The sequence below is a fragment of the Elephas maximus genome, chromosome 16, assembly GCF_024166365.1.
Source record: "Elephas maximus indicus isolate mEleMax1 chromosome 16, mEleMax1 primary haplotype, whole genome shotgun sequence".
Lineage (NCBI taxonomy): Eukaryota > Metazoa > Chordata > Mammalia > Proboscidea > Elephantidae > Elephas > Elephas maximus.
Window position 1 is genome coordinate 28,485,129 of NC_064834.1, and position 144,179 is coordinate 28,629,307.

General features: G+C 40.2%; 2 protein-coding genes and 1 pseudogene across 6 annotated transcripts; 2 read left to right on the top strand and 1 right to left on the bottom strand.

The window, feature by feature from the left end:
• The first annotated feature begins 7,587 nt into the window (after positions 1-7,587).
• On the top strand, positions 7,588-7,728 carry MRLN (myoregulin). Its single transcript, XM_049855567.1, has one exon. It carries the CDS (start codon positions 7,588-7,590, stop codon positions 7,726-7,728), a length of 141 nt encoding a protein of 46 aa, XP_049711524.1.
• Positions 7,729-24,276: 16,548 nt separating this feature from the next.
• SLC16A9 (solute carrier family 16 member 9) lies at positions 24,277-78,219 on the top strand. 5 transcript variants are annotated; one of them, XM_049855332.1, is made up of 7 exons: positions 24,277-24,789; positions 28,167-34,248; positions 53,976-54,208; positions 64,221-64,364; positions 73,190-73,285; positions 74,758-75,675; positions 76,083-78,219. In XM_049855332.1, the coding sequence occupies exons 3-7, from the start codon at positions 54,013-54,015 to the stop codon at positions 76,259-76,261; spliced, it is 1,533 nt and encodes a 510-aa protein (XP_049711289.1). In that variant the 5' UTR covers positions 24,277-24,789; positions 28,167-34,248; positions 53,976-54,012; the 3' UTR covers positions 76,262-78,219. The 5 variants fall into 5 exon arrangements, with proteins under 5 accessions (XP_049711289.1, XP_049711286.1, XP_049711288.1 ...); XM_049855329.1 differs by lacking the exon at positions 28,167-34,248; XM_049855331.1 differs by lacking the exons at positions 24,277-24,789; positions 28,167-34,248 and adding an exon at positions 25,633-25,689.
• Positions 57,584-58,037, bottom strand: LOC126059569 (protein MIX23-like; annotated as a pseudogene).
• Positions 78,220-144,179: the final 65,960 nt, after the last annotated feature.

The window sequence follows — 144,179 nt, forward strand, 5'->3', positions numbered from 1 at the left end:
TGAACAAAGTAGACTTTTGGTCTCCCAAAATAGCTTCTACATTACGTACAATTATGAAATCAATATTTGGTGAGAGATAACTAGGGCTGACCAGACACTGTTAGGCACCAGGACCCAGGATGAAAAAGGCCATCTCCACTTTCTAGAGAGACGACAACTGCCTATGGATGGTATATGTCAACAAATAACCTTAATGTAGTGCGGTGAGTGGCAATGTGCTACAGACGAGTGAGGAATTATTAATTCTTCCTGAGGAAGCCCTGAGGATCACAGAAAAGGCGACATTTGGATCTTGTAGTTTGAGTAGGAGTTTAAAAAAAAAAAAAAATTTTTTTTTTTTTTTCTCTTCAGGTGCTTAGAGAACTTGAGAGGAATGACTCACTCAAGGGGTAGTCTAGCAGATAGCATACCAACCAAAAACCAAACCCAGTGCTGTCGAGTCAATTCCGACTCATAGCGACCCTATAGGACAGAGTAGAACTGCCTCATAGAGTTTCCAAGGAGCGCCTGGTAGATTTGAACTGCCGACCCTTTGGCTCGCAGGCATAGCACTTAACCACTATGCCACCAGGGTTTCCAGCAGATAGCATACTAGGTTATAATTAATAATAATAGCTGCCATCACTTATTAAATGTTCACTTGCTAGGCACAAGTATTACCTCGTTGAATTCTTATACCACCCTAAGTAGTAGGTATTGTTGTCAACCTTATTTTATAGACGTGTTAATGGAGGCACAGAGAATTAATGTAACTTGCCTGAGGTCTCATGGTAAGTGGCAGACCTGAGCTTCAACCCCCCTCAGTCTGATTCCAAAGCCCATCTCTCAATGACAATGTCGCAGAAGAATTCTCATTATTTCTCTGCCTAGCTGATGCTAAGACGGCAAGGGGAGAGACTTGTCAGCCGTAGGTTGATCAGTGATTAGATAACAATATAACAATAAATAACAGTAAAATACCAGAAAGAAAAAAAAAAATTAAAAGTAATAAAAATATATCATTTAAAAAATCTACTTTTACCTAACCTGGTTACTAGACAGTGAGCATGTAGTGGTGGTCTACAAATTTCCCGTTTACAAAGGGCAGATTGTTTTGATGTGAATAAATTAATAAGCCACTGTTGTAAAGCTCTTCTGGCAAATTGAGGATTATCAGGCCTAGAGGGGTAACGATGAGACCATCCATCTCACTGTTCAACAAACAGTTTACATACACAGAAAGGAAATATGACTAAAGAAGGAGAGTGGCTATTAATAATTATATTATTAATTATTTTGATTTCAGCATAGTCATTTCCACCGTAATATAGATTTTTCGAGAGTAACTTTTCATTTGAGAACATTATTGAATCAGTGTAGTCGAAAGAACATGGCACCTGGGGCACAGGTTGTGGGGTAGTACCCAGGCTCCAGCACAGAACACTGAGTAAGCTTCAGCATTTGCTCTATCTCCCAATAGTATATTACCAGGGCCTGGCATGTAGTAGGCCCTCAATAAATGGTAGTTAGTTTTTTTTTATTACCATTTACTTAATTAAGGGACCTATTAAGGGTTGCTATAAGTTGGAATCAACTCGAAGGTGAGTTTGATTTGGTTTATTAAGCAAGAGGTGATATCAGTGATTTAATGGTAAGATTCACACTTTCCATGCCAGAAACCCAGATTCAGTTCTGAGCCAATGGACCTCGTAGGCAGCCACCAGCCATCTGTCAGTGCAGGCTTGTGGGTTGCTATGACGCTGAACAGGTCTCAGTGAGCTTCCAGAATGAGACGGACTAGGAAGAAAGACCTGATGATCTACTTTCAAAAATTAACCAATGAAACTCCTATGGACCAATGGTCTAATCAGCAATCAATCATGGGAATGGTGCAGGAACGAGCAGTGTTTGTTTTGTTGTGCACGGGGTCACCATGAGGCTGGCAGGCTTGACTGCAGCCAACAGCAATGAAGCTAGAATGGATAGATACCATTATGTCTCATTTTTCAACATGTGTTTCTTGGGAACCTCTGTCAATATTATTTTGACTGTTAAGATACTGACAGAAACAAGAAGTACAGATTAGCAAATTCTTGTCAAAAAAGAAAATATTTTTGAAATGAGACTCTTGCGCTTAAGACTATAAACTTGAATCCAATGAAAAGTGTTTTTCTTTTGATTGAAAAAGAGAAGTTACGAAGTATGTCCTGTTCTTTGTCTTGACCAAGAATCCACACCTAATTAGGCAAAATAGTATGGGTTGAGAGACCTTGAGAAAAGGGTGAAGTCTTAGTACCAGTAATCCCTTTATATAATAGAATTTTTTTGCCCGAGGACCAAGTCATTTAATAAATCTACCCTTCTAATGGTCCCAGCAGTTAGAGTTGATTGGGGAACCGTATTTTATATAAAAACAAGATGGTCAAAGTTAAGGCAAGGGGCAGAAGCTCATTGCAGAGGGAAGACTAGAGAACACAATGAGGCCCAGGTCTCAGAGTGAGTGTTAGTTCCCACTGATCTAATTTTCTGGGATAGCATTGTTAACTATCCTACAATTTGTATCAGATTATTTTGACCTAAATTAAAAAAAAAAAGAATTTTCTTATTATTGAACTTTAGATGAAGGTTGACAGAACTAGCATCTCATTAAACAATTAGTATACATATTATTTTGTGACATTGATTACCAATCCCACAACATGTCAACACTCTCCCCTTCTTGACCTTGGGTTCCGTATCACCAGCTTTCCTGTGCCCTCTTGCCTTCTCGTCCTTGCTCCTGGGCTGGTGTGTCCTTTCAGTCTTGTATTGTTAAATGGGCCTGGCTGAAGGGTGAACCTCAGGAGTGACTTCATTACTGAGCTAAAAGGGTGCCCAGGGGCTGTACTTTTGGGGTTTCTCCAGTCTCAGGCCAGTAAGTCTGGTCTTCTTTGTGAGTTAGAATATTTTTCTACATTTTTCTTCAGCTCTTTCTGGGACCCTCTATTGTGATCCCTGTCAGAGCAGTCAGTGGTGTAGCTGGGTACCATCTAGTTGTGCTGGACTCAGTCTGGTGGAGGCCGTGATAGATGTGGTCTGTTGGTCTTTTGGACTAATCTTTTCCTTGTGTCTTTAGTTTTCTTCATTCTAGCCTTGGCCCCGAAGAGGTGGGACCAGCATTGTATCTTAGATGGCCGCTCACAGGCTTTTAAGACCCCAGACGCTGTTCGCCAAAGTAGAATGTAGAACATTTTCTTTATAAACTATGTTATGTCAGTTGAGCTAGATGTTCCCCCAAGACCATGATCCCCAGAGCCCTCAGCACAATAGTTCGGTCCCTCAGGGAGTTTGGAAGTGCCTATAGAGCTTCCATGAGCCTGCCTTGGACAAGCTGTGCTGGCTTCGCCAGTATTGTGTACTGGATTTTGACCTAAATTTTGATGCAGAGAAGGGAAAAAATAAAGACACGTTTTAAAAAAATAAGAGAATATCCTTTCTATTTTCAATACTACATTCTATAAAATAATAAAATTGACTCCAGTGTTTTCTTGATGGAGAGGAGAAACAGAAAGACAGAGGCACGCAAATGGCAGAGAAGATTATCTGTAGTCATCTGAAGTTTCAACAGGAAATATATTTGGCCTAAATAACCTAGCATGTCTTCTATCAGAAATTAGAAGTCATATCATTTTGGCTATGCTAAATCTGATGAAATATTTAAAATAATGCATTCAAGGTAAGACCAAGGTCTTGAGATAGCCACACTTTATATTCTCTAGCATACTTTTAGAACAGTGTCCTGACCTGATTGAAATTTATTTTTATTTTTAATTAGATAAAGAAACACTAGGAAAAAATATTTCCCCTGAAAATTGCTGTTATTAAATATTTTTTCCCCAAAGATTGTCCCTTGAATCTCAACAAACAAACACTTGATTACCTTGATCCCTAGCTGAGTAAGAACTAATTAGCAAAATATAAATCAAAGTACTGTGGCACTCATGATTTTAATCCACAGTAAAATCTGGGTGTATTAGTAAGCTTGTGAGGATACAAATTGTGTCCTTCTAATGGTTTGTGTCTAGAAATGGATCTAACGTCAAGGGGAAGAACCAGACGGGAACCACCCAGCTTCCTGTTTCTCCTGAGTATTTTCAATGATCCAAGAACATGCTCTCGAGCAAAAGAGACCTACTTCTTGTTTAACATATCAATTACAAACTTACATGAAGATGTGTCACTGGTAAGGTTAATTTTTTCTTGAATGTATATTTGTTAAAATGATAGGGTTGACATAAATAAAATCAGTATCAATTGCTTTCAAATATATGGAGAGGGAAGGGTACTAGCAGGGAGTATTTTCTTTAGTTTTCTGAAGTTAAATAAGCAGCATACCTCTAAACGAAAATGGGAAAAGCCAGGGAAAAATCACCTGTTGTCTCTCCACCCAAACTCGATCTCTAGAGACACTAAGGTATTTGTGTGTATTTCTCTCTGGTCTTTTACTCTGTATGTTTTATTTTGTGTTGTCTAGCATACATACAGAAAAGCACATAAAACTTCTATGTACAGTTTAATAAATAGTTAAAAAGTGATTGCCAATGTAAACACCACCCAGGACAAGAACTGAAACACTGCTGGAAGTTTCCCCCATCCCTTCCCCTCCCTTCCTCCCTGAAGTCACTACTATCCTGACTTTGGGGACAGACAAAACCTTGCTTTTCTTGACACGTTTACTTTGTGTGTACCCCTAAACTATCCACTTCAAATCTGTTTTTGTACTTTATATAATTGTATTTATACTGTATATTTTCTTTTGTGCCAGGCTTTTAAAAAATTCAGTATTATGTTCGTAAAATCCACCCCGTTGTCGTATATAGCTGGAGTTTAATTTTTATTATTATATAATATTCCGTTACATAAATATGCTACAATTTATTTATCTGTCTACAGGTAGGAATTGAATTGTTTCCAGGTTGAGAATATTATGAATAATGATTCTGGGATGTGTGTCCTGGTGCAGATATCCATTTGATTCTTTAGGGCATAGACCTAGGAGTGTAATGGGTGGTCATAGGATATGAGTTGTAATCATATTCTGATACATTAAAAATCAGTTTCTAAGTGATGTTTCTATTATTTCACAGTAGTAATAACCATTAATATCCCATTTGTTGCTGAATCGTGGTCTATTTAACCAGTCTTCTGTCATTGCTTCTATTTTTTTTTTCCAGTAAGAAAGATGACACTGCAGATCTGATTGCTGGATATATGCATGTGCTTACTTTATAAAAAACTTGTCAAGCTTATGATTTATTTTTTACCTATTCAATTGTGACGACTCTACTTTTCTATTTGTATGATACACTCCAGTAAAAAAGCTTACCAGAGAAAACGGATGTGTTGCAGGGGTGGAGAGGGAGAGGAGTACAGATAGACTGAAATGAACATCTTTGAGCATAATTTTTTTTTAATATTTAAAGTAATGTCATTTGCACAGATTACCAGAAAGAGATTTATATCCTTAAAGGTATAGAAGCCATATTTGATAGCCTTGTCTTTTCTAATAGATTTATTCCTCCATTTTCTAATTTATTAATGAAAGTGATACAAAATCTTAAAGTATATAGCGCTTAAAAAAAAAAAACCCAGCCATACCATGCCTTTTACGTAGACAGAGAAATTTTTTGTTGTTGTTATTGTTTTTTTCAAGGAAGATATTGAAGCAAATTTATTTAAAAAGAATTTTAGGGAATCATTTTTTTAAAAAGCATTGAAATTTTGCCCTGCCAGGAAAATCTTAGAATTCAGGTTGACCTTTCTGTTACGGTTCAGGTTTTAGGCATGAAATTCTGTAGTAAATTGAAATTAAAGTGTCACATTTTCCAAATTCCACTGTTTGACATCTCCTTCCTTATTCCTTTGAGGATAATTTTAGAGTTTCTCCATGAGGGCTCCTGCCGCCCACTTCCTACACCACCTCACCGCCCACTAAAACCTTTTAATGTGCTTTGAAAGCACAGAACCACGGTTGCTAAGAGACACCTGTGCTGAGTGCACTTTGTTTTAGCAAGATCAGAGGGAAACAAAAGCAAGGAGCAGTGTTATCTACCACTACCTGGGATTAAGTCAGGTGAGAAATGGGTCTCTATTCGCTTCTCAGTCCCTACCAGTTGCCTCCTCTCCCCTTCACTTCTTATTCCAGTCTTTCTTACCGTTTCTGGAGAGAGTTGAAAGCACCCCTTTGAGCACAGTTAAAGAAACACAAGCTGGACAATGAGCCTACATGGACTTTACAGTCTTTTTTTCCTGGGGATCAGAAATGCTTGAGGCCAATATTTGCAATTTGAAAGGAGAGATAAGTCACTCGCAAACCCATATATTATTCTTGTCCTTTTTTTTCTGAAACACAGGCAAAAGGAATAGTTGAATCTAGGGAAAATTCTGGATGTTTACTTTCACAACGATTGCTGTGTTAATCAGGGCAAATCGTTCCCTCCTCTAGGAAAGGGGCAACTTATTACAGAAATTAGTCAAGATTGCTAAAAGTGGGAGAAGTCACTGGAATAATCCTTATCTACCTTCCTCTCTTTCTCTTTTAAATTTCAACCTGCCTTTTTGGTTTTTGGAAACCCTGGTGGCTACAGCTGCTAACCAAAAGGTTGGCAGTTCGAATCCACCAGGTGCTCCTTGGAAACTCTATGAAGGCCGTTCTACTCTGTCCTATAGAGTCGTTATGAGTCGGAGTTGACTCGACAGCAACGGGTTTGATTTTGGTTTTTACGTGAAAATAACAGACAAAATATTTTCCTACTGAAATCTTTCCACCTTCTTAAAGGTGTTGGGGTTCATTTCAAGTTGAGTGTGTATAATATATAAGGAACTTTGGTGTAAGGTTTTGAAAATTACTTGACTTTTGTGTTCTTACATTCCTGTAAAAGGGGTTAAAAATGGCTTCAAACTCCCTACCTCACAGGCATTCAATGAAATGTCCCCGCAGTGTGGAAAACAGATCGTGAATTAATACCTTTTAAAATTCCAGCCCTTTTAAAAAATAAACTGTTTTATTAAGACAGAAATGTAGAGGAAATTAAATGCTTGATGTCTTAGTAAGTGACCAAAACGTGAGAGGATCATGAGGAAAAATCAAGGAAATGACGAAGGACCTTGCATTGTCTTTAAAAATTTTATTGTTACCCACCTTTCCTCATGTCTTTATATTTTTGTTTCCTAGTAACATCAGCTGGGCAGGTTGAAGGAAAAGCAATTTCACTGATGCAAAAAAAAAAAAAAAAAATATTGCAGATGACTTTGCAGACAAGACTTCATAAATTAATTACTGATAACATGAAAAAAGATTGGGAATTATAGCTCCTTGAGCTGTTTCTCTTAGAAAGTCAAGTTCAGCGTATAGAACAGCCTGTGATTATAAAACAATCAAAATAAGTGAGAAAAATATTATAGTTCATTGGCTGACTACAAATTGGTACTGAGTTCTCCCTGGAAGACTTTTCTTTGTCACTACTTCTTCACAAATGTTACACTAAGTTGATATAATCAGATTACAAACGTGCTCACTTGAGGACACTTTTCTCTTTTTTCATCCTAGGGAGAAGAAGCATTCTGGATATGATGTGTAAAAACTGGATATTAATTTCTACCACTACTCCCAAAAGTCTGGAAGATGAAATTGTGGGAAGACTTCTAAAAATTTTGTTCGTTATCTTTGTTGACTTCATGTCCATTATATATGTATTTATAACTTCTTAGAAAGCTGTCTTCCCTTACTTTACGTGTACGTTTCATACTGAATACCAGTGAATAAAAATTTGCATTTCAATAGGAGTGATTTTAATTTGATAACATCTCTAATTTATTCCATGAGCCCACAGGACAGTATAACAACAAAGATATGATTTATCAGACATTCACATAAATTGGAGGGGAAAATTTTTCTTCTAGAAAGTCTACATCCCTGAATCATAAAACTTTCTGATTTTTAACACGGTTGTTGCTTGGTGGATTAACTAAAACTTGTAGGTGAAATTACAAGTGAATTCATTTTTTAAAGATTTATACCAATGTGAAATTTTATGTGGTTCTCTTTTCAACACACCAGACTTACAATATCAGGTGCATCATCTTTACATACAATATACCAATAGCTTATATCCATTCTCATATAATATTTCATCTGTTCATAGGTAGGTTGTTTTTCTTAACCCTGAGCAATTAAATAAATGAGAAATGTTTCTACTAATAAAAACTTAGAGTTTGGAATACCCATTGCCGTCCAGTGGATTCCAACTCACAGGGACCCTATAGGACAGAATAGAACTGCCCCATAAGATTTTCAAAGAGCAGTTGGTGGATTCCAACTGCTGACCTTTTGGTTAGCAGCCACTGCGCCACTTAAGCCCCAGAGTTTGGACTAGAAATACTTAAAAGATGCATTGAAGGATATTTAGCATATTGCCTTCTGTGGCTTAACTCCTAGTAACCTCTCCCCTGGTGGTGCAGTGATTAAGAGCTCAGCTGCTAACCAAAAGACTGGCAGTTTGAATCCACCAGCAGCTCCTTGGAAACCTTATGGAGCAGTTCTACTCTGTCCTATAGGGTCGCTATGAGTCGGAATCAACTCCATGGCAACGGATTTGTTTTGGTTTGGTTTAACTTTCCCCCAAGCTCTCCATATATGTTCAAACACCCCCTAGGGGGACAGTGTCAACCATGGAGAGCCACTACAAAGCCACCGGTAGCATCTCAGTTTTATAGATGAGAAACAGGAGGCACTTGAAGCTTATGTCACTTGTCTAAGCCTGTTCTTCCATGTCCTACAAGGTGCTATGGCCTTCACCTTGGTGCTGGTGGTACCATCTCTCCTACCCACCCGCTGCCTTCCCTGAGAGTATTTACCTGCTACTGGCATTTCCCATCCATGGTAGCAACAGGATAGGTAGCACAGTGCTTATCCAAAGGAGGGGCTCAAAAAATAGTAATGAATGAATGAACAAACAAATGAGAGCAGAGAAAACTGCCTTCTTTCCTGCTTGGATCAAAACCTGAAGGAGAAAAGGAGAGAAAGAAAGAGAGAAAAATACTTAAAGAGGTTCTTTCAGGAAAACAGGGCGTTACCTGTATTGACTTTCTATTTAGGACTAAATGCTCAAGTTATATTATTTTATGCAAAACAGTAATCCTAAAGGCAGGTTGTTTGTTGTCCCCATTTTACAAACAGTAAAACTGAAACTTGGAGAAATTATGCTAGCTCGAAGCCATAACTAGGAAGTGGCAGAATCAGGTCTTGAGCCTTCACAATACGTTCATAAGACAAATAGGAGTCCCTGGCTGGTGCAAGTGGTTAACAAACTCTGCTGCTAGCCGGGAGGTTGGAGATTTGAGTCCAAACAGAGGAACTTTGGAAGAAAGGCCTGGGAATCTACTTCTGAGAATTCAGCCAATGAAAATCCGATGGAGCAGAGCTCTACTCTGACACACATGGGGTCACCATCAGTTGGAAGCGACTTGACAACAAAATCCGATGGAGCAGAGCTCTACTCTGACACACATGGGGTCACCATCAGTTGGAAGCGACTTGACAACAATTGGTTCTAATAAGTCAGGTTAAAAGCCAATCTGTAGAGCTCAACTTTTTTTTTTTCACAATAATGCTTAAACTACACTTTATTCAAAATCCTAGTACAGTTTTAGTGTTGCCCCTGTTTATTTTCTTACTCCAGATTCAAAAATATTTATCAAGAAGAAAGACAAAATTTGCCCTTTTCTCATGTTCAGTTGGACACTGCATTCGCCTCCCTCGTTTCCTTAATTCCTTCGTTTTCTCACAGTGAGTGTTAAAATATAACTGTTGAACTTCTGCTTTCTAAACTATTGAAAAAAAAAAGGTCTCTCTGTCCTTCAGACTTTTTGGGTTTTTACACCAGACACACAAGCTAAAAAACAAAATTCCGATTTCTTCCATGTGATGACCGTCTTCTCAGATTTGGCCCAATCATTAAGGCAAGATTTCAAAAGAGAGCTAATGAGGTGTGAAGGGAATCTGGGACCTTTGAGACACATTTAACTGACTCTTACTTAACCTTTCAGAAATGTTGTATATTTAACCATAATCCAAATAGAGGCAAATTGAACATTCACTGTAACAGAAAATCCCATTAATTTTTTTCTCCAATAAATTGTCAGACCCTTCCTTTTGGGTATAAGGGTCACCTCCTGTTGATATGACATGTTTCTCCCCTATTTCTTCTATGTGGGGTTTGTCTGAGCCCAGGTAAGTAAAGTCACTCCCATCTTCAGGCTGTTTGTTTTCTTAGGAGCTTTCTGGCAATAGGCGACATGACAAGAAGAACAGACTCAAAAACCACACTGCCTGGGTTCTAGTCCTGGCTTCATCTCTTAGAGTTTGATAACCCTGTGACTGAGCTTCCTTTCCTAGAAAATAAGTGCCTATGCCAAAGGTTTGTAGAGATGATGAAATGAGGCCAGTGCTGTAAAGCTCTCAGTGCAGTGCTTGAAATAAGGAAAAACCTCAATCCATGTGGGTTGCTGTTATTATCCTCAGGTAGGGGCAGATGGGACATGGCTTCCTCCAAGCTGATGTCAGTGAGCCTCAGTTCCCCTGCCTGTTTTACTCTTCTACCTGTACTTAGAATGACCTCACATTAACCCAACCCATTGGGCCCAAGAGCGTAATGTGTTCCACTGGAGCCTAGGCGTAGTTCAACTCCACAGCATGGGGTCTTTTGGTGCTCAGTGTGTAGCAAACATTATGTAATTTTATCTGTACTAGCAAGTCTGAGGTAGTCCCATTTTATAGATGAGGAATGCAGACTCAGAGGAATTAAGTAAAATGCCCAAGTTCACACAACACTCCAGCTAGTGGTGGCCCAGCTAGGGAGTGAGAAAACCAAGACCCCCACCCCCAAAACTGGAACCATTGGCCTCTAGAACCCTCTTCTGAACTATTCAGTTATTCTGCTTGTATCAGGCCAGAAAGCCTAATTATTTCACTGGTTCCTCACTTGGAAGGCAAGTGGTTGTATTACAATGAAGCATCCGAATCCTACACTTAAGGATTCAGTGTTCCATCTACCCCATATATGTCATGAAGTCTTGCAATGCATTGTCTACCCACTTTACAGGCAGCTCTGTCTTCTCTAAGGCATCAGTGTATAATAAAACGCGTAAGCATTCCCCAGTCTTGGAGCGCCATTGTTTTACGTTATCAAATGTGAAGTCAGGCCTTGTAAACGTGAGCCTCAGCTCACTGTTCTGTATTTGGTAGACAAGGAAATTAAAGCTGTATCCATAAAATCATTTTAATGTTAATTTTTAAATAAGCGAAATAAGCTCAAATGCCATTTTGAGCAATTTGTTTCCAAAGAATTCACAAGTGACATACAGGTAAATGTGCTGATTACTTGGGCTTAATGAAATCTTTCGTGTGACCACACTGTACAGTTAATGAAGCATTTAATGTCTCATTAAGGGTTGTAGATGGTCTAATGCTAGAGTGTCCACTTGCATGAAATGATTTACCAGAAAAATAACCAGATACTCGTTCTGAGTAAGAATGGACAACTCTTAGCCCTGGAATAAAGTAGTAGACATGACTGGGATGAACTGTTTCTGTGGAGACTGGGGATAAGGTTTGAAAGGGGATCTTAAGTGTGTGGTGTTTGTGTGACCACTTAGGCCCAGGTTGTTTTTCTGGGTGGTCCTTTGCAAGGCTGTTGTTTGCTGACCTACTAACTGAGCGAGCTGAGGGCAGGAAGACATGCAGGCCAGCCTGAGATCAGCAATGAGCCCAGGCTTATTTATAAACCCTAAGAAAAAGTTCCTGAGCATGCATCACCATCTGACCTGGGACTAGGCAAGGGGAGATTAGTGCAAGAGAGCGGGAAGTCCTTGGTTGCCAACTGGGTTTCCAGTCTGAACTGTTTACTCTTTCAGTCAGGAGGTGGCTACAGTTTGTTCTTGGAGCGTCAGTGTTCCTGGATGCTTGTAGAAGGTGTAATGTCAAGGTACAGAGGCTGACCTTTTAGGTGTTGTTTATAGAAATTAATTGCGACTTGAACCATGGAGATCATTTACTCACTAAATATCAAGCATCCACTGCCTATCTGGTAACATTGTAGGTACAGGGATATACTACTGACCAAGGAAGGCAGGGTTCCTGTCCTCGTGGAGCTTGCTTTCCAGTGGGGGAGGCAGACAACAAATTGATAAACACATGAGACTTTCAGGTAGTGTAATTGCTGTAGAGAAAATAAAACAGAACAACAGGAGAGAGAGTTTGTGTGGGGAAGATTACATTAGCCAGGAAGATCTAAAAAAGCCACTCCTGAGAGGGGGATACTGGGGTGGAAACTTAGTGGATGAGGAGCCACCAGGCAGAGACCTGGGAGAAGAATGAGCACTTCAGATGCAGAGAATAGCAGGTACAAAGGCCCTGGGGCAGATAGAACACAGCACAACATTAGAAAGGCCAGGTTGACTGCAGCTGAATGAACAAGTGGCAGAGCTAATTCCTCAGGATGATAAAAGCCAGCTTTGATGTAACTTGTCTATTTGTCCACAAGCTGGATGGTGAGGGCAACTTTCTCACAGCAGAAGGTAGAGAAACCATGAGAACCTCTGGTGTTCTGTGTCCTTTGTGCCAAGGCACATCACAACTTACACTGAACTGCACTATCTCTGAGGGTCACAAGTTTTCCTTGGTTGTTCCAGGCTGATCATGTCCGGCCTCCGGCTCATGGCAATTTTAGGAAGCTCCACCTCTGCTAGAAGATGAAATAAATATCGTGCTTTTATGACAGTTGTTAAAATATCATAAGCAGATAAAATTTCATCTGCTGTAGTTTTATTGGACATAGTGGTGTGCTGGTTAAGTGCTATGGCTACTAACCAAAAGGTTGGCCGTTCGAATCCACCAGGCACTGCCTGGAAATTCTGTGGGGCAGTTCTATCCTGTTCTATGGGGTTGCTATGAGTCAGAATCAACTCAATGGCAACTGGTTTTTTTGGGGGGGGTTTTTTTGTAGTTTTATTGAGGTGTAATTCACATCCCATGCAATTCATTCATTTAAAATGTACGATTCAGTGGTTTCCAGTGACTTCACAGAGTTGTGTAACCATAACCACAATCAGTTTTAGAACACTACCATTATTCCAAAATGAAACCCCATACCCCTAAGCCATTTGTCCATTTCCCCAGCCTCTGGCATTGACTAATCTACTTTCTGTCTATGGATTTGCCTATTCTGGACATTACATATAAGTGGAATCATATACTATGTGCTTTTTTGTAGCTGGCTTCTCTCATCTTGACATCATGTTTTCAAAGTCTATCCCAGTTACAGCATGTATCAGTACTACTCCTTTTTATTGCCAGATAATATTCCCACTGTATGAATATATCACATCTTGTTTATCCACCCATCAGGTAAGGGATATTTGGGTTGCTTCCATTTTTGGGCCACTGTGTTATGAACACTGTGTCCACTGGGTATATACTTAGGAGTAGAATTTCTGGGTCACATGATAACTTTATGTTTAAACTTTTGAGGAACTGGCAGACTACTTTACAAAGCTACTGCAGCACATCTGGAGTTTTTCAAGCGATTTTCACCTGGTCTCTAGTGGAAAAAGAACTGCTTTGTTACCCAGATAATCCTTAGCATTTTGAATATTAAATGGATAGATTATGAAATAAAGTCTAAAGATTAAGACTTTTGTCCTTTTCTTTGTTTTGAGTTTTAAAAATTTCATCTGTTTTCTTTAGATCTCTATTTTATGTCATCTGGCAATAACACCTTATTGTTTGGGGTCCCTATTGCCCACTTCATGTTATTGCAAATAATCCTGCAGTGAACATAGGTGTGCAAATGTCTGTCCATATCCCTTTTATTAGATCTCTAGGGTATATACCTAGGAGAGGGGATTGCTGGATGATAAAATATTTCTATTTCTAGCTTTTTGAGGAAGTGCCATACTGTTTTCCATAGTGCTTGTACCATTTTACAGTCTCACCAGTAGATAAGTGATCCAACCTCCCCACATCCTCACCAGCATTTGTCGTTTTCTGTTTTTTTTTTTTCTCATCAGTGTCATTTTTGTAGGGGGTGAGATGGTATCTCATTGTACTTTTGATTTGCAATTCTCTAACGGCTAATGTCACAATGGTCTGTCATTTTCTCGTACTGCCAGTATTTCCCATATGCGTGTGAAAGCTGGACAATGAATAAGGAAGATTGAAGAAGAGTCGATGCCTTCGAATTACAATTTTGGTAAAGAATATTGAATATACCATGGACTTCCAGAAGAATGAACAAGTGTGTCTTGGAAGAAGCAAGGCCAGAGTTCTCCTCGGAAGAGAGGATGGCAGGACCTTTTGTCTCATATATGTTGGACATGTTATCAGGAGGGACCAGTCCCTGGATATGGACATCATATTTGGTAAAGTAGAGGTTCAGCAAAAAAGAGGAAGACCCTCCATAAGATGGATTGACACAGTGGCTGCAACAATGGGCTCAAACATAACAATGATTGTGAGGATGGTGCAGGATGGAGCAGTGTTTTGTTCTGTTGTACGTAGGGTTGCTATGAGTCAAAACTGACTAGACAGCACCTAATAACAACAATGACAATGGCTAAAGATTTCGAGCATCTTTTCACATATTTGTTAGCTGCTTGAATGTCTTCTTTGGTGAAGTGTCTGTTCATGTCCTTTGTCCATTTTTTAATTGGATTTTGTCTTTTTGTTGTTGAGTTGTTGAAGTTTTCTATATATTTTAGAGATTAGGTGCTTATTGGATATATCATTCCTGAAGATTTTTTCTCAGTCTATAGATTGCCTTTTTACTCTTTTGATAAAGTCTTTAATGAGCATAAGTATTTAATTTTTAGAAGGTCCCACCTATCTAATTTGTCCTCTGTTCATGTATTTGGAGTTGCAGTAAAACAAAACCAGTCTCATAATTTTTTCCCTATGTTATCTTCCAGGAATTTTATAATTTTAGCTTTAACATTTAGGTCTTTGATCCATTTTGAATTAGTTTTTGTGGCTGGCCATTTCATCTTAAAAGTTAATTACACTAAGTTTCTGTTGGGGTGATGAAAAGCTTTTGGAAATAGGGTTATTGGTAACACAATGTGGGGAATGTAATTAACGTCATTGAATTGTACACCTAAAAATGGTTAATATGGCAAACTTCTTGTTATATATATTTTACCACAAAAAAAATCTTTAAAAATGTAATTACATAAGAAATTTCTTTCATTTCCTTCAAGTACCTTAGGTTAGGTAATGAAGATCTAAGTTAATAAGAGATACTTTCTCTTTGGGGGTAATTAGATTTTTTCAATTAATAGTGTTTGGATACTACATTATGCTAGGTATATGTGAAAAGATATTTTCCTTGCTGTTTTCTACGTTAAGAGGTTCACTTAACTAGTTGTGTGGTTGGAGGTATATGGTGCACCATGACAGATTCCTGTAGCTCAGTTCCGTAAGTAGATCCTTTACAGATTGAGTTTTGGCTTTTTGTACTCATTATCTGCATACTTCTCCCTATAAAATATACCATTAGGACCACACTTATTAAGGCACACTTATTGCAGATCATAGTTATCAGCATAACAAGTGTTCCATTTGGTCTTTCTTTTTCCACCCCACTGCAACCTTCCTATTGTGATTTTTTTAGTGGTATCTTGTAACACTTTGGCTAAAGAACCTATTGAAAAATAACCTTGACCAGCCAAAGAAAAGTTGAACTAAGAGCCTTTGCAAGAATTACACCTAAGTCAGACTCCAACTCTTCAGTTCATTAAGACATAATTGATGGATGTACCCAAGTTGTAGAAATATTGCTGTGATTTGGAGTCAGGGTGATGCTTGGAGAATGTTTCAAGGCTACTTAGCTAAAAGATTAATTTTCAAACTCTGTTGATCCTTGGACTTTGTTGATTACCTGGAATGCTTACCACACCTGCCTGCTACCACACCCTCTTTGAGTGCATTTCAAGAACTCAGGTGCCAGTTTTGATAAGACCATTGTCATGGATTGAATTATGTCCCTCCAAAAATGTGTGTACCAATTTGTCTGGGCCGGGAAACCCTGGTGGCGTAGTGGCTAAGTGCTATGGCTGCTAACCAAAGGGTCGGCAGTTTGAATCCGCCAGGCGCTCCTTGGAAACTATGGGGCAGTTCTACTCTGTCCTGTAGGGTCGCTATGAGTTGGAACCGACTTGACGGCGCTGGTTTTTTTTGTGTGATTCCCAATATTGTGTGATTTTCCTATATGTTGCAAATCCTGCTTCTATGATGTTAATGAGGGAGGATGAGCGGCAGTTGTGTTAGTGAGGCAGGACTCAATCTACAAGATTGGATTGTATCTTGAGGCAACCCTTGAGATATAAAAGAGAGAACCAAGCAGAGAGATGGGGGACCTCATACCACCAAGAAAGTATCACCAGGAGCAAAATGTGTCCTTTGTAACACCAGCTTTACTCAGGTCACCTCCCTGATCCAAGGTAAAGGGAGTTTCGCTGGGGTGTGCCCTGCACCATCTTTTATCTCTCAAGAGATAAGAGGAAAAGAAAGCAAGCAGCAAGGGACCTTGTACCACCAAGAAAGCAGCACCAGGAGCAGAGTGCATCCTTTGGACTCGGAGTCCCTGTACCTGAGAAGCTCCTTGACCAGAGGAAGATTGATGAGAAGGCTAAAGGAAAGAGGAAGCTTTCCCCTGGAGCTGACACCCTGAATTTGGACTTTTAGCCTACTTTACTGTGATGAAATAAACTCTTTTTTAAAGCCACCCACCTGTGGTTTTTCTGTTACAGAAGCACTAGATAACTAAGATAACCGTTAAAGGATATTTCATATGACACCCACCCATAGTCATTGTCAATCTGTCGATGGATATAATTTCCTTCATCTAACTATGTATATGAGAAGTAGGATTGGAACCCTGGTTGTAGCAAGGTTCTTTGGTATGCTCATAAAAGCAAGCATTTACTGTGTTTTAGGTTATTCTAAGCATTTTATCCTGTTTAATTCATTGAATCTTCACAACTACCACATCAGGTAGCTACTACTATCCCCATTTTACAGACGAGGAAATAGGTATAGGGAGGATAAGGAGCCTCACAAGGCAACACAGCTAATAGGTAGCCTTGGCTTTGGGGTCTGAGCTCTTCTCCTTTATGCTTTCTGCCTCTTGTCATTCAATCCCTTGGGGCATCTGTTTCTTCATCTGAAAATTTAGCAGATTAAATTCTACATTGAGTGTGAGCTTGCACTTGATAATCTCCAAGGTCCCTTTCAGTTCTAAGGCTCCAATTCAAATTTAGCAATTTCACAAAAAGCATTTGTAACCCATGTGTGGCTAAGAGAAATTAGCATGGCACAAAATATCCTGGGAGTGTTAAAAATACCCAGCCCTGTGCTATGGAGCAGTCCTTCCCAACCATAGCTCCAAATTGACCAAAATCTTCCTATGTTCTCCAATTTGCTTGTTGATTTTATTCTATCCTGCCAAGAGATGGGAGCAGGAGAAGATTATCCAATAGGCTTACCCAGATCACTTGTAGTCATGTGGTGAAACCCATGTGAAACTCTGTTGACTACAAATTAAGAGGTAAGCACAGGTAAGCCTATGCTTATCTTGTTTACTGGCTCATCTGCACTTGTCAGGGATTGTAAATTTGAAGAGAGGCTTCGATTCTGTAGAAAGGTGCTGTGGGGTTTGGAGAGAGACAGATGCCAGCCACATCTAGAAGCAGAATCTTGTAAATGGTTAAAAAAAAAAAAAAAATGTGAAATTGTCCACTACAGATGATCTGGTAAGTGAAGTAAGTACCGTGCTTATCTTGCCTATTGGATAATCTGCCCCTGGATGGAAGCTGTTGTTTGAAATCAAAAATCCCATCCCCTGTTTACCTTTCCACTTTCTACAAGTATCCTGACTTTGAATCATGTATAATTACCCATTGTAATTCCCTAGTGTATCATTCAGCAAATGCTCTTCTCTTTGTTTTGGAACACTCCCCTTTCAACCCAAACGGTGCTTCCATTTTTGTGATCCTCTAACACAGCGCAAACGCTTTGGCTGAAGTACTTAGCACATTCTAGTAATTATTTACCTCTCAGTCTTTTCTCCTAGATTGCAAACCCATTTGCTTTTCTCTATTGCCTGTCACAAAATAAATAATAAGAATTATTTGGTAAATGGATAAAAAGAATTGTCAGTATATTTTGTAGTCTATGCATGAAGCCTTATGTTATAGACAACAAGTGGGGCACAGGTCCTTAATTCAAGAAAAAGACCTAAAGTTGAAGCTAAGTGAATCAATATAAAATGCATGAGACTGACATAAAGTGAACTGTTGATGAGATTAGAAAAGACGAACAAAATATTTTGAACTGAAAAATTATTTGGAGCTGCTGGAAACTTTGTTAAGGAATTCACTTAAGTCAGACACCTAGGGTATGGCACACTTTTTTTTAAAACTGGCACTGTTTCATAAAAAGATTCCATTTACTGGTCTTAGGTTTACTTTAAAAGAGTATTAATCTACCCCACCTGTATTTTCATAAGGAATTGGATCTATTTGTACATTTGAACTTAACAGTCTACACTTGGGAGTATAAACCCTTTTTCTTGTAATCCGTTATCTAACGTGGTTACATCATAGATGATGTAAACTGAATTTGTAACACACACAATTCCATGAGTGAATTAAAAATGTGGAAAACGGTCCTAAACTGTCCTGGACATTTGAGGGAGTTTTATCTGTCCCTCCTTCAACATGTTTATGGAGAAACTACTATGTGGCAAGCGTTGTGCTGGGTCCTGGGATAAAACGGTGAAAAAGCACCAGGAGAAGCTGGTTAGCCTAATGTTCTGGACTCACACTGCCTGTGTTTGCTTCCTATCTCTGCTGCTTTGCTGCCCTCTGATTTTGGGCCGCTCGCTTAACCTCATGAGGCCTTAGTTCTCCACCTATAAAATGGGTACAAAGTGGAAGAACTACTTATGCCTTATGGGATTAAATGGGACAATGCTTATAATTACTTAGAATAGAATAGAACTTTGCACAGAGTAAGGCAACTGAGGAATTTGAATGATCTGTTGCAGCAAATTAATTACTGGCAGTTTGAGCATGTATCCTTATTAGCTCTTTTGGTCTTTCATTCATTCAGCCATGTATTCATTCAACTAATGCTCATTGAGCAAAGTTCTACTCTGTTCCAGCCACTGTGCTGTAGGGAACAGTGATAAGCAGGACAAGCCAGGTACCTGACCTATGGTGCTTAGAGTTTAGTTGTGTAAACAGACAATAAGAGTATTCCAGAGGTCGTGAGTCTTATATACGGAGATGTACAGATAGCTGTGGAATCTGGTGCTAGTGACAGAGAGAGTTGTTTTTGGTCATGGCCTTGAAACCATGCAATGTAAGCCAATGAATGTGAAGTAGAAGGTGGTGTAATAACGTGCACACGCAAAGACATACACGAGGACGTGCTCATTCCGTGTGATTTTGCATTTCTGATTTCCGTTTTCATGAGAATATACAGTTGTGATTCAGAGCATGGTTCTTTGTAGCCAGGCTGCCTGGATCCAAATCCCAGCCCCACCACTCACTAACCATGTGATTTTCATCCTGGGTGAAATGGCAAGGAAAATAATAGTCCTCACTTCTTAGAGTTAGGAGTCCCTGGGTGATACAGAAGGTTAAGTGCTTGGCTGCTAAAGGAAAGGTTGGTTGGAAGTTCAACTCCACCCAGACGTGGCTCAGCTGAAAGCCCTGGCCACTTACTTCTGAAAAAGCAGCCACTGAAAACCCTGTGGAACACAGTTCTACTCTGACATACATGTGGTCGCCATGCGTTGGAGTCAACGCCACAGAAACCAGTGGTGGTTCTGAGGGTTACTGTGAACATTGTTGTTGTTGTTAGGTGCTGTCGAGCCGGTTCCAACTCACAGCAACCCTATGTACAACGGAATGAAACACTGCCTGGTCTTGCGCCATCCTCACAATTGTGGCTACGCACGAGCTCATTGTTGCAGCCACTGCGTCAGTCCATCTCATGGAGGGTCGTCCTCCTTTCCCTCACCCTTTACTTTTTTTACTTTATCCAGCGTGATGTCTTTCTCCAGGGACTGATTCCTCCTGATAATATGTCCAAACTATGTGAGATGAAGTCTCACCATCCTTACTTCCAAAGAGCATTCTGGTTATACTTCTTCCAAGACAGATTGGGAGCATTAGATGAGTTAATTCATATGAAATGTCAGCTCTTAGTGTCCTTGGAGCATTTTTCTAAGGTACAGTGTAAAGAGCATAGGCTTAGCAATCAGCCAGGCCAGGGGCTGTGCCCCACTCTACCACTCATCGATTGAATGTCTCAGGCAAGTAACAATCTTTCTGAACCCCAGTTGCCCCATATGTAAAGTGGAAATAACAAGACGTAATCACACAAGATTGTCTTGAGGACTAAACAACATAGTTCATGGCAAATGCTAGGTACTCAAGGAATAGCACTGATCTCTCTTCTGCCTTTCCCTAAGGTTAAAAATAATTTGAACCAGATAGTCCGATGAAAACCAACAGAAAGGTGAAATGACATTCTAGAGAACTATAAGTAAAAATATGATATAGTATGTCTTTAAGATCATTTTTAACATTTGAAAACTTGTCCTTTTAAACAAAGCTCAGTAAGCATAAAAGGGAACACTTTATCCACATCCGTTATTTTCTGGTCTTTTAATGTGAGAGAGTGAAATAGAATGATTAGATTTTTTTGTAAATGTCTGAGCTAGCACTGTGAAAACTCTAAATTCTGTTGTTTTTAGTGATTTTTATTTCAAAGTGTGGTGTCTTTGTAGCTGTGATGTCACTCATCAACAAGGAAGAACGATGTGTTCAAAAGAAATGAAACCTGCTGTGGCGTTGTAAGTCAGGAAGTGAAGTCTGGTCACCAGGCGAGGGCCGGACCAGGGGCTTAGATGCTGCAGAAACGCATCCACCCTCACCACCAACATGTCTCTGTACCTTCTGTGATTCTGCTTCTCCGCCAGGATGAGGCCTGCAAACACTTTTAGGTTAATTAATTCCTCCATCTCATTCTCTGAAGGACTGTGGCAACAAATGGCCTAAGAAGGGAGGGAACTCAGAATATTTCACAAGTTAGAAAATTCTTAATGACTGCCCCGTAACAATAATATAGGACATGTAGAATGGAGTTTCTCATCAGAGTACCACCTCTGTATCAACTTTTCTTTCAATACTTCTCCCAGGTTTCTTTTCTTCTCAAGGGAGTTTCTTAGATCCAGCTTACCTGATGACCTGTCTTTTTCTCTCACTCCAACTTTGTAGAAAGTTATCAACTTCTGGGCTTGGAGACACCCAGAGGCCCAGTCCTGTGCAGAGCTGTGGAGCCAGCAAATATTTAACTCCTCTGACCCTCACCTGGCTAGCAGATTTTACATCTTCACTTCACGGGGGGTGAAAACGCTGGTGCCTCTAGTCTTGCCGCTACCAACACCCCTCTCGGTGATCATTCATCGGCTAAACGTCAGGATTAAACCAGATCTCCGTTCTCTTGTATGCCTACTTGCTCTGTTGAGGTGTGACTGCACAATGAAACTTCACAAGGAGGTGGGGGCAATTTTCACATTCCAGCCTGCCAACAACTCCCTGAACCAAGCAGTCATTGTCCCTGGAGCCGGATTCTACACTCTCCAAGTTCTCAGGCAGCCTCTGGCCACTTCACTTAGTACTACAAGCTTGGCTCTACAGTCATTTGAGTCTGCAATCCTTGGGATCAAGTCTTCCTCTAAAGCTGGGACCACGCCTATGGGTGAGAAATTGCTGGCTTTCAGTCCTTAGTTGCTGGGAGTGCTGGCCACTTACTCTCAGAAAGAGATCTGTGAAAACTTGGTGGAGGTGAGCATGGGGGTGCAACAATTTCAGAAACCAGTCAGTGGTTGTATAAATATTTTTCGAGCAGGGCTTGCTTTTCCCTAAAATAAAATTTCATATATTTGACATGAACAATGATTAAGATGACAAGTGCTCTGGTGGGTAGGAGGTATCTGAGTTGAAGAGATGGTTTTCTAAAAATACCTTTTACTGAAATATATACAGAAAAGTACACAAGTTATCAGTGTAGAGGCCAATGCATTATCACAAAGTGAACACAGTTGAACTGCAAACAAGGTAAAAAACAGAAGATAACACAGAGCCCTATGGTGTCCCTCCTCCTCCTCAGAAATGAGTTTTTGATGGAATCAACAGCCTTACTTCTCCGTCTTTCCTTCCAGAAGACATTATTGGGGCCACCTCCCTCTCCTTACCGTTACTCCCCCCCGCCCCCCACTCTTTCCCCCTTTCAAGACAAAGCAAACTAATATCAACTAGCATTGGTGTCCTCTTCCCCATAGCCTGAAAGTCAGTAAATTGGAGGGAGAGGAATGGTGCGGGGCAAAGGGGATGAACCATCTGCCAACTTATCTGTACTATAAGAAAACAGGACACGTGTTGCCAGATTACACAGGTTTTTTTTTGGACTCTCATCTCATGTGGACTCCATGATACAGGCAAGGCTCTTGGAACCTCATTCCCATTTTATAGATGAGGGAACTGAGCCTTAGGGAGGTTAGGTAGCTTATTTGGACTATGAAATGGATTCTTCGTAAGGTGTGGAGTCTTTGGTTAGAACCAGGGGTATTCAATGTTTAAGGGGAATTCTTTTTTTTTGTAATTTAGATGGAGGATTACAGAATAAACTATTTTCTCATTTAACAGTACACATATTGTTTTACGACATTGGTTAACAACCCTACTACATGTCAAGACCCTCCCTTCTCGTCCTTGGGTTCCCTATTACTGGCTTTCCTGTCCCTTCCTTTCTTCTAGTCTTTGCGCCTGGGCTCTGTGCCCCTTTAGCCTCATTTTGTTTTATGGGCCTGGCTAATCTTTGGCTGAAGGGTGAACCTGGGGAGTGTCTTCATTACTGAGCTAAAAGGGTGTCCAGGGGCCATACTCTTGGGGTTTCCCTAGTCTCTGTCAGGCCAGTAAGTCTGGGGATATTTTTTTGTGAGTTAGAATTTTGTTCTACATTTTTCTCCAGCTCCCTCCAGAACCCTCTACTGTTATCCCTGTCAGGGCAGTCAGTGGTGGTAGCTGGGCACCATCTAGGTGTACTGGACTCAGTCTGGTGGAGGCTGTGGTAGATGTGGTTAAGGGGAATTCTTACTCAGCAGGTGGATGGTCTCTTTGAGTCCTGCAAACTGTTCACACTGAACTACTAACTGAGAGGTTGGTGGTCCAAATCCAGTTGGCAGCACCTCTGAAAAAAGGCCTGGGGATCTGCTTCTGTAAAGATTGTTGCCATCGTTAGGTGCCATGGAGTCGGTTTTGACTCATAGTGACCCATGTGACAGAGTAGAACTGCCACATAGAGCTTTCTTGGCTGCTGCCGTTACAGAAGCAGATTACCAGATTTTTCTCCCATGAAGCCACTGTGTGGGTTCCAACCACCAACCTTTCGGTTAGCACCTGAGCTCTTAAGCATTGCACCAGCAGGGCTTCTACAGTTTTCAAATTATTAATTTCCCACTGAAGTGCATAACAGACCGGCATAAGGTAGTGTTGCCCCTGGAGCAGAAGATGTGCCTATCTTCTGAGTGGTGAGCTACAGATGCGTGTAGACTGCCCCAATCCGGCGGCAGTGATCCTCTACGCGGATACAGCACGCATCCATCTCGGAGACCCACCCCACACCCTTCAGCCAAAGATATGACTGCCTTGTCGGTGCAGTTCACCTGCCGGCCAGACTAAACGTCCCCAGATGCAGCCTCTCCTCCAGAACACGCTGTGTGCACTACGGGGGCGTCCTCCTTTCCCGCAGAGCTGTCACAAAGGGCAGCACTTGGCATCCTTACTCCCCACTGCGCAGGAGCACCGACTCCACAGAAGTTCTGGTGCCCGCTTCCCGGGATCACTGCCAGCTGGGTATACAGCTCCGGGCAGGAGGACGCCTGGGTCCACGGCGGACTCAGGAGCCAGGGAGACCAGGGATGACTAGCACACATTTCTAGAGTCGGGTTCTCCTCAACCGCGCACGGTCTTTGGCGGGCTTGACAAGGGCACGCAGTGGGCGGCGGGGGCGCAGAGGCGCCGGGGGACGCGCGTGTGTGAGCACCGCCAGGGCGCCTGGCTGCCTGTGCCCAGCTCTCCCGCGGCCTTGGTGGCTCCGGGCCGGGCCGGGCCGGGGCTGTGGCTGGGGCAGTGCCCTCCCTCCGCCTAGTCCCGCCTGGCCTGGCCCGGCCCAGGGCCGCGCGAGCAGGCGCAGCGCCCCTACAGCCCGCTTTTCCGCTTCCATCTCCTCCGCCTCCTCCTTCCCCCAGCCGCCCGCGCAGTCACAACCGGTTCAGACTGGTCGAGGTGTCCCGCAAAGAAGAGAGAGAGCGGAAAAAAGAAAGAGAATAACTTCCCAGGGAGGCGGAGGAGAAAGAGAAGGTGGAGCCCGGAGGAAGGGGCTGGCTTCCTCTCTCCATGTGCCCGCCGCCGCCGCCACTGGGCTCGGCGGGAGCAGAGGGCGGCGGCTCCCGGGGTAGCGAGTAGCTGGACCGATTGCCCAATACTCCGGCGGGGGCCCGGGCTCCGGATAAATAGCCGCCAGGCCGGCCCGGTGCTGCAGGGAGAGCGGCGGCCGCGGTCCCCACCGCACCACCCGCCCGGCCCGCGCGGGGCACTGCGCCCCGTGCTGCGCCCCGGAGCCCCGCCGAGGCCAGCACCCAGGTAAAGGGCTGGAGCCTTCGGGGAGGGTTCCACAGGTCAGCCTCCTGGAGACAAGAAGTAACCCTTCGATTCTGAGCAAGAGAAGAAGGAGGAGGAGGCGGCGGCGACGGCGCTGTCACCGGCGGCCCAGTAGCCTGGAACGGTTTCTTGTTTGGAGTGTGTGCCCAGGGGTGAGAAGGTTCCTCTTGTTCCAGCGCGCAGCCTTCAACATCTGCCTCTTTATGGGGCGCTTCTCCACAATAGGCCAGTTTTCCCAGGAATCCGAGGCCAGCATTTTGCACGGAGTTGGAAGAGAGAGAAAGGGGCTTCTAGGGGAAGACGATGGTCCGGGATGGGAATCTGGGCGGAGATCTGTCCTGAGACTCCCCAAGATAGCTGCTGGGGCTGCTGGTGGCAGAGGGGGAGGAGGATGTGCTACTCGTGTCCCGGAGGACCCCGAGGTCTCCCATCTCCCTGACTCGGAGGGGTGCACGCAGGTGTCTCCGAGAGGGCCTGGGTGGGGGCAGCTAGAGTGCCCAGAGCAGAGTTGGGGCGCCCCGGGTGCTGCTGGATTGCAAGAAAAGCAGGTGCGCAGGGTGGCGGTGCCAGGTTCAGCACCACCGGGTCAGCCCCTTGGAGAGCGCAGCAGCCTAGCCTTTGCGAGGGCCGCGGGCTGCATGGCACCTCGGGTCACCAGAACACCAAGCGCGAACGTGGCAGAACTTGACGCTTGACGCTCCATCTTTGGCTCGTCTTGGTAACCTACCCTTGCTTCAGCAACCCCAGAGACTTTGGAGAAAGCTGATAACCATTTAAAATTGCTCATCAATAGCAAATCAATGCTTTACCTTGTTATTGGGTCGTCAAGTCTATCCAGCACAAACTGTCTCGGAAATGTAGGCAGGATTTACATTAAATATTGTAAGTTATTTGATGTAACAATTTTTTTTAACCAATTTCCTGGGCCCCAGTTAAATTGGGTGTATTTTTTATCTTGAATTACTGACCAGGTGATTTTTTCCCCCTAGAGTAGATTTTCCAGTCATTCAATTCTGTCAGTTTGGTTTTCTTAAGAGTTTCTTAGATTTGGGATAGCTTTACCTTTGAGAACTTCTGGCTGGTAAACCAGGCAGAGGAAGAAGCTAGAAAAGATCCTGAAGTGATTACAGCGTCTTGAGTGATATGTAAATACAGATAACAGGGTTAGTATCCACATCATTGCCAGAAACAAGTTTTCTTTCTTTCTTTCTTCCTTTTTTTTTTAATGCCCTGGGAAGTATAAATTAGATAAGAAAATATCTTGGCCTGAAATTTTGCAGCAACTCATATTTTTAGCACCACTATCCTCTTAAATGTTAGCAGTTCAAATCCACCAGCTACTCCTTGTAAACCCTGTGGGGCAGTTCTCTGTCCTTTAGGGTTGCTGCGAGTGGGAATCGACTTGACAGCAATGGGTTTGGTTTTTGGTAATCTCTTAAAAACCTCCTTCTGGGTTTCTCCTCTTGTGTGTGCAGGTGAGAGTGGGGTAGCAAGGACCCTCCGTATTTATAGGATGAATATGAGAAAGGGCAAAAGATATGGGCGGGTAAATCAGGAGAGGAGGAAATTTTGTCTAGCTTCTGACTTTGAAAAGGTGGTGGTGATGTGGCTTGGTTGGTGTCTGAATCTTTATCAGGGTGGGTCATGGTGTTTTGAGGGTGGATCTAGTCGTAAAACTTGAGCTACACGATAATAATAAGACAGATGTGGTCATATTTTCAAACTCCACCCTCTCAATCCAATCTTTTGAATCCCATTTTTGTTATCTTTTTCTACAGTGAGCTATCTATGGATTGAACTTAATTCATAGAATGTAATTGAGTGTAGAAGGCTTGTGGGAAGTAGCAAAAGAAACGTCTTGTGTAACTTGAGCTTTCCAAGAAAGTATCAGCTAGCAACTTTATTTCTAATTAAAGATTGCAGAAGTTCATATTTCGAGCTAGTTGAGCTTTTCTTTGAGAGGTCTTTTGTAGACACCAAAGCATAATGGGATTGAACTATAACTTAAAGCTAAATTCAATGAAGGGACACATAGTCCCTGCTTTCAAAGAGTTTAGCCTACTGGGAAAGATAGTCATGTTTAAAAGTATCTACAGTGCAAGTTAGTACAAATGGAGTCATATGACAGTAACATCAATAGTGTGCAAGTGAAGAACAGAGAAAAGGAGGCTCATTCAGGATTAAGAACTGAGAAAAGTTTTTATGATGGGTGATGCATTTTAGCTGAGTCTTGAGGAAGGATTTCCTGGGTAGAATGGAGGCGTTCTGGAACAAGGGAGTATAGGCACTGAGGTATGGAAAATCTTCTTATATTTCCGCATCCCATTCATGTTTCCGTGTGTCTTGACTTTTAATTCTGAAGATGATACAGCCAACGTACACAAACTACAAAAGTGTGTTTTAACAGATTGGACCCTACATAATCAGGTACAGATTGTGCTAAGCAAAAGACAGGCTCAGTGTAGAGAGTATCATGGTAAGTTTCTTCACCAGAATGCTCCTCACTGTGCCACACTCCGCAAGATAGAGATTGCGATAAACTGAAGCAAGAATCTGGCAGCATGTGAGCACAGGAAAAGTGGGGCCAAGGGGAGATGATTATAATAACTTGTGTCCTAGTGTCTGACCCTCATACTTTATTTTACTTATACTTCCTTCTTTTTCAGACTCTGAATGGTTTACAAATCCTGCTATGTTCTTCTCTAAGTCTGAGAGCAGGAGTTGGAAATAGGTGACTATTTGCAGGATTGATCAGTAAGGGATCTCGATAGTAGCCTCTTCCCCAGTATTGCCTGAGTTTTCTCATCTCTAAAATGAGAGGTTGAACTAGGTCTGTGGTGGCAAATTCACACTGTTGCCCCAAGTGAGACTGCCGTGGATCATGAATAAGCAAAGCAAATTGATTATCGAAAAAAAAAAAAAAAAGCACAGGTGAAACTCTAAATGCAAGTCAACCTTGGCCTTGTTTCAGGGAGATATTAGGGAGTAGAAGGAACTGGAGAGAATATGCCCCATCCAAAGAGAGCCAAAATTAGTTTCAGCCAACTGTTACGTAAGAATGAGGGCCCGGTATTGCCAGTTCTTCCAATATTTCAAGAGAATCCGTAAATTCATATTTTTATGTGAAATCTTAGAGTTTTAAAACATCGGTAACTCACTCAAAATAGTTAAAAAAAAAAAAAAAAAAAAGCCAGAAACACTGAACAGGGCAAACAAACGAAGTCTAGTAGGGGCCAGATTTGGCCTGTGTCTGCCAGTTTGTGACTAGATGATTTCCAAGGTTCCTTCTGGCTTCAGACGTCTCTGAATCCATTTTATCTCTAACCCATTTCTTCTCGTTTTGCTAAAACATATTGCAGAGATCCCCATGCCCAAATTGTGACAGCTTTGGAAGAGCACTTTGGCCACTGCTGAACAATGATAGATCTACAAGACTTTTAAGGTCAGAGAATGTCCTTTTGCGATAGTCATGCTGTTGATATAATTCAGAGGGCCCAGCAGTTGGGTCCAGGGACAATTGTTGTTGTTAGGTGTCCTTGAGTCGGTTCCGACTCAGAGCGACACTATGTACAACAGAACAAAACACTACCCGCTCCTGCGCCAGCTTCACAATTGTTGGTTTAATTTCAGAACCCAGAGCTGTTTCTCTAAACATTTGCCTTCCTGTTCTTCCTTTCCACCCCAGTGTGAGATAATAAGTAGCTGGAAAATCAATTCTGGTTTCCACTTGGATAAGGTGTATTTATAGGCTTGGTGCTCAGACAAAGAAACATTCATTGTCTTTACCTTGGCAAGGTTTCACTATGTAGCCTATCCCTCTTCTTAAACATCTGGGAATGTCCTTGAATTTCAATTAGGTTAATAAGCTAATGGTTTGGCTTTTATGAATTGAGCTAGTAGAGCAGTTGAGATTTAAAACAAAAAGCATTATGGATCCAAAATATAAAAATGAAAATGAAAGAGATAGAATTGCATATGATTCTAATTCCCAATCCTCTTCAATGCCTCTGGATCCTAGGAGAACTATGCAGTGAAATCCTGTAATACAATTGTATTATTAAAGCTGGATTTCTCGGATTTGACTGGCTAGGGTGTATTCTTTGCACGTTTATGTCAGTATGCTGTCTTACAAACAAGTGGACCTAACTTAAAAGTTCAGAACAGACATTGACAATAGGAAGGAAACACGAATGACATGTCCAGAGAAATGGTATACCTTATTGTGACAGAGCTGACTGTGAAAGGACAGAGGGCTCTGAATGATGATTCGGAGTCATAGTTCGTCCTTGTACTGATCCCAGAAATGAATCAACCCTCTCTTGCACTTTAGGCGGTGTTTTCACTGTCAGTGGGTGCTTAGCATTTAAAACTAAATATGAGTCAGAGAATTATCCGATCATTAAAGACGTACTATCTGATGTTACATAGGTAAAAGGCTTGGATTTAAAAAAAAACAAAACTGATTTCTTTACTTTTACCCATGTATTTGGCTAACCTTTCATATTAAATTATGGAAGTAGACTGCAAGGTCCATGAAGGCAGGGGGCACATTTCCTTTGCTTCACATTGCTTTCTAAGTGCACTCAATTCAGTTGTGTTGAATGAAAGCTATTTGGTCAAATATTTTAATATATTAAAATATAGGGATTTAAGTAAGTAGATTTCTATTAATTCATTCATTCATTTCGTAAAGATTTGTTGAGCCTTGAGTATATGCCAGGCTTAATTCTTAGTGCTATGGATATGACATATGCTTGTGCATTAGATATGTCAAAAACAAATTACAGTACATTTTGATAAATGTTATAATAACAGGGTTGTCCAAAGTAGTGTGAGACCTTGGAGGAAGAATGTATAATCCTTGGAGAGTTTCAAGAAAGAGGATACATTTGGGCCAAATCTTGAAGGAAAAGCAAGAGGCTGTCAGGTAGGCAAGTTGGGGAAAGGTTTTACAGCTATCTCTAGATCAGGTGGGGACTGAAACGACAAAGGGACAAAGGCGTGGAGAAGGGAAAGAGCGTGGTTTATGTGCTGAATTGTGAGCAACGGCTTGGGGAGCCCAGGTCTGAGGAAAGTGCTAGAGAGATGTGGTTGGAGGCTAGATCATTATAAACCTTTAGTTGAAAACCAAAAGAATCAGGTAACTCGCTGGTATTTAAAGATCAAGATATCTGATGCCATATGAACAAAACATATGGATTTATAAAACAAAATTTTTCAGTTTCATTGATAGTAGATTGTAAGCTCCATGAGGGCAGGAAGGAGCATCCTTAAAAAGCCAGTGCTTATAGTAATAAATTAAATAAAAAACATGCACTCTGCCAAGGGATCAACTGTGAGTGGTGATTTGAAAGATTGGAAGAAGGATGTGAGATGATCAAGTCTATGGTTTAGAAAGATGGCTTTGGCAACAGCTTGGACGATGAACTATAGGAGGGAGAGACTAAAAGCAGAGGGGTGCATCAGGAGGTGGCTGTGACAGTCCAGGCATTTGCAGAGAGTATGGAGAGGAAGAGTCCAATTGTAGAGCTGTAAAGCCTGTTCCTGATTGGCATGGGAAACTGGGCAAGGAGGAGTGGGAATGGGATGAGGAGGAGGCCTCCTGCTTGGGAGTATGATAATGTCATTTTCCAGATGAAATTCAGAAGGAGGAATTATGGATGTATTGAGTTTGTGGGGCCTGAGTACATCCAGGTAAGTTTTTTTTTTTTTATTAAAATATTTTATTGTGTTTTTGATGAAAGTTTACACAGCAAATTAGCTTCCCATTTCACAACTTGTACACAGTTTATTCATTGACTTTGGTTACATTTTTCACAGTGTGTCAACTTTCTCATTATTTCCACTCTGGTTGTTTTGTTTCCAGTAATCTAGTTTCCCTGCCCCCTTGACTTCTCGTCTTTGCTTTTGATGAATGTTGACTGTTTGATCTCATAGGGATAATTTTTTAAAGGAGGACAGTACTTATGAATGATACTGTTTATTTTATGAGCCAATCTGTTATGTAGCTAAAAGATGACCTAATGGAATAGTTTTGGTTCAAGATTTAAATAAAGAGTATCACGGTGAAAGTCTCAGGAGTCCTCCAGTCTCAACCGGTCCAATAAGTCTGGGCTTTTTAGAAAATTGAGTTCTGTTCCACATTCTGTTCCCATTCTATGAGTATCCATCTGTTGTATTCCTGACCAGAATAGTCCATAATGGTAGCCGGCACCATCTAGTTCTTCAGGTCTCAGGGTAGATGAAGTCATGGTTTGGGTAGACTATTAGTTCCAAGTGAGATTTTGATGTTCAAAATTCTTAGAAATTGTTTAGAAATATGTGTCTGATATTCAGAAAAGACATCAGAGCAGGAGATGGAGTTGTAACTACTTTGCATTTCTGATGATAATTTAGTGAGGCTAGAAAGAGCTTGGGGGAGAAAGTAGATGCCGGGAGAGTGGTCTTAAATTATTTTTTCAAGAAAACATTGAAACATCAGTAACAATACCCAACATCTCTTGACATTTAGTCAATGCCAAGCACTGTGCCTAGTACTTCATAGAGATTATTTCCTATATTCCTCATAAAAGTTCTATGAGGAAGGAGTCCTTACTGCTCCTGAGAAGGTTAGCTTGCCTAAGGTTGCATGGCTAATGGTAGAGCCTCAACTTTAAATCCAGATGAAAAGACACCCAAGACCATGTTGTAGACCAGGAAATTTCAACTTTTTTGACTGTAACTGTCAGTAAAATATATTTTACAGCATGACCTTTACACAGGCACACATATAAACCCCAAAGCAAAGCTTCACAAAATAATACTTAACCCTTACTGCCATGCAGGATGTACTCTTATATATTCTATTCTAGTCTCTTTTATTCTGTTGTAAATTTCAATTAAAACGAAAGCTGTTCACAACCCTCTACTGATTTTACAACCTGTAGTGCATTGTGGATTTTGAATAACACTGTCTAGACCACTTTTAGACCACTACTTTCTATTGCCTCCCAAACTACAGTTTAACATGTGTTTCTATTAAATTCAACAAACGTTATTTGTTGAGTGCCCACTATATGCATAGATGTGAAAGAACATAAAGAATATCAGACTTGCACCTTGACCCTGGGATTTTTCAGTGTAGTGAAGAGAAAGGGAGAAAGACAAGTAGGTGGATAATTATAACGCGTGCTAGAATGGACTAAGAGGAAAAGTGAGGTATAAGCAACATATGGTTGCAGTACAGAGAAAGGAGTGGTTAATATTGCTCTAAATATGTATTGATTTAATTAGTGCTGGTCTTTGTGTGGTATGAGAATATTAAAAAAACTTATGAAATGACTAGAAATGTCTTTTGGTGAAGACTTTAAGATTACGAGCCAAAGGAGATCTGAAGATTTTATTCTAAAAGGTCTTTGAAGATTTCGAAGTATTATTATTATTACTTAGACATAAGTTTATCCAACATTTTCTCTTTTCTGGTATAAGCCCCTGAATGATGTGAGCAAATTCAGGCATATCAAGGAGAATCCATGAAAATAAATAAATAAATAAAAGGTTTAAGATCAACTTCCCAAAGTAAAAGAATGCAACCATATTGACAATTCATGAACTTGCATTAGCTGATGAGTCGAGGGTTAAAAGGAGGGAGCCTCAAACAGAATCTAGCAAAAAGCCCATGGATACTGGGGATCGAGTGAGGGATATGGATAACTATCTAGTACAGCTGTATGTAGATTAAAAAAGAGAGTGTTTGAAAGTGCTTGGCACTGTGTCTGACACATAGAAACTGTTCATAGGAAATAGTTATTAAAAGTTATTTGATGGTGTGGCTAATACTAGTACATTTAATTTTTAGAAAAGCTTCTTAACTCTACCCCTTAGGGAATTCCTAAAAGAGAATGGTATCATCATTGGAATATCAGGATATTTAAATATTTTTCTAGAGCCATGATTGAAAGGGGTAAAAAAAAAAAAAAAAAATCCATATAAATAAATAATAGCAGTCAATCTTTTCATTTTATGCTTCTGCAGCTAGGATGTACAATTAAGGTGGTCTGTCTTGCTGTAGCCCCGGTTTAGCTCAACAGCTACTCAACTGGAGTTCTTTAAAGACCTGGCCATACCACCAGAGATCCTGTTTTAATTACTCTGCTGTGGGCCCAGGTGTTGGTCATTTTTAAAGCTCCCTGCATAATTCTGTTGTTCAGCCAGGTTTGAAATCCACTGCATGCTTTTAGAATATGCCTTACCATGTGGAGATATGACTTTAAAATGGGGCACTTCGTAAGTTACCACCTTTTCTTGAGAACTGGTTTAAAGGAAGATTCTGGGACTCTTTGAAATAAGAAAGGTGTCTCCTTGAACTGGGAAAAGAGCAGAAAAGTGGAATATGAAGAAAGCAGAGACAAACTTTACTCATGCAGTGCTTAAGAGACAAAGTAGCTGATTTTTAAAAAGCCACTTGTAGCCTTTGTCAACTTTGATAATTGATTCCTACCTCCATTCTACCAGTAAGTACCCTAATAACTGTACTGCGGCAACTGGATAAAAGGGTAACTAGTAAAGTACATAGCTTTCTGATTTGAGGAGAAAGAAAGAAGGAGAGAGAGAGGGAGGGAAGGAAGAGAAGAATGGAAGGAAGGAAGGGAGAAAGAGACAGAAAGAAACTGAGTGAGAAAATGGAAGAAAGGGAATGAAAGCAAGCCTTGTTTGGACTTCAGTGCCTCTGTTTTGTCTTCTGTCTGTTGGTGACCAAAGGCCTTTGGTGACCTAGAAGCAGCCTGTCATTGTCATTGTGGTCTTTCCTCAATGCAATTTCCCTCTTCCCATATGCTGCCTTTTTTTTACTATCAGAAAATTATCCTAAGAGATGTTGAAAAATGTTCCATACCCTATTTTTTTTCTTTTTTGTGGGAAAGGAGGAGGGATGTGGTAATGAGATGGTTATGGTTGTGTGTCAGCTTGGCTGGACCATGCTTCTCAGTGATTTGGCAGTTGTGTAATGATGTATTTTGGCAGTTAGTTAGGTAATGATGTAGTTATCCTCCACGATGTAATCTGATGTGATCAGCAAATTAGTTGTAAGGGGAGTTTTCTCGGGGGTGTGGCCTGCAGTCAATATATATATGGATGTTCTGGCAAAGATTGCTTGCTTTCTTGCTTTGGATTCTGCATCTGGTTTATCATCATCGGACCCTTGTTTCTTGCGACTTGAGCCAACTACCTGCTGTACTGCCTACCGATCTTGGGATTCGTTAGCCTCCTCAGCCTATGAGCCAGCAGCCTGCCATCTTACCTGCCGATCTTGAATTCATCAGCCTCCACAGCCCATGAGCCAGCAGCCTACCATGTGACTTTCTGATCTTGGGTTCGTCAGCCCCTGCAGCTACATGAGTCAGGAGAAGCCTCCAGCCTGACACCTGACCCATGGTCTTGGGACTTGCCGGCTTCTACAACTGTGTGAGCCATTTTCTTGAAATCTCTCTCTCTCTATACACATATATATGCTTCAATGGTTTTGCTTCTCTAGAGAACCTAGCCTAAGACAGAAAAAAAAAAAAGGCAATAATATTTTGTGTGGAGGCGGGATATGTATGTGTGTTTTCAATGCAGGCGAATTTGAGGTAGCTGAAACCTAAAACCAAGTGTCTGATAAAAGAAGGAGATGTGCCAGAAGACCCTGGCATCTCCCGGACCAGCCTCCCCAAACCGAGAGATTATTTTGCTAATGTGAACAACTGACTCTGTCACCATGTTGACAGCCATGTATAATTGTCATCATTATCTCCATCGTCGTTATAGTCTTCTCAGTGTTTTCCTGCTGAGCCCTTGCCTGCTCTGTTGGGAACTGCAGAGGCTGGCTGGGGAGTATGGCTTATGCTGAGCGGGGGCCAGGGGGGACTGACTTGACATCGTCTATCAGGAAGTTCTTGGAGCTGCTCCTCCCTGTTTGCCATAGAGGAGAAGGATGGCCTTATGGGTGACTGCGTGATTCTCTAGAGGCAGCTAACCCATGCTTGGCTGTTTGGGACAACGGGAACAAGATGGGAAAACACTTTTCTCCCTCCTGGCTGGTGATGGCATGTGCTTGACCCTCCTTGGAGTTGAAAGGATAGATCTGTGTTCATTTTCCAGCCAGAGACCAGCCAGCAGGCTTTGGGGATTTGCCACATCAAAGTGTGGGATTAATAGCACTGCCACCGCCAGTGGGGACAGAGCCAAAAGTCACATGTGAAGACGGAGCAGGCAACTGTACATTTCCTTTGTTCTCCCTCTGAGCTCCAATTTGCTTGCCCCCCCAAAAAACAAACCCTTTGCCATCTAGTCAATTCAGACTCATAGTGACCATGTAGAACAGAGTAGAACTGCCCCAGAGGGTTTCCAAGGCTATAATCTTTTCGGAAGCAGGCTGCCACATCTTTCTCCCATGAAGTGGCTGGTGTGTTCGAACGACCAATCTTTTGATTAGCAACCGAGTGCTTAACCTCTGTGCCGCCAGGGCTCGGTCCAATTTGCTTAGTGATAAAAAAGAAAAAGAAAAAATCATGGTCTCCTGAGAGGTCCAACTATTTTGCTTTCTTGTTTTGTAAAGTTTTGATTCTTTAGAGAGAGGTGCTTATTTTTCTATAACCCTCTATTCATTTAGGTATTAGCATGTTAGATGTTAATTTTTTTTTAAAGAGTCGTTTGGTATACTTTCTTACATCACTCTCTCCTATGTTCATTAAAATACTTTTGCAAATCTGCAGTTAAATGAATGTATTCATTTATTCAAATTTGTATTATCAACAATGGTCCCTTCCTGCATTTTCCCAAATATTTTATAGAAAAACAAGAAAATAACTTTTGCATAGTCATCTCTCCTACAAGGATTTTTGCTTTGCTTTCTATTTGAAGCCCCAGATGCGGTGATCAGTAGAGATTTGGGGAAGTGAATAAACTTGGTCCTTTATAGACTAGACGGCAGGTTAGAGATAAAAGAACAGCCAAGTGCTAGCTGCTGTGTTTGGGTAGGTGGGCTCCCAGCATTAGTGTTTTCACTCACTCTGGTTCCCCCTCGGTCTGGCTGCCTCTTAGCCTCTTTACTCTCCTGTTTGTATCCTTCATTCACTGGAACAGAAGTTGGGACAGCTGGTCAGCAGTTGTCCTTCCATCCTGTAGAGATTTTGGATGCTGGCTACATGTTAGAATCACCAGGAAAGTTTTAAAGGCACACTAAGGGTCAGCTGTCACCCCAGAGCAGTTATATCAGAATCTCTGGCATTGGGACCTGGAGTAGGGAGTGTTTAAAGCACTCAGGTAATCCAGCGTGGTCAGAATCAAGAACCACTGTGATTGGGCAACATTTCTCAAGGTGTGTCTGTGGACAGTCTTGCTCAGAATCGCAGTGTCTCTTTAAAAATGCAGATTCTGAGATCCCTACCACTGAAAAGACTTAGACCTTAAACCTGAAATTTGAAAGGAATCCAAATTCTAATGGTCGACACCACTTTCCACTTTTGAGTTATTCCAAATTGTTTTTCTGTCAATAGCTAGTCTTGATTTAAATGTTTTAAGTAGTGGGTGGGTTAAGTATCAAGAAACCATTCAAGGAATAAAAGACCGTAGAAGCCTTGAATTCTAAATGATTCAGTAACTAGTTGCTCTAGAACTCTGGCAGAAGTAACACTAGACCTTAGAGAGTGGCTGTGAGATTTTCAGAAATCCCTTATAGTTATGAAAATAATAATAGCCAACATTTATTAAGCTTTTCTGTTATCCACCAGGCACTGAGCTTTGCACTTTAAATCCACTATTATCCCATTTTACAGATGAGAAAACAGGCTCAGAGGCATTAAGTCACTGGCTCAGAATCACATGGTAAATAGTGTAGACTGGATTGACACCTAGATACACATGTAATAACAAAGCTCAGGGTTTTAACCATTACTCAGTTCCCACCATTCAGGAACCAGAGACTACAAAAATGTTCCTTCTTCCTTGCTATCCCAACTTTATGGCAAAACTAAGAGGAGTAAACAGAGACTATCATGCAATTGAAAATACTGTGAACTTGCTTCATATCATTTTCTTGTACATCCTTCTTCCATATGTGCACAAAGCATGCACAGCTTGCCGATGTTTACTTCAGAAACCTTGAATTTACTTTCTGTTTTCATTGCTTAATTTTTTCTTTTATGATGTTTAGTCATTCCTGCACCTTAATAAAAGCTTTGCTCTCTATTATTCCTTTGTTTGGGGAGCTACAAGTGAAATAAGCCACCCAGGATCTCATGGTTTTATTGCTGTGGTGCAGACCTGTTTCCCGGTGAAGGCCTGGGTGTGTATGTGGGGTTGTGGGCGTGGGCGTAGATGGGGAAGAGAGCAAGGCCTGGGATGGAACTCACATTTATGAAGGACTGTATACAGATATTGTTGATGTTATCTCTAAATCAGGCTATATGTACAATCTTTGGAACCACGTGGTGTTTGTAGCATTATTATTTTTTTTCTTTTTAAAATCAGCTTTATTGAGGTATAATTTACATACAGTAAAATCCACCAATTTTAAATGTACAATATAGTGAGTTTTGAGAAATTGGTACAGTGGGGATTTGTATTAATTTTTTAGCAGCTTTATTAAAATACATTTTATGTACCACACAGTTTACCCATTTAAAGTATACAGTTGGATAATTTTTAGTCTATTCACAGAGTTGTGTAACCATCACCACAATCAATTTTAGAACATTTTCATCACCTCAAAAAGAAATCCTCTACCCATTAGCAGTCACTCCCCACTTTCTCCCAACCCCATTAGTCCTAACCAAAAACAAAGTCCTGCCCCGCCAAAAAAAAGCAAAAAACAAAACCCACTGCCATTGAATCCATTCTGACTCATAGCAACCATATAGGACAGAGTAGAACTGCCTCATAGGGTTCCCAAGGCTGTGAATCTTGACGGAAGCAGACTGCCATATCTTTTTCCTGCGGAGCGGCTGGTGGGTTCAAACCCCCTAACTGTTTTGGTTGGCAGCTGAATACTTTAACCACTCCACCACCAGGGCTCCTACTTGTCAGCCCTAGGCAACCACTAATCAACTTTCTGTCTATATAAAGTTGCCTATTATGGACATTTCATATAAATGAAAGCATATGATATATATATGTATTTTTTGTGACCAACTTCTTTCACTTAGCATAAGGTTTTTAAGGTTCATCCATGTTGTAGCATGTATCAGAAAGGACTAATTCCTTTCTGTATAATATTTCTTGTATGGATGTACCACATTATTTACTCATTCATCAGTTAATAGGCATTGGTTTTTTTCCACATTTTATTTTATCACATTAATTTTTAAAGTGTAAGCTTTTAATTGATACCTTAATTGTTATATCCCCACTATTATAAATTGAATTGTGTTCCCCCAAAATATGTACTGTAAATCCTAACTTCAATGCATGTGGTTGTAATCCGATTTGGGGATGAGTTTTCTACTATGTTAATGAGGCAGGATTAGTATAGGGCATGTTTTGAGTCAATCTGTTACAAGAGATAAAAGGAGCAGATGAGGCAAGCAGAGATGGGAGGAGATGTCAAGCCACACGAAGGCTGCCCAGGAGCAGAAGCTCAGAAGAGACAAGGACTTTCCTCCAGAGCTGACAGAGAAAGGATTCCCCTAGAGGCGGCACCCTGAATTCGGACTTCTACAGTCCTACTCTGTGAGAAAATAAATTTCTGATTGTTAAAGCCACTCAGTCATGAATTTCTGTTATAGCAGCACTAGATAGCTAGGACAGAATATGATAGTACTGGAAGAATGGGGTGCTGGTCTAACAGACACCTAAAATGTAGAAATGGTTTTGGAATTGGGTAATGAGTGGAGACTGGGAGATTTTTTTTTTTTTTTGGAAGAGTTTTAAGGCATCTAATAGTAAAAGCCTAGATTGCCGTGAAGAGACTGTTGGTCAGAATTATAGACGCCAGAGGCAATTCTCATGAGGGCTCAGAAGAAAGTGAGGAGAACTATAGAGAAAGTCTCTGTCTTCTTGGAGGATACATACAACACCAGCAACAGAATGGTGCTAGAAATGTGGATGTTAAACGTGCTTCCGGTGAGGCTTCAAAGAAAATGATGAATACGGGATTGGACAATGGAGGAAGGGCGATGCTTTTTATGCAGTGGCAAAGAACTTGTCAGAATGTTAAAATGTTTGTGGAAGGTAGAACTTGTAAGTGATGAATTCAGACACCTGGCTGAGGAGATTTCTAAGCAAGGTCTTAAAGGAGCCATGTGGTTTCATCTTGCTGCTTATAGTAAAATGTGAGAGCAATGGAATGGACTTAAAAATGAACTGTGCAAAATGAAAACAGAACTTAAAGATTTGGAAAATTCTGTTCTACAAACTAAGGACATGTGTCCTAGAACGTTCATCAAGGATGTGGCTACACAATATTTTGCTAAAGAGCTTAAGCCTGTGACTGATAGGTCTAACCAACCACCACAGCAGAAAATCCATCAGCTTAGACTAAAGGGAACAGAGAAAAAATGAAAGGAAAGAACGCTGTCTGCCTCTTGGAATTCTACAGGCAGGAAATAGGTCAAAAGAGCTGCGTGTGTTGTCTTCCGAGAAAAGAAAAGAACCATCCCTGGAGCAACTCTGAGATCAGCAGAACTGTTGGAAGGAGCATGGGGAGCAGGGCCTTCTCGATTTCAAAGGGTGGGGCCACGGTCTCCTGAATCGCAAAGGGTGAGGCCAAAGAGTTGGTTCTTCACGAACTCAATTTCTGAGTGTGGGGTTGCTGTTTAGGTGTGCCAGGGGGATGGGGCCACTACCCAAAGCTGAGAGAGTGGGGCTGCCGTGCTCAAGGGGCAAAAGAATAAGGCCTGCCAGGGCTAAGGGGGTGGGGTCACCACTCAGTTGGATTAGGAGAATGGGGCTGCCCAAAGCCAGGGGAGCAGAGTTGCTCTCCCAGTGGGCTTGACAGAAGGAGGTGAAGCCCAGGGCCAAGAGTCCTCCATCCAGAATTCAGAGGGCATGGGCCAACACCCAGAGTCTGGAGGGTGGGACCATTGCCCAGATGGTCTCAGAGAGCAGAGAATTATTTTCAGGGCTTGAGAGCCAATGTAATTTATTTGCTGAGTTTTGGACTTATACTTGTGCCCTGTTATCTCTTCTTTCCTTCCAGTTTCTCCCATTTGTAATGGAAATATCTACCTTGTGTCTGATCTACCATTGTATTTTGAAGGCAGATAACTTGTAATCTAGATTTCATAGGTTCACAGATGAAGAGGAATTTTGCCCCATATTTGATTAAGATGATTCAGAAGATGGGATTTAAGACTTCATGGATGATGTGATGGGGTGAATTTGTTTTGCATGTGTCAAGGACATGAATTTTGGGGGGCCAGAGGGTGGGATGTTATGGATTGAATTGTGTCCCCTCAAAATAAGTGTTGTAAATCCTAACCTCTATGCCTATGGTTATAATCCCATTTGGGAATCAGTTCTCTGTTATATGAAAGAGGTAGAATTAATATAAGGTGTATCTTTAGTCAGTATTTTACAAGAGATAAAAGGAGCAGATTAGGTAAGCAGAGATGGAGGAAGAGAGGTGCTAAGCCACATGAAGATTGCTCAGGAGGAGAAGCTCAGAAGAGACAAGGACCTTCCTCCAGAGCCAAAAAGAGAGAGAAAGCCTCCCCCTAGAGCCGGCACCCTAAATTTGAACTTCTGCCCTCCTAAACTGTGAGAAAATGAATTTCTGCTTGTTAAAGCTACCCACTTGTGGTATTTCTGTTATAGCAGTACTAGATAGTTAAGACACCCACTTTGGTTTTTTTTCTTCTTCTGCTTAATATACTGGGACCCTAAAATATGGAAGTGTCTTTGTCGTCTCTTAACTTCTGAGACAATCTGATTAAGGCCACCACAATTGGATTCACAGTTGTACTAAAACTGTTAGAGTTCACTTTTCATAGCTATTTATATTGTAGAAAATGCTTATAAAATTATAGATATGTAGAGGGTAATTTTTTTTAATATAAGAATGGCTCGATATGATTTTACAAAGAGGTTTAATAGTTTATTTAGAAGCAAGACAAACAAAAAAACCCATCACTATCGAGTCGGTTTAGACTCATAGAGACCCTATAGGACAGAGCAGAACTGCACCATAGGGTTTCCAAGGCACACCTGGTGGATTCAAACTGCCAACCTTTTGGTTAGCAGCCGTAGCTCTTAACCACTATGCAAAGGGTTTCCAGAAGCAAGACAAAAGGCAGGGGCTTCTCCTTTAAAAAGTGATTTTGATGTATGATTAAATTTATTTTTCTTTAGAAGAGAAATCATGAGCTGTGCTGATTATGAACTGTTAGCCAGAAGGAACAGAATTGAGGCAGTGAAGATAACTTTTAAAGGATCAATATTAGCGCTAACACAACCATGTTCACTAACAGATGAATCTACGAGTAGATTCTCTGTAAAGTTTATGTATTTGACCCAGAGGGAGCTTCTATTATTTTAAAGCTTTATGTTTATCCAAAATTGTTATAAAAAAATAAATTATAATTGGGCTGGCACTTTTGCAACTGATGACCACAGATGTGGCACTTTTTACCCTTCAAACACTGTAGGATGAAATTACTTAACAAATAGGAAAGTCAAAGTGGAAAAAGCGTTGGTAGAAGGCAGACTCAAGAACTAGAAAGAGAGGGTTGATTGCTTGTACATCTTAACCGCCTTTTAAATACTTTTTTTCCCATTAAATAAAATTTAATAAATTTATACTCTAAGTATGAACTTAAGTATGCTTTAAAGTGTATTTGCTTGGCTACATTTTCGTTAGAATTCACAAAGAATTATGTTTTTTTACATTGTTAGGAGAACACCCAAAGAATAACTTGTTTTACGTACATTTTGGTTATAATTTCCAAAGAATTGTTTCCCAATACCCAGAATTCCTTTACCCCAGCTGCTGTGGTACAGAATCAGTGATATATGGCTGGAAGGGCAAGGGTCGTAGTTTGGGGGAAAGTACAATATCAGTAATAGAACTGCTTTGGCAGAGCAGTCTTGTCTAGTTTATGAAATATATTTATGAAACTTATTATTATTATATGCTGTCTAGTTTATGAAACTTATTATACTGAAGTCAGAACTGAAATATAATTTACAGTAGTATTCAAAGTGTTCTTTTTTTTAACAGCTTTATTGAAAAGTAATTCATATGCCTTAAAATTCACTCATTTAAAGGGAACAGTTCAGCTGTTGTTAGTATATTCCCAGAGTTGTGCACCATGCCACAATCTAATTTTAAACTATTTTCATTACCCCCAAAATGAAACCATGTACTCTTTAGCAGTCATTCCCCATTCACACCCTTCAAACTGTTTTCCAAAGTGCTACACCATTTTCATGCCCACCAACACCATTTTCATGCCCACCAGCAGTGCATGAGGGTCCCAATTTCTCCACATCCTCATCAACACTCCTTATTAACTGTCTTTTTGGTTATAGTCACCCTAGTGGTTGTGACTGGTATCTCATTTGATTTGCATTTTCCTAGTAAGTAAGGGTGTTGAGCAATGTTTCATAGGCAGTTGGCCATTTGAATACCCTCTTCAGAGAAAAGCCTGTTCAAGCACTTTGCCCATTTATAGATAGGGTTATTTGGGTTTTATTATTGTTATTGTTGTTGAATTGTAAGAGTTCTTTATATATTCTGGATATAAGTTCCTTGTCAGATGTATGATTGGCAAACACATTCCCCCATTTTGAGTTGTCGTTTCATTTTCTTGATGGCATCCTTTGAAGCACAAAAACTTTTAATTTTGAAGAAGTCCACTTCATCTTTTTTTTTTTGCTTCTGAAAAAAAAAATTTTTTTCTTTTCTGATTTTGGCATCATATCTAAGAAGCTATTGCCTAACCTAAAGTCATGAAGATTTACCCCTATGTTTTCTTCTAGGAGTTTATAGTTTTTATCTCTTAAATTTTGAGTTAACTTTTGTGTATGGTGTAAGGTAAGGGTTTAACTTCATTATTTTGTGTGTGGATATCTAATTGTCCCAACACAATTTTTTGGAAAAACTCTTCTTACTCCATTAAATTTTCTTGAAACCCTTGTTAACAATCATTTGACTATAAATGTGAGGATTTATTTTTGGAGTCTCAATTATATTCCATTGATCTATATGTCTAGTCTTTGCCAATTCCACACAGTATTGATCACTGTAGCTTTAAGTTTTGAAATCAAGCAGTATGAATCCTCCTTTTTTTTTTTTTTTTGGCAAACCTCAGTCCCTTTCATTTCCATATAGAATTTGGATAGGGATTGTATTGAACCTGTAGATCAATTTGAAGAGTATTGTTATCTCAACAAGAGTAAGTCTTCTGATCCATGAACATAGGCTATCTCTCTATTTAGATCGTCTTTAATTTCTATGGAAACCCTGGTGGCGTACTGGTTAAGTGCCATGGCTGCTAACCAAAGGGTAGGCAGTTCGAATCCACCAGGTGCTCCTTCAAAAGTCTATGGGGCAGCTCTACTCTGTCTAATAGGGTAGCTATGAGTCAGAATCTACTTGACGGCACTGGGTTTGGGTTTGTTTTTTTTTAAAACAATGTTTTGTAATTTCCAGTGTACAAGCATTGTACTTCTTTTGTTTATTTCTAAGTATTTTGTTCATTTCTAAGTATTTTGTTGTTTTTGATGCTATCAAAAATGGAATTTTTTAAATTTTGTTTTTGGATTACTCATTGCTGGTAAATAGAAATACAGTTGATTTTAGTATATTGACTTGTATTGCTGGACTTATTTATAGCTGTAGTAGTTTTTAGTGGATTCTTATGATTTTCTATATGCAAGATCATGTTATCTGGAAATAGTTATAGTTTTACTTCCCATTTACAATCGGAAGGTCTTTTGTTCCTTTTTCTTGTGGAATAGAAGTGGTAAGAGTGTACATCCTTGTCTTATTCCTGATCTTGGACGTAAGCATTCAGTTTTTCTCTGTTAAGTATGATGATAGCTGTGGGCTTTTCATAGATGGCCTTTATCAAGTTGAGGGCATTCCCTTCATTTCTTAGGTTTTTAAATGTTCTTATTATGAAGAGGTATTGGATTTTGTCAAATACCTTTTCTGCATCTATTGAGATTATCATATAGTTTATGTCTTTTAAACTACTAATATGGGGTACTATATTGATTGCTTTTCATATTTTAAGCCAACCGTGCATTCCTGGGATAAGTCCCACTTGGTCATGATGGGATGATTATTTTCATATGTGGCTGGATTCAGTTTGTTAATATTTTGTTGACACTTTTTGTGTCTATATTCTTAAGGGATATAGGTCTTTAGTTTACTTGTGATGTCTTTGTCAGGTTTTGTTGTCAGGATAATACTGGACTCATAGAATGAGTTGGGAAGGGTTCCATCCTCTTCCATTTTTTGAAAGAATTTGTGATGAATTTGTGATATCCTTCTTAATGTTTGGTAAAATTCACCAATGAAGCCATCTGGGTCTGGCCTTTTCTCTGTGGGAAGTTTTTTTGATTACTAATTCAATCTCTTGTTATAGTTCTATTCAGGTTATCAATTTCTTTTTGAGTCTGTTTTTGTAGTTTTTTTCTAAGAATTTGTTCATTTCATCTAATTTATCTAATTTGTTGGTATGCAGTTGTTCACAGTGTTGCCTTACATTCAAAACCAAAACCAAACCCATTGCCACTGAGTCAATTCCGACTCATAGCAGCCCTATAGGACAGAGTAGAACTGCCCTGTAGGGTTTCCAAGGCTGTAATATTTAAGGAAGTAGGCTGCCACATCTTTCTCCCATGGAGCAGGTGATGGGTTGAACTGACGTCCTTTTGGTTAGCAGCTGAGCGCTTTAGCCACTGCTTCATCAGGGCTCCTCTTTTATTTCTATAAGGTCAGTAGCGATGTTTCTGTTTGAGATGTTTTTTGTTTGCTTTGTTTTTTAACCCCAGGACCCTGCCCTCTGACTACGTCTGTGTCTGAAGAACCATTGGTGCAATTAAGGGCAACTTTAATGAGCATAGAAATGAAGACATAAAGTATATGGATTTAAATGGCTTTCCTACAAAACTATTGTTCCATAGTTATTGAACCTCTTGTGTGTAGTAATCACAGTAACTGGTCCTCTCCTTTATACAGGTGCCGATGGTGTATAGACTTCCATGTAATAAGAGTACCATAAGTGTAACTGAAGGAAGGTGGTGGAACCCAGTATGATTTAGACTATTGACATGCCTCACAGATGTCTAGTTAAAGACAACCTTGACCCTGAGTCAGCTATTTTTTCCCAAGGATGCAATTACATAATCTCAGGCTCTTAAAGGAAACCCTGGTGGCATAGTGGTTAAAAGCTACAGCTGCTAACCAAAAGGTAGCAGTCTGAATCCACCAGGTGCTCCTTGGAAACCCTGTGGGGTAGTTCTACTCTGTTCTTTAGGATCGATATGAGTCAGAATTGACTCGATGGCAATGCGCTTTTTGGGGGGGGCGCGGGTTAGTCTCTTAAAATGAAATGTTTCAGCATCATGTAATTAGGTGGTGATTGAGATTCAAATCAAAATTTTCTATTTTTACCTCCTTCCATATTTCATGTAAAAAATGCATCTTTGAATTTCTTGTGAGATATTTATAGATCAAGTTCAAGGAGGGGCTATCAGAGATTATTGTGGTGAAGGGGAAAAAGACTAGAGGGAAGTGTCAACTGAAAATAAGATTAAAAAATTGTCAGTCACTTTATATTTAGCAAAAAAAAAAAATATGTGGCATACATTTCAGGGACAGAAAAATTTCTTTGTCAAACATGCTATTGAGTTTATTAAACATCCATAAAATGTCAAATAGGAAATTCTGACATCCTGTATCCGGGAGAACTGAAATTTTCAACAAGTATAAAGAGTTGAGGATATTACAGAGGACTGGCATTGTTTAAGCCCAAACTAAATGCAGGCTAAGGCATTGGAGCTTAACACTTTACTGTGAGTGAAATGAGGCTTACATCAATAGTCCTTTTGATTTTTCAAAGGAATTGTCTTTGAACTTGCCCTACCCTCCTTTCCCTTTAACAAAACAAATTTTAGCTTTAGGAGATATGCTGTCATTTATACTAATGATAATCTAATTTTGTTTAATAATGATATCTTACTATGGTTTTATTTCATGTTCTCCTCTCCCCTCCAAGGGAGGGTAGCAATATGTGGAATATATTTAATTTTCAAGTTAATGTTAGTTAAGATATACACTTACATTGTAAGTAAAAGTTAATTTTATGATATCGCATCAGACCCTGTAAAGTGACAAAACTGTCTCTAAACCACCACAAGTTGCCGTTAAGTGCCGTTCCTGGCAACTCTGTGTGTCAGAGTAGAAATGTGTTCCATAGGGTATTCAGTGGCAGATTTTTCAGAAGTAGATCACTAGGCCTTTCTTCTGAGGTTCATCTGGGTGGACTTGAACCTCCAACATTTTGGTTAGTAGCCAAGTACATTAGCCATTTGCACCGCCCAGGGCCTCCCCTCGAAATTATGGTATTCTTCAAATGGTCTCTCAAAATGGTTTCTAATTTTGAGTTTTGTAAGGTGTCTGGACATGCAGGCTCCTGATTTGTTAACACTCTAGTTGATACAGATCTAAACTTCTCAAAGAATTTACTAGACTATGCTAAAGTATGTGAGTATCCTAGAAGCATATTTTCATAAGTTTTATGACTAAAAATCCAAACTTTTGAATATGCTCATAGAACACTAGTCCAAATTAAACAACGCCTTCTTGTATGTATAGATGTTGCTATTTTTTAGGAAAAAAATCCACTTTTTAGATAATATGAATGGATTATCAATACCAGGGTTTATTACATAAAGTGTGAGAAAAATCCTATTTTGGGGTTATAAACACAGACTTCTTCAAACACATTCTTTTTCTTAAATTTGAACTGAGAGAACTATCTTTCTAATCTTGTTTTCCTCTATGAGCCCTGAAGACCTCCCCTCTTCACTTCCCACCAAACTTTTCAGACCGACCCTGATTCTACACCTTTGTTCATGTTGCTCCTCTTGCCTTGTGTGATGGCTAAATTTGTGCGTTAACTTGGCTAGCTCATGATTCTCAGTGGTTTAGCAGTTATGTGATGGGATTGTTTGGCAACTACGTAACGATATAATTTGGCAGCCATGTATTGGTGTAGTTATCCTCCATTTTGTGATGCAATGTAATCACCTCCATGGTGATCTGATCTGATCAGCCAGTCAGTTATAGGGAGAGTTTCCTCAGGGGTGTGGCTTGCATCCAATATATATTGCCGTTCTGGAAATGCTCACTGGCTTTTGCTTGTTCTGGATCCTGCATCCAACGCCTCATCATCTAACCTTTGGATGTTGGGACTCTAGCCAATGGTCTGTAGTATTGCCTGCTGATTTTGGGATTCAGTGGCCTCTGCAGCCTGTGAGCCGGTAGCCTGCCATCTGACCTGCCCATCTTGGGCTTGTCAGACACTACAGCTACGTTAATCTGGAGAAGCCTCCAGCATGATGCCTGACTTACGGACTTGGAACTTGCCAACCTCTACAACCATGTGAGCCATTTCCTTCAGATAAATCTCTCTCTCTCTCTCCTTGCTTCTAGTTTTGTTTCTCTAGAGAACCCAGCCTAAAACACCTGGGCTGCCTTTGTGTGAATTTCTCCGTTGTCCTTTAGAACCAACCAACTTAATGAGGTCTTTTGTTCCTGCTCCCATTTCAATTGTTTTCATTTTCTCCCAACTCTTAAACATGTAATATTCATCCACCTCTTTGACACAGAATTATATACTCTCTTGTGCATATATCTTCTCTATGTCCATGTATCTTAACCTTCCTGATGGGGGTTATGAAGTCCTAAGGGACTTATATTTCCTGTAATTTTCTTAGTATCTAGTGCAATGTAATTTAAATTGTAAGTGATACAAACAAACAAACAAAAAACCCAACTGTTTGAATGAAGACCACCTTTATTATGCTGGATTCTTATAAATATTAAGACGAATGGGTATAGTGGAAATTTTAGAGTTTTCAATTGAAAAAATGCTGAATATGCCAGATAAGACAGTTTATTACATTGGATCATAAGAAATAGGAGAGGGGATAATAAGAAGAAATTTGAAGAAAAAGTATGATATATCTATATTTCTTATATTCTGTGGTCATAGACTATACTTGAGCTTTACCTTTAGTTAAATGGGACCAGGAGGAGAATACAAACCAGAAAAACCAAACCTGTTGCCGTGGAGTCAATTCCAACTCATAGCAACCCTATAGGGCAGAGTAGAGCTGCCCCATAGAGTTTCCAAGGAGCAGATGGTAGATTAGAACAGCCAACATTTTAGTAAGCAGCCAATTTCTTAAACACTGTATCACCAGGGCTCCAAGAGGAGAATGGATGGATAAATTAACTTAGTTACTGCATACTCACAATAGATCTTAGGGTTGTTCTGTTGAAAGTAAAAAAAGCTGATACTAGTTAACAATTTACTGGTAAAGGTATTGGGTTCACTCACAGAATAAAATGGAGGGCTAGAGAAACCACACTTGAATATCTCTAAAGGTCAAGGTACTAGGAACTCAGCGAGGGTTTCTTCAGGGTACTACTGTTGTGATGAATCAACTCCACAGATTTTTCATCTTTTATAGCATTTCTCTCAAGATTTAGGGTCTTGGGAGATAGATCTTACTGGTGCTTGGGTTAGGTACCACTGCATGGTTCAAGGTCAAGGAACCTTGATTAACAGTCCCACCAGTGGTGGGGGGGGGGGTTTCTAAGTCCCCAGACTCCCTGGGTGGTGCAAGTATGCTTAGTGGCTAATCAAAAGGTTGGAGGTTTGAGTCCATCCAGAGGTACCTAGAAAGAAAGGCCTTGCAGTCTACTTCTGAAAATTCAGCCACCGAAAACCCTGTGGAGTAAAGTTCTACTCTGAGTAGAATCAGACTCAGAATCATGAGTCAGTATCAGCTTGATGGTAAATGGTTTAAGTTCTCAAAAGGAAACAGGTTGCTATTACAAAAAGAGGGGATGAGAGACTGCTAAGAAATAGAGGTAGCTGCAGGAAAAATGTGTTACCCTGATAGAAAACAAGAAATCACTAAGCGGTATTTTTTACCCTGTTCTAGTGAACACTACATATATCTTAAACTATGAGACATGACAGTATGAAGCTGTTAACCAACTGTTTATAAAAACTTATCTTTCTAGTCAGAAATGATATACATGGGAGCTTTGAATTTCAAAGATTTTCTCTGCCCAAATGTTTACTCTGAGAGGAATTTCTCTGGCTCCTGTCTTATATGTCAAAATGTCACCCAAGGCAAAGAAAGGAAAGGAAATGCAAAGATTTTGGGATAGAAAGGCATTATGTCTACTTACAGTTTGAAAACTGGCAAGCAAGATACCCCTCCACCAAAAAATACTGGTTTTATTTCTGATTCTGGTGCTCTGCCTATGTAAATGTGTACTTTTCCTGAAGTGCTGTAATTTTAGGATTTAAATGAAGGACAATCTCATAAATATTTGTCTTTACACAACCCTTTAGCCTCGTTAGATATTTGACTCTTTCTACCATATACTGGAGTCCTGGTGACACAGTAGTTAAGAGCTTGGCTGCTAATCAAAATGTCGGCAGTTCAAATCCACCAGCCACTCCTTGGAAACCCTATGGGGCAATTCTCTGTTTTATAGGGTTGCTATGAGTTTTTTTTTTTTTTAATGAGTTGGAATTGACTCGACAGCAGTGGCTTACCGTTACCATATATTTTCTGATTTAGGGAATTAAGACTGTATTTTCTTTAAAGGGAATTCTGAACAGAATTATAAAGTCCTAAAATTGTCAATAGAAGGACCAGAATTACATTGTTTAACAATAGAGTAGGTACTCGAGGGAATAAATTTTTGACGGAGAGACAAGTCTGATTACTTCAAAGGATATAGATAATTGGAAGTTTGGAATAGTCTGCCTGTTAGCACAATCATGTGGTTCGAGAACCTGAATTTTAGAGCCTACAGTTTTGTGCACAAATTGTCACATGTCTTGGTTAATAAGTGTTAAAAGTTAATTTGTACAAAGGCCTGTGGCAAGTGGTGGCATGATTTTCTGCCCAGCACTCTGAATGCCTAAGTGAAGAAATTCACAGAAGCCCAGGTAAATGATGGGTGTAACTATGACTTTCTTCAGGTAGTCAAATGCTTTGTCATCTAACCACGCGCATGAATGCATGGATGATTTTCACACTTGGCAAGATCTGTGGGCAGAGAAGACATTGTTGAACCTGACTGTAAGCTTGGTATAGTGGAGAGACACAGGAGATGTAGACCAAGTGGGAGGCCTGGTTGGGGGCAAGGAGGTCAGACCTCTGGCCTCCAAATCCATTGCCATGTAAACTGTTTCAGAACTTAGAAAAAAAAGGGAAAGATTACAGACTCTTCTTATAAAGTAAATAATTTTTTACCAAAACCTGGAAAATATTGAAAATGTGAAAAATATACAAATCTCACTTATGAATTTAAAAATCCTAAAATATACATATATATACATATAATCGAAATAATACATTAACCAAGGAGGATTTAAGGCAATAATTCATGAATGGTTCTATAATAAAAATATAGATTTTATCATATTAAGCCTTATAAAGAAAAAGTTATACAATTATCTCCTTAAAACCTGTTGGTATCGAATCAATTCCAACTCATAGAGACCCTATAGGACAGAGTAAAGCTGCCCTATAGGGTTACCAAAGAGTGCCTGGTGGGTTTGAACTGCCAACCTTTTGGTTAGCAGCTGAGCTTTTAACCATTGCTCCACCAGCACACTCAAATATAGAAAATGATGGATGCTTTCTTAACTTATAAAATAAATTTATCAGAGGCCCAGAGCCGGCGTCATGGCACCTGAAGATATTCCCATTAAAGTTAGGAACTTCACAAAGATGTATGCTCTTATTATTTAACATTATCCTGGGTGTACTCTTTAATGGAATTAGAAGTGTAAAAATTCAAAATGAGGTAAAACTATCACTGTTTGCAGATGATTACATAACTGTACCATCTCAAATATTTTATATACCCAAGGGAATTATCTGAATATCTACTGCAAACAAAAGAATTTAATTAATAAGGTAAGGGGATACAAAATTAACAGACACACGCCAGTAGCTTTCAAATATACAGAAAATAAGACAAAGAAATGACCTCAATTACAATATTAGCAAAACGATAAAATAATAAAAGATAAATAAGAATAGTTGAGGAAATTTTAGACACTAAGAACATGAAAGTAGACTTGAATAAATGGAAAGGCACACCATGGTCTTAGATAGAAAGACTCAACACCATAAAGGGGTCAATTCTCTTGAAATTAATTTATACATGTAACTGAGTCCCAAAGAAAACAACATCAGATTTCTTTTAGAACCAGTCAAGCTGATTCTGAAGTTTATATAAAGAATTAAACAAACAAGAATAGCCAGGGAAATACTGAAAAAGAATGAAATGATGGGGAGAGGGGAAGGAATTTTTCCCCACTAAAGATTAAAAATTAAAAATATTAAAATGATTTAAAAAAAAAGACCAATAATTAAACTAATGTGGTAATGGTGTGTAAATAGATCAATGGACCAAAATAGAAAATTTAGAAATATACTGAAATACACGCAAAAGTTAGGTAGTGTCTTAGTCATCTAGTGCTGCTGTAATAGAAGTACCACAAGTGGATGGCTTTAACAAACAGAAATTTATTTTCTCACAGTTTAGGAGAGTACCAACTCTAGGGGGAAGAGTTTTCTCTCTGTCAGCTCTGGAGGAAGGTCCTTGACTCTTCATCTTCTGCTCTTGGACAATCTTCATGTGACTTGACATCCCTCTTCCCCCATCTCTGCTTCTCTTGCTTGCTTCTTTAATCTCTTTTATATCTCAGAATAGATTGACTCTACATTATTCTGCCTTAAACCACAGGCATAGAGGCTAGGATTTACAACACTGATTTTGGGGGGACACAATTCAATCCATAATGGATAGGAATTTTAAATGGCTTTTAACCTATAAAATGATGTCCAGCAACATTCATACTGCGAGAATCACAAGTTCAAACTACAATGAGGTATTGCTTTAAAGCCAACAAACTGGCAAACATTCCAAAGTTTCACAACCCACTCCAAATTGCTGGGGATAATATAGATTGTTTCAGTTCCTTTGAAGCCAGCTTGGTAATGCCCGTCCCATTTACCAACGTACATACCCTCTGACTCACCAATTCCACTTTTGGCTTTCACCTAACAGATGTGTGTATACACAGAAAGATATAAGTGTATATAAGGTTATTCACTGCAGCACCGTTTTTCAGTCTAAGCCACAGGAGGCTGGTTAAACAAATTAAGAGCAAATCTCTATGCTGGAATCCAAGGTAGAATTAGAAAAGAAGGAAAAGATATAGTGTCAAGATGGGGGAAAAAAAAGCAAGGCAATACCAGTATGTATATTTATATAATATACTACTTTTTGTGTTAAAAATGGGAGGAAATCCATATTTGCATTTCCTTGTATATATATAAAGAAACTCTTCAAAAAAAAATTGCTGTCGAGTTGATTGTGATTCATGGTGACCCCATATGTTGCAAAGTAGAATTGCACTCCTAAAGGTTTTCAAGGCTGTGACCATTTGGGAGCAGATCACCAGGCCTTTCTTTCTTCTCAAGTGTCTCTAGGTGGGTTTAAACCTCCAACTTTTTGGTTAGTACTCAAACATTTAACTGTTTGTGCCACCCAGAACTCTTAAGGAAACTCTGCCATTGTTGTCAATGCTTGTGGAGTGGTTTTTGACTCATGGTGACCCCATGTGTGTCAGAGTAGAACTGTGTTCAGAAAGATATAAAAGAAAGAAGTAGCACAGAATTACCTGTGGAGATTAGGTAGATAGTGGACTGCATATAGTTTTGTCATTTTTTTCATTTTTGAATCATGTGAATGTTTTGCTTATTCCATAAACTAACAAGTACACAATCATATTATGTCTTGTAAAAAAAAAAAAAAAGACTAAGGATGCTGTCTACGTGTTGATATGAAAAAAATCTCCGAACATGTTGTTTTGTGACTAAAGCAAGGTACAGAATAGAATGTACAGTATGCTATCTTTTGTTGAAAAAGACAGAAATCCTAGAATATTTGTTTTGCTTGTATAAGTATGAAGACACTCTGGAAGGATACTCAAGTGGGTGAATGTTGTGATGTGTCACCACTTTCCCTCCAAGCCCCCTTCAGGAATGAAAGATTCCTTTTTCCATCTGCTGGCAATGCTGCTAGCAGTTGAGCTCAGCTGACAGCTCTTGTGGGGTAGATTGCCTCATTTGAAGAGACCTGCCTCACCTAAGGCCTTGTCAGCTCCTGGTGAAAGATCAGCCCGGGAGTTTGAAGGCCCCGTCCTCCAAGCCCAACCAAGTGCAATTCTGAAGAGTCATCCAGCTTTAGAAATCTCCTTTTTTAAGAGTACATTACAGTTTAACTTCTCCCTCCAGGTTCTTTCCTTTCCCTTTCACAGCTGTTGACACCTCCCCCTGGCTTTTGAGTCAGCTCTGACTCTTGGTAACCCATGCGTGTCAGAGTAGAACTGTGCTCCACAGGGTTTTCAGCGGCTGACTTTTCAGAAGTATATCGCCTAGCCTTTCTTTCAAGGTAACTCTGGGTGGCTTGAACCACCAACCTTTCGGTTAACTGCAGAGTACATTAACCACTGGCACCACCCAGGGACTCCACTGATTCCCAAGAGTGTTCCTAATAACCCCCTTCATGCTAAGCATCTGCTTCCTCAAGAACCCCTGTGGCAATAAACTAAAAACAGTGGTTTCCTATGGTTGAATGAGGGTGGGAGTTTGATGGATGGGGACAAGATTGGGAAGGAGGCTTTCACTATATGACTTTTTATAATTAAAAAAAAAAAAAAAATTGGAACCATGTGAATGTATTAGTTATTCAGAAAATAAATAAATAATTAAAATGTAATTTGATGTGTCCGTGTTAATTTATGATTTTCCATGTATGTTTTTAGAAAAGCATTTTCTTTTTTTTTTTATTTAGGAGGAAACATTTTTAACCCAAAATACTGTGCTCCACAATATCTTAACTATGCTTTTCTTCTCTGTTTGTTTTTGTCCAGGACCTAAGAAGAGACACTTTCTTGATTTCATCTTACAATGGAATTAAAAAAGTCACCTGATGGAGGATGGGGCTGGGTGATTGTGTTTGTCTCCTTCTTCACTCAGTTTTTGTGTTACGGATCCCCATTAGCTGTTGGAGTCTTGTACATAGAATGGTTGGATGCTTTTGGTGAAGGGAAAGGAAAAACAGCTTGGGTCGGATCCCTTGCAAGTGGAGTTGGCTTGCTTGCAAGTAAGTGGATTAATCTATGCCTTTCGTTATTAAGTAACCATTTAATAACGTTTGCAGCATTTTTAACACTGTGCGAAGTACATGGGACTTTTTTATTTTTTTAAGTGTGAGACATATTTTCCTGTCTTCACTCAAACTAGAGCACCACTTTTTCACTCTAATCTGTGTGGAAATATAGGGATCATAAGATATCCAATCATTAATTCATTTCTTTATTGATTTTATTTGCTACTGTGTGTGCCAGGCAGTGTGCTAGATGCTGAAAATGAAAAAAATGAACAGCAAACACATGCTTCCTGCCCTTAAGAAGCTTATAATCTAGTGGGAGACACACATACTTCCATGAGTAAGAATAGTATAGGGAGATGAAGACAACAATCTAGGCATGTCTCAGGTACTCTGGTGGCCAAAGGACCATATGATGCTCAACACTCCTGTAAGAAGTTCCACCATGCTTCATGATTACCTTCTCTGGTTTGGATACACCGCGGCCTATTTGCGTTCCCTACATTCATGATAACTGCATAAGGAAAATCTGACATAGCAAGGAGCAGTTCTGTCTCACACCAATGAAGCCGTTAAGTGTTTTAATGTAGTATTTTGTGTAAGCTATATGTGACACATTTTCTTTTGTATAATGTCTCTAAAAGTAATTCTTGATCATTGGTTAATATGATGAAATAGTGATGCCTAATGTCTTTAGAGAGAACATTGTTGTTGCTGTCGTGTGCCATCAAGTTGATTCCTACTCATAGCGATCTTGTAGGATAGAGTAGAACTGCCCCCATAGGATTTCCAAGGCTGTAACTCTTTATAGAAATAGACTGCCACATCTCTCTCTGGCAGAGGGGCTGGTGGCTTCGACCTGCCGACCTTTTGGTTAACAGCTGAGCACTTAACCACTGTGCCACCATGGATTCAAGAAGAACATTAGAGGGTTTTTATTTTCCTCTATTATGATAAAAATCATATGACATTTCAGTTTCTGAAGTCACAGACTGAACTGTACGGTAATATTTAGTGATCATTAGCTTAACTTGCTAGCTGTAAAAATGGCGTGTGGGCAGCATCTGACCTCCTCTAACTTCACAAGGGGGAAGGAGGAACGAGATCAACAGCCCAAGGCTGATCCCTATGAGGCAGAGATCAGACAAGCCTCCTGTCCCCACCAAGGCACTCTCACTTCTCTGCTGGGTTCATAATTCATTGTAATGGTCACACAGAACTCATAGACAATATTCATGATTATGGGGTTTATCAGGGAAGTAACAGGTTATAATTCAGGTTCAGGAATACTTAGGATACAGTTCCATCAGGATAACCTCTTCCCAGCCATGCCACAGGCACGACTCTCTCTGGCCCCTCAGCCCCTACCCTGCTCAGGCAAATGTTACAAAGTTCTTTTAGCTCTGCCAGTAAGTGCCCAGAGGCACCCCACTCAGCCAGTAAGCCTTGGCCTGAAGGCACTCAGCTCTCTTCCTCCAAGAGTCAGGAAGCCCACTGTGCCATCTCCTGCTGGTTGCTCCTGCCACAGTTTTCTCTGCCACCAATTCTCACCATCTTCAGTGTTACAGCTCTCTATTTCTCTCTCTCAGTCTTCTGGTTCCAGGAGCTTCTCAGCACAGAGATCCCAGAACCAAAGGATGCGTTCAGTTACTGGCTGTTCTTCCTTAGTGGTAGTGAAATCCTTTCTTTCCCGTCTCTGAGATAGCTCATTTCGAGCAGCCCAGCAGGATGGCAAAACTGACCAATCCCCTTGATGGACCACAATTACCCTATTTGCACAGTCCCACCTGGCTTACAAGACCATGGTGAGAAAGGCCACACAAAAGTGATCCATTGCACTGTACTTGGAGTTGTTGTTAGGTGCCCTTGAGTTGGTTTCAACTCATCGTGACCCTATGTACAACAGAATGAAACACTGCTGGGTCCTGTGGCATCCTTGTAATATTTTTTATGCTCGAGCTGATTGTTGCAGCCTCTGTGTCAGTCCATCTCGCTGAGGGTCTTTATCTTTTTCACTGATCTTCTACTTTACCAAGCATGATGTCCTGCTCCAGGGACTGGTCCCTCCTGATAACATGTCCAAAGTACGTCAGACGAAGTCTTGCCATTCTTGCTTCTAAGGAGCATTCTGGCTGTACTTCTTCCAAGACAGATTTGTTTGTTCTTCTGGCAGTTCATGGTATCTTCAATATTCTTTGCCAATACCATAATTCAAGGGAATCGATTCTTCTTTGGTCTTCCTTATTTATTGTCTAGATTTCCCATGCATATGAGGCAGTTAAAAACACCACAGCTTGGGTCAGGTACCTTAGTCCTTGAAGTAACATGCACTTGGAATTATTTGAGAACGAAAGTGCAGAGATCTGTGATCTTCAACCTAACTCATTTGGAACTGTTTAAGCACAAATGTGCTAAGACAGCGACCTAGATAGTGTCAGAGACCCTGGGATCTCTTCCTGTATTCTATAAACTTACCATGATTTGTTGAGCAAATCATAGTCTCTTAGTGGGAGACCCTGGGTGGTGGGTTAATGCGCTTGGCTTCTAACCAAAAGGTTGGAGGTTCAAGACCACCCACAGGTGCCTTAGGAGAAAGGCCTGGAGATCTACTTCTGAAAAGTCAGCCACTGAAAACCCTATAGAGCAGCACAGTTCTACTCTGACACATGTGGGGTCACCAGGAGTTGGAGTCGACTCAATGGCAGCTAGTTATTCTTACTAGGAAAACAAGGACATTGAATGTCGTGATTTGTAAGGTATTTTGCAGCTTTAAAATGATTTCGTGAAAATATGCTTAAAATGAAAACATTGTTTGCACCACCCAGGTACTTCCCTCCATCTCTGTATAACACCAAGCCAACCAACAAGCAGTGCAGTCGATGTACATGAGATCAAGGATTCAAGTGGGTGTGGCACCTTAGTGCCTTTCTGTTCCATGGGGAGATGCACTTGTAGTTCATGGTGACAGCAGAAAGCAAGGAATGAGAAATCTGCTTTATGGGCTCCCTGCATTTTAGGATGGAAGGGGTCTCATGGGCCAATCTGTCTACTCTGTTAGGAAATCCTTGCTGGGCTGCAGGTGTACAATCGTGTTGCTCCTATGTATATGTATAGTTTACTTTTAATCAGAATATTATTTTATAGTTACAAAACTTTTTAAGAAACAGAATCAGTATAAAATAGCGGTTGACATCTCCATAATTATCAGAATTATTTTTATTTGAGGTCTTGGCTAAGTGGGGCTGAAATCAAGAAACAGTCTTGGACCATTGGCTCAGAAATCATTCTAGGAAGCCCACCCCATTGCTGTCTGCTGTGCTTAACTCTTTTGAGATGACCCGTCCTTTAAAAAACAGTATCTCTCTTACTTTATTTATTCTTTGGAGACTTGAAGTGAAGTTGGCAGTGTTCATTAAACACCATTAACACCTTGCAGCTTCAGTCTTCAGCATTCGGTTCTGACTGCATCCATTTCAACTTTGTCTGTTCTTTTCTAAGTTGCTTTAATAATGTTAAATCATCCAAACTCTTTTCTCTCTCTTCTCGGAGGTTTTTTCTTTTCTATTTTTTTTTTTTTACTATTGCTAAGGTCTGAGCTATACAGCTTTTTATGAGTCTGTCCCTACTGGCATGAGTTGCCATCAGAGACTCATAAACTTGTTTACAGGCTTGGCTGGCATCAATTTTCCCTGCAAAAGAAGCTGTTGGAACTGTAGTATGTAATTTCTGTACTATTCTGGCATCAATAGTCCTTATCATCTTGGGTAATTTCCTGGAACTTGGCGAACTCTTTACAGTTCACAATGCCACTGGAAGCCACCATACTGGACCTGCTCCTATATTTTTTTTCTCACTACCATTGGTCTCCTTACAGCTTCAATGCAACAGGCCTGGCCATCCTACCACTCTTGGGACTCTGAAACTTTTTGGAAGATAAATGCATAGAAGTTGAGTTTATTTCCCAAAGGGAATAGATTTTGTTGTTTTTTTGTTTCCAAAATCTTGTCTTGTTTAGGAATTGCAAACTGGAAAACCACATTATGTTTCTATTCCCTCCATTTAGAATGTCATTTCATCTCTTGCTGATGTAACTATACTCAAGGCCCAGTTCTAGTCTCAGTTCCTTGGCCCACAGTGGTGACCCTCTTCTGAGATTCCAAAACACATTATCTGAAATCCTTCTTTTGGGGTCTAAACCTTTCTTTTGGTGCTTACTGCCTGTGGTCTTGGGTTTTAGTTTAATTTTTTAAACAGATTTTAAAATATATAATTTATTTTATTTTGTTGTTTTTGAGAATATACACAGCAGAACCTACGCCAGTTCGATTTTAGTTTAATTCTTGATATGTGTTGTTTGCCTTCCAAACTAGGTATATAGTCTTCTCTGTGTCCTTTATAGCAGCTAACATAGTATACTCTAGCGTCACTCTGTTTAATACAATAGCCACTGGCCACATGTGACAATGGAGCATTTGAAATGTGGCTAGTCTGAGTTAATAGGGTCTAAGTGTAAAACATGCACTAGCTCTCAAAGACTTAGTAAAAAAAAACTAAAAGGAATGCAAAATATCTCATTAACGATGTTGAAATGATAGTATTTTGAGTATAGGAGACTATACAAAATATATTATTAAATGCTACCTTTTTATTTTTCTAATGTGACTACTAGAAAACTAAAAATTTCACATGTGGCTAACATTATTGACTTCTTATATTTCTGTTTTATAGCAATTCTCTAGAGGATGCTTGGTAAATACTGAAGGAATGACAGGGGCCAACTCTTTTGGTTGATTAACACAGACATAATATGTTATTTATAAACTTTTTAAATTAAAAAAAATGTATTCTGCTTCCACACTTATTTTAACAGCTAACAGAAATTTAACTCTGTTGCTTCTTTCCAAATTATCCCAAAGGGCTGATGGAAACAATTTACTTATATACCTTTCTGATTTCCTTGGAAGCAATTCATTCTGCTCATTTCTGTAATTCACCTGTAATCATAACAGAAAACTTTCTCAGAGTTTTAATTTTCATTTCCCTTATTGGCTGAAAAATTATGTCAGTCTGATTATAGGTGATTTTTAACAGAGTATTTTTGTTCTGTGTTTAAGAGGTTACAGTCCTCAAAATCCCATTCTGATCCTCTTTTCTTTCTTCACTCCTTCTCACTTTGGTTTATAGAGCTACCTGCTTTCCCTAACCTGCAAGTTCCTGCCTTTATTTGAGTGACTGTGTTAGTCCTATGCCGAAAATGTTGCCAGGTCACTGTGTGGGAAGGTAACATACTGCCATTGAGTCGATTCCGACTCATAGCAACCCTATAGAACAGAGTAGAACTGCCCCATAGAGTTTCTAAGGAGCACCTGGTACATTCGAACTGCTGACCTTTTGTTTAGCAGGTGAGCTCTTAACTACTATACCACCAGGGTTTGTGGGAAGATAGAACACCTTTTAAGAGCCCTGGGCACTACTTAGAAAGGACAGAGCTGTTCAGCTTCCAGTGCCCTATACAGCCATCTGCCATCCTCAGACCGTTCCTCGATGCTGACTGCCAGGTTTCTTCTTTACCAGTTAAGCCCATGATTTTTAGTTCAACCAGTCAAGATTAATCTCCCAAACAAAAAGCATTAATAGTAATAAAAAACTAAAAAAAAAAAAAATTTTTTTTTTTTTTTTTAGTTTTTTATTACTATTAATGCTTTTAGTGGCTGCTAAATACCAATACCAGAAATAGTAGCAATGACTCCCAAACACCAATACATAGACAGCTGTAAGTTAAACAATTTTCACTGAAGACAGAACGAACATAAAGGCAGTGGTAGTTGTGGTGTGTGTGTGCACGTGAGGTTCTGATTGTCTTCTTACTGTCTTATACTTCCTTCTGAAAGTTACACCTTTCACTATTATTAAAATAGTCCTTCTTTTATGAAATGGTGATGATAATAGATGGCTATTACTTTTTTTTTAAGTCCTTATTTATTAAAATAAAAAAATGAGCATCGACGTAATGAGGCCCTATACCCTTTTATTTCACAGTTTTACAAATCCCAAAGTGTGGAATAAATTTTTTATTCTGAAATTTTACCAACTTTTGTTCCAAATGTCTCTTCTACAAAGTGACAGACCAGCAGCATTGTAAAAAATCTTCCCTAAGAGTGGTCCTTTGATTTGATTAATTTCTTGAAACTAACCCAGTGCTGGAGAGTAATGTCCAGTTTATCACAGTGGAAACCTTGCACATTCTTTAAAAAAAAAAAAAAAAAGTTGCCATTGAGTTGATTCAGGCTCAAGTCAACCCCATGTGTTTCAGAGTAGAACTATACTCCATAGGGTTTGGAATGGCTGTGATCTTTTGGAATTAGATTGCCAGGCTTTTCTACTGAGGCACCTCTGGGTGGATTTGAACAGCCAAGCTTTTGGTTAGTACCTGAGAGCTTAATCGTTTGAATTGGCGACTAACTAGTTGCCATTGAGTCGATTCTGACTCATGGTGACCCCATGGGTGTCAGAAGGTAACTGTGCTCCATGGAGTTTTCAATGGCTTATTTTTCAGAAGTAGATTACTGGGGCTTTCTTCTGAGGTGCCAGTGGGTGGATTCGAACTGCCAACCTTTCAGTTAGTGGCCTAGTGCCTAACTGTTTGCACCACCCAGGGACTTTTTGCATGTTTTTTTCAAAGGGTTAAACACACAGATATGTCATATGTTTTGCAGATTGTCACTTGCTGAATACCTTCAGTTAGATATGCTTTACCCTAATCATTACTGATGAAATATGAGGCTATTTTTTTATGGTTTAAACCAGGAATTTATAAATATCTTGGTTCTAAGTATGAGAGTAAAAGAATTTGTTCTAAACCTTTAAATACCAAAATGAGCATAAGTATTATGTCTTCATTTGCCCTAAATTCATAGAACTACTTAACTGTAAGATACTAACAAAAGTATATTGGTGTTCTTCATTAATATTTTTATTTCTAGAAAAAAATTAAAGTACCCATTGAAATACTTCTCAGTTGTGCCCTGTCATTGATTAGTTATGGATTCCTGGTCAATTCACATGGTGTTTCTGTGTGCCGGTTTCATCATTTTAAAAATGAGGTGCCTGGATCATTTCCAAGGACTTTTCAGCTCTGGAATTTTTGTCTTTGATCTTTGGCATCCAGATATTTTTCCCTAAATATGCAGCAGGTGGCAGTGTAAAATTAGAGAATATTTTAAAAGGCAGCTTTCAACGTACTGCTTTCATCTGTCAAAGAATTTCTGCTCATTTCTTCCTAATGCTTAAAATTTTAAAAAGAACCAGGTGTTAGGCAAAGATGATTTAAGAATTTATTACGTAATTGATAATATTACAGTGAAACCTGTGAGAGCTGGAACTCGATGGGACTGGCTTGTTTTTCTGTGTCTCACAAGTTTTCCACCTTTGACAGGGTATAACCTTACCACTTTTCTGTCTCTTGTTTTAGCAGAAAATATGTCATTTTTCCTTCTCTGACACGTTTCCGCCTTACACAGGTTCCAGCTTTCACAGGTTTTACCGTATATATTTTATAAAACAGTAGTTCTGGTTGCACATGCTATGTGTGAATTATCAATACGAATTAAGAAGCATAGATTCAAGGTCCTCCTTTGAGCATAAAACTTGAAAAATTTCAAGTATATCAGTAATAATCTCTGCCTTTAAACTCTGTTGTGCCTCTTAATTTTGCAAACACTCTCAATGCCAATGAAATTTGGTAAACAACAGAGAAGGGTCATGCCTTTATGATGTCAGGCATGAAATTCAACTCTTAAAATCATCTCTATTTTTGAAGTAATTATCTCAGGCTACTCTTCAGTACTGGCTTAGACAAGAAGACCTGAAAATGGCACGGACCAGTTCATGGCTGGGCAGGAATGTGGGCAAGCCTTAGGTATTGCGAGCTCTGTGGTTGCTCAGTGGTCAGAACCTGGTTTTAATATGTGCTTAGGAGAAATCGACTCAGTGGCAACAGGTTTTGTTTTAGGAGATTCTATAGTGTCGGAAAGAATGTTGGGCTTGGCGTCAAATCCTAGCTCTGCAGCTTACTTGCAGTGAGACTGTGGAGGGATTACATCATTTCTTCATTACAGTTTACTTCAAAAAAATTTTATTGACATGAAAGATATATACAGAAAAAAAGAAAAATATCATTAAGAGTATAGCTCAACAAATTTTTATAAACTGTACACACCTATGTAATCAGCACATTTAGGTCAAGAAATAGAACATTAGGCACACCCTGCAAGTCCAGCTATGCTTTTTTCTGTTATAACTCCCCTCCACTACCCAAGGGTGATCACTGTCTGAACTTCTAACACTGTAGATTGGTTTTGCCTATTTTTATACTTTTTATAATTGGAATTATACAGTATGTACTTTGTTGTGCGTTGGATGTCATTCACTCAGCATGTTTGTGAGATGCATCCATAGTGTTACTTATAGTTGCAAATCATTCATTCTCAGTGCCGTACAGTAGTCTGGTCTATGACTATACCAGAATCTATTTATTCATTCTACCTCTGAGTTTCTAGGTTCTGCCTATGATAAATAGCTCTGCCATGAAGATTTGTATAGATGACTTTTGACATAGGCATTTAAGTTGGGCGTATACATAGCAGTGGGATTTCTGGCCTATAGAGTGTGCTGTGTTCACCTTTAGCAGATAACGCCAGCAGTGTATGAGGGTTCTGGTTATGCCACATCTTTGCTAACACTTGGTATGGTTTGTCTTTAGCTATTCTGCTGAGTGTGCTTTTTAAAAACCCGAGATAATAATTTGAACCTTGAAAGGTTGTTGTCAATTTAAGGAAAGCATGCTTCTCTTTGCTTCTGAATCTAAATCCTTCTACCTGTCTGCTGCCAGCCACAGGCTTGGACAACCTCTCTGAGCTTCAGTTTCCTTCTGTGTAAAATGAGACTATTAGGCTGAATAATCGTAATGCCTTTTTATTTCGAATACGCTTAAGTTCTGTAGTTTTGGATGCTTTCAAAGTGCAGAGCTAGCAGGAAAGGATTTCGTTATCATTTATGAGTAGAACACTTCCTTATTGCCCACTAATGCACAGAATTTTAGTAGTGTCCTATAGGGTCGCTATGAGCCAGAATTGACCCTATGGCAATGGGTTTTATGCATAGAACAGATCCTGGTAGTGGTCGTCTTTGCTGGGACAGTATTGCTGACAGACCCATTCCTGGATGGATAGGATGCACCTCCAATTGGCTTCACCTGCCAGAATCTTCTACAAGCAGGGAGTAACAACCTCACCCCCACCTCACTCCTCTACAGGGTTGCTACTGGTGTAATTCAGTTATTCACCAAATTATATGACAGGTTTTGGCAGGAAAGGAGCACTGGGTAGAAAGATGCATGGAACATGCCAGGAGACAAAAAATTCTCAGAAGGACATAGAGGTTATTAGGTGGGTTCAAGAGTTAAACACCTTGTGCTTTTAGTTCTTCCTCTAATAACACTCTGGTTACTGCCAGTGCTTCTGCTATCATCATTGAAAAGTTAGCATTGGTTGGACGCACTTGTGCTGGGTCTTGTGAGAACCTTATATTCATGATTTTGTTTGTCCTCACAGTAATACTATGATGTGGGTACTACTATTATTCCAATTTTTAGTTAAGAAAACTGAGGCCTAGGGAGGTAAAATAAATTGCTTGAGATCAAACAGCTAGCAAGTGGTAGAGCTAGAATTTTGAAAAATGTCTGACTCTAGAGCTCCCATGTCTTAACTGTGTGATCTTACCATCCTGAAACCTGAATTTCCTCATCAAAATACTGGGGAAGAGAATAATAGCTATTGCAAAGTATCTAAAATAGTGCCTAGCACATAGAAATACTCAGTGGATGTTTATTATTTTTGTTGTTGTTTTATGATAGAAAGTATCATTTTAAATTCATGATGGGATGGATCCTATTATGGTGGAAAGGAGGTTACTGTTAAATAAGTGAAAGTTTCATTTGTATTTTTAGGTCCTGTCTGCAGCCTCTGTGTCTCGTCTTTTGGAGCAAGACCCGTTACAATCTTCAGTGGCTTTCTGGTGGCTGGAGGTTTGATGTTGAGCAGTTTTGCCCCGAATATCTGCTTTCTGTTTTTTTCCTATGGGATTGTTGTAGGTAAGGAATCTGGCTGCTACAACTATTGTAATCATTTAAAGTTAAACATCATTCCCCTGGTGTTAGTTTTGTTGTTCAGTTAATAGAATGAGTGAAAATTTGCGTTAATAACTTACTTTCAATGGCCACTTCACCACAAATTGCTTGTCCACCTACCAGAATCAAAATGTTTGAAAGGATAAACATTCCACACTATGTTTTCTTGCAGGACTCAGAAAGGCTTTTCATTTCAGTGCTAGTCTCTATGACACAAACAAGGAAAACGAGGAGGTGGAGCAGAAAACTAAGATGTCAGAATGTTCTTCTGACTTAAGAAATAGTCCCTTGTATATTGGGCAGTTAAGCTCCGTTGAACAAGCCCTGGTGGCACAGAGGTTAAGCATTCTGCTGCTAACCTAAAGGTTGGCGGATCTAACCCACCAGCCACTCCACCGGAGAAAGATGTGACAATCTGCTTCTGTAAAGATTTACAGCCTTGGAAGCTCTATGGGGAAGTTCTAGAGTTAGAGTCCTAGAGTCAGAATCAACGGCCACAACAACAACAAGCTCAGTTGAGCTGTTCACGTGCTAAATGACCTGCTCTTCACAGCATCCATTGCCACAGGCAAATAAAAAAGTCACAGGTGAAGTAAAGAGTAAAAAAAAAACTTCTTTTTTCAGTTATAGATGGGTTTTATTGATGCTTTCATCAATAGTTTTATATTCTAAGATTAGTACATTATAGTAACTATTTTTGAGCTTTTGAAATACTTAGAAAACTTCACTTAAGTATGAATTTTCTAATGATTCACGGATGACACTGACATCAACTTGCCATGTCATTTATTGTTGAAAAATGTATAACACGAAAGCCTGGTTCACAATCCAGCAAATTGTTTATTGGTTTCTTGTGTTTATTCTTCCGTTTATCTCCAGGTTCACGTAACTGTCTCTCTGAGAAATACCAAAGACTTGGCTGTGCCATTTAGCAATTTACAATATGAGACACCCATAGTAGCATCACATGCAATTTTTGCCATCGATTCTTTTGTTTTCCACAAAGCAAATTAGATTCCCATTTAACAATTTCTACGTGAATTATTCAGTGATATTAGTTACATTTTTCACAACATGTCATTATTCTCATTCATTCCATTCTAGTTGTACCATTTCCAGTACTCTGGTTTCCCTGCCCCCTTACCTTCTCATCTTTGCTTGAGAGTAATTTTTGACCATTTGGTCTTCTATAGGGGATTTTTTAAAGAAGCTCATTAGCCATGGGTGATATCCGTTACTTTATGAGCCAATTTATTATTTAGCTAAAAGGTGACATTGAGAGATAATTTTGGTTTAAGGTTTAAAGTATATCTCAGGGCGATAGTCTCGTGAACCCTCTAGTCTCAACTGGTCAAGTAAGTCTGGACTTTTTAAGAATTTGAGTTCTGTTCCACGTCTTTCTCCTGTTTTATCAGGATTCATCTATTGTAGCCCTGATCAGAATGGTCGGTAGTGGTAGCAAGGCATCATCTAGTTCTTCTGGTCTCAGGGTGGATGAAGACATGACTTGTGCAGACTGTTAGTCCTGTAGACTACTTTCTTCTCTAAGTCTTTGGTTTCCTCTTTCCCTTTCGTCCTGGATGAGTAGAGATCAATAGTAGTATCTTAGATGGCTGCTCACAAGCTTTTAAGTCCCCAGACACTACTCACCACACTGGAATGTAGAACATATATCTTATGAACTATATTATGCCAATTACTTAATTGTCACACGATGCTATGGTCCTAAGCCTTCAAACCCAGAAAACCAATCTTGTGAGGTGTTTGGTTATATCTAAGAAGTATCCATAACCGTGTGTCCTATGTGGTTTATTATATATATGTATATACATGCATGCACACACATACCTGTATGTACATACGCCTATAGATACTTCTATCTGTGCACACATATGCACCCACATACTCATACATATATGTGCTTATATACATATCTGTGTAACCACACACATATTTTTTGGTTGTTTTTGGTGTTGTTACAAAATTATATTTGTCATATCCTTTACCAAAAATATCCTTTTCTCTTGTGCACTTCTTAGTGACATTGCTTACTTGGTCAAGCTGTGTGCACTTCACCCACATTTGATGCTACCTTTCCCATCACCAAAAATAGGAAGTGTCTACTATCTCCAGAGTGGTTCCCTTTCCCCATCTCTCCATCCCTGGTAACCACCAATGAGCTTTGGCGTCTGTATATACATTCTTGTCTTCTTATGAAAGTACGATCACGAAATACTTGTCCTTTTGTGAATGACTTATTTCACTCCTCACAATATCCTCCTGATTCATCCATGTTATAAGATGTTTTGAGGACTCAACATTATTCTTTATGGCTATATAGTATTCCATTGTATACATGTACCAGATTTTGTTCATCCATTCTTCCGTTGATGGGCACTTAGATTGTTTCCATCTTTTTGCTATTGTGAAAAATGCTGCAATGAGTGTAGGTGTGTATATCAAAGAGTAGATTTTAAAGCACTTGATTATTATTATTATTTTAAATGGAACATGAGTGAAGAAAACTGGATGGCAGGGCAGAGATCACTGGCAATTTTGGGGGGTAATGCATTTGTGATGTATTGTACTAATTGCATTAAATGTTAAAAATCACCATACTCATATTGCTAGCTGTTAATAAGGAATTTGAAGAAATAACCTCCAGCTTTCAAATGTTTCATCTTCGTGTGCGAAAGAACCTAATTTTATTGACTGCCAATATCCCTCTTTTTTCTCTTAATAAATAATAGAAATAATAGCAGTGAGTACTTACTATGTGCTAGGGACTATTCAAAGATGTCACTGACTTAAAAATTGATGAATATTTGTAATTTCTACAGATAGAAATGAGTTTTTAAAAAGAAAAAAAATTAGCTTACATCACCTAAGATCTATATACATTTGATTGTGTTGGAAGAACATCTAAGGATATATAGAAAGAAAAAGACAAAATTAACTAACTCCCATACCTAAATTTCAAGTTTTCTGTAGCAATAGAGAATTGATTTTGACAAGGTATGCCTCATGTTGGAACACTTCAACAGCTAATATCCCCCCATCCCCTGGATTTTGTAGAGTTTTCTAGATGGGATTGGATTTTGGTTTTGATTTACTTTCTTGGCTGGTGGAGCAGGGACAGGAATTACAGAGGCTTCCATTTGGCTTTTCTCACTATGATAGCTCTTACTCCACCCGCCAAGGAACAATGTAGGGGGTTATACCAACTACCATGTATGTGAACTCCAGTTATACACCAGTAGCAGGAAATGACCAATGGGTGGTCCATGGACACAGTGGACCCATTGGGAGCAAGATGTGGGCCATGGTTCCACTTATTACCTGGCTCCCAGATGACCCCATCCAAAGGGGAGGCCATGATAATGCTTTGGGTTCCTGGTTAACAGTGTCAACTAGTACCCTGTGTCTAACAGTGCTCAAAAGCTATTCCACTTTCTCCATGTGTTGTTGTTGTTAGTTGCCATTGAGTCTATTCCAACTCATAGCAACCCCATGTTTTACAGAGTAGAACTGCTGCATAAGGTTTTCTTGGCTGTAATCTTAACAGAAGCAGACTACCGGGCCTTTTTTTTCTGTGATGCCTGGGTAGGTTTGAACCTTCAAACTTCAGGTTAGCAGTCGAGTGCAAACTGTTTGTACCACCTAGGAACATTTTCCTCAGTGTACAATTACCTAAATAAATGGCCACTGTTCTTTTTGAGGAAAGACTCAGGGTATCCTTACCACGTATACTTGTCATAGTGTTTGTTGTAAAGTCCTTCCTCCTGGGCTTCCAGCCTCTCCTTCAGGTAGTAGATTCTGGGTCAAGAAACAAGCTCAGTCAGGAGACAGTACACGACTCTGATTTGGCAATAGGTTCTGAACCCCAGTTACTGCAAGGAAACTGTCTACACATGGAGGAAGCACTGGACTTTGGGTCAGGAGACCTAGGTCCTGTGAGCTTGAGCAAGCCCCTTATCTCTGTGAATGATTGTCCCTTCATGTGTAAAAGTGGGTCCTCACCTGTGTGTTGTGAGGACTAAATGAAGTCAAGTCTGTAAAAGTGGCCTGCACAGTAACTAGCAAACAAACAGATAAATGAAAGGATTGTGTTAGATTTCAATTAAAAAAAAAAAACCAACAAACTCACTCTGGTAGTTATTGGGGGCCTGTGAACTATTCTTTGCTTCTGTGTGGTCCTAGTTTTTTTCCTCAGGCTCATTGTGTGGGTCTCATAGAATATTTGTGGAAATAATAAGTGGCATAGTAATAATACTTTCATTCTGCCACCATTTGAAGTATAGAGTTCAGTTGAAAAGGAAATGACAGCAAATTATTACACAGTCTAAACTCATTCTCATTTCTATAATTATAAATTCTTCAGGAAAAAGCAGAAAAGATTCAGTCCAATGGTAACATTCATTGAGCCCTTATGCTGTGCAGAGTCTTATCTTGAGTACTTTCATTTGTCTGCAATGAACTAGATGGCCTCTTAAGGTAGACAGTATGGCATAGGGAAAGAGTAAGCACTGACAGACAGGCTCTGGGGTTGGACTGTGTGGGTTAATCTTATCTAATCCACTTGCCAGCTGTGTGAACTTAGGCAAATTACTTCTTTTCCTCATTGGTAAACTGAGCATAATAATAGTATCCACCTTATAGGGTTTTGTGAAGGTTAAATTAGAAAATGCAATAAAACATCAGCTAGAACCACCATTATTATTAGTTCTGTGACTCTGGAAAATTACTCAATCTCTCTGGAATCTCATTTCTGTTTTTAGTAAATGGGACTAATATGATTTCACAGTAATATTGTGACTATTCCTGAGATAACATATATTAACAGGCACACAGAGGTATTCAATCCATATTTGTTTCCTTCCCCTTAAGTTCCTTTCTGACCTCCCAGTTTATGACCACAGCTGCTGTTTTTTGCTGTTGAAGTAGCTCTATTGGATCAGAAATATTTGTATAAAATATTGAAGAATATAGAAAAAGAAATTAAAGTTCATAGAATGTTTAATTACAATATAAAATATCGAAAGAGTACTAAAAATATATTAATTGGCACAATTCTTCTCTACCATTTAATTGATCTTTCAAAAAAAATCTTAAAAACGCTGTCCGTGTTAGGTTTTTGTACCTGAAATAAAATGACAACTTACCAAATTTCAAGTGACTTGACGTCACAAGACCAAATTTAATAGTTCAGCTTCCTATTTTCTCAATGATCTTACTAAATTAGTATAAAGAAAGTATGGTGGAGGGACTGGGAATAGAATGGGAAGGGGGTGGGGCAAGAAATGTGCCCTTAATGAATTGCTCAAGCTTCTTTCTAATAATTTTTCTTTGCTTTTCTGAAGAACAAAACTCAAAATCAATTCCTTGAATTTTCTTTTCTGCAGAATATATTGTTACCTGACTACTGTTTACTTAATACTCTCTTCTTAAGTTTTGGAAAAATTCAATTTTCTCTTCCTTCATTTTCTTGGCAATATCTATGTAGCTTATTGAGACTGGGAAGGGAAAAAAAAAATCACTCTAGTAGACAGTCTGATTGATTCTCCTACACTAATTATGGAAAATGAGATAAAGACCATTTCCTGTATATTCATTTCAGCAGAGGTAGAGTTTTATAAGCTTTTTCTTTATAGTTCTGTCATTAAAGATAGTCTTTTGACTCTCATGGATGAGCAGTCATAATAAAGAACTATGATTTTCTAATTAGTCTAATTAGTCTGAGGCTATATCTACATAATTCCCTAATCTCAGGTGAAAAGTGAAATAAGATACTGAAATAATGGCTATTTTTTTAGCACTTACTATATTTCAGGTACAGATACTAAATCTTTTACATTTTTATATCACTTAATCCATACAACTGTCTTATAAGATTATTTCAAAGATAAAGAAATTAAGAATTAGAGAAGTTAAGTAAGTTTCCCAAAGTCACGTAGACAATAAATGGTAGAGTTGGGATTTGAATCCAAGCTGCCTGCTCTCCAAGCCTGTGCTCTTAACCAGCCAGCATCACATTCAGGGTACTCACGCCAAGTGCATCAAAGTTTAGAGCCATGTCAACCCATAACTCAGTGTTTTAAACTTTTAAACATTCCATGCAGATGTTCTATGCATATAAACTCAAGTAGTACCTACCTCTGAACACTCTAATTTAAATTTATCTGTTTCAGCATTCAAATTACATGCTCACAATTTTATTTCCAGAACTAGATATTTTTGAATAGTGTATGCAATTGACTGCCTTAACTACTGGTCAGGATAATAATTGCTCAGCTATTATAAGTTGTTCAAATGCTTATTTCAGAATATACAGGAGAAGAATTCTCCCAATGACCAAGAGACAGGTCCCCACACACTACAGTGACAAACTATCTTGGTTTGCCCAGAGAAGAGGGATTTCCCAGGACACAAGACTTTCAGTGCTCAAACCGGGAAAGTCCCAGTGAAACCTGGACAAGTTGCTCATCTCATTGTATGTGCAGAGTCGGGCTCTGTAGCCCAACTCTTATCATTTGTTAAGACTGCCAGAATAGAATGGTGGTTCAGTGGTAGAATTCTCCGCTTCCGTGAGGGAGACCCAAAGGAACTCTGGTTAAGAGCTCAGCTGCTGCTACTCAGGAGAAAAGACATTCTTCCAAATAGGAACAGTGATGCATGAAGAAAGTGGCTAGTTCAGCTGGCTACTCAAATCACAGGAGTGCTTTTTTCTTGCAGCAGTCATTGTAATTCAGATGAAGCATTTAAATTTTTTTGTCATTGTTTGTTTTTACTGTGACTGTGTAATAGTAAAGCACACAAGAGGTAAAGTTTGGTACCAATACCTTGATTTGTGTTAAAACTCTGGCAGTTTTACTCAACACTTTTTCTGCACCATCACAGTAAATGTGAACACAGTGAAAAAGGCAAAGACTGTCTTAGTATTATTATAAAAATAGTTTTGCTTCGTGGACTCTATGAAAGGTCTCTGGTAATCTGTAGGTCCACTGGTCTCTCTTTTAGAGGGTCTAAGGTTTAAAGTTATCTGATAAAGATGTAGGAAATCATTGTGCTACCTTATGCTTTTTGCAAAGTTTAAAGAAAAGGTACTTCAAACTTCTGCTACATTAAAAAAATAAAGAGAGAGAGAAATAATCTTATCTGAAACTTATGACCTTGAATCTTTTTTTTTTTTTTAATTCTTTCTTTTTAGTCTAAGGTTAAAGGTTTAAGAGTTACTGTTTTAACTTTTCTGGCACTGGCATTTAGTAATCAAAAATGTCTCTTTTTTCTTGTCTTTAATATCAAATATTTGACAGAGCTCTGACAACCAAACCACAGAGAAATAAATTCATTCCCCCTCTCAAGGCTCTCAACAGTATAGTTAAAGGTGACATATTTGGGCTCCAAGAAATTGATTGTTCAGGAACAGGCTTTATTTCATGCCTTGAAATGTTCTATATGGAATTAATCCAACTCATGTTTCAGTTAGGGAGATAGTATTTTTTCCCTTAAATCATCCAAAAGAGCACTTTATTTTAAAAGGTTATTTAAAATGTAATTGTTTTCATCTATCTCATTTTCTAGAAGACTTTTTATACAATCACAGATGATCATCTGAGTCTGAGGTTGTTTCCAATGCTACTTTCCTAAAATGTTTATACAGTATATTTGTTAGGCCCATGTAGTCTTTCTAGTCATAGCCCAGGTAGCTATAATAATGATGAAAACAATACTAATAATTCACTTAATGGGCCATGGTTTCAACTCAATTTTTAGATGATGGCTTATATGATGTTTATAGAGTGAGCCTCAAGAACAACTAATGTTGCAGAAGAAAGGCAAATCATAATGAGTTAGAAGCAAGAGGAAATTTTTAAGAAAAACAAACTGGGGTTATCAGGTACTTAATAAGGAAGAAAAGATTAAGCTAACAGGCAAAAGAGCCTTGGAGATGAGCTAGAGGAATATATTGCCCTTGAGACTCAAGAGAGGAAAATTTAGTTAAAAGATTTTTCCCTAGTCATCAAAGGATTTCAAATTCATGGGAAAGTAAAGAGAATAACATTGCAACCCCCCCTATGCTCACCACATAAATTGAACAGTTGTTACTGGTTTCTTGTATTTGCTGCATTTTACGTGTGTGTGTCAAAGTATCTTAAGTGAAATTATAGACATCATGGCATTTTACTATTAAATAATGTAGTGTATATCTCTAAAAGATAAAGACTTACAAATATAAACTTTATGGTGATGGAAAGATCTGAGAACCCCAGAGGACCTGCTGGAGATCCTTTGTTTTACAGACTGGAGTTACAAGCTATGGGCTCTAGCAAAATAGTCTGGTGTGATGAAGGGGATTTTTTTTTTTTTTAAAGAAATTGTTTAGGGGACTTAAAGGAGGAAGAACATTGAGCTGAGGGTAAGGGGTTGGTGGATGGACAGAAATACCTAATGGACAAGTTTGATTAAATTTTGCTATTTGGTGTGTGATTCAAATATCCCGTGATGTCTTAATTTTAACTTGCACTGTTCATTAATGCTTTAGAAATTGGATTGTTTTTTAGATGTGAACCTTGGCCTCAGTATGGGTGAGGAGTAAAAACTGAGGCTGCCAAATATGTCCATCAGGCTTGAACAACTCCCATGGAAGGAGTTTAGGGATCTGTGCTCTAACAGTTTTACGTAGTAAATAACAGTATGTCCAACTGGAAATATGGAAATTGTCCTTTTTAAAAATTTACGCTGAAGTAATGCTATCTGTCTTAATTCATGCAATGTCTTCATATGTTTAGGTCTTGGCTGTGGTTTATTATACACTGCAACAGTGACCATTACCTGTCAGTATTTTGACAGCCGTCGAGGCCTTGCACTTGGCCTGATTTCAACAGGTACATATTCATAATAAATATAGTACAGTCCCTATTTAGCCATCTAGACAAAGTTAAAAGTTCCCAAGCCCAGGAATGTTTAACCAACTATTCCGCAGCTACCATTTAGGTGGAAAAATAATTATTTTACCCTACTTCTAGAAGGAAAATCCTGTTTTCCACTGTAAATATGGAAGCAGCTTTCAAAAAATCCTAAGTTGCATATATGATAAATCTGGGGTATTAGATGTCCAATATAACATAGGAAAAGAAAGGTTACGGGCCTAATAAATTGAGGGTCAAATGCTGGTGAGGACTTTGCTTAAAGAAGCAGAGAGCATTTGTGTAAAGCCCCTTGGGAGAAATGGAAGGAAAATGGAGGTCCCAGAAAGATTAGTGCTGATCATCTCTCGTCTAGTTTATTGTGGAACTTATAATTTTTCTAAATAAGAAATAAGGTTTTTAATTTAGAATTATAATTTTATATAAAAATTTAATAACATAACTAGTAGTATCAATTATTATTGGCTATTTTTTTTTATTATATAGTATTAATACTATTATATAATTACTATGTAATAATATATAATTAAATATTATAGTGATGTATAATTTTAATTATAATTTAGGTAGATTATAATTTTTATATAAATTACAATTTTCCTTGAGGTACTGATTCGTGAATATATCTCAGTGGCCTACGTGCATATCCAAATGACAGGCTGTTCACTCTTGATATTCTTTTAATACTCAATAGATGGTCAATGAAGGGAAAAATGTAAATATAAAAGCTTTCTGCACTTTCTCTAAGGAGCCCTGATGGTGCAGTGAGTAAGCGCTCAGCTGCTAACAGAAAGGTCAGAGGCTCAAACCTACAAGCCACTCTGTGGAAGACAGATGTGGCAATCTGCTTCCGTAAAGATTTACAGCCTTGGAAACCCTACAGGACAGTTCTACTCTGTCTTATAAGGTTGCTGTGAGTTGGAATGGACTCAATGGTGGTGGATTTGGTTTGGTTCTGGCACTCTCTCTGACATCTTAAAGTGGTGTTGGACTTTTCAGATTTCTTTTTTTTTTCCCCTAGCTCTTCAGGGAACTTATTGAAAATTTCTGTCCAAAATTTTATGAGCTTATTTAGGAGACAGCTTCCAAATTTTCTAAAAGTTATGAGTTCACATATGCTAGTTGTTAATAAGCAAAAGGCAGTTCAAACCCATGAGCTGCTCCACGGGAGAAAGATGTGGCAGTCTGCTTCTGTAAAGGTTTACAGCCTTGCAAACCCTGTGGGGGAGTTCTGCCCTGTCCTACAAGATCACTAGGAGTTGGAATTGACTCGACGTAATGAGTTTATCACTATCTTCAATATTCTTTTTGTCATTTTAATATAAGGTACATATGAATGCCAGTGTAAAAAAGCATTTGAATTTGGTACTATGAATGCTTGTCTTAAGAGCCTTGAATTATAAGATTGAACAGTCCCATTTCCTTTTTAGGTTCAAGTGTTGGACTTTTTATATATGCTGCTCTGCAAAGGTTACTGATTGAAATCTATGGACTGGATGGATGCTTGCTGATTGTGGGTGCTTTGGCTTTAAATATATTAGCCTGTGGCAGCCTGATGAGACCCCTCCAGTCCTCTGATTGTCCTTTGCCTGACAAAACAGCTGTAGAAAATATTCCAGAGAGATATTTCATTTACAATGAAAAAGAAAAGAGCCTGGAAGAAAACATATGCATTTTTGAAAAGAGTTACAGTAATGTGGAAAAATGCAAGAGCACTTTAGCCAATGGAGACTGGAAACAGGAGGACCCACTTCATAAAAACTCAACAACAATGGCACACACAAAAGAGACTGAAACGTACAAAAAGAAAGTTGTAGAACAGACCTATCTCTGCAAACAGCTTGCCAAGAAGAATTGGCAATTATATAGGAGCTACTGCGGAGAAACCTTGGCTCTTTTTAAAAACAAAGTCTTTTCAGCACTTTTTATCGCCATCTTACTTTTTGACATTGGAGGGTTTCCACCTTCATTACTTATGGAAGACGTAGCAAGAAGTTCAAATGTGAAAGAAGAAGATTTTATTATGCCTCTTGTTTCCATTATAGGCATTATGACAGCAGTTGGTAAACTCCTTTTAGGAATATTGGCTGACTTCAAGTGGATTAATACTTTATATCTTTATGTAGCCACCTTAATAATCATGGGCCTGGCCTTGTGTGCAATTCCATTTGCCAAAAGTTATGCCACGTTGGCAATACTTTCTGGGATCCTAGGGTTTCTTACTGGTAATTGGTCCATTTTTCCATATGTGACCACTAAGACTGTGGGAATTGAAAAATTAGCCCATGCCTATGGAATATTAATGTTCTTTGCTGGACTTGGAAATAGCCTTGGACCACCAATTGTTGGTAAGATATTTATGTTCAAGTCAACCCATCTTACTTACCTTCGTTCTCCATCTCCAGATGTAGAAATTCCAATTGTAATAATAGCACAGATTGGCACAAAATAAATCTGCATGAAATGTCTTATGCTAATGATTTATTCAAAATTACTTTTGACATAATTAAGAAACTCAATATATTCACTCCAGGATTCATGTTCATCCTTTATTTGGGAGAAACTCAAAATACCTGATTATTCTTGTCCAAATATTTGAAAAAGTCTCATTTTCTAACTCCCAGTAGGCCACTTGGGAGGAGGTGGGGTGATGTATATCCTAAATCGTACAGTATAGAAAATCGATGAAATAGCATACGGGCTTAATATTCACACTACTTCTGTGACATTCACTTTTTTCTCACTTTCTTTTCAGGGTGGTTTTATGACTGGACCCAGACCTATGACACTGCATTTTATTTTAGTGGCCTCTGCGTCCTGCTGGGAGGCTTCATCCTGCTGCTGGCAGCCTTGCCTCCCTGGGATACATGCCACAAGCAACTCCCCAAGCCAGCTCCAACAACTTATTTGTACAAAGTTGCCTCTAATGTTTAGAGGAATATTGAAACGCACCCTATTTGCCATTTTATGTCATAGAGCAAAAATATTTTAACAACGTCTTAGGCCAATTCTCAAGAGTCAAGACTTTTCTCAGAGCAATATTTCACTGTGGCTGACTCTGAATGAATTTTTATTTTTTACATTCTTCTGTTCTCCATGTACTGTATATGTAACCTCTATCTCCTGTATTTCTTTCTTTTTCCAAGAAGTGGGACTATTTTGTTATATTGTTATCACTAGTTATTGAAATTGTAAAAAATTTTGGCCACCCTCAGAAGGCCTCCTCTGTGTAAAGAAGCATAGTTTCTCTACAGACTCCATCAATTCCACTGCCAGGCACCCAGAAGGGATGCTTCTATTTTAAAACAAATGCAATCAGCGTGATGAGATATGTGTGACAGACACTAGGGACTAAACCACTCTCTTCTCTATGGTAGACTAACTAGTAAATAGAAGACTTCAAGCCAACCAGGAAATGATAGTGGTTACCAGGACAGCCTTATGAATCACAGTGGAGCAAACGGATCATTTAAAAAAAAAATTTTTTTTTTTTTTTTAATTGCAGCCACCAGTTTTCATTATTTTTATTCACCTTGATGAAGCATCCACACGTTGTTTGGTGCGCACTGAACATAAACTGTTTCAATTCCTTTTGCTGAGATGCAGGCCAGCTCCAAACAGAGTCATCATCATTGGAGTCTTCCTTCTTGGCTGGCCACTATAACGCCGCGCATTTTTGTGCGTTAGCATCCACTCATCTAACGTTTCCCAGGAAGCGCTGACTTGACCTGTTTCAACCATTCCGTTCCTGCAAATGGGAAGCATCCATTTGCTTTGGGCCCAGTGGGGATGGATTGCAAGTCTTTGCATTATCTTCCCGATGAAGCACTTATGTATCACTGACAGATTTTACCACTCTCAAATTTTAATTCATGGGAAGAACTAAAAAGTGTATGTGTGTGTATGTGTGTATATGTTGTGCTTGGAGTCTTTGTGGGATGTGGGAAGGGAAGAAGTCAATTAGAAATTGATAACCTAGTCCAACTTCTTTTAATCTTTCGAACAATGTTCTAGGAAGCAGATCAAAGTTTAATACATTGTTATTTTTCTAAAAAGAAATGTTTTTTCAACTTTGGTATGAATCAGAATCCCTTGTGAGTCCTTTTAAAAATGTAGGTGACTGGGTCCCACCTGGAGAGATTTTAATTCTGTGGTTTAGGCTGTGGCCCAAGGGTCTATATTTTTAACAAGTTCTTCAAGTGATTGTAAGAACACAGCCTGGGCTGAGAGCAGCTGCTAGAAGATTGGCAATATTCTCTTAAACAATAATAAATAAGTGAAGACACTATTGAGTAAGAGGTTTTATAAATAGTCAAGTATGGTTCGTTAAATGAGAGGCCCCCTTTCCACTGTGCTAAAATTGTTTTTATCATTTCTTTTGAAATATGTAAGACTATTTTATACTTCTATGTTGCCTTTCTTCAAAGGCACCTAAAGCACTTTACAAACCTGCACCCTCACAACACCTCTGTGATGTAGGTAGATAGCACTTTTCTATACAGTAAACCTGTGGTATGGAGAATTTCATAACCTATTTATGCCTACTCAGTAACACTAGAAGGGGGCCGCAAGGTGCCTTGGGACTTCTGCTCCCTACTCAGTCTTCTGGAATATTTTCTGTACCTCATTCTTTAGTCTCTATCAAAGAAAGTACATAAAATAAGTGACATTAAAAAAAACATGTTTTTGTGTTGAAGTTTCTTTTTTGCCAGTATTTTGTGCAGGAAACCCAGTAACCTGGAAAAACTTAACCTCTATGGCATCTACACATTCATCAATGTTGATAATTGTCCAACTGTATCTTAACTCTGTCTCCTAATTTCATCCAATGTGTGCATTATTCGTTGTCTAGAGAATGAATTGTAAGTTACAATAAACTATATTTTTTGTTCGTTTTGGATCATTTTGGTTGCTTTTTCTCCTCTTAGCCACTTTTCTCCCAATTACGGTGGCATTTCACTTGAATTTAAAAATTTAAATAACCCGATGTTCAGTTCAGACACCTACCCTTGGCAACAGGACCACAGATTCACAAGACAATTTGCTGAAATATGTTCATCGTTGCCTTCCAAAAAGTTAGTATGCCAGTCCTATAGAACCCTCTTGAGGAAAAGAGACGGATTCCTCTCAAATTCTTAATAATGATTTCATACGTAGTGATCATTTATAGAATTCTCAGTATATTCCAAACACTTTATACCACTCACCTCTCATAATAACCCTGTGATGTGGGTATCGACATCCTCATTTTATAGTACGAAACACAGCTTTCATAATACTATGGACAACATGGAGTCTCTGGGTGGTGCTGATAGTTAATGCTCTTGGCTGCTAACTGAAAGGTTGGCAGTTCAAGTCCACCCAGAGGTGCCTCAGAAAAAAGGCCTGGTGATCTGCTTCCAAAAAATCAGCCATTGAAAACCCTACGGAGCACAGTTCTAGTTGACACACATGGGGTCACCATGAGTAGGAGTTAACTCTATGGCATCTGGTGGTACTAGCATGGACAAAGCCAAAAAAACCAAACCCACTGCCATTGAGTGGATTCCGACTCATAGCGACCCTATAGGGCAGAGTAGAACTGCACCATAGAGTTTACAAGGAGTGCCTGACAGATTCAAACTGCTGACCTCTTGGTCAGCAGCTATAGTGCTTAACCACTACGCCACCAGGGTTTCCTAGCATGGACAGCATGTCGTAAATGTATAACAAATTTCCTTAAAAGAATCCCTCATGGGGCAAACTGTTAAGTGCTTGGCTGCTAACCAAAAGGCAACCACACAGAAGCTCCTTGGGAGAAAGACCCAGTGATCTGCTTTGGTAAAGATTACAGCCAAGAAAACCCAATGGGACATTTCTACTCTTTCACATGTGGTTTTTATGGACAGGAATCGACTTGACAGTACCCAACAACAACAAAAATTTCCAAAAGCAAAATGAGAAAGGTTTCTAGTAAAGCTTTGGATTTCTAACCTAAGAAACCACTGTGCGAGGGGTGGTATAAAGCCAATCCTGTTGTGACTAAAAAAGTCACATTTATGTAAACAACTCTTTATGACTTGCCCATTTCCCAAGAAGCAGCATTTTTAAAAACACACTTAATAATGAAACGGTATTAATTAGAATGTAATCTTTCTTTTGTGATTCAAAAGGTACTTCTTAGCATTTGAGGTGTCTTGGCTGAGTTTGGGAAAGGTGTGAAACCAGCAACTGTGTTAGGGCCCTCTCCATGACTTTTAACAGCTCCTCATTCTTCTGCTTTTTGCTCCTCCCTCTTCAATAAGCCTCCTATAAGCCAGCTGGTGACGTGATTTTCTCTAGGATGACCATTTCATTGTGAAAGAAGTCTCAACCACCAACTTTTAAAGGCCTTATAAGAATCAATTCCCAAGAACAAGAGTTCCAGTACCGTAAGGTCACAACCGAATTTTTAAGGTCACAACCGAATGTTGTGCTGGTCCTGTTGTGATGGCCTTAAAGGCCTGACCCAATATAACTTCAGCCTCAAGCAATCAGGATAGGATTATCTTAACTCAGAATGTTCCAAGAAATAAAGGAGAGCTTTATGCAGAGGGAAATAATGTCTTGTCTTTGGCTTTACTTAGGAGTGTTGTATTAAACACATAAAATACACGATTTACATTAATGGTGCCATACAATTAATTTCTCCTCCATTAATAACACCTTTGCGGAACCCTGGTGGCACAGTGGTCAAAAGGTTGCCTGATAGCCAAAAGTTTGGCAGTCTGAATCCACCAACCACTCCTTGGAAACCCTATGGGGCAATTCTACTCTATCCTATAGGGTCACTATGAGTGGGAATCGACTCGATGGCAAAGGGTTTGGTTTTTTGTTGTTGTTGTTTTATAACAACCTTGGGACCTTTTTGCTGTATAGTCCATGGTGGCCGAAGGATGCTAGAAGTAAGATCACTCTTCAAACAGAGTTTAACCAAATTCAGTTAAAATTATCAGAGATCTATGAATACGTAGATAATATTAGAAGATGCAGTATACATACTCCTTAAGCTTGTGATTCCACAACTAGAAACCAAGCCCAAACTAAGCCCATCACCATGGAGTCGATTCCAACACACAGTGACCCTGTAGGACAGAGTAGAACTGCTCCATAGGGTTTTCAAGGCTCTACGTCTTCGCAGAAGCAGATTGCCACATCTTTCTCCCATGGGGCAGCTGGTGGGTTCCAACTACTGACCTTTTGGTTAGCAGCCAAGCACTTAACCGCTGTACCACCAGGGCTCCCTACAACTAGATTACCTAGGTTCAAATCCTAGTTCAGTCCCTATGATTGGGTGTTTGAGAGCAAGTTATTTAGACTTTCAAAGCCTCAGTTTCCTCATTTGTAAAAGGTGCTTAGGGCTATTGAAGGAATTAAATTAAATAATCCATAAATATGCCCAGCACCTGGTGGATGTTCAGTAAATATTATCTATTACTACTTTTTGTTGTTGTTGTCATTAAGTGTGTGGCTTCTCAATACTCAAGGGAAGCACGAAGTTTTTCTGGGCAAAGGTGTGAGGTAAATGCCAGCCTTGAAGGGCATGACTTAGAAGAATGATAATGGGTCTTCTGTTATCCCTAAATTGGACAACTGTCACAGCTTTTGCCCTCCTCCTAGCATGTTCTTGTCAAAATCTTTTACCTTAGGGATTTGTGACTGTTATGGATTGAATTGTGTCCCCCCAAATTGTGTGTTGACTTGGTTAGGCCATGATTCCCGGTATTGTGTGATTGTCCATCATTTTGTCATCTGATTTGCTTTTCCTAGGTGTTGTAAATCCTACCTCTATGATGTTGATGAGGTAGGATTAGCGGAAGTTATGTTAATGAGCCAGGATTCAATCTACAAGATTAGGTTTTATCTTAAACCAATCACTTTTGAGATATACAAGAGAGAAGCAAGCAGAGAGACAAGGGAACCTCATACCACCAAGAAACAAGAGCCAGGAGAAGAGCACACCCTTTGGACCTGGGATTCCTGCGCTGAGAAACTCCTCGACCGGGGAAGACTGATGACAGGGACCTTCCTCCAGAGCAGACAGGGAAAGAAAGCCTTACCCTGGAGCTGGCACCCTGAATTTGGACTTCTAGCTTCCTAGGCTACGAGAGAGCAAATTTCTCTTTGTTGAAGCCATTCACTTGCGGTATTTCTGTGATAGCAGCACTACATAACTAAGACAATGACTCAACACATTTTTCTGGAATTGCCAATCAGAAGCTCTGACACAAAACAATACATGCTGTTCCTCCACAAATCTAATAGAACCCACTTTGTAAATGGAATTGCTTTGGGAATTTGAACTTCTTTTTTTCTGTAAGAACTCTCATCGGAGTTGTTGGGAAGGTGGACCCGAAATTGAGAAGGTAGCAAAAGTGCTCTAATTTGTTTATTGAGCTTTAATTGGCTGCCGCTCAGTGTCCTTACCTAACCGTCTTCCCATTGCCTTTGAGATTTCTCTCGAGGGAGCGCAATTCCTTGCCAGGGCTTCTGAGATTCTATTCCCATCATGTCACAGCCAACACCGATTTATTTTTACTGCCTGCATTCCCTGTCCTAAGGAGTCGTTTACTTTTATTCTTTCTCCTTGCAAAAAAAAAAGAATACTTTAAAAAATTTAATCATTTTTCTTTTTCTGAACGATATTCTAAACCTTTAGTAAGCAGCATGCTTCCAATAAAAGAATAATTCACCGTGGTCAAGGTGCTGTCCTTCTGCAGGTCATCTTAAAACTGCACAGTCACAAATAAATGCCTGTCTTCTCTTCCTGGAAAAGTTCCCGACAGGTTAAAGCAAGTCATTGCCCCTCCAGCTTAGATCTGAAAATTCCTTAACATCTACAGCATTCATAGGGGATGTCTGAGAGTAGCCTGGAATCCCTGGGGACACTGTTGATTAAGAGCTTGACTACTAACTGAAGGGTTGGTGGTTCAAATCCACTTAGAGTTTCCTTGGATGAAAGGCATGGTGATCTGCTTCCGTAAAGGCCACAACCTTGAAAACCCTGTGCATCATAGTTCTACTTTGCACATATGAGGTCGCCATGAGTGAGAATTGATCCATGGCAACTGGTGGTTAGTTTTAAGAGTAGATCAAATGACTTAAAAAAAAAAAAAACAAAAAAACACTGCTGTGGAGTCAACAGAGTAAACTGCTCCTTAGGTCCTCCATGAGTAGCTGGTGGATTCGAACTGCCAAGCTTTTGTTTAGCAGCCCAGCTATTAACCACTGAGGCACCAGGGCTTCACCAAATGAATTTTGGGGTCTAAAAACAAAGGAGACTAGGTGGAACTGGCTATAAAGACCTTTTAAAAGACAACAGACCACAGCAGACAGCTCATTTGCATAGCGCTGCTGGAAGGTGCCATTCTGAGAACTTTTAGGGTAGGATTACTCTTGTGTGGAGGCTTGGTAATGCAGTGGTTAAGAGTTACAACTGCTAACCAAAAGGTCAGCAGCTGGAATTCACCTGCTGCTCCTTGGAAACCCTATGGGGGCAGTTCTACTCTGTCCTATAGGGTCTCTATGAGGCGGAATGAACTTGATGGCAACGGATTTTTTGGGTTTTTTTAGAGAGTGTATTCTCATGAAGGAAATTTATCTCATGTGTAAACAAGGAATCATTCTGAGGTCAATGAGAGAGCCACACTACACACTCAATCAGAGTGAGCTAAGCCCCTGACAAGTCTCACAAGTCTGAGTCGAGTTCCATGCCATTTCCGATGCAATCACTAGTGTTGGAAATAAAATTACCAAGAAAGTCTAAGAATTCACCATGAGACCAAGGAGGGCCTGAAACAAACGATCACCACACATCTGAGCAAAATCTGGGTTTTGCGAGAAAGAAAGAAGGAAGAAATCGGTATTAGGTAGGTGTTCTTGTGTTTCTAAGATTCTCTCAAATCCTATAAGGTAAAAGTCACTATTATGCCTTCAAAATACATATGTAAAATAATCACTCATCATATGAACTAGAAATAGAAATCTGCCTACCTTTGTGAGACTCTCTAACATTAACTATAAATCATTGGAAACCTGTAAGTCATTAGAAAGTTACTCATAAAACTTCTGAACTTAGACATAGAAGTGTGTGAAGAGTGTGAAGAATGTGGTAAACAACCTTTAAATTGACTTTGACCTGGCATTCTGTGACACAGAAGACATAACATAGTTAATGTTTGTAAACTAGCATTGAGACATAAATGTAAACAACCTCCCTAATCTCTAACCTTGAAGAAAAAAGTGGGACATTTGGCTAACCTCTAACCCTGGAGAGAAGACATACTAATCTTTGACATCACACTGGCCCTTATCATGCAAGGCCAAGGTGTGAATTTCACATGTAAACCCTGAATTTCTACTCACTCACTGAGAGAAAGAACAGGCAAAGGGACCTTTCTCTAGTCTCTTACTCTCTCTGGACACTGAGAGCCTGCTGAGACTCTGTCTGCCACTGCCAAGAGCTCAGATCCTAACTAGGAGGGACCTTTGCCGAGTTTGAGCCCTGATCAAGCCTTCCTCTTGAGGCACCTTGTAAAAGTTAAAACCCTTAAATCTGAAGATCTGATTTCTAACCATTGAACTAACATTGTAACTGTAATTGTTTATTCTGTTCTCCTCTTCTAAATTAATGTTTTGAGGTCTTACTTACCATGACTACCTTGCAAATATCTAAATGAATTTATGCATGACAAACCTGAGTATCTCTATTAATTTTCTAAAATAAAACAGTTTGAGACCACTAGTCCCTGCCATTATGTTTTTGCAGATTTATTATTTACGTAGAAACCTATGATTCACCTGGAATTTATATTGGTGTAATCAGAGCCCTAGTGGCACAGTGGTTAAAGTGCTAGGCTGCTAACTGAAAGATTGACAGTTTAAACCTACCAGCTGCTCCTTGAAAGAAAGATGTGTCAGTCTGTTTCTGTAAAGATTACAGCCTTGGAAACCCTATGGAGCAGTTCTACTCTGTCCTATAGGTATCTATGGGTTAGAATCTACTTGACAGCAACAGGTTTGTTTTATATATACATATATAATTTTTATTGTGCTTTAAGTGAAAGTTTACAAATCAAGTCAGTCTTTCACACAAAAACCCATACACAAATATTTATGCACCCAATGACAGGGCTGCAAGATACATAAATCAAATTTTAACAGAATTGAAAAGCGAGATAGACACCTCCACAATTATAGTAGGAGACTTCAACACACCGCTTTCGGAGAAGGACAGGACATCCAGTAAGAAGCTCAACAGAGACACGGAAGATCTAGTTACAACAATCAACCAACTTGACCTCAATGACTTATACAGAACTCTCCACCCAACTGCTGCAAAATATACTTTTTTTTCTAGCGCACATGGAACATTCTCTAGAATAGACCACATATTAGGTCATAAAACAAACCTTTGCAGAGTCCAAAACATCGAAATATTACAAAGCATCTTCTCAGACCACAAGGCAATAAAACTAGAGATCAATAACAGAAAAACTAGGGAAAAGAAATCAAATATTTGGAAAATGAACAACACCCTCCTGAAAAAAGACTGGGTTATAGAAGACATCAAGGAGGGAATAAGGAAATTCATAGAAAGCAACGAGAATGAAAATACTTCCTATCAAAACCTCTGGGACACAGCAAAAGCAGTGCTCAGAGGCCAATTTATATCAATAAATGCACACATACAAAAAGAAGAAAGAGCCAAAAGCAGAGAACTGTCCCTACAACTTGAACAAATAGAAAGTGAGCAACAAAAGAATCCATCAGGCACCAGAAGAAAACAAATAATAAAAATTAGAGCTGAACTAAATGAATTAGAGAACAGAAAAACAATTGAAAGAATTAACAAAGCCAAAAGCTGGTTCTTTGAAAAAATTAACAAAACTGATAAACCATTGGCTAGACTGACTAAAGAAATACAGGAAAGGAAACAAATAACCCGAATAAGAAATGAGAAGGACCACATCACAACAGAACCAAATGAAATTAAAAAAATCATTTCAGATTATTATGAAAAATTGTACTCTAACAAATTTGAAAACCTAGAAGAAATGGATGAATTCCTGGAAAAACACTACCTACCTAAACTAACACATTCAGAAGTAGAACAACTAAATAGACCCATAACAAAAAAAGAGATTGAAACGGTAATCAAAAAACTCCCAACAAAAAAAAGCCCTGGCCCGGACGGCTTCACTGCAGAGTTCTACCAAACTTTCAGAGAAGAGTTAACACCACTACTACTAAAGGTATTCCAAAGCATAGAAAATGACGGAATACTACCCAACTCATTCTATGAAGCCACCATCTCCCTGATACCAAAACCAGGTAAAGACATTACAAAAAAAGAAAATTATAGACCTATATCCCTCATGAACATTGATGCAAAAATCCTCAACAAAATTCTAGCCAATAGAATCCAACAACACATCAAAAAAATAATTCACCCTGATCAAGTGGGATTTATACCAGGTTTAATATCAGAAAAACCATTAATGTAATCCATCACATAAATAAAACAAAAGACAAAAACCACATGATCTTATCAATTGATGCAGAAAAGGCATTTGACAAAGTCCAACACCCATTCATGATAAAAACTCTTACCAAAATAGGAATTGAAGGAAAATTCCTCAACATAATAAAGGGCATCTATGCAAAGCCAACAGCCAATATCACTCTAAATGGAGAGAACCTGAAAGCATTTCCCTTGAGAACGGGAACCAGACAAGGATGCCCTTTATCACCGCTCTTATTCAACATCATGTTGGAAGTCTTAGCCAGGGCAATTAGGCTAGACAAAGAAATAAAAGGTATCCGGATTGGCAAGGAAGAAGTAAAGTTATCACTATTTGCAGATGACATGATTATATACACAGAAAACCCTAAGGAATCCTCCAGAAAACTACTGAAACTAATAGAAGAGTTTGGCAGAGTCTCAGGTTATAAAATAAACACACAAAAATCACTTGGATTCCTCTACATCAACAAAAAGAACACCGAAGAGGAAATCACCAAATCAATACCATTCACAGTAGCCCCCAAGAAGATAAGATACTTAGGAATAAATCTTACCAGGGATGTAAGAGACCTATACAAAGAAAACTATAAAGCTCTACTACAAGAAATTCAAAAGGACATACTTAAGTGGAAAAACATACCCTGCTCATGGATAGGAAGACTTAGCATAGTAAAAATGTCTATTCTACCAAAAGCCATCTATACATTTAACGCACTTCCGATCCAAATTCCAATGTCATATTTTAAGGGGATAGAGAAACAAATCACCAATTTCATATGGAAGGGAAAGAAGCCCCGGATAAGCAAAGCACTACTGAAAAAGAAGAAGAAAGTGGGAGGCCTCACCTTACCTGACTTCAGAACCTATTATACAGCCACAGTAGTCAAAACAGCCTGGTATTGGTACAACAACAGACACATAGACCAATGGAACAGAATTGAGAACCCAGACATAGATCCATCCACGTATGAGCAGCTGATATTTGACAAAGGACCAGTGTCAATTAACTGGGGAAAAGATAGCCTTTTTAACAAATGGTGCTGGCATAACTGGATATCCATTTGCAAAAAAATGAAACAGGACCCATACCTCACACCATGCACAAAAACTAACTCCAAGTGGATCAAAGACCTAAACATAAAGACTAAAACGATAAAGATCATGGAAGAAAAAATTGGGACAACCCTAGGAGCCCTAATACAAGGTATAAACAGAATACAAAACATTACCAAAAATGATGAAGAGAAACCAGATAACTGGGAGCTCCTAAAAATCAAACACCTATGCTCATCTAAAGACTTCTCCAAAAGAGTAAAAAGACCACCTACAGACTGGGAAAGAATTTTCAGCTATGACATCTCCGACCAGCGCCTGATCTCTAAAATCTACATGATTCTGTCAAAACTCAACCACAAAAAGACAAACAACCCAATCAAGAAGTGGGCAAAGGATATGAACACACATTTCACTAAAGATGATATTCAGGCAGCCAACAGATACATGAGAAAATGCTCTCGATCATTAGCCATTAGAGAAATGCAAATTAAAACTACGATGAGATTCCATCTCACACCAGCAAGGCTGGCATTAATCCAAAAAACACAAAATAATAAATGTTGGAGAGGCTGCGGAGAGATTGGAACTCTCATACACTGCTGGTGGGAATGTAAAATGGTACAGCCACTTTGGAAATCTATCTGGCATTATCTTAAACAGTTAGAAATAGAACTACCGTACAACCCAGAAATCCCATTTCTAGGAATATACCCTAGAGATACAAGAGCCTTCATACAAACAGATACATGCACACCCATGTTTATTGCAGCTCTGTTTACAATAGCAAAAAGTTGGAAGCAACCAAGGTGTCCATCAACGGATGAATGGGTAAATAAATTGTGGTATATTCACACAATGGAATACTACGCATCGATAAAGAACAGTGACGAATCTCTGAAACATTTCATAACATGGAGGAACCTGGAAGGCATTATGCTGAGCGAAATGAGTCAGAGGCAAAAGGACAAATATTGTATAAGACCACTACTATAAGATCTTGAGAAATAGTAAACCTGAGAAGAACACATACTTTTGTGGTTACGAGGGGGGGAGGGAGGGAGGGTGGGAGAGGGTTTTTTATTGATTAATCAGTAGATAAGAACTGCTTTAGGTGAAGGGAGAGACAACACTCAATACATGGAAGGTCAGCTCAATTGGACTGGACCAAAAGCAAAGAAGTTTCCGGGATAAAATGAATGCTTCAAAGGTCAGCGGAGCAAGTGCGGGGGTCTGGGGAACATGGTTTGCGGGGACTTCTAAGTCAATTGGCAAAATAATTCTATTATGAAATCATTCTGCATCCCACTTTGAAATGTGGCGTCTGGGGTCTTAAATGCTAACAAGCGGCCATCTAAGATGCAGCAATTGGTCTCAACCCACCTGGAGCAAAGGAAAATGAAGAACACCAAGGCCACACGACAACTAAGAGCCCAAGAGACAGAAAGGGCCACATGAACCAGAGACCTACATCATCCTGAGACCAGAGGAACTAATTGGTGCCCGGCCACAATCGATGACTGCCCTGACAGGGAGCACAGCAGAGGACCCCTGAGGGAACAGGAGATCAGTGGGATGCAGACCCCAAATTCTCATAAAAAGACCAAACTTAATGGTCTGACTGAGACTGCAGGAATCCTGGCGGCCATGTTCCCCAGACCTTCAGTTGACACAGGACAGGAACCATCCCCGAAGACAACTCATCAGAAATGAAAGGGACTGGTCAGCGGGTGGGAGAGAGATGCTGATGAAAAGTGAGCTAATTATATCAGGTGGACACTTGAGATTGTGTTGGCAACTCTTGTCTGGAGGGGGGATGGGAGGATAGAGAGAGAGGGAAGCCGGCAAAATTGTCAAGAAAGGAGAGACTGAAAGGGCTGACTCAAGAGGGGGAGAGCAAGTGGGAGTAGGGAGTGAGATGTATGTAAACTTATATGTGACAGACTGATTGGATTTGTAAACGTTCACTTGAAGCTTAAAAAAAGTTATTAAAAAAAAAAACAAACCCATACACACCTTGCTACTCACTCCCAATTACTCTCCCCCTAATGAGGTAGCCTGCTCTCTCCCTCCACTCCCTCTTTTCGTGTCCATTTCGCCAGCTTCTAACCCCCTCCACCCTCTCATCTCCCCTCCAGGCAGGAGATGCCAACATAGTCTCAAGCGTCAACCTGATCCAAGAAGCTCACTCCTCACCAGCATCCCTCTCCAACCCATTGTCCAGTCCAATCCATGTCTGAAGAGTTGGCTTCGGGAATGGTTCCTGTCCTGGGCCAACAGAAGGTCTGGGGGTCCTTCCAGTCTCAGTCAGACCATTAAGTCTGGTCTTATGAGAATTTGGGGTCTGCGTCCCACTGCTCTCCTGCTCCCTCAGGGGTTCTCTGTTGTGTTCCCTGTCATGGCAGTCATCAGTTGTAGCTGGGCACCATCTAGTTCTTCTGGTCTCAGGATGATGTAGTCTCTGGTTCACGTGGCCCTTTCAGCAACCAGTTTTTTTGTTAGTCAGTGAACTAGAAATCTAGTTTGCTATTTTTTTGCTAAACAACTAGCAAGATGTCCTATTTATTAAACAATTTATCTTTTTAATCACCTCTCTTCTGATAATTTCTAAAAGGAAATGTTGAGGAAAATCTGCTTATACTGTGGGAGTTTTGGGTAAAGTCTTTTATATAAAGAGCCTCTCTTATAAAATTTCTGTTAGAAAGCATCCTAATCACATTGCTCACATCGTAGTGTTGCCGGGTGAAAATTCCAGGTTTTGCTCAGCTGACTTGTTACAGCCACAAGAGGCCGAGGTGGGAGATCAGAAAGACGCCTTTATTTCGTTGTACGAGGAAAGGAGCAGTCAGGGATGCTGCCTCCAAGACTGCTTGCAGGCAGCTTGGGGAGGTGGGCTTTTACAAAGAGCAGACAAGGAATGCAAATTCATCGTGAATATTCATGATTGACCTTCACGCAGGTGCTCAGAGCTTGGGGATGACTATGCATTTTCTTTAGACAAGGGTTAGATTCACAGGATGGAGGAGAGGTTGATTTTCTTTCATTAGGATGTTACGTCTCCACCCAGAGGCTGTTGAGGCCATCTGTGGCCTGTTCTGTGGTTATCTTGTCAAGGACAATTTCAGAAGTATATGCCGCTTATTCTGCTCAGTGTAGGAGGATAAGCCAGAGCAGGTGTCTCTCAGAAGTGTTGGGCTCTGAGGCTGTCTGCCTCAATAGCAAATCCACAACGTAGGCACCTGATAAAGGATGATGTTCTCTGCATCTGGATCCCAGACAAATAGTATGGCAATGGCACAAGACTTAAAACCCACAGAATCTTATGCTGAGAAGTCATATGACGTGTTGGCTATTGTTATTTTGGAAATGGAGTGCTTAAATGCAACTGCATCTTATTTATTGCAAAAAATAAATGAACGTTCACTATGTGCCAGTTATACAGTGGTCTGAAGAAGCTGACATTTAGTTAATGAAGAGAGACAAAAGCAAGTGTGTATGTGTGCGTTTACATGCATACAGATACATACAACGGAGGAAAAATAGAGTAAGGGGAATGAGGGCAATAGGGTATAAGCAATGTTTTGGTTTTCGTTTTTGTTTTGCTTATTAAAATATTTAACTGTGGTAAAATACATGTAACAAAACATTTGCTATTTTCATTATTCTTACGTGCACCATTCAGTGGCGTTAACTACATTCGCCATGTTGTGGAACCATGACCACTATCCATTTTCAAATGGTTCTCATCCCCCTAAAGAGAAACTCAGTACCCCTGGAGTAATAAATCTTCATTTTTCCCTCCCCCCAGCTCCTGGTGACCACTACGAAATGTTTATCTCTATACATTTTGGATGGTACTTTTTAATATGATTGTCAGGGAAGATTTCACTGAAGAAATGAATTTTGAGTAGAGACATAATGCAAACAAGAGAGCTATGTAGTTATCTGGGGAACCAGCAAGTGCAAGGGCCCTGAGGCAGGGTTGTGCTTAGCACTGGTGGGCGGAGTGAAGTGAATGAGAAGCAGATGAGGTCAGAGAAGTGAAGGAGCTTATAGGCCTTCCTCATAAGGCTTTTTGGCTTGTACTCTAAATGAGACTGAGACCACCCCAGTGACAGAAAATAGATAGATGAAAGAAAGGAAGAAAGAATAAAGAAAGAAAGAAAGAAGTTAAAGCTCTTATTAACGTTTTAGAGGATCGTTCTGGTTACTGTGTGGAGGACGCATAGGAAGAGAACGGGAAAAGCAGAGAGAACTGGTAGGAAGCCATTGCAGTAATTCATTTGGAAGATAAAGGTGACTTGGAGCAAATTAGAGGTGGTGAAAAGTGACCAGATTCTACATATACTTTGAAGGTAGACCCAACAAGATTGTTGATGAGTTTGATGTGGAATATGAAAGAGAGGGGCAAAGATGATTCCAAAGTTTTTGGCTTCAGCAGCTGACAAAATGGAGTAGCCATTTGCTGAGGTGTGAGGAGAGGTTTCGTGAGTTGTAAAACAAAGTTTCCACTACGGATATGTTAATTTTGAGACATTGCAGTGTAGTGACTTACTTAATATGGCCCTTCTAGCCATAGTCTTTGTGACTTCCACAAAATGATTGAGTAGAACTATGCAAATAAGGTGTTTGTGGCTATCTTAGTTATCTGGTGCTGCTATAACAAATACCACAAGTGAATAGCTTTAACAAACAGAAATTTATTCTCTCACACTCTAGGATGCTAAAAGTCTGAATTCAGGGTGCCAGCTCCTGGAGAATGCTTTCTCTCTCTGTTGGTTCTGGTGGAAGGTCCTTGTCATCAATCTTCCCCTGGTCTAGGAGCTTATCAGCACAGGGACTCTGGGTTCAAAGGATGTGCTCTGCTCCCAGCACTTCCTTTTTGGTGGCATGATGTCCCTCTCTCTTTTTATCTCTTGTAAGATAAGAGGTGATGCAGGCCACCCCCCATGGAAACACCCCTTACATAAATCAGGTCTGTGACATGAGTAAGGGTGTTGCATGCCACCTTAATCCTCTTTAACATTTTTTAAATCTTGTATCATTAGCCACAGGCAGAGATAGGATTTACAACACATAGGAAAATTACATCGGATGACAAAATTGAGGACAACCACATAATAATGGGAATCATAGCCTAGCCAAGTTGATACATATTTACGGGAGACACAATTCAATCTATGACAGTGGCCCACTTAAGGGGATTGGGCAGTAAATAAGATGCATGGAACCCCTGTGGTTGGGACTACGCAAACAAGGCATATGGAACCCTAACGAGGGGATTGGACAGTTTTATCATCCTGCTAGGCTTAAAAGAGAGTCAGCAACAGAACAGAGAGGGGACATAAGTACCATCAAAAGAAAAGCCAGGAGTAGAGCTCATCCTTTAGACCCAGGGTCTCTGTGCTTAGAATCTCCTAGTTCTGGGGACAGAGAAAGCTGTAACAGCAGAGGCGGCACAAGTTGGTAAGAAGTGGTGGCAGAAAAACAGCAGCAGCAGAACCAGGAGACCAGCATGAGATGGTGCAGTGGGCTTCCTGGCCCATGGAGAGAGGCAGCTACAGTGGGTGTGCTGGCCCATGACCCACAGAGTGAGAGAGCTGAATGCCTTCAGGCAGGAGGCGAACTGGCAGAGTGAGGTGACTCTAGGTACTTACTGGCAGAGCTAAAGCTTTGCAACACTTGCCGAAACAGGGCACTGGTGGGGCCAAGAGGCCAAGAGGCCAAGGGCCAGAGAAAGGCCTGCCTGCTGGCACAGCTGAAAAGAAGCTGACCTGATTGACCAACTGTATCCTGAGTGGTTCCTGATCCTGAATTGTAACCTGTTACTTCCCTAATAAACCTCATAATCATGAGTATGGTCTGTATGACCATTGCAACAAATTACTGAACCCAGAAGAGAAGTAGAGAGTGCTGCGGGAGGGACAACTGGCATCAGAACTGGTAAGAAATATGGAGGGAGGAGGTATGCCTGACATCCACTTGATAGGAATCAGCCTTGGGCTGATGTTGATCTTGATTCTCCTCACCCTTGTGAAGTTAGACAAGGCGCTCTGACATCACCACGCTATTTCTACAGATATCTGTTATACACCCAGTGGAGATGTTGAGCTGTCCACTGGATATACAGACATGGCCCTCAGGGGAGCTGGCAATGCATTAGATCTAAAATTGGGAGTTATCAGTCATATAAAAATATTTAAAGCCATAAGTCTGGATGAGATTACTAGGGAGTGAAATGTAGAGAGAAGAGAAGAGAGTCAAGGACAGTGTCTGGGCTTGCCCATGGCTTAGAAATTTGGAAGATAAGATGGAACCAACAAAAGAGACTGAAAAGAAACCAACCAGTTAGGTAGGAAGAAAGAGGATAGTGTTCCAGAAGCCAAGTGAAGAAGGGGATTCAAGAAAGGAGTGACCAACTGTGTTAAATGATGCTGCTGAGTCAAGTAAGCAGAGAGCTGTGAACTAACTGTTGGCTTTTAGCTGTGTGGAGATTATTTGGTGATGTTGACAAGCAGTTTGGAGGAGTGGTCAGCACACAAGTCTCATTAGAGTGTATGAAAGAATGGGAAAAAATGACTACAGACCACGTAATATAAATAATTCTTGAACGGTTTTATTTTTATTTCTGATGAAAATATTGTTAACTTGGTTGTCTGACTTAGGCATGGTGCTAATTAGCCCAAGTTCAAAGTTACTATTTTTGACCCTATGTGGAGTTTAAATATAAGGTAGAGTTTAAATACAACGCTGATAAGTTTTGCTTTGTATCACGGCCAAAGTCAAATACCTAACTTTGAGCATCCATGATATTCACGTCTGGAGATGATTTGATGGAGTATGAACAGGTCACTACAAGCTCATCCACCGACCCATAAACCCATTGCCGTTGAGTTGATTCTGACTCGTAGTGACTGTATAGGACAGAGTAGAACTGCCCCATTGGGTTTCCAAGGAGAGGCTGGTGGATTCAAACTGCCAACCTTTTGGTTAGCAACCAAACGCTTAATGACTGCACCACCAGGGCCCCTAAAAACCCATCCACAGCATTTAAAAAAAAACTTGAAATGTTTCTTTGACTAATGGGAGATCACCAGTCTTTTTTCCTCTGAAGGGTAACCCACTGTGTGCAGTTAACGGAGACAAGCCATTCCAGTCGGGCTATTGAGGGGCAGGTGCTGTGGATAGGATGGAAAATAATACCCCTCTCTGATTCTACAGCACTACTTAGTTTATAAAGTGCTTTTTAAAATCTATGATCTCATTTTATCCTCATTATAACCACGCGATGTAGCCGGGAGTCCCTGGGTGGTGCAGATAGTTAAGGTGTGCTATTAACCGAAGGAAAGCCCTAGTGGCACAGTGGTTAAGAGCTACAGTTGCTAACCAAAAGGTCAGCAGTTCAAATCCACCAGGTGCTCCTTGGAAACTCTGTGGGGCAGTTCTGCTCTGTCCTGAGTTGGAATCGACTTGACAGCAATGGTTTTGGGTTACTAACCAAAGGGTTGTGGTTTGAGTCCACCCAGAGGTGCCTAGGAAGAAAGTCCGGGCAATCTACTTCTGAAAAGATCAGCCACTGAAAACCCTATAGAAAACAGTCTGACACCTGGAGTTGCCACGCGTTGGAATTAACTCCATGGCAACTGGTTTGTTTGTTCATATTTACGTAGGCCAAGCAGACGATGCTGTCATCATTTTGTTGTTGTTAGGTGCCATTGAGTTGGTTTTTGACTCATAGCAACCCCACATGACAGAGTAGAACTGCCCCAAAGGGCTTTCTAGACTGTAATATTTAAGGGAGCCGATTGCTCAGGGTGGGTTCCAACGGTCAAACTTCCCATTAGCAGCCAAGTGCTTAACCAGTGTGCCCCCAGGGCTCCTTATCACCATTGACACACCAGGAATCTGAGGATTCTAGTGGCCGATGAAGTCTGTGGGCATAAAGCTCAGCTGATCGATCGCCCAGGACCTGTAACCCCCTGGTGTTCTACTGTTCCCAGTCAGATTCTGTTGGCTGACTCAGCCCTATTACACTTAGCTTGAGTGAGCAACAACCCAGATCTACTCTCCTATGCAATATCTGCCTGGTAACAAGGGAATAGCTCATTCCAAATAAGGGATGGCATTTAGCTCACCCTGTGATACTTCAGGGAGCCCTGTGGTGCAGTGGTTAAGTGCTTGGCTGCTAAACTAAAGGTCAGTGGTTGGAGCCCACCTGCCACTCTGCAGGAGAAAGATGTGACAATCTGCTTCCATAAAGATTATAGCCTTAAAAACCCTAAGGGGCCATTCTACTCTGTCCTATAGGGTCACTATGATTTGGAATCAACTAGACGGTAATGGGTTTGGTTTGGTTTGGTTTGGTTTTTGTAATACTTCAACAGCCTTGGGCAGCCCTGCCCTGCCTCATGGTGTCTGAAAGCCATCTACTCTGGCCTGAGATCTGGTCTCTTTGCTCCTTTCAGATGGTCTGTTCTTCACAGGTTGTGTCTCAAAGTTTGGTGAGAAGTGACAAGCCTATCAGATGGTACTGATGACATCCACTCTATTAAAATCAAGTGTAGCTCCTTTCAAAACAAGAGATTAAAGCATTAGATGAAAGGACATATTAACCCAACAGGTGGCCTTTCATTTTGTGTTCCTGAAATTACGTAATTGTTTTTCAATTTCCAGGAATGTTCCAGAATTAATATTAGAGAGGGTAATTCACATAGTAATGATCCTAGTGAAAACAAACAAAACATGTCCATATGTTATGCTTGAACGGGAGGGCATTAGAGGGGGGATTTGGAACTGAGCTGGTAGAAGTGATGAAGCTGAATTTTTTTCTGAAAGCTGATCTTTCCTCCATTGAGATGTTATAATGGCTTTAAAAAGGTACCATGGAGAGAATGCTAATATCATCAAACAGCAAGCACATATTGAGTGTCCGAAAGTCTGTAGATGTGGGGCGCTGGGCTGATTACTGATTGCACTGTAAGGAGCATTTACCTATGACAGGTTTCATTATTTCAGATCAACTTCCAGTTTTCTAGTTCTAGACACTTACTGAGATTAACAAGGGCATGCTGCACTCAGAGATGAGAGATGGCAGATGGGAATTCCTCCAGTAACCACACCTGAGATTACTGCCCTGGGGGCCAAGTATCATAAGGTAGTCTAGATGAGGGAAAGGAAAAAAGACTGTGGAAAGAAATGGGTAGCGAAGTCATACATCATCAAAGACTGGTCTGCTCCAGTCCAGCAATAAGAATCTATCCAGAGGAGGACTATGGAGGGGGAGGAAGAGAAGGGCAATATGACAGCATGTGCTCGTTGTTGTTGTTAGGTACCATGGAGTTGGTTCTGACTCATAGCGACCCAATGTACGACAAAAGGAAACACTGCCCGGCCCTGTACCTTGCATGTGCTTCGGAGCCCCTAAATCAATCAGGTAGCCTTAAAAGTAGTGAGCACATATTTGGTGAATATGTGGTGATACAGCCACTCTTATGTACTCACAGTCACAGTTATTAGAGTAAACTGTTCATAGACAACTTAGAAATATCTATTAAAATGCATATACGCTTTCGTCAGCAATTCTACTGTTGAGGATTTATGCTGGTCTTTGCAAATGTGTGCAAAGATGTACACAAATGCTCTTTGCATCATTGTAACAACAAAACTGGAAACAACCTCAATGTCTAACAAAAGGAAAACAAAACAAAAAACCATTGCCGTTGAGTACATTCCAGCTCATTGCAGCCCTGTAGGCCAGAGTAGAACTGCCCCCACAGAGTTTCTAGTGGACTCGAGCTGCTGAGTTTTTGGTTAGCAGCCAAGCTCTTAACTACTGTGCCACCAGGGCTCCAACAAGAGAATGGGGGACTAAATAAATACACTATGCAATATTGATAGGGAAACCGTGGTGGCGTAGTGATTAAGTGCTGTGACTGCTAATCAAAAGGCAGCAGTTCGAATCCACCAGGCGCTCCTTGAAAACCCTATGGGGCAGTTCTACTCTGTCCTGTAGGGTCACTATGAGTCCAAATGGACTCCGTGGCAACAGATTTTTTTTTTTTTTAATTGATGCAATGAACTACTGTGCAGCCATTCATGAGAATGAGAAAGATTGAAATGTACTGATATGAAAGACATTCAGTAAAGGGCTGTGTGTATATACAGGGATGGATTAGCCAATAAGCAAGGTACACACGGGCTCACTTGTGCTTACTGACTAACCTGTAGTGCACAATTTCACTTGTTTTTGATGTTTCACATCTTTTATATGGTAAAACCCATGTGAAATTGTGCTCTACAGAGTAGTAAATAAACACAATTAAACCTGTGCTTACCTTGCTTACTGGTAATTCCACCCTGTGTGTATAGCACGTGTGTCAGTCAGGATGCCAATAGGATGCAGAATTTGCCCCAGATGGTTCAGATGTTGAGATTTTAATGAATGAGCTGTGGGTTGAGGCATGTTGAGGTTTCTTTTTCAGGGCTGATGCACTCATTCATGGCAGCTGGGAATATCAGCTGTTGTTGGCTCACAGCTGACCCCTCACCGGGAATTGCTCTCAGGAAACAAAACAGCCTCACTCAAATTACACCCCCACCCCACCCCCAGAGGGCTGGTCCTGGCCAATGGCTGTGGGATGCAGGGATTCAAAAACTCAGCCTCTTTATAGCAGAGGCCTAACTAAGGTATGGCAGGTAGGGTGCCGCTTGAGGAGGGGCGCTAATGAGCAGTTTCTATTGGCCATCACAGTTCCCACTGCCAGCTGTGAGAGATCATTCAGCAATACAAAACTAATTGCCATAGGTGCTATTTTCCATTGATAGGCTCCTGCCTCTTTGCTTCAATTTTGTATGACTCCAAAGGGCATCCCAAGCCCAGAGATCTCTGGAGGATTAGCTGAGGCCTCAGTTGAACTATGTTTCAGATTAGCTTCTCCTTTTGACCAATTCTGCTCTCTTCCTTTCCTTACTAGTGTGTCTCCCAAGAGCATTAAGCCTTCTTCGTGCACCTCTCCATCTTGCTCTGTTTCCAGGAAACCTAATCTAACGCATGTTCGTACTGTGGAAGGAGCTGAGGGGCTGACACAGGAGCTACAGTATGGAGGGATGCAGCTATCACTACAGATAAAGGGCCAAAATGGGGAGAAGAGATACTCATCCTCCAGCCTCCTTCCATTGTCTCACTGGACAAATTCACCTGGAAATCAGCCAGCAAGGGGGTTTGGGTGATGGGGTGTGCAGTGGCCACCTTTGGAAGCAAAGAATAGGACAGAAAATGTCCTGGGAGTAGGGAATGGCAAATGGGGAATGATCAGCATGATATCTCCCATTTATGTAAAAAGGAGAAATACATAAATATAAATAAATCTCTCTCCACACATATATATAATGTACATGCATATACAAAGTGTATATACATACATAAACACATAAAATATGCTCTGTTATGCAATGAAAATTAATAAATTACTTCTGGAAAAATATAGAAGAAAATATGAACAGTGGTCGCCTGTGGTAAGGACAGCCATGCAGCTAGGATATGAAGGAGACTTGCCCTTCCTTCATTCTTTTCTGACCATTAATTAAATGCATATATATTTATTATCGCATTTGATGAGAATGTTGAAATTGAATTACTGAGCTTCTAGTCAGGAAATTAAGGAAAGAGTCGGAGTGAATGATTGGTTCCTTCATTTGTGGATGGTTACTAGATGCTTTGGACTCCCTGGGTGGTACAAATAGTTAATGCCTTCAGCTACTAACCGAAAGGTTGGAGGTTCGAGTCCACCCAGGGGTACCTGGTGATCTACTCTGAAAAATCAACCACTGAAAACCCTATGGAGCACAGTTCTACTCACACTTGTGGTTGTCATGAGTCCAAGTGGACTCAATGGCAACTGGTTTGGTGAAGCTGGTAGTGGTTTGGGTGCCTATCCCTAGGAAGGCATTGTGTTCCTCTTTACTCAGAGTTACCCCATTTTTGTAACTGCGGGCCAGTCTGGTATCTGCTTGCTGCTCCCTCCTTGCCTACTGGAAAAATCTTTGTCTCGGAAATCTCACAAAGCACTATGCCTTTGGATGAGCAAGCCATTTCCCTCAGTACCCTCTGTCTGCTTTACACAGTTAAGATTGGAGAGCTGAGGAAGAGCCCTGGGGCAGTTCTTATTCTGCACATCAATGGAATCCTAGCTTTAGTCACACTGGTGTGAGGCCACGGTCCAATTCTGGCCTGAGGACTTGTTTTGGTCCTCCCCAGGGTGCAAAATAATCCAAGGCCTTATGCTTTCCAACTGAAAAGGGATTTCTGGCTGAACCAGGGTAGCTGCATCAGCTCTTTCTCTAGTAAACTAGATGAAAATGACTTCATTTCCTTTGCACTAAGGCCCTTTGTTGCCCAGATTATGTAAGAGCTACAAATCAGAGAGAAGCAAATTTACCTACCCTATGTTTTGGAATTTTTGAGTCAAGTGAGAGCTTGGAGAGAAAAAGACATCTATAATTGAGAAACTGAATTAATGGAGATTTGAAGAACCAGATCAGACTGAGACCTTGAAGTACAGAGTAAAATTGACTTGGTTATTTTCTGCCGTGAGGATTTCTGGCAAAACAGTTCAGCCCCAGAGATTTCCTGCTCCTTGTTCTTCTCAAGTAGCCTAACTCCAAGAGGGAAACTGACCTCCTTAACTCTTTGGGACATGGTAGCCTCCTTTTCAGATGTGAGAGGCAAAACAGGGTGCAGGGCCCCAGGAGTTAAAGTAAGGCAGGGAGCAAAGGCCCTGGGATTGGAGGGTGCCTATTTGAGAAATAGCAAAGAGACTGGTGTGGTTAGAGGAGCAGCAAGTAAAATAGAAATAGACTATGCTGTCAGGGAGGTAATAGGGGTTTGAGTGTAGAACCTAGAAACTTAGTAAGACAGAGAACAGAGGGCCCCCCCAAATCTGCAAACAAAGTAATAAGAAATGGGCCAGGGTGCAGAAACAAAGCCATTCCCCAGAACAATGGGGCAGGGTATCTAAAAATAGCCCACAAACTTCTTTAAAGTTGCCTTTCAGAAGCAGCCGGAGAAAACCAGGCCTAGGGACATGTGCAGAACATCCACCTGTGACCGCTGTGTGACCTTCCACCAGGGGCAGTGTAGGGCTACAGCCCTAGCCGGGGAATCAAACTTGGGGAGCAAGAGGCTGCGCAGGCACCTATGAATCCCTAATAAGTCCTGCTATGAATCCCACAGGCCTCCAGGACAGGAGTCATCTTGGAAAGCTGCTGCACGAGCACCATAGTTAACATATCCCTGCCTGTGTCCATGAATAAACATGAATCTTTTCCCACCCAAGAGCTTTTAAAAACTCAGGCCCGTCTTTTGTTCTGTGAGACAGGGGCAAGTGCTGCTCTAGGCCCTCCTTGTCTCTGCTTGCAAGCCTTTTCAATAAAGCTTTGCTCATGTGGAAAACTACGCACCTTACCCGCTCACTCTTGACCAGTGAGAGGCAAGAACCTTATTCCGGTAACAAAAGGACACTGTGTGGCTTTCTGGCACTGCTTAGGAGTTCATACATTTCTTACCTTCAACCATTGCCATTAAGCACCTCAAAGATACAAGGTACATATGTAAATATGCTCTCAGTACAGGAGCAGGGAATATTATGTCTGGTCAAGACCTGCCCTACAACTTATGAACTCATATTCTACTTGGAAAGACTGACCTAGAACTAGGATACAAGTTGATAGGTGTTATGATAGATATATGTGCACGTTTTATAGAAATGGGTAATATTAAAAATATTTGACAATGGGTAGAGTCACTACAAGCATCCCTGGTGGTGCAGTGGTTAAAGTGCTCAGCTGCTAACGAAAAGGTGGCGATTCAAGCCTACGAGCTGCTTCATGGGAGAATGATGTGGCAGCCTGCTTCCATAAAGATTTACAGCCATGGGAACCCTATGGGGCAGTTCTGCTCTGCCCTATAGGGTCACAGTGAGTTGGAATCTACTCGATGGCAACGGATTTGGTTTTAGAGTCTCTGTGAAGGCTGTGCTTCACATCAACAGGCATGGTAGGGATGCTAGATAGACATGGGACATTTGTCTGCTGGAGGCCAGCACTGCCACCAAGAATGTCAAGTCCCCTGCAGGTCCAGGCTCATTCTGGGGTGGTGGTGGGATGGATAGGAGGGCATGAGGGGCCTACCACAAGCTGGCTAGTTGGTAGGCACTGTGGGGCTCTAAGAGACTGAGCAGCCAAGGCACGGGAGGCACCAGAAAGGTTTGGGGGACTAAAGGAGTACTATAATCCAACTGTTAGGAAAGTATTTCAATATTTTACAGACACGATAGTCATATTAGTGCCTTACCCCCACCAATACCAGGTGCTGCCGAGTCAATTCGGATTCACGGCAACCCCATATATGTTGGAGTAGAACTGTGCTTCATAGGGTTTTCAATGGCTGATTTTTTTCAGCAGTAGATCTCCAGGTCTTCCTTCTGAGATGCCTCTGGGCGAACTTGGAATCCCCAACCTTTTGGTTAGCAGATGAGCACATTAACCATCTGCGCCACTCAGAGACTCTCACCTGAACCCGAGAGCAGCAATATCCAATATAAATATAATGTGAGCCACATATGTAATAAAAATTTTTTAAGAGCCACAATTTAAAAAAGGTGAAATTATTTTTAATAATATATTTTAATTCACCCAATATAGCCAAAACATTGTCATTTCAACATGTAATAAAATGCAGTATTGTTAATGAGATATTATACATTTGTTGTTGTTCTAAGCCTTTGAAATCCAGTGTGTTTTATACATACAGCCCATCTCAATTCAAAACGTGCTCAACAGCCACCTGTGCTTTGTGGTTACCATATTGGACAGCACAGGCCTAGAGGGATTGTGAAGAAGGTTGTCCTCTTTTTTGGCCCCCTTCTGGGGATTCTGGGAGAGGTGAATGCCCAGTTTTCTGGGATTTCCTTCGGAATTGGCCAGGGATTTCCTTCACTGCTTACCAGTGCCAGTTGCTATCGCGTCAACTCTGCCTCATGGCGACCCCAAGTATCAGAGCAGTGTTACCAGGTAGAAATCCCAAGTTCTGCTCAGTGTGACTCAAACTGGCCAAGAAACAAGAGACTGAGGTGGGAAGGTAGAAAAGGCACATTTATTTCATTGTGCAAGCAAGGAAGGGCATCATTCAAAGCTGCTGCTGCCAAGACTCCTCCTTGAGGGCAAGGGGAAAGGTTACTCTTGAGGGGCTTACAAGTAGGGATTTCATATAAGTTATCTCAGCAACATTCTTAATCATACTATGCAGATGCAATGGGGTTTACATATAACTTTCAGGCAAAGAAAACAGGATTCTAATGCAAAGCTGTGGGGAAGGAAGTCAAGCAAAGGAAACAGAGTTCTAATGGAAAAGCTAGGGGGCAAGCTAAGCAAAGAAAGCAGAATTCTGACGTGAACCTGCTTGGGGTAGTGAAATTTTCCACAGCCTGGGGCAAGGCTGGGCACTGTTTCGTTCCGTTGTACATGGGGTCACTATGAGTTAGAACTGACTTGACGGCATCTAATAACAACAACATATCCAGAAAGTAAGACCTTAGAACAGCACCAATATTTCCACATAAAACCCATAGTATTCTTTTACTCAGTCTTACGTAGTTAATTTCTGTTCCACATGATTCTGGATCAGCTGTAGCCCGTGAGCCCATCAGCTTCCACATAACAGTTCTGGAAATCTTGATTCAGTCTAGTCACGGTCCTTTTCATAGTTCCAATGTAGTCGATCTTTTTGTTGAGATATTTTGGTCAAATATTTTCAGCAAATCACCAAAGTAAAAACTTATCTGCAGACAATAAATCTTAATATGGCCATGGTTAATTTATAAACATAATAAATAAAAATTATAAAAATTCAAACCCAAATAAAGTCAGTTAAAAAAAAAACTTTAGATAAAAATATTTCTAAATATAATGATTAACCTTATTTTCAAAGAGCTTCAGATATAAAAATTACATAATAATTTTGAGACATAATACCAGATAGTTAGGATATACCAAGATTATCACATCTCTAAATACCTGAATAGTAATAAAAAAAAGGTTTCATAAGTAAACGATGTGAATTCCCCAAACCATTGGCTTTGAGGCTAGATTAAAAAAAAAAAAAGTTGTGACCAAGTTAGCAATAAAGAAATAATAACAAAATTATGGCATAACATTGTGCATTTGCTGTCTAATATCAGGCAAAAACATAAGATGAAATACTAACATATAAATTTTAACTAAAAGGGAATCAATCAGTGCTTCTCTTGATTTTGACAACACATTCCATGTAATTTATAACATATTAAATAAATTTTTTTAGCACTTTTTCTTTATAAAATTCCTTTTTTGTGGCTTTCCATGAAGTTTCAGAGTTGTCGAGTTTATTATAGGTCACTGAGGAACAATGCTTAAATTATTTAAGCAAAGATCTTAACGGTAAAAACCTTAGCTTTTTTTTCTTCTTTTTCTTTCTCAAGCCATGCAGCTTGGTTTTCAACTCAGGAATTTTACTCTAATGAGAGGCTGAACCTTTGTCTTTGAGGCAGATTATACAAAGAACAAATTAACCCTTTAGCTCAGAAATCAAAGAAAAAAAATTTTATTTTAGCAGTGAGAAACTCAATTCTTTGTTTTATGTATTATTTTAACATTAAAGCTCCTAAAAATCTCATACATTAAACCATTAAACTTAGTAAGATAAAACTTTTGACCATATTAAATAAATTTCTTTTTAATAAACGTCTTGAATGTTGTCTTTGTTCCATATCTCTTATAGTACATCCTTTTAAAATGACAAAAATGAACACATTCACTAGCAGACCCAAATATATATATGTATATATCCTTTTATTGTATCATAAAAAGCAAAAGTATATAAACTTAAATTATGACAAATATCTATTTACTCAATTTAATACCCATAAGTTACTTAAAAGGTCTTAGAAATTATTTTAAGTTTGTATACCATAAAACATAACTTGTTGAAATGAAGTTTGTTTAAACACTCCAAGTTTTTATTCAACTTTTACTATTTCCCTAATTTTAGCCCTTAAAGGTTTTATCAATCAGCTTTGGAAATCACAAAGTCTCTACTCAACTGACCAATTCACTGATACAGATATAACAAGTCTCTGGCTAGGGGTGGAAACATTTTTGTAGGCCATTTTAGGTGTGTTTCATTGTGATTCTTCTTCTTCTTATTTTTTGGCTTCTTAGAGTTCCCCTACAGTAGATAGAACTTCACAGCTCTTTTATGTTTGGAGTCCACCCAATTTCTCCTAACTATACTAAGACATTCATTTCTTTTTTTTTGTCTTAAAAAGTCTCCACTTAGTTGGGTCTTTTAAAAGCTTCCCTGGAGCTATATGACTTTAGAGACTGGGGGCTGGAGAGGCCTGATCCTGCCCCACCCTCACTCTCTTGACTGAGGAAAGACAAGATAGGGTCATCCCAACTCATTTACATATGTTTAGGGCGGTCTAGGAAAAGAACTAACTGCCAGAAGAACAAACAAATCTCTTTGGAAGAAGTACAACCAGAATGTTCATTAGAAGCAAGGATGGGGAGACTACATCTCACATACTTTGGACATGTTATCAGGAGGGATCAGTCCCTGGAGAAGGACATCATGCTTGGTAAAATAGAGGGTTGGCAGAAAAGAGGAAGACCCTCAAGGAGATGGATTGACACAGTGGCTGTAACAATGGGCTCAAGTATGACAATGATTGTTAGGATAGCACAGGACTGGCAGTGTTTCATTGTGTTGTACACACGGTTGCTATGAGTTGGAACCAACTCGACAGCACCTAACAACAACAGCAACAAGGCATTTTGAAAGGATATCTACCCAGTAAATACCAAAGCTCTTCAGCAATTTTGTAAATGAATCTATCAATTCTTGGCTAGCCTTTTTTTTCTTCCCCTTAGGTTTGCCTTATGCTTCCTTTTTCCTATTCTATAACTGCTAGTTTTACTTTAAGACAAAATTATCACTTTTCTTTAAGTTACTCAGAAAGGTTTTGCTTTTAAGACTGACATACTGAACGTGAAGTTTTTCAAAGTAGCTACTAAAAGTCTAAATCATAAGACAGACAGAGATGCAGTTTTTCTTTGGACCAGGAAAGAACTGAGGTTGTTAAGACAGCCTTACAAAAAACATTCTCCTCCAATCTGACACAAGACAGAAACTCAGACAATACTCTAGACTACATGTAAGCTCTCAGGACAAATGGAGACAGAAAGACCACATAAATTCACTGAACAGTACCACACAAAACGAGGGTATGGGGATCCTAGCTTCTTAAAGTATATACAGCAATTTTTGGTAAAATTGACTCAATTCAATAGAAACAACAGGTTCTAGATAAAAAGTATTAACTTGCCAGAACCTGAGATGGAGGAATATTAGAACTTTTGACAAAACCTGAGAATCAAGCAAAAGTTCCCCCAAAGGAAAAGACTCTAAAGCTTCTAAAAACATTCATTTATAAAAAAAAAAAAAGTTAAGCTATAAGTTTCAAGCTTTTGGTTTTCTTTCTTTTTGACTTAATTCATTCTGGTGGCTAGAGACCAAGTGTCTTATTTTAGACCTTAAATATACTAGTTCCTTCATTTTTTTTTTTTCAACTCTAAGTTTTTTAAAGTGGCTACTGATAATTAAAAAAAAAAAAATTTTTTAATTTTAACATTGTGATTCTTTATTGAGAAACTATGTCATAAAAGATCTGGAGCTACCACTTCTCCCTGCGAATTTCATAAAACAAGTCAGGAGCTATCACCTCCCCCTGCAAATTTGGCAAAACAGAGCACTATTTCCCAGGTTTTCTCTGAGTCACAAAAAGATCTTGAACGAGCAGCGCTGCAGGGTTTGGACAGTGTTTCACTTGGACCAAAGTGTACCTCCATTGCTCAAGTTTGCTTGTGGGTGGCAGGCAGCCTAAGGCCCTAGCCTGTCTCTCAACCACCTCATCCTCTCACGGGAGTCTTACACTCGAGATGAGTGCCAGCTACTGTACTAATGGCTTTTAATGGTTGACCTGTGTCTGAATTCTGCAGCTTATAGTGACCCAGAGCTCTTTGGAAATAGAATTACCTCTTTAATGTTTCAAGCATCTGAATCCTGACACTAAACTGCAGTTCACCAAAAGAGTTAGTAAATGTCACTCTTAACCAATCAAGCAAAAATCTAGAAAGATTATTCTTAAAGAAACAGCTGGTTTTCAAAACAGATATGCCGAACAAAATGATAGAAAACATGAAAAAGAGAACAAAAAGAATAGGCAAAAGCTCATTTTCCATGAGAGCTCACCCCACTGGTGTCGAAGGGACATGGGGTGCGAACGCATGGGTTCGGAAGATAGGAACTCTCTTTGAAGCTTCTGCTCCATAGTCCAGGTCTCCTCAAGGTCGACTGGATTTGTGGCTTTAGAATCCCTGTAATGACTACACCATTTAACTCTTGTATAGTGAAAACACCAAAAAGTTTAGTAAAGCAAAAAGAAAGATTTTATTTGGCATGTATCTAAAGAGGCAAGGGACATGCATGCTGCCAGAGCCACATCTGTCCAAGTCTCTGTTCTTAAGGATGAATCTTAGTGGGCTGTATTCTGGGGTCCCATGAGTGTTTCCTGTTCTCCGGATACACACACTTACACACTCACGCTACCTAATCAGGTTCACCAACCTAACAGGTACCTAGAGAATTTTATGCCCTCAATGGTCAATTCTTCCCACTTGTTGAGACTCTTCTAAGGTATTACCTAGGAATTACCAAATAACCCAGGCACATTTCGTCCCTCCAGTTGGGAAGTCACCGTTAGTCTGAGGCAGGTCAGCTTTCAGAGCTGCTCCAAGAAGTCCAGGAGAAATTTCCTGGTGGCGCCAGACATCGGGGTCGGTCGGTTTTCCAATCCACCTCAGGAACTGAGCGGATGATTCCTGGCTGACTCGCCAGGAATGTTAGTGGGTGGAAACCCCAGGTTCTGCTCAGCATGACTCAAATTGGCCGAAAACAAGAGACCGAGGTAGGGAGGGAAAAAAGGCACCTTTATTTCATTGTGTAAGGAAGGGAGTCAGTCGGAGCTGTGGCTGCCAAATCTGCTCCCTGAGGGCAGGGGGGAAGGTTACTTTGAAAACCTTTGTTAGTAGGAAGTTCATATGAATTAAGTCAGCAACATTCTCAAGGTGCAATGGGATTTACATATAACTTCCGAGCAAAGAATTCAGGATTCTAATGTAAAGCTGTGGGGGAGGAAGTCAAGCAAAGGAAACAGAATTCTAATGCAAAAGCTGCAGGGTAGACTAAGCAAAGAAAGCAGGGTTCTGATACAAAGCTGCTCCAAATAGTGGAATTTTCCACATCCTGGGGAATCTCTGTCTTAGTAGAACCCTGCTCCGTAGGGTTTTCAATGGTTGGTTTTTTGGAAGTAAATCACCAGGATTTTCTTCCAAGATGCCTCTGGGTGGACTTGAACCTCCAACCATTCAGTTAGCAGTTGAGCATGGGACTCCTTCACTGCTTAGCCCACCTGTAAACACACAGCCCTTTGACAGGCACAGAATTTAAGACGGAGCCATGGCAGCTCTTTCAGCGCTGAGCTCAATTACATTAATTATCTGGCCTACTGCTTGGTGCTGCCTTCATTACCAAATCCAAAAGAGATTTAATTCCTCCTTTAAGCTTCTTTGAATATTGATACCTAATTTACCTGCATCCTTGAGGGCCTGAAACTGAGGCGCACGTGGGTTTACTGGCGTAAGTGGGAACTTGCAGTGTGCTGAGGGCTTGCAGCTCTTAGGTTAGCTCTTTCTATCACGGCATTTTTCTTTTTTATTCAGCCACTTTTTTCCCTCCTTGCAGGCTTTGCAGGCAGGGGACGCCATCACACTTAAGAAGCATTTCCTGTACTGCAGCACCACCTTGTGGTTCAGAAGAAAAATTCCCAAATCAGGCCGCATCCATTTTGGGACCATGGAGCATAATTAAGAGCCTTGAAGAGCCATCTGGGTTTTGTTGTCTCCTTCACTTTGAGAGGAAATGAGATTTGTTACTGAATATGGAATGTCTCCTACAAGCTAAACTGCCTGCCGAGGAACCAGGCAATTTAGTGGGTCCGATTTGAACTAAGTAGAGAGCCATGCAGAAAAAAATCCAGGCTGCTACTGTTCTATTATTTAAATTGAATCGTGTCCACGTTTCACAGATGACTCGGCTCAGCCAAAGAACTTGGCATCTCTGTCTGCTGTTACTGTAAAATGTTGAGCTAATGTTTTCAGTTGCTCCAAGCTAGGAATTAGCTCCTGGCCATTGGTGATACACCCCAGAAACTAACCTCACTTCGTGGATCTGCAACCCAACCTACAGTTGAATTTCACCAACAGAGATGTTGGTTTGGCCAGCGTAGGCTGAAAATAAATGGGATTAGAAAATCCTTCGACAGGGCAGAGGCTTTACTGGTATCTTTAACTCCACACATTTCCCTATTATTTACACCCATACTCCTTAATTCTTCTATCATTTGCTTCTGCCCTAATGGCATATAAGTTTGCAAATACTTGACTGGTCCAGACAGGCCAATGTATTTGCCTGTGGTCACACACTGTTAGTCAGTGGCAAAACCTTATCGACTAAGTTACCACTAAGTTTGAGCCCTGGTACAGTGGTTAAGAGCTTGGCTGCTAACCAAAAGTTTGGCAGAACAGACAACGGTGACAGGTTTTTTGTTGTTGTTGTTTACTAATGATTGACTAATAAAATTCCATTGCTGTTGAGTTGATTCCAACTCATAGTGACCCTATAAGACAGAGAAGAACTGCCCCCATAGGTTTTCCAAGGCCATAAATCTTTACAGAAGCAGACGGCCACATCTTCTGTGGAGTGACTCTTTGGTTCAAACTGCTGACCTTTCAGTTAGCAGCCAAGTGCCTTAACCATTGTGCCACCAGGGGTCTTCCAATTGACTAATTCATTTCACAAATCCCCTATAAAAAAAAGTCATCCAATTTTCACACAGATATGCTTGTGCTCAGAGTGGCAAATAGGGTCAATACCCTGAGGCCAACAGTTTCCCAGCATCAGAACTTTAGGGGACCTGTTTGACTATTGCCACCAATTCAAATCCAAGCTCCACTCTTCACTGGGCGTGTAAGTTGGGCCAATTGTCTATTGGTGAGATTTCTGTGCTTCTGTTTCCTTGTCTGATTAAATCAGTTAATAACATATAAAGTCCTGAGAACAGGGCCTAGGATCTGCTGAGCATTCATTGATGATGATGGGGGACTGTGATGAAGGGAATGAGCATGCAAAATGCCTCTGTGAATGATGGCCTCCCTAAATTTTGTGCACTAGGCATGTCTCTCACCTCACTCTAGTCCTGACTCTGATGATAACGATGATGATGATGATAGCTAATACTTACCTGGCATTTTTCGGAGTGTTAAAAGTTATTGTTTTGTTTAAAATGGGCCAAGGAGACATTCTAGGAGCAGCACTGATCAAATCAATCCTTTTCTCCCCTGGGATTTCACCATTATTCCTAGGGTAAGGTGTTGTCCTCTGGGTCTATGAGAGGAGCTTGGGAGAAATAACACATTAAGCTCTTATCGCACCCTGAACATTTTTCCTAGATTTAGCTGAGAGGAAGTTTTAACAGGGTCTATTGGGAAAGAAGGAGTCCCTGGGTGGCACAAACTGTTAAGTGCTCAACTACTAACCGAAAGGTTGGCAGCTCGAACCTACCCAGAGGCACTTTGTATCTATTTCCAAAAGGTCTCAGCCTTGAAAATCCTATGGAACACAGTTCTACTCTGCAACACATGGGTTTGCTATGTGTTGTAATCAAGTTGATGGCAAATGGTGCATTTTTTGTTTGTTTGTTTTAATGGGAGTGAAAAATGTCAGAGTGCAAGATACTCCCTTAGACAATGGGCTTAGAACTGAGAGGAGTGAGAGAGGAGAGAAGGAAAGGGATCCATTACAGAGTCCTAGAGATAAGTTTCATGATCTCATGACTTTTTGCCGAGCACTGGCTTGCTGACCAGTGGGCCTGCCCAGTGAGAAGGAAGTTTCGTGACTCAGAGTAGAGATCCTTCCATGGCAAGAAATGTTCATCTGTCTATAGGATTTTAACTGCATATTGCAATAAGCACAAGGAACAATGGTTGTAATTTACAGGGCTATACAAAACCCATTGCCATCCAACGATTCCGACTCATAGAGACCCTATGGGACAGAGTAGAACTGCCCCATACGATTTCTAAGGGGCAGCTGGTGGATTTGAACTGCTGACCTTTTGGTTAACAGCTTGAGCTCTTAACCACTGTGACACCAGGGCTTTGTACAAATTATATACCCCCAAACCCTCCAAGTTATTGACTTCCTGTGTTGTAGCTTTTCTCAAACTGGGTCAGAAGGCATCTGCAATGTCAGATATTAAATAAAAACAGAGATAGCTCATGACTTTGAAGGCTCCTCGGATCAGAGGCAATGCTGTGGAGTCCTGTCTGCCCTTGGCCTCACTGCTCACATTTGTGGACCACCTCATGAGATTTTGTTGGGCTAAAAGGCATACTTTAGGCATGTTATCAGGAGAGATCAGTCCCTGGAGAAGGACATCATGCTTGGTAAAGTAGCGGGTCACTGAAAAAGAGGAAGATCCCCAATGAAAGGGATTGATTGACACAGTGGCTGCAACAATGGGCTCAAGCATAACAATGATCATGAGCATGGCGTAGGACCGGGCAGTGTTTTGTTCTGTCGTATATAGGGTTGCTATGAGTTGGAACTGACTCAAGGGCACCTAACAACAACAACAACAACAACAAAAGGCATATCAGTCACTCCTGAGGACTGTGCATGTGGTGAGGTATACGTGGCACAGAAAAAGGACCTCAGGGATGAAAATTTCTTCCTACCAGCTGGCCTCAGTGCCTATAGTTCCTGTGTGAGTCTCTCCTTTAAGGCATTGGGAGTCCTTAAAAACACAATTCTGCTAAATGAGCAATTTAGCACATATTTGCCACTTTAACCTTAGTATGAAGTGCACATTACATGGACTCTGTGGGTCTTGAGTTTTGATAGCTATGGGTGGAATGCACCTTGAAGGAAAATGTTAACATGAAATAGTGCAGGGGTAGGAACATTCCTTCTCAACTGAAAAATATACGTACATTGAACAGATGACTGGAGTGTTATGATCCAAAGCAATGCTACATGGGCAGTATACTCTGAAGACTGAGTATTTGCCCTGCATTTGTTTGGCTTTCGCTACCAGGCTCTTCTATTAGGGCCTCTGCAGCCATTAAGAGGAGGTTTAGTGCTTGAGATGTCTTTCCCAGAGCTGGATCCTAAGGGCATGTTTAAGCTTCAATGGAGGGGCAGACTTGAGACTAAGATTAGCCAATGAGTCACAGACCAAACCATTGGAGAATAAGACCATGCTCAGGAAGCAGAGGTGTATGATATGGCAAGTAGGGCGGGTGCCCTGTGTGCCACTTGAGGAGGGGCACTAATGAGCAGTTTCAATTTGCCATTGTAGTTTCCATTGCCAGCTGTGAGAAATCATTCAGCTATTTAAAACTAATTGCCATAAGTGCTATTTTCCGTAGATAGGCCCCTATCAGGAAGGGAGCAAAGATGTGTGAGGAGCTGAGCATTGAGTCACAGGTTTGAGGGAAGCTGGGTGGAGCTTGATAGGGGTAGCAGTCTCTTTGAGTCTCCTTTGAATCTTCTAGGGTCTAGAAACAAACTAGGAGAACCATGGATTTGAACCTCCTGTTATCACAGGTGAGAGATAAAGAGGGATTCAAACCCTTATTCCTTGCTTTCCTAGGTTTATTTGTTAGGATGTTAGGGCTATATTTAACACTGGCTTAAGTAGTGGTGATATTTACAATCTCATATAACCGCAGATTGGGATGCAGGGCAGTCCCAAGTGTTGTAAGCAGCTCCATCTTTATGTTTCTGCTCTGCCATCATTAGCTTGGTGACTTTTTTTTTTTTTTTTTGTGGTAAAAAGATATACATATAATACAACATTTGCTATTTCAACAATTTTTACGTGTGTAATTCAGTGACATTGATTACATTCCTCATGTTGTGCAACCATTACCACTATGCTTCTCCAAATGATTCCACCATTCCAGCCTGGTGACTTTTGTCCTCAAAAATATTCTCTCATGGCAGCAAGATGGCTGCCATAGCTCCGGGCATCACGTTCCTAAACTATCATATCCAAAAGCAACACGGGGGGATGTTTCTTCTCATGGAATTAAAAAAAAAATTTTTTATGAGGAAGGGAAACCTATCTCAGAAGCCCCCTGAAAGCTTCTCCTTTGGGTGCTACTGGCCAGGATGGGTCACAAGTTCATGTCCTAACTGGGACTTTTTTAGTATCTAGAGTAGGAAGTGGACTCTGCCAGCTGGGAAGGGGTGGAGTAATGTGGTCAGGATGGCAACCAAATGTCTGAAACACATGGCAAAAATCTTAATATTCCTGCTGTTGGTTTCTTCATCCATACATTGGGAGTTGTTTCAGAATTACTCTTTGAGCAGAAGGTTTGATACACAGAACTCAATAAAAGTGTGTGCTTTTCCTTCCAGCATCCATAGTCCAAGAATTTTGGGAGTCTGTGGCACTGGTAGTCAGGTGCTCTTGGGTCATGAGGGCCAGAGAGGGCAAATGATGGGGATGAGTGACCTTAACTTAGGTAGGGACGTTGCCCTCCCCCTAGACCTCACAGTAGGGACAATCATGGAAAAAGGGTGGTGTTGGGGGAGGGTTAACCACAAGAGGAAAAAAATTGAATGCTTCCTATTAATATGTGCAAAACACTTCAGAATGTGCTTATTTCCAAGAACTGTTTTATGATCCCACTGTTGAGATTTACTGCCCCATCCCAGCTTCCACTTCAAAAAGCGTCATTATAAAACACAGAGACATCTGGGAGATATTTCATGAAGAAGTGACCAGGGTTAACTTCTGTACTGGATAACACAGGGCAGATGTGGAAGCCATTGTTATGAAGTCCTGTTGTTGTTGTGTTGTGGTTGGGTGCCATTGAGTCTATTTTTGGCTCATAGCAACCCCATGTGACAGAATAGAATTGCCCCAAAGGGTTTTCTAGGATATAATCTTTAGGGAAGGGGGCCACAAGGTCTTTCTCCATGGAGCAGCTGGGTGGTTTCAAATCACCAACTTCTTGGTTAGCAGCAAGCACTGAACCGTTGCACCACCAGAGAATCCACAAATGGCTGGGAACAGTTGTGATAATGCTAAAGGGAATGAACTCTTTTAATATACAAAGAAAGAAAGACGAAAATACAATTTTGGAAACGACTATGAAAGTACTGATTCAGACAGGCATGATCAATTTGTGTGAAAAATTATGAAATGAAGGGTTGAGGGACAACTGAACATTCCCATAGTGCCAGAGTAACACCACAGAGATATACCCTCAGATACAAGGGGTAAATTTTACCGTGCAATGTGATATCGGACTGCCATCACACTAGTCCTGGAGTCAGGCTTGGCATCACCAATGGTCTTCTGAGATATAATACGTCTTCTGATGTGACGCAACTCTAATCCATCAAGCCTTTTAAAAGATTTAACTTCTCTGGTATGGGAACAGCTAAAAAAAACCCTGCAAGACAGCAACAAGACAAATTCAACTCCAGAATGTGGGACATTCTCCAGGATAATTGGGACCAGCAATTTGGCAAGTCACGGGGAAGAGAACTAGATTAAAAGAGATTTAAGGGAAAAATAAAAGATGCAATATAGTCATTACCCTGGATTGGATATTCGTTAGAACAAACCAGCTAAAAGACATTTTGGAGCCAACAGGGAAAATCTGAAAATAGTCTGGCTATTAGATGAAATAATAATGTAGAGACCATGGACTAAAAAGATAGGTAATAAAATAGCATATTATCTTATTTCATTGAAACACACACACACGCACGTATACGTATATGTACACACGTACATAGAAAATAACCTGGAACCTCGTGCCCTAAGGTATTAACAATGGCAATTTCTGTGTGGCAGGAATATGATGTATTTATTTTTTAAGCTTTAGCTGTTTGCATTTATTATTCTCTACAGTGCACAGACTCTGTTTCTATAATAACAGGTTATTTCAAAAAGTAAAAATTATTAAACCAAAGACAAAGAGGAGAGAGGATGGAAAAGCCCAAACTATTTAATTCTCAATTTGCTGAAATCTGGCTTTCTTCAGAAGAATAGCTGTATTGTTTATTCTCACTTCCGCTTTCATCTGAGGAGCAATTGCTGAAGCTGTTGGAAGCGGCAGCCTAAGCGTTTTCTGTGACTGTCACAGAATTGTCATCAATCTGTCCACTTCTGCCCAGAAGTAGCATTTTCTCAGTAGGATTCCTGGAATATATTTTTAAAGTCGAAGAACCTCTAATACAAAGCATATAGAAGTTTTTTTCTTTTTAATAGTTGGAATGGACCGCCTCCCCCTCCTCCTGCCCGGGAAAAACTGAGACTCAGAGTCATGAAGTGATCACCCAAGGGTGAAAGGCTAGTTAAAAACAAACCAACAAACCTGTTGTGACACTGACTTATGGCGACCCCACGTGTGTAAAGTAGAACTGCTCCGTAGGGTTTTCATGGCTGTGACTTTTGGAAGTAGATCGCCAAACCTTTCTTCTGAGACACACCTGGGTGAGCTCTAACAGCCAGCCTTTTGGTTAGCAGCCAAGCATTAACCATTTATATCACCCAGGAACTCCAACAGCTAGTTAGTGGGCAGGAAAACAGGTCTCCTGATGCATGATCCTGGGTTTCTTTTCTCCTGTTAATTAATTCACCATGTACGTATTCATCATCTATTATATGTAGGTACTGAGGGAATGCAGTGGTGGAGGTGGTCTTCCTGCCCACAAAACCTGACCCCTTCTAGCAGACTGCTTTGTTTCTCTGGTGATGCCCTCCACTGATTTGAGAGACCCTCTTCTTGCTGCTTTTTTGGGTAATTAAAAATCCAAATGTGCTTAAATAACTTTTCCTATGGCACATGAGAGATTTTTAGTTCAAAAGCAAATTCAGTTATAGGGGCAAAAACATCCCTTCTCAGGAGGGAACAGAAAAGCTGGTAATAGAGATCCCAGGGTTGAGAAGGGAGAGTGTTGACATGTTGTGGGGTTGTTAACCAATGTCATAGAACCATGTGTATACTAACTGTTTGATGAGAAACTAGTTTGTTCTGTAAACCTTCATGTAAAGTACAATAAAAAAAAAAGTGCCTTCCTCCTCTTTACTGGGAAAATCAATAATCTAACGGTACATGTGGGGGAATAAAAGAGAAAGAAGTCTATGTAAAGCTTAGGGATCAGGGCTTCTGCCCGAACCATAATTGTCTTAGGGAAAATGGCCTCTACCCCATTCTCCAACGCTGAAGCAGCACTCTGAAGAGATTGAAGAACTCACTCTTTCATTTTGCAAGTATTTCTTAAATGAGTATTGCAGCAGAAGTCACAAGTCAGGTGTGGCTGTGATGAGAAAGCCTGGGCTCGGCTTTAACTTTTAATCCTTTCTATTTTCCATAGCAGAGCACCAACCCCAGAGGGACAGACACCAGACAGTGAAACAGATTGTTCCAATAAACAGCACCAATTATTTCCGCAGCATAAAAATAGGCAGGGCCTAAATCTACACTCCTATTCTCCTCTGGAGCACTGTATTTTATAGCTTTGTAAAAGTAAATTCTGTTATAACCCAAAGTATAAGATAAATATCCCTGAGTCCATACTGAGATAAATAAATATTGAATAAATTAATCAGTGGGAAAGAAGAGACAGATCTCTAGGCAGAAGAATTCCAAATAATTCGTATGTATTCTTCTCCCTAAACGAGGGGGACTATAACCCCCTACTTCTTAAGTGTTGACTGCACAGTGACATCCTTCCAAAGAGTACAATCATGAAGGAGCGAGAAAAAAGAGTAACTTTATAGTGGAGAAACCTGACAAAAACTACTTCAGCCAGGTGATCAAGTTCAACATAAACACAATCATAAATCCTGTTAATAGTATGCACTCTTGGTATAACGTTATGAAAATATCACTTTACCTTTGTGATCTTTCTTCCCAAACCATAGAACTCCAATCTAATCATGACAAAAACAACAGATCAATTTCAATAGTAGAACATCTTACAATATACCTGTACTTCTCAAAACTATTAAAAGACATCATAAACAATGAAAGTCTGAGAAACTGTCACAGCCAAGGGTTGTCCAAGGAGACATGACAACTGCATGTATTGTGGTATCCAGGATCAAAAAGCACATATGGGAAAAACTAAGGAAATCCTAATATACTATAAAACCCAGACCAAAAACCAACCCCATTGCTGTCAAGTTGATTCCAACTCATAGTGACCCTATAGACTTTAGTTAATAAATAGTGTATAAATATTGGTTCATTAGTGTAACAAATGTACTATACTATTGTAAGATGTTAATACTAGGGAAAAGTGAATGTGGGGTATGTGGGAACTCTCTGTATTATCATCTCAATTTTTCTACAAATCTAAATCTATTCTAAACTATCAAGTCTACTTTAAAAAAATGCATTCTGTACCAGAGGGCTGGGGAACTCATATTAGATCTTACAGCTGAGCACTGGGGACAACTCTTTGGATAAACACTAAATATTTAGTTGGACATAGACACTTTGTGGGATGATATAGGCCTAATCTAAGTAGTGGATGTGAAAATAATGGGCTTTTTGTATCATTTATTAAAAAATTTTTTTTTTCTGATTATAAAAGTGATATATATTTTCAAATATTTGGAAATAAAAGCTCAAAGAAGAAAAATTCAAAGCTACCTCAAAAAAAAAAAAAAAAAAATCCCAAGGCACAAGACATTAAGGACATCTGATAGGAAGCTGTATCTCTTTCCATGGGCGATTTCCATCTAAAGAGGTTGTCACACTTGGCTTTTCTCAAAAGTCTGGGATGACAGGACTGGCCTGTAGCCCTCTGTGTGTGGGAAGGTTCCAGCTCCCTCTAGCCTCTGCTAGCATTGAGGTGGCCATACCGTCAAGGGGAGAATGGCTAGTTAAATTATCTTTGGCTAATTTTACTCCACATTCAAGGTGGGGAGGAATTTTTAACAATCTGATGGGCATTTACCCTTTCTAACAAGTAGAATGTGTAAAAACTGATAGTAAATATGTTATTTTCATACAGTGACTAAAGCCCTATGTGTATTTGGATTCAAGAAAGGTATTTTTTTCGTTATTGAGAGTTTTTGTGGGAAAAACAGAAGAGTGTAGACTGAAAGGCTCAGATGGGGTTATGCATGTTTAAGGAGCTGCCAAAGGCCCAGTAATTTTATTTATTTTTTTCTCATTTTTACTATCTATTATACCATGGGCTGGAAAGCTTTTTCTCCAAAGGGCCAAAGAGTAGATGTTTTAGGCTTTGTGGAGCATGTGGTCTTTGTCACAACTACTCAATTCTGTCATTGTAGCACGAAAACTATTATAGACAATAAATGAACATGGTGGTGTTCCAGTAAAACTTTATGTATAAACACAGGCAGGGGCCAGCTTTGGCTTGAGAGTTATTATTTGTCTGCCCCAGATCTATCCATTTAGGTCCTGTTCTATATCTGGATTAACGTACTATTGTGTACAGATTGGTTTTGGTGGCTTTAATGCATCCGCTAAAACCTGAGGCTGTTAATGGTCTGAGAGGTGGTATCAGAAAAAGGAGGCAGTGAAGCTCATTATCACCAAAGTCACAACAAGGAAATGCTATAGTACTTAATAAAAATAAAACTGAGAACTTCCAAGACTGCCCTATACAGAGACCCTCCTGGTGGGGTGGGATGGCAGGAGCACATGACCCCAACCCTTCTTAAAGGCTTACTTCCTCACCTCTTGGAATCTCTTCCAATTTCCACTGCCATCTCCATGTTCTCCATATTCTCTTTAGAATTCCGGCACACCAGGGATCATTGATCCTTCCTTTTTTTTGCACAATACCTGTGAGACAAAGCTGGGACAGTCAGATGAAGACTTTGCTAAAGGCTGGGGGCATAACAAAAAGGAAGTAAGCTACAGAGAGCATGTTGAATTTGTACCCTGTGGCTCACTTGCAGGAGCTTTTGTACTGATCCCAACTTTGGAGGCTCCAGAAAAAGAGACAAAGTCAAGGAACTATTCTCTTTTACTTCTTTACCCAACCCTTCTACTGCTTTTGTTTCGGAGTTGTTATTTTCAAGTAGTGGTGGTGGAGCGGTGACTGCAGTGATGAGAGGAGGGTTGGGCAAGACATGCCTAGACTCACAAATATCTCCCCCATGGACACCTCCCGCTTCTGCTCTTCACTCCCATAAAATGCTGAGAACAGCAGGAAACCTATGCCAAAGCGATAAGGAGTACTGAATAGTCCTTGACTCACATCATGGAGGTAGGTGACATGACAATCTGGACCATCTCTTGATGCTACTTAATTATGCAGGACATGCCTAGGCCTAATCTCAAATATGTTGTCCTTGTGGAGAGATTGGTGCTGGGGTTGCCCATCATCACGACTTAGGGAGCCTGACAATACCCACTCATACTGGGCAGCTCCTGTTGCGCAGTTACTTGATGTCGAAAGTCAGAGACTCAGTCTCAACTAGTGTCCAGTAACACATATCTGGAACTGCCTTTTGAATGATGAATAGTTTTCTGCTGTAGGCAGCTTAGCCTTGCTCCAGAACTCCAGGTTTGCTCTCTGTGATGCTCCTTTTGCGGCTTGCTGGAGACTCCACAGAGTGTTGTCAACTATCACTGACATCTTTACAACCGTAATATCTCAGTTGTAGGAACCCCAACCTGAACTTGCAGCAGAGCTTTCTATTGTTCTGGGCTTCATCTGAAATCTGCAGACTTCTGGCAAACAACAGCTAGCTTGTTACAGTATTTCTAAGTGTGATGTGTGCTGTCTCCAAGATCTAAAGAAGCCTACCAAGTTCTGTGCCTCTTTCTTAGTGGTAGCAAATGTAAGGTCTAATAATTTTTTAACTTGGAGGTCATGTCCTGGCATGCCTCAGACAATTGGTCCCCTGAAAACCTCATCCATGTGGCAGGACCCTGAAACTTACTCGGGTTTGTCGCCTACTATCTGTCGTGCATAAGTTAGACTGGGATATTCCTAGTACCACTTCCTGCTCACCAGATCTGACCTATATACTGACATCAATACAGTGGGTTTGTGTGATGTTCTGCAGAATGTCAGGATGAATAGATCCCTTCAGACTATAATGTGACTCTTATTGCAGATGGGGAAAAAAAAAAACTTTCAGTGGCTTCGGTAAATTGATTGGGATTTGAGAAGTCCTCTGATCTGGACCTGGGTGAAGAAGAATGGGCATTTAACCATCAGCTCTTATCAGCCATTGTTTGAAGGTTGTTCCAGTGTGGCACTCATTTCCTGGCATTTCTGGCTTGCCTGGCAGGGACAGGGAGGGTTTCTGTGGTCAGAGAAAGCCCTTAGACAGAGTTGCAGGATTAGCAGCAGAAATTTGATAAGGCTTGCATGAAAATAGTAAATACTGAGGGATTATGGGGGTGGGGAGCCCTGGTGGCATAGTGGTTAAGAGCTCAGCTGCTAAACAAAAGATCAACAGTTCAAATTCACCAGCTGCTCCTTGGAAACCCTATGGGACAGTTCTACTCTGTCCTACAGAGCTTCTATGAGTAGGAATCGACTCGACAGCAATGGGTTGGTGTTTTGATTGATGGGGGATGGGACATCCACCACATTGTTGACAAACTCAATAGTCTGGGACAATTTGGAGACGGTATTACCCATTCGTATAGGGTGGCTATGAGACGTAATTGACTCGATGGGAACAGGGTTTTTTTTTTTTTTAGGTATTTTTTGGTATTGCCCATTTGTAGCAGAGAGTTCAGTAGATATCTGGATCAGCTAACTTTAGCATTTATAAACTGACTATGGCTATGATCTGTTTTCTCCCTAAATTGAGCAAAAAAGCTCATTAATAAAAATCATTATAAAGACAAGCTATAAGACAAGCATGGAGTAACAGCCATAGACCACAAGAGAAATTTATATTCTGATGAGCGAGTTAAGGGGATGGAAATGGGCAGAAACTTGGAGCATCTCTGCTGATTGCATTGCCCCTGGTTTCATCTCAAACATCACAGCATCCCCATGAGATAGATGAGATTCGAATATCATCCTCACTTTATCAATAAGGAAGACGAATAATAAAAAAAATTTCAGTGTTCACAAGGGTACACCATGAATTTTAGGAATACAACTGTGCCTCTTGATTCCCAGTTTAGCATTCTGATTCTCACTAAATTACTCTTTATTTTGCTTCAATTGCAATCTCAAATTAGATTGGTAAACCCATACTGCACCATCTGTTTTCTCTGGGGGAAGGAAGAACGACAGGCCATCTATCATCCGTCTTTGCTTTAGAACGAAATGTGACTTTTATATAACTACAGTAATATATGTATGCTCTAAAAATGCCTCACAGTGTGAAAATGCTATTGGGAAACGAAGACTAATGTGTGACTGAAAGGTTATAATTTTCAACGCTCTTAGCATGAGTCAGACTCCATGTGCCAATGCTCCGTTGACATAGGGTTGACAGTTCTTTTCCCACTTTAGGCAGAAACACAATAGAATTCATCTCACACATTATAAATGTCTTGCACCCACCACCACACATGACACACGGAACTTAGGACCTCTGGCTGGAGGAGTGAAACCAAAATCCTTGTAGGTGATGGTAATATCTTCTGGTTAATTTTGTTCATACCCAATTTGTTCTCACTCAATTTTTTCTTTCAGGGGTGTTTTACATCAGATGGCCCCATGATATACTACCATTTATTTTTCTGTGTAAAATGCTAGGAAATTTGTGAGCTGGCTATACCCTCTTAAAGTGCCAAGCCTCTATTTTCAAAACCCAAAATAATTTTAGCAAGAGGCATGTATATATAAAAATATATATATGTATCTCTATATATGGACATATATAGAGAAATATACCAAAAAAATAAAAAACTCATTGCCAAGAAGTTGATTACAACTCATCATGGCCCTATAGGACAGAACAGAACTGTCCCATAAGGTTTCCAAGGAACAGCTGTTGGATTTGAACTACCAACCTTTTGGTTAGCAGCTAAGCTTTTAACCACTGTGCCACCAGGACTGCATATATATATTTATATGTTTATATATACACACACACACATACATATATATATAGTATACGTATGCAGGAAACCCTGGTGGCGTAGTGGTTAAGTGCTACAGCTGCTAACCAAAGGGTCAGGAGTTCGAATTCACCAGGCGCTCCTTGGAAACTCTATGGGGCAGTTCTACTCTGTCCTATAGGGTCGCTATGAGTCGGGATCGACTCGACGGCACTGGGTTTGGTTTTTGGTACACACACACACACACACACACACGTATTCACACACAAACATACATATGTCGTTGTTAGGTGCTGTTGAGTCTGTTTCAACTTATAACAAAACAAAATGTTGCCCGGTCCTGTGCCATCCTCACAATCATTGCTATGTTTGAGCCTACTGTTGCAGCCGCAGTGTCAATCCATCTTCTTGAGGGTATTCCTCTTTTTCACTGATCCTCATGATATATTGTTTTATCTTTAACCTCACCCATTCGCCCGTTTCCCTAGATTACTTTGAAGCAAATTCCAGGTATCATACCGTTTTATCCAATAATCTGGATAACTACTGGCTTTAAAAACATAATCACAGTAAATTAAGGAGTGATAATTTTTTGTCATGTTTACTGCTCTTTCTAGGAACTAACATACTGACAAAGGAAATGGTCAATAAATATTTCTTGAACGAATGAATGAACTTTAATGTGGGCATATTTCCATATGTGAATATCACTCCTCACTTATGATGAGAAACAGTAAGTATCTCAGATGTGTGTCGATTGGTGAAGGGAGAATTGGGAATGTCACCCTTTTTCTAGACATTATAGTTTATATACTGGAGCTTAAGAACCTACTCAATTTTGGTAGCTACATCTCACAGCTGTCTTTTATTAACTAAAGTTAACCAAAAGCTATTAAGCCCTTTTCACCTATCACAATTTTACCTGCAAAGTTGATTGTTTGGATCAAAATCCACAACTTAGCATGTATTGTGTCTAAATTTCTTTGCACTGTGATTTACTCATCCAAAGCACCTGCCTGAACTCCAAACCAAATGAAAATTTGTTTAATCAGTATTCTATCAATGTTTAGTTAGGCCATTAATAAAAAATGTAAAAAAAACAACAGAAGTGAGAGACCTCTTTTCAAGTTGAAACAGATCCATTAATTAGCTATTAATATCAACAAATATTTATCAAACTCCTACTTGGCTACAGGCACTTTTCCAAGGATTGATGATCCAGCAGTGAAAAGAGCAGACAAAAATCCCTGCCCTCGTGAAGCTTACATTCTACTGTACCAGTGCACTTTGCATTCAGTGGCTTAAATTATATAAATGGTATCATCTTTTAGCTTTTGCACTTTCATTTTGTCCCCTAGAATGTCATACGAGCCTTTGTTTAATGCTTTGCTAAAATCCAAATATATATATTAGACTGAACTATTTGAAATTATCATATGTATGTCATAAAAAATAAATAAGGCCAAATAATAGGATTTTTATAATGTGCAAACTAAAAGTAGAATTTTATGACTCCTCTAACATAGTAATACAAATGAAAATGAGGCCAATGTGGTATACAACTTCTCTAATCATCACTGCCTATCTTAGGCAGGTTTCTAGAGAAGCAAAACCACTGAAGTGTATATATAAATATATATATAGAGAGAGAGAGAGAGAGATTTATTTCAAGGAAATGGCTCATGCAATTGTGGAGCCTGGCAAGTCCCAAATCCATGTGTTAGGCAGCAGCCTGGAGGCTTTTCCTGACTCACATAGTTGTAGGGGCTGATGAACCCAAAATCTGCAGGTCAGGTGGCAGGCTGCTGGCTCACATGCCAAGAACAGGAGGTTAGACGATGATGAGATGGATGCAGGACCAAGAGAAAGTGGAGCTTTGCCATAACATCCATATATATTGGATGCAGGCCACACCCCCAAGGAAACTCCCTTTCCAACTGATTGGCTGCTCACATCAGATCACAAAATGGAGAATGATTACATAACGTCTGCCAAGGCACCAAGAATCATGGCCTACCCAAGTTGACACATAACATTAACCATCACACTGCCTTCCTGCTTATAAATCGTACCCTCACTAGTGTATCTAGAATGTTCCAAGTGAATATACAATGGAGTGTTCTCTAGGCCACACTATCCTGGGCCTCCGGGTGGTATACCATGTGATAATACACCTCCAAGGCTGCTGGTGTGAGTATTATATGGAGTCGCCCTCCAGGGGCTGTCATTTGCACAGAATATCATGGAACCATGTTCCCTGGAGTTGTGCAAGTTAACAGTCCTACACCACTGTGGTAAACCATGTTCCTGGTATTCACTCCCTTCACTGTGTTTTGAATCAGGGCCAGGCCTGTAGCTGGCTTTAGCCAATAGAATGTGGCAGAAGTGATGCCGTGCCAGTGTGGTGCTTAAGTCTTTAGACAGCTTCTACTTCTGTGCTTTTGAGAGCCCTGCATCACCATGTAAGAAGTTCAGCTACCCTGCTGAAGAGACCACATACATAGATTATGTAGAGAGGGAGAGACTCTGAGACCACAGGAAAAAATGAAGTCCCAGTGTGCCAGCTAAGCTCAGCCTTCTAGTTGTCCCTGGCAAAGGGTCAGACATGTAAGTGAAGCCATCTTGGACATTCAGCCCCAACTACTGCCTGACTGTAGCATGAGAGACCTTAAACTAGATCAGCAGAAGAACAGTTCAGCTAAGCCCCAGTCATCCCACAGATTTTTGAGAAAAAATGGTCATTGCTTTAAGCCACTAAGTTTTGGGGTGTACTGTTGGATGGGTATAGATAACCTAATCAACTTCTTATCCCATGACTTTGCTGTATCCAAGTGTGGCTCAAAGGTGGGGGTAAGAAGTCTGGTGTGTCAAAATCTGTCTTTTTTCAGACCCGACTTAATGGTCTGACTGAGACTGGAGGGACCCCAGAGGTCATGGCCCCCAGATTCTCTGTTAGCCCAAAACTAAAACCATTCTTGAAGCCAACTATTTGAGACAAAGCTTAGACTGGACTGTAAGACATAAAATGATACTGGTGAGGCGTGTGCTTCTTAGCTCAAACAGACACATTAGACTATGTGGTCAGTTCCTGTCTGGAGGCAAGATGAGAAGGCAGAGGGGGACAGGAGCTGGTTGAATGGACATGGGAAACAGGGTGGACAGAGGGAGTGTGCTGTCACATTGTAGGGAAAGCACCTAGGGTCGTATAACAATGTGTGTATAAGTTTTTGTATGAGAAACTGACTTGAATTGTAAACTTTCACTTAAAGCACGATAAAAAAATATCTTTTTTCGGATGTAGAAGAGGTAGTATTTATTTTAGGGTCACACAGACTGGGGCTCAGGTCCTTACTGGCATTTATCAGTTGTGTTATATGGATCAAGTTGGTTGACTTCCTAAGGATCAGTTTCCTCATTTGTAAAATTAAAGAAGAATAGAAATTGTACCACAAGGTCATTGTGAACACTGGATGCAGTACCTGGCACATAATAGATGCTCAGTATTGGGCAGTTGTTATTTTAGACCACACTCAGGTCACGGGAATGGAGCCGCAACCATTGTTAACATGTCTAGAGACCTCGTATCACCAGGCTGATGCTCCAGGGAGAATCCACTTGCCGCTGGCTAATTCTCCTCCAGTAACTCCATCCCTCCTGTGCATTCATTGCTCTTAGATACCTTCCACTCAAGTCTCTGCAGTCTTGTGCCTAGGACCCTGGGGAAAGCCACCTTTTTGCTGTGGGCTAGGACTGGGACCCCTTGCTTCCTTTATTCTCTTCTGAGCCTATGCTATGTCCTCCTCTTCCCCTTTGCTTAGTTCTACTTCATAGGATGCTCTCTCCCAGAGAGTTTTAGGTGCTCAAACCAGGCCATTTTATGAATCTTGCACCACATTTCTGCTTCTTGTTAAAACAGGAAATATGCGTCCAGTTTTCTTCTTTCTCTTTGTAAAGCGCTAAATTAAGTGGGGGGAAGAGGAGGTAGTTCCATTTCTTCTGTCAGCCAGCCACACATCCACTAACACTGGAAGATTGCATGAAGACTTCTATTTCTCTAAGTATTTAAACTACTTGGAGACTATAGAATCTAATTTATTTTGTGAGCATCAGGATTATAATTACTTTTTCCTTCTCTATGATTTTTTAAAGATTACAAACAGCAGTTCTCTCTGTATCTTCTGCAGTTGTTCTTTGTTCAGCTTGAAACTCATTTAGATCATCTAGGTCCCTATTTACAATCGGTTTACCTATCTGCGGTTTCAATTCCCTCTTAACAATATTTGCTTCACCTTTCCCAGTGTGACAACAATTCTTTTAGACAGAGCAGATAGAAGTAAAATAGAAGTCGAATGAGCCCATTTGTTCTTGGTGTTTGTTAGTATCAAATCTTTGTCCCTAAGCAGATGTAATACTGCTTATATTATAACCTAAAGGAAAATAAAACAAGAAACAAAAAAATTAAAAAGAAAAGAAAAACAGAAAACCAAAGGCACCATCACAACCAACATTGCCTTTGCTTTCATCCCCTGATATCTCAATTTTAAAAAAAGGCATCATTAGTCTTTTTAAATATTCACTTTCTTTTGGTCTTGACTTTTCGATTTTTATTAGTTACAGCTCTTAGTAAGCCACCCCAAAGGTTATACGTTTTCTAGTCTTCCCATTTTACAGTAGAGTACTATCATCTTTATTTTTTAAATATTTTCAAGACCTGACCAGTGACTCTTTTACTTTAGATGATAATTGGTGTAATGAAATTGCAGGAAGATTAAAAAACCAAACCAAACCCATCTCTATCTAGTCCATTCTGACTCATAGCTACCCTACAGGACAGAGTAGAACTGCCCCATCGGGTTTCCAAGGAGCGCCTGGTAGATTTGAACTGGTTGGCAGCTGAACTCTTAACCACTATGTCACCAGATAGGAAGATTAGAACTGTGTTATTTCAAGTGTGGACTTTGGACTCTGAAAGATTTCCTCTTCTACCATTTGGGTGACCTTCAGCAGGCAAATTGATATTTTGAACGTCAGTTTCCTCATCTGTATAAAATGGGCTGTTAGGATTAAGTGAGATATTATGTGTAAAAGCCTTGAGTACAGTGCCTGACACACGACAGGTCAAGATTCACTTTCTCCCTCCTACTTTGAATGAACTGGATGGGATTGAAGCAATCAATTTTAAGCAATATGGGAAGTTAAGTTTCACAGAACTTTATGTGTAAAATTAGGGCAACAAAAGTAAGGTATATTCATTAACATGGCTTCTGGATATTAAGAAAATCAATCAGGACTGCGAGCTCTCAAGAAGTATTTCTCAAACTTTGCCTAACAAGATTAATTTTTCAAAGTTTATAATTTATGATGACTGACATCAATGCTATACAATTTGTCAGGGAGAGGTTTTCAATGAATATGCTCTCTTTCTCATAACCAATTCATACAGCAAAGGCCCAGCTAATGAAGGAAATAGGTTTAATTGTCAGCCCTACCCAAACTAACATACTTGGCCCAAAGAAACTTTCTCAGGAGGTGGCGAGTAGCCATTGGTTCTGGTCTTTATAATTATTCTTATGAATCGGACTGGAGGAAAAATTCTCTCTATTGTCTATTATCTTACTTCAATTATTGAGCAAAAATTATCAATAAACTTAATACAGAATGAAACCTGTTTTGTAGTAGAGAACTGAGAGGAAAAATTACATTTAAAAATGCCCAAACGAATATTCTTTTTTAAATTGTTGCTTGTTTTTACAGCCTCCTTTGATCGCTAATAATAAAAACCCAATTCAAATTAGCTTAAGCAAAAAGCAGAATTCACTGGAAGGAGATAAGGGTACTCATGGAAAAAGCCCACAGGGGAGACAGAGGTGCCACTGGGCCTTAGAAAGTTACGACTGGAAACAGGGACTGGAACACAATGAAGACTCGATTTCTACTTCCTGTCTCTGATTCTGAGTCATCATCCTTTGCTCTTGCTGTAGACTGGCTTTCTCCATATGGCATAAAACATTGCCGATGTATCCTGTTACATATTACTTCCCCCCCAGCCAGCAGAGAAAGAGTAGAAACACTCTTAAAACCTTGAAGATCAAGGATCTTAGGCAAGATGATAATTGGCCCAGCTAGGTCAGGTGTCTACTCCACCTGGACCAATCAAATGTAGACAGGGAGTGAGGTCTTGTGAAAACATGGCAGATCCTATGAATATCAAAGTCATTTGGATGGAAGGGGAGGGGAACAGGCAGGGAGGTGTTTGCCTGGCAGTCAAAAAAGCAATTGGTGTCTTTACTATCAGGCTGTGCTGTGTCTCCAGACCTGTCTACTTTCTCCTTGTACTTTCACTACTGTGGATGCTGCGCCATGATTCTTTCATCCACGGGCATGTGCGCATGTTGATTTTTCTGCCTGAAATACTCTGCTTCTTTCTTTTTGTAGGTACTCCTGTTTCCCCTTTCATTGTACTGTCCACAAGCAAACCTTCTCTGACCCACAAGTCCAGCTGACAAGCTGACCTTAAAACCCATTGCTGTGAAGTTGATTCCGACTCATAGCGACCCTATAGGCGAGAGTAGAACTGCCCCATAGAGTTTCCAAGGAGGGCTGGTAGATTGAACTGCGGACTTTTGGTTAGCAGCCCAGCTCCTAGCCACTTCGCCACCAGCCTACACTTAGGGGATCCAATTTTAGTATAAATTTCTCACATCGAGGCAAATACTACATTATGTAGCCTCCTACTCTAACCAGGCTATACAACTGTAAGGGCAGAGAACATTTCTTTTGTTTGTAGCTGTGTCTTTAGCACTTGGCCCACCATTTGACATGAGCATTTGTTCAATAAACAATTGTTGAATAATGAAGGGATAACTAAGGGAATGGAGAATAAGCATATTTTAAGAGCTTCAATAGCTTGGGGAAGACGTTAGTGATGGTAAACTCTATAGAGAATTTGAGGGCTTCTTGAGTAAAGATCTTTATAGATAATTTACAACACTTGGTATGTGTCAGGCATTGTACCCAAAACTTGACATACATTATGTCACTAAATCCCTATGGGTTGGGCTTTAGAATTTCCATTTTACATCTGAGGGCATTTAACATGCCCATGGTTCTGCTGTAAGTACTTGGAGTAGCTGGATTTAAAACTCAATATTTGACTACAGTTTCCGTTTTCTTAACCATTACCTTGTTGATTGATTCCTTTGTTAGCAGCTCCCAGATGAAAGGCAAATAGACTACATAGATCTTCCAGCCGTAGATCTCTATGTGATACCCATTTTTCAGAAAGAGAAAGAAAATCCTCCAGATACCATGAATACACTGGTTTCTAGGCTCTTCAGAGACTGAACAAATTGATAAATTTTTATTACTGCTGGTAGGGAATGAAAATGTGAAAAATAAAATTAGTGATCATATTCCAGCCATGAGGGAGAGAAAGAAAAGTTATTAACTGATTAATCATTGCTGAAGCCTGTTGAGGTTTAGTAAGTATGATTTATATAGAATAAAATATCTCCTAAATTTGGTAATTATTTTCATTCTCTGGTTTTATCATGGGCATAGGTAAAAATTTCCAGAATCTGATTAATTATCACTACCTTAATGGTTCTTAAGTTAAAAACAAAGCCATAATTACCTACATTTTCTCATTTACTTTAATCTCAGAGTTCATGCTTCATATATCAAGCTTGAGGGTGATACCTAATTATCAGCAATTCTTTTTATCTTTGGTTTCTTCTGATGGCAAACTTGTCTAAGATATGCCATAGAAGGCAAATTTCTTCTACTTTCCTCTGCTCTGCCTGTGTTCCAGAATTCAAAACACATGTGTGACAAGTGAAAATTTAGTCCATAATTCAGATGGCCTTGTCCTTTTGGTGCTGCTTAAATCCAGCTGTAGAATAAAGTAGACCGATTGTCTTGACGTTCAGAGTGACTTGCCATTATCTAAATACCAAGGCTAAAGATGGTCATATAAGGCTGACCTCCACTTACGCATTAATATTCTTAACTGTGATCATTTCCTGACCTTGTGATTATAAGCCACAGAGTTGGGTTTTTTAGTGTAATTTACTAGAGCTTTGGTTTTGATGAAATTGCAGTAAGCAAGGTTGCCTTCTTGGTTAATCAATGTGCATGTTCACATCAAGGTCCCTGGGTGGAAGAAGCGGTTTGTGATCAGCTACTAACCTAAAGGTTGGTGGTTCAGGCCCATCCAGTGGCACCGTAGAAGAAAGGCCTGGTGACATACTTCTTCTGTAAAAATAACAACGAAGAAAATCCTATGGAGCAGTTCTACTCTGTAACACATGGGGTCGTTATGAGTCAGAATCATCCGCAACGGGTCTGGAAGATGCCAACAAGAGCATGAGGCTGGATTCATTGGCGCAGCCACTTCTTAGCTGTATCGTCTTAGGCAACCTACACACTCTGAACCCTGGTTTTGTCCTCAGGAAAACAGGAATAATAATGACACCAGCTTTACAGAATTTGCTGCGAGGAACACATGGAATGGATCCTGTGCCTGAAGCAGAGCCGGGCCACCGTAACCATTGACTCTTACACTCCTTGGTCAGTGGAACATAACTTTTTCCCTCTGTGGGAAAGCTTGGCCTGACCTTCAGCTGACAAATTCACATGTTTCACGAACACAACCCATTCATAACTTGGTGATGTCCAACCTAAATGGTTTTGGCTTCCCTGTTGCTTGGAGGAGTGAATCAGCCCTCAGAAGCCTCAGTTATTCCAATGCTAATGAAGACAATAAAGCCCCGGGCAGCAAGCCAACCCCAATTGCCTGTAGTTTCTTTGATATTAGCCGGCATTTTTCTTTAGAGGATTGCTGAACACCTGATTGATGCTATCAACAAACAACCGTCACAAAGTCTGTTTGAGGAAGATGCCTTATTAAAACAGAAATGTTTAAAATGAAGCCTCTTTTCAAATAGGGTAAAACATAAAAACAAAGAAAAAATACGCCAAAGGAGGAAAGCCAAAAACAAAACAACAACAACAAAAAACTTATTTGAGAGTATAGGATCAGTGAAAGAAAAATGAAGTATTTCAGCCTGGTCTTTATGTTATTTTATTGTCACAGGTAATAAGATCAGTGGGAAATTGCAGATAATTCTTAGAGGCACATAAGAGGGGAATTGTGGGTTTCTTATTTCTTTTTTACTGGGGTCTGCGGTGGTCTGTTATTTAATATACCCACAGTTCCCCCTCAGAGTCTTTATCTGCCTTCCTTTATCCTGGGACCATTTTCCAACGAGTATTTTTTTCCAAGTTCTCCCTGTTGTATCCTGCACAAGCCACAGAATATCTTCCTAAAATGTGCTCTGTATAGACAACTTTCCTACCCCAGAACCTTCTGTGATTCCCCAGTACTGTGAAAGTAGCAGCTTGTCAACCCGCCCCTTCACAAACTGTTCCTCTCTCCAGGCTCCTCTTTCATCAGTACTGACACGAACGTTGGACTACAGAGACACTGTTCTTACCAGTGACTGCAACCTCTCTGAGCTTTGACTTCCGTGCCTTTGCTCATGCTGACTCCACTTCCTGGCTTTTCTTCACTGTACCAGCCCATCTCCTGTAACACCTGTTATCTTCAGTGAATTCTAATGTGTCTTGCTATTTTTCTGAAGAGCAAGAAGAATGACTCAGACTTCTTTGTATTCCCAGTATCTACTGTTCTCTATGCTCAATAAACATTTGTTGTTGGTGATGATAATGATGTTGATTAAAAATTAGATTGGTTCATCCCTTTCTGTTTTTTATTCTCAAAGTTCTTGCTAGGATTAGATTCTGAATTAATTTCAGGTCTGTATAGCAATGAATGAAACCTACATTGCTCTCCACCTCAGAAAGCAGGGCTATGATCAGGAAGAGCAACCCCTAAAGAAATTCTTCCCAGTAAGTTCCTTCCTTTCTCTGCTGCTAGTTTGCACCATTGCCAGGATTTGGGGAAAAGGTATGGATAGTACCAGGAACCTGCTTACAAATCCATACTACCTTATGCTTCCAGTAGATGATTAAGTAAATATCTCCAGAAGTATTTTTTAAGTTCTCCCATGAATTCCAGATTTCTTTCTTTCCCCCAGCTGCAGAAGGACAGTAGGTTTAATTTACCACTTTCCGCTGCTCCCTGATTCACAAGGATTAATGTAAAGGAGGCAGCTGGCAAGAACCGATTTCCACAAGTCATCAAAGGCATGTTATTAAAAGTTAATGTATTTCCCTCACCAGGTTTAGGACTAATGTAGCAATAAATTGAATGGAGATGGCCCTGGCTCTCTACATAATGAGAAACTGGCTAATGTGGAACTAGAGAACCTTCTGTTTTTCTAGGGGGGAAGGGCAGGAGGCAGGCAGTGTTCCACTTTGTTTCCAAAGCATCCATAAAAACACAAAAATCCTAGATAAGAAATGTTGCCATTTTAGACAAAACCCATTGCTGTCGAGTCAATTCTGACTTATAGCAACCCCTATAGGACAGAGTAGAACTGCCCCTTAGGGTTTCCTAGGCTGTAAGTCTTTATGAAAGCACACTGCCACATCTTTCTCCCATGGAGTGGGCTGTTGGGTTTGAACCACTGACCTTTCAGTTTGAACCACTGACCTTTCAGTTTGAACCACTGACCTTTCATTTAGGAGCCAGGCGCTTAACCACTGTGCCACCAGAGCCCCCTGCCTTTTTACTCAGATGACCCCAAATTAAACCTCTTCTGCTTAATCTCACTGTCGTTTCTCGGTTTGGGGCCAAAGTCCCTGGATAGTGCAAATGGTTAACACGCTTGGCTGCTAACCAAAATGTTGGAGGTTTCAGTTTACCCAGAGGTGCCTCAGAAGAAAGGTCTCTCAATCCTGAAAGATCAGCCATTGAAAACCCTATGGAGCACAGTTCTACTCTGACACACATGGGGTTGCCATGAGTTGGTGTCAATTCAATGGTAGTTGGTTTATGGTCACGTTAAAGCTGACAACCTCAGGCATCTATAGAGGTTTGTTACAAGGATTAAAGGCGACATGTGCCTGGCAATGTGCTTAACAAGTGGAAGTGATTATTAGTTACTCTCATTTTTTCAGGTAAGAAAGCCATTGCACAGTAAAGTAGATGATTCAGCTACATCAGTGATTCTCCAACGCTAACACGCACACGAATTGTCTGTGATCTTGTTGAAATGCAGGATCTGGTTAGTAAGCAGGTCTGGGTAGGGCCCAAAAGACTCTGTATCTCTCATAAGCTTCCAGGTGAGGCTGATGCTGCTGGCCTATAGACCACATTTTGAGTAATAACATCCTATACAGCCAGGGTTTTGAACCTTCTTCCTGGTTCAGTCATGGCTGAGGAAGTGAAACTGGAAGAGACCTGAATTTTTAAAATTTAGGTGAACCAGAACAATAACTGTAATGGGAGAAATTATAGGTCAGAGCCCTGCTAGAAACCTAATCTCCCTTTTAGAAAACAAGGGCAGCATATGTGTTGCATAGCAATCAAATCTCTTGTCTGTGGGATTTTGAGCAGAATTGGGAACAGTGGGGTCCCGCTCAAAGATGGTGGACAACTGTGCTGCCTTGAATGTGTGTTGCTCTCCATCATCCTGACAATAATCCAATCTCGTGCATCAGGTTTCTCAAAAGACTCTCTGAGCCTTTTCCAAGTTTCCCGTTCCAGGGCTTTGACTCATAATTTTTCCCATTCCAATCATCATTGCCAATCACCTAAATTGTAGAAATTTGGGTCTGTTTCAGTTTTGCTTCATTGGCCATGAGTGAACCAGTTTGAAGCCCTGTATACAGCACAACCTCCTAAGGTTGTGGTGAGATTTAAATGCACTAATGTAGGTAAAGTGGTGAGCCAATAGCCTGTTACATGATAGTCCTCCAATAACTTATAGCTGCTGATATTATTGTTATAATCTTTTCTTTTTATTGTATTTTAGGTAAAAGTTTACAGAGCAAACTTGTTTCTCATTAAACAATTAATACACATATTGTTTTGTGACATTGGTTGCCAACTACATGATGTGTCAACACTTTCCCCTTCTTGACCTTGGGCTCTCCACTTCCATTTGTCTAGCTTTCCTGTCTCCTCTTGCCTTCCTGTCCTTACCCATGGGCTGGTGTGCCCATTTAGTCTCGTATACATGGTTGAACTAATTGTGTTGTTTGTTTTATGTTGTTGTTCAGTGCCATAGAGTTGGTTCCAACTCATAGAGACCCTATGTACAACAGAACTAAACACTGCCTGGTCCAGCGCCATCCTCACAATCGTTGTTATGCTTGAGTCCATTGTTGCAGCCACTGTGTCAACCCATCTCATTGAGGGTCTTCCTCTTTTTCACTGACCCTCTACCAAGCGTCAGTCCAGGGACTGATCCCTCCTGATAACATGTCCAAAGTATGTGAGATGTAGTCTCGCCATCCTTGCTTCTCAGGAGCGTTCTGGTTGTACTCTTCCAAGATAGATTTGTTCTTTTGACAGTCCATGGTATATTCAATATTCTTTGCCAACACCACAATAACAGGCATCAATTTTTCTTCAGTCTTCCTTATTCATTGTCCAGTTCTCGCATGGATATTAAGCAACTGAAAACACCATGGCTTGGGTCAGTCCCACCTTAAACTTCAAGGTGACATCTTTGCTTTTTAAGATTCTAAAGAGGTCTTTTGCAACAGATTTTCACAATGCAATACATCATTTGGTTTCTTGACTACTGCTTCCATGGGTGTTGATTGTGGATCCAAGTAAAGTGAAATCCTTGACAACTTCAATGTTTTCTCTATTTATCATGATGTTGCTTACAGGTCCTGCTGTGAGGATTTTTGCTTTCTTTATGTTGAGGTGTAATCCATACTGCATGCTGTGGTCCTTGATCTTCATTAGTAAGTACTTAAAGTCCTCTTTACTTTCAGCAAGTAAGTTTGTGTCATCTGCATAACGCAGGTTGTTAATGAGTCTTCCTTCAATCCTGATGCCCTGTTCTTCTTCATATAGTCCAGCTTCTTGGATTATTTGCTCAGCATACAGATTGAATAGGTATGGTGAAAGAATACAACCCTGATGCACACCTTTCCTGACTCTGAAGCATGCAGTATGCCCTTGTTCTGTTCCAACAACTCCCTCTTGATCTATATACAGGTTCCTCATGAGCACAATAAAGTGTTCTGGAGTTCCCATTCTTCCCAAGGTTATCCATAATATGTTATGATCCACACAGTCAAATGCCTTACCATAGTCAATAAAACACAGGTAGACATCTTTCTGGTATTCTCTGCCTTCAGCCATCTGCTCTGATCCATCTGACATCGACTATAATATCCCTGATTCCATGTCATCTTATGAATCTGGCTTGAATTTCTGGCAGTTTCCTGTTGCTATATTGCTGCAGCTGCTTTTGAATGATCTTCAATAAAACTTTACTTGTGTGTGATATTAATGATATTGTTTGATAATTTCTGCATTTGGTTGGATCACCTTTCTTGGGAATAGGCATAAATATGAATTTTTTTCAGCTGGTTGGCAAGGCAGCTGTCATCCAAATTTCTTGGCATGGACAAGTGAGCACTTCCAGCGCTGCATCCGTTTGCTGAAACATCTCAATTTTGTTTGTTTGTTTTATAGGCCTGTCTAATCTTTGGCTGAAGGGTGAACCTCAGGAGTGACTTCAGTACTGAGTTTAAAAGGTGTCTGGGGGCCATACTCTCAAGGTTTCTCCAGTGTCTGTCAGACCAGTTAGTCTGCTATTTTTTTGTGAGTTTGAATTTTGTTCTACATTTTTCTCCAGCTATGTTTGGGAACCTCTCTTGTGATCCCTGTCAGAGCTGTCAGTGGTGGTAGCTGGTCACTGTCTAGTTGTGCGGGACTCAATCTGGTGGAGGCTGAGGTAGTTGTGGTCCATTTGTCCTTTGGACTAACCTTTCCCTTATGTCTTTGGTTTTCTTCATTCTTCCTTGCTCCAGACAGGGTGGGAGAAATAGACATATCTTAGATGGCTGCTGACAAGTTTTTAAGATGCCAGGTGCTACTCATCAAAGTAAGATGTAGGACATTTTCTTGACAAAATATGTTATGCCAATTAAGCTAGATGTTCCCTAAGACCACGGTCCCCACAGCCCTCAGCCCAGTAATTCAGTCCCTCAGGAAGTTTGGATGTATCTATGAAGCTTCTATGACTGTGACTTGGTCAAGTTGGGCTGACTTCCCCATTATTGTGTACTCTCTTACCCTTCACGGAAGTTACGATTTATCTATCGTCTAGTTAGTGTTTTTCCCTCCCTACCCATTCCCTCCCTCATAACCATCAAAGGTTGTTTCTTTCTCTGTGTAAACCTTTTCATAAGTTTTTATAATAGTGGTCTCATACACTATTTGTCCTTTTGTGATTGACTTATTTCACTCAGCGTAATGCCCTCCAAATTCATCCATGTTTTGAGATGTTGTGCAGATTCATTGTTGTTCTTTATCATTGTGTAGTATTCCATTGTGTGTATGTACCATAGTTTGTTTATTCATTCATCTTTTGATGGGCTTTATTATTATATTCTGACTTCCAGGTCAGTGACCATTCCACTTTATTCCCTGAAATAGCCCTAAAGAAGGTCAGGGTAATGGTTTTTCAGGAGAGGCAAGAGCCTTTTGAAAAAGTGTTTGTGGAGGTTTGCCCCTTCAAGTCTGAGCAGGGCAGGGAGGGGGGCAGTCCTCCAATGTAGATGGGAATTTGCAAAGACCTTCACAAGCAGTGTCCCCAAACTGTTTATAGTTTTTAGTTGTCCAGGAGTGGTTATTCAGTGGGTCTGTGTCTAGCAGCTCCAGTTGCCAGAGGGACAAGCTGGGTGTGGGGCATCCAGTGCTGTCAGAGAATTTCTCTTGGAGAAGTCCTCAGAAAGGCCAAGGAAGAGGGAAGCCAGACAAAGGAAAGATGGGCCCTCCTAACCAGCACTCTCTGGAAGCAAGTTTATAGCCCAGAAAAGTACAGACTATTCTCTGTGATCACAGAAAGCACAGATCTTCAAGTTTCATGAGGACATCCCAGTAATAACAATGATATTAAAAATTCAATGTCTGTGCTTTGCTTAGCAAACAGTTTCCTTTTAGATGGAACTAGACACCCGCCCAAGCTTCCCAGGCATCCACCTGTCTGGCACCTTGTTTAATCCCTTCTTACATTGAGCTGTTACCACTGCCTGGGGCAGACACTCCTTTGATAGTTCTGTCATATGATTCAATATTGCCTTTATTTTCTGCAGGTGTGTTAGGGCTATTGAAAGTTCTTTTCATGGGCCATCTGATGGGATAATTTCCTATCACCAATCTTCTACCCCAATGTTTTAATCGAAGGCTTGATCTGCTGTTCTAGGTTTCTGTTAGATTCACAGCAGAACTAAGGAATGATTATGTAAGCCAGGTTCACATTAAGAAGATCAGGTACCAAGGAACTCCATGACATGAGTAGGAAAGACTCTTTGCTTTTGGGGGCAAATGACAAGCTTTTAGATAACGGGGTGGATTATACAAAAATAGACTAATCCTTGTCCCAAATCCAAGACAAAATTGTTAAGTCAGCAAAATTTGGGTTCTATGCTTTGATGCCCCTTGTTTTATGCACCTATATTCAATAAAACCAACCTTCAGCATTAAATTATCTCACAAACCGGCCATCAGAATTAAATTCTCTTACATTTACTGGGATAACCTATACCCATGTTTCTCAAAGAATGGTCTAAGAACCCCCTAGGTCAGAATCACCTGGGTAGCTTGTGAGCACGCAGTTTTCTGGGCATCACCCCAGGTCTTCCAAATGATAAGGATCTGGAAACATGAGACCTCTAGATCTTCATTTGTTACAAACCCATGTGGTTTGAGAACCAGTCACTTATTCAAAGGCAGCAGTTGGGATGGTTAAGAGGAAGCTCTGTGAGTGGGCTGCTGGCTCTATATATTAGGGTTCTATATAAAATTTCACTTGCAAAAAACTTTTCCTTGGCTAAAAGAAGACAGAAAATTTTTGGTTTAATGGATAAAGAATGGGTTTTCTTGGGTCCAATCCTGACTGCCAATTGTTTTCTAGGTGACGTTAGGCCAGAAACAACTCTATGGCAATGGGTTTGGTTTGGTTTTTAGGCCAGAGGCTGGCAAATGACTGCTGAGGACTAGCCATCCTATTATTATAAATGAAGTTTTATTGAAACACAGCCCCATTCATGTATTTACTATTATCTATGGCTATTTTAGACTACAATGGCAGAGTTGAGTAGTTGCAACAGAGACTGTATATCCTCCCATGCCTAAAATGTTTGCTATCTGGCCTTTTAAGAAAAAGTTTACCAATCTTTGACTTAGATAAATTAAATTATCTCTTTTAACCTCAGTTTTTCTCATCTGGAATGCGGGATTAATAGTACATATCTTGTTTTATTGTTAAAATAATTAAATGATATAGTTAATTAAAACTTCCTAGTAATGCTGCTGGTAATAATGATGGCTAACAATTATTGATGCATCTGTCAGTTTTCCATACTGTGAGGGCTTGTGTGTTGCTGTGCCACCAATATTCAAATACCAGCAGAGTCACCTGTGGTGGACAGGTTTCAGCTGAGCTTCCGGACTAAGACAGACTAGGAAGAAGGACCTGGCAGTATACTTCTGAAAAGCACCAGCCAGTGAAAACCTTATGAATAGCAGTGGAACATTGTTTGATATAGTGCCGGAAGATGAGCCCCCTTGGTTGGAAGGTATTCAAAATATGACTGGGGGAGAGCTGCCTTCTCAAAGTAGAGTTGACATAATGATGTGGATGGAGTCAAGCTTTTGGAAACTTCCTTTGCTGATGTGGCACGACTCAAAATGAGAAGAGCTGCAAACAACCATTAAATAATCTGAATGTGGAATGTACAGAGTATGAATCTAGGAAAATCATCAAAAATGAAATGGAACACATAAACATCAATATCCTAGGCATTTCTGTGCTGAACTGGACTGGTATTGGCCATTTTGAATAAGGCAATCATGGTATACTAACCTGGGGATGACAACTTGAAGAGGAATGGTATTGCATTCATTGTCAAAAAGAACATTCCAAGATCTATCCTGAAGTACAACACTGTCAGTGACAGGATAATAGCCATAGGTCTACAAGGAAGGCCAGCTACTACGGCTATTATTCAAATTTACGCACCAACCGCCAAGGCCAGAGACGAAGAAATTGAAGACTTTTTACCAACTTCTGCAGTCTGAAATTGATCGAGTATGCAATCAGGATTCTTTAATAATTACTAGTGTTTGGAGTGGGAAAGTTGAAAACAAAGAAGAAAGATCGGTAGTTGGAAAATATGGCCTTGGTGATAGAAACGATGCTGGATATTGCCTAGTGGCATTTTGCAAGACCAATGACTTTGTCATTGCAAATACCTTTTTTCACCAATATAAATGGTGACTATACACGTGGACCTTGCCAGATGGAATACACAAGAATCAAATCAACTACACCTATTGAAAGAGACAATGGAAAAGCTCAAGAGTATCAGTCAGAACAAGGTCGGGGGCCAACTGCTGAACAGACCATTAATTGCTCATGTTCAAGTTGAAGTTGAAGCTGAAGAAAATCAGAACAAGTCTACAAGAGCCAAAGTATGACCTTAAGTATTCCCATCCGAATTTGGAGAACACCTCAAGAATAGATCTGACGTGTTGAACACTGATGACTGAAGACAAGTTGTGGAATGACATCAAGGACATCATACATGAAGAAAGCAAGAGGTCATTAAAAAGACAGAAGAGAATGAAAAGACCAAAATGGTTGTCAGAAGGGTCTCTGAAACTTGTTGTTGAATGCAGAGTAGCTAAAGCGAAAGGAAGAAATAATGAAGTAAAAGAGCTGAACAGAAGATTTCAAAGGGCACCTTGAAAAGACAAAGTGAAGTATTATAATGACATGTGCAAAGAGCTGGAGATAGAAAACCAAAAGGGAAAAACACACTCGGCGTTTCTCAAGCTGAAAGAACTGAAGAAAAAATTCATCTCAAGTTGCAACAGTGAAGGATTCTATGGGGAAAATATTAAACGATGCAGGAAGCATCAAAAGAAGATGGAAGGAATACACAGAGTCACTGTACCAAAAAGAATTGGTGCACATTCAACCATTTCAGGAGGAAGCATGTGATTAAGAACTGATGGTGATGAAGGGAGAAATTCAATCTGCAATGAAGGCATTGGCGAAAAACAAGGCTTCAGGAATTGGAGGAATATCATTTGAGATATTTCAAGAAAGAGATGCAGCTCTGGAAGTGCTCACTCATTTATGCCAAAAAATTTGGAAGACAGCTACCTGACCAACTAACTGGAAGAGATCCATATTTATGCCTATTTCCATGAAAAGTGATCTGAATACGGAAATTATCAAACAATATCATTATTATCACATGCAAGTAAAATTTTGCTGATGATCATTCAAAGGTGACTGCAGTAAGTATATCCATAGGGAACTGCCAGAAATTCAAGCCAGATTCAGAAGAGGACGTGGAACCAGGGGTATCATTGCTAATGTCAGATGGATCCTGGCTGAAAGCAGGGAATACCAGAAAGATGTTTACCTGTGTTTTATTGACTATGCAAAGGCATTCAATTGTGTGGATCATAACAAATTATGGATAACATCGAGAAGAATGGGAATTCCAGAACACTTAATTGTGCTCATGAGGAACCTGTATGTAGATCAAGAGGCAGTTATTCGAACAGAGTAAGGGGATACTGCGTGGTTTAAAGTCAGGAAGGGTGTGTATCAGGGTTGTATTCTTTCGCATACCTATTCAATCTGTATACTGAGCAAATAACCCAAGAACTGGACGCTATGAAGAAGAATGAATACCCTGTTGGCCTAGCGGTTAACAGCTACAGCTACTAAACAAAAAGTTGTCAGTTTGAATCCTCCAGGTACTCCTTGGAAAAGCTTTGGGTCAGTTCTACTCTGTCCTATAGGGTTGCTGAAGAACAGAGCATCAAGATTGGAGGAAGACTCATTAACAACCTGCATTATGCTGATGATACAACCTTGCTTGCTGAAAGAGAAGAGGACTTAAAGCATTTACTGATGAAAATCAAAGACCACAGCCTTCAGTATGGATTACACCTCAACATAAAGAGAATAAAAATCCTCAGAACTGGACTAATAAGCAACATCATGATAAACGGAGAAAAGATTGAAGTTGTCAAGCATTTCATTTTACTTGGATCCACAATCAATACCCATGGAAGCAGTAGTCAAGAAATCAAAAGATGCATTGCATTGGGCAAATCAGCTGCAAAAGACCTCTTTAAAGTGTTAAAAAGCAAAGATGTCACCTTGAAGACTAAAGTGCGACTGACCCAAGCCATGGTGACTTCAATCGCCTCATATGCATGTGAAAGCTGGACAATGAATAAGAAGATCGAATAAGAAGAACTGTTGCCTTTGAGTTGTGATGTTGCTGTAGAATATTTGCATATATCATGGTCTGCCAAAAGAACTAACAAATCTGTCTTGGAAGAAGTACAACCAGAATGCTCCTTGGAAGCAAGAATGGCCAGACTATGTCTCACATACTTTGGATATCTTATCAGAAGGGATCAGTCCCTAAAGAAGGACATCATGCTTGGTAAAGCAGAGGATCGGTGAAGGAGAGGAAAATCCTCAATGAGATGGATTGACACAGTGACTGCAACAGTGGGCTCAAGAATAGCAACAATTTTGAGGATGGCACAGGACAGGACAGTGTTTTGTTCTGTTGTACATAGGGTCGCTGTGAATTGGAACTGGCAAAATGGCACCTAACAACAAGAACAACAACAATTACCGAGTGCTTTTTGTGTGCTAGGCACCGAATTAAGTGCTTCACATGGATTTTCTCATTTATTCTTCATAAGAACCTTGTGAAGTATTATTATTTTCCCATTTTACAGGTGAGATAACTGAGGCAGAGGGACATTGAATAACTTGTCCAAGGTTACTCAGACTACAATTGGCTAAGTCAGGGTTTGATCCCAGAGCCTATGTTCTTTATTGCTATGATGAATTTCTCCAAAAAGATTAATTTCTGTCTTTCCTTCCGTTCCTAAAACTGCAGTGCCTATACCTCTGCTCACAAATCTTAAAATAAGCCTCCTGAATCTGAGATCATCCTGGGTAAAATCACCACAGAATTAGTAAAGCAAGAAGAAAGATTGTATCTGGTCTCTGTTCTAAGATGTAAAAGTAGCAAGTGATAAGCACGCTGCCAGAGCTATGTCTGTCCACATCTGAGGAATCTTAGGGAATCATCAGTATATATATATATAGGCATTACAAATGGGTAAAATCTTTAAAAGCTTCACCTTTTCACAGATTGGCTAAAAATGCTAACTCATCCTAATTCTACATTTTAAGTTGTTTTCTTAATAATCATTTGTACAAGTTTCAGTAAAGACAATCAGGAGGGTCTTCATCAGTCCAACAAATGTTACTATCTACTAATTGTTAAAGGGGTAGATAAGAGTGGAAAATATGAAGGCCTTATGTGTCCTACCTAAATATCTTGTTTTTGTGAGATGCCTAAAAGATGTTTTCCAAGGTTACCTTAACTATTGTTTTTACAGCTCAGGGCCCAGTTTGATGCGTCCTTGTTGCTCAAAACTAGGTCACATTCCTTGTATATACAGACAGAAGATGCCAATTTTTGTTGTATTGTAATGGTTAAGTGCTACGGCTGCTAACCAAAAGGTCAGCAGTTCAAATCCACCAGGAGCTCGTTGGAAACTCTATGGGGCAGTTTTACTCTGTCCTATAGGGTCACTATGAGTTGGAATGGACTCAATGGCAAAGGGTTTTTTTTTTTTTTTTTTAAAGAAGACTCTTAGGCAAAGGGATTGCTGGGTTTACCCAATACAATCAGGGTATCCAATACCCATCATCATTCTAAAGTTGAGGAAACAAAAGTGTACAGAGCCAGGACTATCACCCAGGGGAGCCCTCATGCATCAGTCAGCTGTCAGTGTTGAGCGATTGATTAGTTCTGCTCAGTGTAGAATAGTCCGAATAGTTCTTTGGGGAGTTGAATAAGAAATGTATAAGTCCTTATTGCCTCCACCGTTCATAACTCTTCCAAACAGGTGCTGGACAAGCCTGTTGAAGCAGGACCATCTTCTAAGGTGGCGTACTGAGTACATGATGTCTCTGTCCCTCCCCACCCCCAGGCCACTTAGAGTTTTCAGAGGTATGTACCGATGTGGCCATACTGGTGATGAAAGTACTGCAACACTTTGGTATCTGATGGCAAATTCTGGCTGCCCTGAGCCCGCCTGGTGGCCTCCTACTGCCCTGGCTGCTTGAGCCCCTCTCCAAGGACATCATCTTTCCCTCAACTCCCACAATCCAGCATTAAAGAGTTAGCTTCTAGCAGGCTGAGAGGTTTCCAGATCCAGCACCAGCCCTCAGGCTAGCGTTCATTCTGATTGCTATGTGCAAGTGCAGAGCTAATTGCTAATACGGTAATTTGAATATTTCCCTACTCCTTTGTACAGCAGGATGAGCAGAGCCAGTGTATTTTCTCTCTCAAGTACTTGAACCCAGAAGACAAAGTGGGGTCTTTAACATTAGGAACTGGAACTCAAGAGGATTGTGAAAAGGGTGGTGGCCAGGGTGGGCTCTGAGCAAGAAAGAGACGGGACAGAGCTGAAGCTGAGTGAGCAGCAGATCCTGGATGGGAGAGGGAGGAGGTAGAGTACTTACGTAGAAACAGTGATGCCATGAGAGAGAGCAGGTGGCCTATGAAGGGGACGGAAGGAGCACTTGGTCCTAAGACTATTTCCTACTTTCATTCTAGTCCCTGTGGGTGCCTAAGCCAAGCCCTCTTTCCCTGAATGAATCTGTTTTGTGAAATAAAAGAGCCAGAAAAATCAGTATGGTTTTAGACCAATAGTCTTTCATTCCATTTAAATTAAACTAGAACAAGAGACCTGCTATTTTATTGTAAGCAGTGCCATGCCATGAGGATCTTTGCTAGCGTCTGTGAGACTGGGCCACATTCGCAGGAGATGGGGCCTCACCCAGGAGAGGTTAGGTGAGGTCAGTAACCAAGACCCACAAGTCTGAGGAGGGATTTCCTTTCTCATTACTGACCTTGTGTCAAGGCTGCTGCCTATGAGCATGAATCCTCATGTTTAATAACCAAATGGACATTGAAATGGTAATGAGAATATTATGGTATTCCAAATGAAAAGCCTTGATCTAATACATTTTCTTTTGAGAACACCCTTTGAAAATCAAATCCTCAATGATTTAAGATGAGTTAAGTCCAAGGGACAATGGAAAATAACTAGCAAAAGCCATTTATACCACTGCTTTTATATGGGTGTGTGTGTATTGTAACCAGGGCTATAGCATGAGTATCTTTGACAGCATCTGCAAGACCAGCCCACATTCATAAAGAGACAGAATCACACACACACACCCCTCATATCTATAATTTCTTAGTTCCTGGGAAGCTGAGGAGAGTTGGCATGGGACATCTGTCACAACTGAATCTTTTCAAATGATTATAAAATGTACCCAAGTTGGAAATACCAAAGATGGAAAGAGAAGAGAAGATTTTAGGTAGGAATTTTGACAACAGGCAAAACGATCCCAAGGGCTAGACCAGACATGACGTTTCAAGAGGGAAAAATTCTTTAGGCTGACATTCAAGGCATCTGGGATCTGCCCCAGTAAACTTCTCCAGCCTCTCCTTTCCTGCACACTGTCTATGCCACTCTCTCATGGGCAGTCCTGGTGCCCTCTTATCTCCCTGTCTCTGCTTATCCTATCTCTTCTACTCAGAAAGCTTAAATCTCAGAGGATGGACATTCTGTGGGTCCTTCAACCCCCTTTCTCCCTATCGCTATTCTAACTCTGAATTTTCATTGCATTTTGCATGCCCGCTCCTCCCATGACACTTAAGATACATTACCTTGTTTTCCAATGTTTGGGGTCCATGTGTTACTTTTACTAGAGT

Bases quoted from the DNA above. Each gene is read 5' to 3' on its own strand.
- MRLN (XM_049855567.1), top strand. From the start codon at position 7,588: ATGATGTGTAAAAACTGGATATTAATTTCTACCACTACTCCCAAAAGT.
- SLC16A9 (XM_049855332.1), top strand. From the start codon at position 54,013: ATGGAATTAAAAAAGTCACCTGATGGAGGATGGGGCTGGGTGATTGTG. The intron at 54,209-64,220 runs GTAAGTGGATTA...TTGTATTTTTAG, and splicing joins TGGAGTTGGCTTGCTTGCAA to GTCCTGTCTGCAGCCTCTGT. The intron at 73,286-74,757 runs GTACATATTCAT...TTTCCTTTTTAG, and splicing joins ACTTGGCCTGATTTCAACAG to GTTCAAGTGTTGGACTTTTT.